The sequence below is a fragment of the Lytechinus variegatus genome, chromosome 10, assembly GCF_018143015.1.
Source record: "Lytechinus variegatus isolate NC3 chromosome 10, Lvar_3.0, whole genome shotgun sequence".
In the NCBI taxonomy this organism is placed as follows: domain Eukaryota; kingdom Metazoa; phylum Echinodermata; class Echinoidea; order Temnopleuroida; family Toxopneustidae; genus Lytechinus; species Lytechinus variegatus.
Genome location: NC_054749.1, coordinates 1,216,083 through 1,333,077, shown reverse-complemented (window position 1 = coordinate 1,333,077; position 116,995 = coordinate 1,216,083). Strand labels below are relative to the sequence as shown.

At 36.8% G+C, this 116,995-nt stretch overlaps 1 protein-coding gene across 4 annotated transcripts; it reads right to left on the bottom strand.

Annotated features, from left to right (window-relative positions):
- Positions 1-4,185: 4,185 nt before the first annotated feature.
- Positions 4,186-100,999, bottom strand: LOC121423129 (protein Shroom-like). Of its 4 annotated transcripts, XM_041618419.1 has the most exons (20): positions 100,949-100,999; positions 99,388-99,491; positions 82,903-83,048; positions 73,290-73,510; positions 67,475-67,583; positions 65,086-65,194; positions 54,644-54,738; positions 52,657-52,774; positions 23,013-23,168; positions 20,552-20,685; positions 19,925-20,060; positions 17,502-17,674; positions 16,366-16,504; positions 14,994-15,070; positions 14,375-14,485; positions 11,316-11,417; positions 10,190-10,328; positions 5,659-9,762; positions 5,082-5,271; positions 4,188-4,384 (listed from the first exon to the last, which is right to left on the bottom strand). In XM_041618419.1, exons 3-20 carry the CDS (start codon positions 83,044-83,046, stop codon positions 4,291-4,293), a joined length of 6,351 nt encoding a protein of 2,116 aa, XP_041474353.1. In that variant the 5' UTR covers positions 83,047-83,048; positions 99,388-99,491; positions 100,949-100,999; the 3' UTR covers positions 4,188-4,290. The 4 variants fall into 4 exon arrangements, with proteins under 4 accessions (XP_041474356.1, XP_041474355.1, XP_041474354.1 ...); XM_041618421.1 differs by lacking the exons at positions 52,657-52,774; positions 54,644-54,738; positions 65,086-65,194; ... (3 more) ...; positions 99,388-99,491; positions 100,949-100,999 and adding an exon at positions 39,373-39,957 and having other exon boundaries at positions 4,187-4,384; XM_041618420.1 differs by lacking the exons at positions 52,657-52,774; positions 54,644-54,738; positions 65,086-65,194; ... (3 more) ...; positions 99,388-99,491; positions 100,949-100,999 and adding an exon at positions 39,476-39,957 and having other exon boundaries at positions 4,187-4,384.
- Positions 101,000-116,995: the final 15,996 nt, after the last annotated feature.

The following is a 116,995-nucleotide window of genomic DNA, read 5'->3' as shown; positions in this document are numbered from 1 at the left end:
ATATTAGTTGTACACTAATATCACCTTCTAGTTAACCAGCCATTTGAGATATTTATAGAAATAAAGAGTAAAATCTACAAATCTACATTAAAACAGGAAAGCTTCGAGACACAATAAAAATGCTTGAAACTATGATTTCAACTAGATCTTCATTAAACCGGAGGTGCAAAGTGACAAAATGACCTAATCTAAAGTCTGAATAGTTATATACCTCTGCAGTGCATGTTCCTCTTCTCTCAAAAACAGAAATTAAAAATCTTTTCTATAATAGCTGAATTACAATGTTAACTTGTACCATTCATATATAAAAACAAAGTTACAAGCAAACATCAGCATGAATACATGCAGGGTGACATTTTCATTCAGCTGATCAGGGGGGGGCACAAAGAGTTGAGTGTAACTAAGGGGGTGTTGCAAGGAAATATTTGTGATCAATTGCAAATATTCTGTTGCAATTTCACAACTGATAGATCAACGTAAGCCGTAGCAAATCAGGGCCCTGTCTTACAAAGAGTTGCGATTGATCCGATCAATCACAACCATGAATGGCCAGCAACGTCAACATCTGTTATGCATGTTTATTCAAAATCAAAGATGCATTCATTGTTTTCTTGAGAATTCACTGTGCTTTTTTGTTTACAAAGGACATTGTGCACATTTCCTGTACAAAAAAAAATTATGACACTGATGGATTTCCATAGAGTTATGACTGATGGGATCAATCGTAACTCTTTGTAAGATGGGGTCCGGATTAAACTTCTTGTTTCAAGGAGCAGATGAGCAATCAATCACTAGTTTTCAATTAACTACGAGATTGAGTTAGGGAAAAAATAGACTTGCAATTGATTGCAAGTTTCTTGCAACACCCCATTTGAGTCATGCTTAAATGCCTACACACACATGATATGTAAGATGCCATCATAGTGCACGTCCCAAGCATATGATCTGGGCCCCGTCTTACAAAGAGTTACAATCGATGCAATCACTCGTAACTCTATGGAAATCCATCAGTATCATGATTTCTTCTACAGGAAATTTGTAAAATGTCATTTGTAAACAAAGGAGAACACACCAAATTGTTAAAAAATCAATGAATTTATGGATATACAGTCATATCTAGAAATTCTTTAGAACATGCATTTTATATGTTGACGTTGCTGGCCGTCCATAGTTGCGATTGATCAGATCAATCCCAACTCTCTGTAAGACGGGGCCCTGATCAATGCAGTGATGCATTATGTACTACACCTATTTGGGAATCTAAGAGTCACTCTAGGTCACACTTACTTCTTTGTGAAACACCTCCAAGAAGTTACAAATGACCTTACAAATGGCAGTTGACTATTCATGTTCTTACCTCAGCTGGCGTTTCGACAAATATTGAATTTGTATGACCCTTATCAAATTATAATAATAATATGTCCATTTATATAGCGTTCAAGGAATAAATCCTACCAGGTACCCATTCACCTCACCTGGGTCAAGTGCGGCCCAATTAGTTAATGTATTGTACCAGTGACAAGGGCAGGTAGACGGCACATGAGGGTGCCTTGCACAAAAGCTTAGGTTTAATATATTGGGACAGGCATATAACTAGCACAACAGGTAGACACATCCAAGTATTAACTGAAATAAAACTTTGTATTGATATGCTATTTAAAAACAATTTCATCTCTAAAAATCTGATTTTCACTCAATAGCTGATTGACCAAATGAGAACATGATAGCAACCAAGAAAGGATCAGAAGTCAATGTGTAAAGTCTTGATATGAATGAAACACCTCCTCTGCAGCTATTCTGATGCCCTACAAAGCAAAAACCCAGTCTAAATCTTAGAGTGGACACAGTTTCTGAGCATATGGATGATTTGTTTGCAATCCTAACATGCATTCCCTGAGGATCAAATCAATCTTTATCAAATGGAAGAGGAAAAAAATTGGCAAAAAAAAATAAAAAATCAATAATTCTATTATATTTCACGTCCCTTTGGTCCATGATCCAAAATATATAAAAAGGAAGATAAATAAAATGCAATTAAAAATACATTATTCAAGGAGCAGAAGCACATTTTTTAGTCAAACTACAAATAAAATTTAAAAAACAATGACATGCAATGTTTCATTTATAAACAATCATATTTTCATGCATAGACGTTTCACATCTCAAAACCAAGCAGTGCTTAGACATCAAACCTGTAAAATTTCAAAATATCAAAAAAATAGTTTGGTATTTATTTATTTTGTTGCATATGTTATCTAGGTAAGTCTGGTGGGTGTTTCATAAAGCTGTTTGTAAGTTAAGAGCTACTTGAAGAATGACTGGTGACCCTTTATTATGCTCTAAATAATCAACAGTGAACATTTAATGGTCAATATCATTTACCACAAGAAAGGATCACCAGTTGTTGTTGAAGTCGCTCTTAACTTATGATCAGCTTTATGAAACGGCCCCCTGGTTGTAATCTAATATTTGACAAGAAACAGTGTACCATAATCATCAACTATGCTAATCTTTAAGGTCCTTTTTTTCTTGATAATAAATAGGCATATATATTCATTATGTACACATAGGTCTGATAACCTTCTTCATGGGTTTACCATGAAAGTAGCGTGTATCAGTTACAACTGATTATAAACCCCATTGTTACAATCTGACAGGACATCTAAAGGCCACCGCGCACCTTACGACTGTTCGCGATCCGATTTTAGAATAAAACGTAGTAGAATTCGATGTTAATATTGAGACATGGATTATCTTACTGTGTACTGTTCTAAATCATCGTACGACTACCTCTGTTCAAATCCGTGAGTATTCCTTCATCTTTCTTAGAATAAAAGCAAATTTAATATCTAGTTGCAATGACGTCATAGCAGTCGTACGATTGGCTACGATTTGAAACTAATTTGGCCTTTACTCCAAAATAAAGGCTTGCAATCTTTCAAAATAATTACATTAGTATTCTTTCAATTAATTTTAACCTCAAATAAAATGATATGTTCCATTCACATTTTCAGAAAATGAGCAAAATGCGATTTGTTCCAAAATCGGATCGCTAACAGTCGAAAGGTGTGCGGCGGCCTTAACAGGCTTAGTCAGTTATATCAATGGATTTGATTATGAAGTATAAATTGTTGACATTTGTTGAAATATACAGTAAGTATGTAAGTTACATGGTTAATCACAGGATTTAAAAATTTAGGTGAGTCTGCCCTTATCAACATCTCATGCGTCCACAGAATTCTTCTGATTTGAATTGATTTCAACTTTGAAGAGGGAAGTACACATGCTTTGCACATTCAGGTGGGCGTTTCATAAAGCGTGTTCGTAAAGTTACGAATGACTTTACGCATGACTGGAACATGATCTTGGTTCATTAATCAATTATATAGGGATATATATCACTTGGCATGAGAAAGGATCACCAGTCGTGCGTAAAGTCATTCGTATCTTACGAATAGCTTTATGAAACACCCACCAGGTATGAAAATATACTTTGACTTGGGGAAAATATTTGACACATATGTAGAATTCACTGCACATCTTTTTTCACACTCACAGATTTTTTTTATTTTCAATGTGAATGATTAAATAAATCAAATTCCCTGCAGTGTGAATGGTACAAGATAATGTAAATGATGATGTTCAAGTTTATATACAGAATATTAAAACATCTGTTTGAGAGCGTTTTCCACTCACTTTTCAGCATTTGACAATAGCACATTCACTGTAACTTGAATGGAAAATATGGTACTAGTAGGACCACAAGATCCACTCACAGGTTCACAAATGATGATCTAAGTTCCGATTCTGTATCACCTAACATTCGTTCAATCAATTTAGGAACGTGTTTATGAGGGTTTGATCTTTCATTCTCCATCAGTTCTCCACTGCAAGAATCTAAGCCCATGTAGTATATTACTCAGGCTCTACTTTTCTTTTGACCCAGACTTTTGGTTCTCTGCAAAATATGACAATGGCAAAAGTAGAAAGGTCCTTTACTGAAGACATCCAAGTTCATGTCCTCATGTTCATGTCATGTTCTATAACAGTTCATATGCTTCCTATATGTCACATCCTCAATCCTCTGGTCTGAGATATGTGACCTAAAGATCATAGATGGAGTTGGAACCCTCTAAAGGACCAGGAGATATATAAATCCAGAACCAGCTTATCAGCTTATCACGTTTTCATAGCATTGATCGGTGACCTTGACAGATGATAGGTGACCTTGACTGATAGGTGACCTTGACAGATGAGATGAAGGTTACCTTAAGATAGATCTAACATCTTCTAGCCCATCATGCTATCCAAATCCAGAGCTAGATTAGCAAACATGGATTCAATGTCATTGAAAACTTCTTTGCTTTCCTCTGCTGGTTCCTCGCTGTAACAGAAAAAAAAAAATCATAATCTTTATGTCATAACTTTTCTTGAAAGATAAATTAAAGCGGTTGCAGTAATACTGATTTGATATGATGTAAAACCAACTAAAGGTCACTATACCATAGTAGAAATAGATCTAGTACAGTAACATTCACTGAACATAGTGAAACCATGATATCTAATGTTTAAAGGTTTACATGGTGGTATGAACAATCGTGGAAGTGGTTTACGGTACAACCATGTGTTAAGTCATAGAAAGGGACTATAGTGGATAGAGGTAGAAACGGAATGGAGAGGCGAGAAAGTGGAGATTAGAAATTAAGAAATCTCAGCTGAAAACCATCATACTAAAGTAGCCTATATGCTGCAGCTTTTGTCGCTGCCTTAACAAGTTTGATGCTGTTTACACAAAACAATATGTCTGATGCGGAAGACTACTGAAAGACCAGGAGTTGGTGCAGATTTTTGTATTGAATAACTGCTAGCAGACATTCTCGATAAAAAGAATAAATGTAACACAAAATGAAAGTGTCGAGGCAGTGGCAAAGCAGCCACGGTTTTTAGTCTTCCGCATCAGACGTACTGTTGACGCATCGCGTAACAGCATCAGAGGCGTGAAGGCAAAGACAAAAGCTACAGCCTCCGCCTAGCTTATAAGCTAAGTGGATGGGGATCTGGAATGGGTGTGGTCATCCTACCTGTTGTTGGGTTCTGGCTCTGACGATGGAGGTGGTGGTGGTGGTGGTAGTGGTGGAGATGGGAGTGAAGGAGATGTTTGGGGAAGTTTGAGTACTGGAGCCGGTGGGGGAGTCCAGTCGTCATCCTGGAGTTGACCAAGGGGATCCTCCATTGCCATGCTTCTTAAGATCTCTTCAAGCTTCAGGGTAGCTGGAGATGCAACAAGATGGAAAGGAAGCCAGATTAAATTATTTGTCGAATATGTACATGACAGTAACCTTTCAAACATAGCAGATGCCTCTTTAAAACCAATTTTTACCTCAAGGATAAAAAAGATTTCTAGACATTTCTTTTTGTATCATAACTTGGATGAATGTTTCCTGGTTATTTGATGAGAATGATGGGGATGTCAACACATGATCCTTGGTTTTGAATGTATTCCAAATTAGTTTTCATCAGCGTCAAGTATCTTATTAATAGACAATTCATGTATGAGGAATATTCCTCGACATAGTTTTCAGGATGTGATGTACAAAGTAGTGGTATTGTGGCGTAAAACTACTTGACTGTGTTTCTGTTGCTCTTAAGACAACTCACCTTCACCTAGAGAGTCTGCATCTGCAGCAGCATCTTCAATTGGCTTGTAATTCTTGGTGGCTGGATGATTAGAAGCAGATCTATCAACAGAGAATGGAGGCACAGAAGCAGTGATGATCTCTGCACCAAAAGAGCCAGTCTCTCCTGAAGTCGGTCTCTTAGGGCTAAGTCTCATTGGCTGTTTCTTGATAGTGTCCGTGTTTTCATTTTCAAAACCAGTAAGACCAGTATCAAGTGTATCGCTACTCTCACTGCTATCAGAGTCCACCACCTCATCTTGATCCTCCAACTTATCCATGTCAGATGAGAAAATGTCGACATCTTTAGGGTCTTCAATAGGGACAAGTCTGCTATTGGGAGACTTGATAGGAACAAGTCTACTTGTTGGTTCCTCTATTGGGATAAGTCTGGGGGATTGCGTACTTGTTGATGCAGGGGTTGGCGTCTCCTGTGGTCTGGAAGGTTTTGGGGGAGATTTTGTCTTGGGCAGGACTACTGGTGGGACAGCCCTTTTCTTCACTTCTACAGAAGGTGGTGATGAAGTAAGTTCCGGTGGAGGAGGTGGAAACTCTTTTAAGTCGCTAGAATGTACGGCTACCTCTTCATTAACCAATTCATTCGGAGAAGCTGGTTTACGTTTAATAGTGTCCGAGTTTGATTCCCAGCTCTCCGATACTACAGGTACCTTCTGTCTTATCTTCTGCCGTAGCTTAAGTTCAGCCATCATATCAACACCACCACCTATATCACCCATCATCTTCTTGGGTGCACTGCTACTTAGTTTCCCGTTGACTGGTTCTAATGCAGATGCTTTCTTGCTCTGCATTATGTTTGTCAGCTGCATGTTTGTTGGTGGCGGAGGGGCAGGTGGAGGTGCAGGAGGAGGGGTTGAATGAGAGACCGATGGTACTACTGGTGGTGCAGGAGGTACAAATGCAATGGGTGCTGGTGGTGGTGGCATGGGTGGTGATGGTGCCGATGACATTTCAGCTGGTCCTATTGGAGATATTGGTGGTGGGGGTGGAAGGGTAGGTGATATAGGAGTAGGTATCTTAGCAGGAGATGCATTGGATACCTGTACTTGTGTTTGAACCTCTGGTGTAACTGGAGGTGCAGATTTGGGTAATACTGGCACAGCCGGAGGTGGACCAACTGGTGGAGGAGGGACTGACCCAATTGCAGGGACAGATGGATTATGCATATGAGGAATTTGTTGATGTTGCTGAGGAACAGAGACTGGAACCACAGGGATAGGAACTGGCTTAGGTTGCTGTGGTTGGCTCACTGTTGAATGTCTTGGTGATGTAAGAGGACTTGATCTATTAAAGGAAGACATAGGCCGATCCTCAATTTCTTCATATACTCTGGGAGAGGAGGATTCATCTTCTACAGAATTTGCATTCATATTACGATTCATGGTTTCAAAGCTAAAAGGAGCATATTTGCTGACTGGTGACTGATTATACTCATCTTGCTCTGTAAATGATCTTGATCTTGATCTGAATTCTGGGGCAAGAGGTTCTGGTTTCTTTGGAGGTCTTTTCAAAGTTTGATAATTCAATGGTTGAGAGTCAGTATTCAAAAACTGTTTCTTCAGCTGCAAAAACGTTGCTTGCGTCTTGATGGGTGAATCTTCCTCTGAACCTTTGGAGGAAGAGGATCCTTTAGAAGATGATGAGATGTCTGTTGTCAAATCCTCGTCAATTTCAGCATTTGAGTTTCGATTTTGATGTCTCGACCTAGGTCTCCATATTCCTTGTAGAGGATTTGAAAGAACAGGTTGTAATACTGGTGTACTGTCATCTGCTTGGGACTGTTTCTTCCAAAGCACTTCTGCACTGCCTGGTCTTCGAGGTTGACCACTGCTATCAGAACTATTGCTACTATTTTCGCTGCTAGTCGCAGACACAGCAGATGCTGCGGATGCTCTCCTCCCAGAATCTAATACAGTTGCTGTAGAAGGAGGAGGCATCACAAAGCTGTAACTGTTTGCTTGTTTCTCAATCTGTAAACTCCTCTCTATCTCTGCTGCCCTGTTTCTTGACAAAGACTTGGTGTGGCTTTCGGGTAAAGAGCGACCTTGATCCCATATGCCAGTATTCGTGTTGGGTAGGTCAAGTATACCCTCATTGCGTAAATGTAATTTGGAATGTGGGTAGCTTCCATTTGGGAAAGTAGAGGCCTGTTGAGATTCTATTGCTTCAGACAGAATATTCTGTGCTTGTTGTATAGCTTGTGTTCCAACAGGCTTTTGATTACTCGGATGGTTTGGATCAGATACAAGGTAATTCTTTGGTTGCTCAATGGTTTTCCTAGGGGACTGAGGTACATTTATAGTTGAGTAAATTGGGTGATCTTGCATGGCATTCATATTCTGGGGTTGTGAAACCTCTTGTCTAGATTCTTGCTGTACTTGTACGTGGTGATTATGGGCATTTTGAAGGTGAACTGCGGTGTCCTGTTGAGGACTCATGAAAGGTGTTTGAATACCACCTTGCATGGACAATGATGAATTAGAATTCTTGCGCCCTACTTGATTGTGGTTATGTTTAGGAGAAGTCCTTTGAACTTGAGAAATATTCATTTCAACCTGTGGTGGATTAGCACTTTTCATTTCATTAGTCATCCTATCTTGAGCTTGCTGATATTGCGCATCCTTGGGAGAAGTCGTTCTTTGAACCTGTGGTTGATTTGCACTCATCATTTGATTTTGCATCTGATTAATAATTTGCTGTTGTTGGACATGCTTAGGAGAATTATTTCTTTGGACCTGTGGTTGAGGAAAATTCATCATTTGATTCTGATTAAGGATTTGTTGTTGATGGACATGCTTTGGAGAATGAGTTCTTTGAGCTTGCTGGGGATTTTCATTCACCAGTTGACTATGTGTTTCCTGATGCTGAATTTGGTTTGGGGAAGTCCTTTCAACTGGAGGAATAACCGCATTCATCATTTGATTTGGAGCTTGCATTCCTCTTTGCATTGCATTTATCTCTTCAGCTTCCATCCTTCTATTATTGGCATCTTCCTGTCCATCAGAAGGTGCCGCACGTGGTCCGGGTTGTCCGACTCCAGATCTCATGTCTGGTGTCACTTTTGGAACAGAGGGCGCTGCAGGGGGTTTAAAAATGACTTCCGACGATCGACTGATGATGGCCGACAAGGGCTCACTATCATGAGATTGTGATCTTTGCATTCTCTTCAATGTATCAGTTTTTCTTGATGGAGTTCTTTTGATAGTAGCAAACCCTGATGTAATCTCTGGATGCCTGGCCATTCCAGCAGCAACTGCAGACTCCCTATCGTGGAAAGGTTTCATGGACTTTTTCCTACCTATTGTAGCGGTTCTTAGTTTCTCAGGGTCAGGGACGGTCGTTATCATTGAGTTAGTCCTTCTTGGTGGTGCAGGGGGTAACGATTTCTTTGAACCCAGTGAAGAATGATCCCCTGAACCAGACCCAGACCCTGACCCAAAACTTGATGCACTCTCAATAGAGTCTCTATTACTTTGCTCTCTCTTATGGATACCAATTAATTTATCAATACCCTGAGGTCCTTTTTGTACTGGCAATGTCTGTGTTGTATTGGCATTTGGTTGCTTGAAGGTTGAAAACGAACCATAATGTCCTTCTTTAGCATTCTTTGGTTCTGATGTTGGCGTATCTTTCGGGGAAGGAGTACGTTTCCCATCATCCCCCACATTCATAGTTGCAGTCGCTGGTACATAACTTGCATCTGCATGATGCTTAGGATGCCTCAGATGCATGATGGGTGGATGTGGGTCCTGTGGTGTTGTTGTGTCCTGTGATGATGAGCCTGCTGACCTGTTGCTGATATCACTACTTAAACTCTCACGACTGCTCCGAACTCCTGAATGCTTCCTAGCGAGGGGTGGGTTCACAAACTCCTGCTGCGGTGACTGTGGTGATGCTCTCTCCTGGAGAGGTAAGTGCAATCCTGCAGGAAGTGGAGTGATGCCATCCACCGAGGATTGCGGTGATCCACTGCCACCGGAGTCACTGTTGAGTTGATGACCGGGTACCCAACCTTTTTTCTTCAAGTCCTTTAACCTCTTAACAGCAAGCATGATTTTCTTCTGGTGACCTAGGAAGAAAACAAAAGCAGGAAAACGAATATCGTTACCTTTCTTACAGACACACCAAGCTTGTAAGCTTTTTTTTTAATCATATTGTGCCTAACACTTATTTTATCAGGTAATTCTAAGCGCTCGACAGTGAAACACCATGTAGTCAACTATGACCATTACATCTGTTCTTTCCAGAGTGTACAAAATCACTCCAGGGGCCATTCCATGAAGTTATTGATTGAATGAATGAATGAATGAATATGAATGAATGGATGGATGGATGGATGGATGAATGAATGAATTGGTTTGATTTATCTATCTCATGTAATAAAGCGGCCCTTTTCCACCCCCAAGATAATTTACCAGTTTCATGTTATCAACACGACTTTGAAATTTTCACGGTGCATTCTCTCAAGGATGAGATCATTGTAGGAAAGTACATACCTAGCTTATCAATGCCAATGTCCTGAAGATCTTCCCAAGTGATATGAAAGACTTCATCTATAACTCCATAGCTATTAGTCATCAAGGTATTATGGTACTGACTAAGATCTAGTAGTCTCAGCCATGTCCCAACATCGCCCTGTGGTATAAAAAAAAATGATAAGTTCATCTTATCCATGATTATAAAAATCCCAATTAAAACAAAGGCATTTCCAAGAATCTACATCAGTTAGTCACATAAAAGTCCTAGCCACATCATCTTAACCTCAACCAGTAGAATCACAAGCATTCAGTTTGATATTTGAACTCGCCACAACTCTGTAATGTAAAGAGCATTGGTAGATTAGTCTGGGTCATAGTCTTACTCATTACAAACAATGTTGAACTCTGATAATTTTCTCATGATATCATGCATAGGTCAGATGTAAATTTTAAAGCAGGAATCATGTATCCAGGAAAGGGGGGGGGGTGTTTCATAAAGTTGTTTGTAAGTTGCACTCAACTGAACACAAAACTGGAAACTCTTGGAATTTAATTCAGATTGTCAATTTTTTAATAAAAGATAGGGGAGACTTGAAGGAAAATTTCACCCCCAAAATCATGGCAGGAGTTTTTCATGTTAAATATTGCACAAAACGTTGAGCCTCTCCCCCACCACCCCCAGCCTAGTTAGGGTTAAAGCAGATACCAATGAATAGCCCCAAAAGCACCACCTCAAGTCCTCAACTAATCATGTCTGGCCAGGTTCATTACCGCTAATGCAAGTCTAAGCAGTGTAGTCTTGTAAACTAGACCCACTGGAGAGATGGATAATCCCACTTCAAACCACATATTTATAACACACAATTAATGAGAGACCACAAACAGTATCGTGTCAGTTCACTTCCCCTTGAACAGATATCTTCATATAGATACTGTATCTGCTTTATAGGTAAGATAAGTATAGATATTTATTTTATAGGTAATAATTGTAAGTTTAAATATTAAGTAATTCTGTAATTCACAAGTCTATTTTTTTGTTTGTAGTATGTTTACTTTGTAACCTTTATTGTAAAGCGCATAGAGAAACTGTCAGTTTATTATGTACTATATAAGTATTATTATTATTATTCATGACAAGCCTTACTGGTATATATGCTGGTACTGGATCCGATTCTCTCATCTGCGCAATCATTGCTGTTATCCGTTTCCGGTGACTGGGTTTGGTGATACCGATCGCTGTCAGATCCTGCAATATCAATAAGACATCAATTCATTAGGTATCAGCGTTGTGTGTAAACGTCTCTCCCATGTTTCATAGATGCAGGCTATGTTACAATGGAAAACACTCCGTCCCTCGGATAGGATGTTAAATGGAGGCCCCGTGTAGAGGAGAGTCACCACCTTTGCACGTTAAGAACCCACTGCACTATTCGTATAAGAGTAAGGGGAAACCCCGGTGTAGTGGTCCACCTGCATTCCCCCCCAATCAGTTATATCGGGAGGAGAGACCTGCGGGTCACAGTGATTCAGTTCGCTTTTCGCCTCCCAGGCACAGGTGACGCCAAAACAAATAATAAAATAATAATCAGTTTATTAGGTTTCAACCTCAATCAAGAGACAGGTCAATTTTAGGTGTCAATATGACACCGTTCCCACTACCTTCCTAAAACTTGTTTAGTGGGAACTAATTTAGTGGAAACTAGTTTAGTAGAAACTAGTTTAACGTGTAATGAAAATGGTCGAAGCAATCTTCCAAACCAGTTCATAATACCACCTCGCTATGTAGTTTTCAAGATAGCTTTGCCTCGTTAAACTGGTTTTAGCGTCAGTGGGGACACAACCGTTCTTCGGGAAGTGATCTTCGCACATTTCGAGCGCGCTACTCTACATGACGGGTGTAGAATGCATACGCTGCGATTTCGAATTCTGGCCGTAACGCGTCATCCCACCATAGCTACAAGACCGTTTAACATGAAGTGATTTTGAACAACACCTTCCTGTGATCAAATGGGAATGCTAGCAAAGCGATCTTCCAAACTGGTTTCCTGAATTGGTTTCTAGCAAACTAGTTTTTAGAAAGTGTAATGAGAATGGTGTCTGTGTATCCACTTGATTAGCAGATGGTCTAATTCTCAGATTATCTATTACATCATCATGGCTAACCCCACTTGGTCTACTAGCAGATGGTCTAATTCATAGATCGTCTGACACCATCATGGCTAACCCCCATTCATCTACTATCCATTTGATCTAATTGCCGTTTGGTTCAACCATTACTTGGTCTCACTATCATAGTCTAATGCCTAAGTGGTCTATTTTCCACTACATATACTTATAATTGCAGATATTAGACGAAAGGGGATAGCCTATAAACTGGAAATTAGGCACAATGGGCTAAATGGCAATTAGACCTTGAATGGTTAGTAAACAAACTGAGAGTAGATGATATAGGACTAGACCAAGTGGGAGGAGACCAAACAGAGTAGACAAAGAGGTGGCACTTTACCCTTAAACCTTATTAAACGGGGGGGGGTCAATTTGACGAATTTCGTCACTACGCCGTCATGCGAATTTTTTTTACCACACCGCTCGCTGACGTTTTACTTTCAAGTCTTGCGCATCTTTTGAGACCAAATTTACGACGCCAGGGTACATGATTCCAAAATTACGCAACCTTTTGTAAGAGCATGTCAGACCCGAAATTACTCAAAAACGTGATTCCGTGTACAAAGTCAATGCAAATTGTGTTTTTCAACAAAAAATCATACTTGTATAATTATTTTTACTTTTGTTGGTTTAAATGGATTTATTTTATGCTATTTATGATCGCAAAACGGTAACCAACAAAGTTCATCAGAAAAAAACATCAAAAACAAAGAAATAAATAAGAATTTTAAAAATATATAAAATACATATTTGTAGATATTTGTTAGAAATTCTACTAGCTTCATAATCTGAGTTAAAGGCAGAAAAACACACACACAAACAAATTTAGGGCAAAGTTCATATGCTTATTTGTATACTTAATTAATAAAAATATAAACAATTGATTTTTTGAAATTTTACTACAGTCTTGTAGTTTACATCCGACTCTATGCGCATGCAAATTTTTTGCGGCGATCCCGTAATCAGCGGCCGAGATCTGAGGGTGGGGGGGGTTAAATTGACATCCCCCGCCCCCGTATGTCCTGGTCTGAAATAGGCAAGTTTAGATAGGGTTACACAATGCTTTATTAACCAATGTGTAAAATCTGGGACCAGTTGCATAAAACTTTTTACCTGAGAAAACTCTGGTAAAAACTGAAAACTAAGGTTAGTCTGATTTCTGCCATTGACTTTATCACAGGGCAAAAACTCTGACAAAAACAACCTAAGTTTTCTCAGGTAAAAAGTTTTATGCCTCGGGCCCCTGGAGGTTCCACAACTAAACCACCCATCTAATTAATGACATCCATGTTCTGCAATCCTGAACAAGATTCACTTCTGCAATACATCAATGTTTTCCTAATTTTAAGTTAGTAGACATGATAAACAGGGGCCCGTTGCAGACAGAGTTGCAATCAATCACAACTCTAAAAATCATGGGCAACTTGATTTTCAACCAATCAACAGCGCACATTTTGGACTTGCGATTGATTTTTGTGCTTGCGTTTAAACGTAACTCTCTCTGCAACGGGCCCCAAATCTAATAAACCTTTATATCTTGCTTGGTGCCAATCACCTGGCATGTTTCCAGACACACTTTGTGGTTCTCAAAAACACCTGCTAATGATAACTGATTATGATGACCGATGTCATGATAACCTCAGCTCAAGACAAACCACATTTTGAGGAAGTCATACAAACATAATGATGATGTCCCTCAGGTTGTTTAGTCATAATTTCGGCGTACAAAATATCAATTTCTCCCATGTTAAGTTAATCAAGTCTTTACTAAAACTTTGACTATGCTACATAATACAATTTCAATGTTTTCTGTGACATTTTTTTTTTACAAAGATACAATTTACATCATTTTTACAGTGCAAACATTTAAGAAGAATGCCCCACCAAAGGAAATTCAAACATAAATTCATATCCACAGCTTTTCAACACTTTTAAAAAAGGATGAAGGTTTTTTGTGGTATAGATTAGTGGATGGAATAAAGCAACAATTGAAGGTGGAAGCTTTTTCGTCTGTCAAACACCTGTTGATATGCTTACCTCTGGGGTCATCTTCGCTATGGTTGGCATGTCATATCCAGACCTGGTGAAGTTGTTGGTGTACTCCATTAACCTCTGTCTCCTTAACCATTCATATATTCTGTCTGCATCCTGAAATCATGAAGAAATGAAACATTTATTCCAAAGCTGAACTATTACTCTTGCCTTGTAATCAGAGGGTTGTGTGTTTGAATCCCAATATGGTCTAGCATCCTTTGGCAAGGCGTCAATGCACAATTTGCCACTCTCCACCCAGGTGTTGAATGGGTACCCGGTACGATGCAAAAGCCTAAATGCAAAAGGGAATGATCCCCAGGGAGTGGATAAGGTGCATACATTGTATGCGAGTATGCAAGGATACGATGACCGGGGTAATATGTCTGTAAAGCGCTTAGAGATGTCGTTCAGATGTCTAAAGCGCTATATAAATGCGGATTATTATTATTCATTATTACATGCATAGGCCTGGGTTTAAAATTTTGCCTTACTCCTTTGCTATTTAGTTACTTTTATTCCCTTTTTGTGTTAATGAATGGAGAAAAAAAAACTTGATCCAGAGAGGAAATACTTTCTTAACACACATCTAAAGTGAATGTCAATGAGAGAAATCTATTCTTACCTTAATACCTTCATGTTGAGCTGATATGGCATCTACATGGAAGTCAGATATACCATCACTATGAGGTCTTTGGGAATCTAAAGAATACAAGGTCAAAAATCCTGTCAGTATAAAGGTTTCCACTGATTGATCAATATGCTCCTTGCAACAAGAAAATATAAACTGATTTATTCCAGCTAGAATTCATCTTTCTTGTAAAACTGCAACAAAAATTTGCAATGGATTGCAAATATTTTCCAGCAACATCCTTGTATATATTTTCCATATGTCTTCTTTGAGAATGTACAATTGGTTAATACTACAAAATATGTTCATATTTTGGGTATTTCAAATAATACTAGATTGTATACATCATGTCTACCCTTGTATAATCCATTATGGCACATATTCTGAACTCACATTCAAAGTTCAACTCTCGTCTAAATTTGTGGTTTAACTATGGATAGCCAATTGTCACATAAATCTCTACCAGGTGGATGTCTCATGACGATGTTCGTAAGTTAAGAATGACTGGTGAACCTTTCTTACACACTAAATAATCACTAATGAACATTTAATTGGTGAATATCTTTTACCAACAGAAAGGATCACCAGTCATTCTTAAAGTAGTAACAAACAGCTTTATGAAACGACCCCCAGGTTCGATTTATCAGCTCATCTGTGTCTCTGGTCATTCATACATGTAACTGTCTGGGAACAATAAATGAATCAGTTGCCTTCCCCCATAATACAAGAGAAATTCATCATGCGACACAATTAGGACATTTTCATCTTCCCATGATTTTAGCAGGGAGTTAGACCATGTCCTAACTTAAGACCAAATTTCAGAAAAAGACTGATCCATGTAAAGGCGACCGCACACCTTATGATTGGTCTGCGACCCGATTTCAGAATAAAATGTAGTAGAATTTGATGCTAATATTGAGACTTGGAATATCTTACTGTGTAATGTTCTAAATCATCGTACGAATACCTATGATCAAATCTGTGACTATGCTATCATCCTTCTTAGAATAAAAGCGAATTTAATATCTAGTCATAATGACGTCATAGCAGTCGTACGACTGGCTACGATTTGAAACTAATTTGACTTTTACTCCAAAATAAAAGCTTGCAATCTTTCAAAATTGTTATATTAGTATTCTTTCAATTGATTTTAACCTCGAATAAAATAATATGTTCCATTCACATTTTCAGAAAATGAGCAAAATGCGATTTGTTTCAAAATCGGATCGCGAACAGTCGTAAGGTGCGTGGTGGCCTTTAGACTGAGTTAAGAACAATTTACATTATCACACTGCCATCAACCCATGGAATTTACAGTTTTGATTATGTAATCATTTTAGTAAGATATCAAAACGAAAGTAAATACCATTGCAATGAAAGTCTGAAGCCAGCATGTTATCCATACTATGTGCGGGGTGTGTGTGCATCATAGACTTGTTATGATGTAATGATTGATATCCCATCATTCCTCCTCCTCCGCCTAAATGACCTCTCATTGCTTGACCCTGTCATTAGAAAGACAAAACAGAATAAATGTGGTGAGCAGAGCTGCCAACCTGAACAAGAACATTTCGGTATTTTCAAGGCTGAAAAACAGTATTTTGGTGAGGAAATTAGTATTTTCACAGGAATACCTTAGGACAACACATAAACTGAAACTTAAGAAATCAGAATTTTGCATGAAACCATCAGTATTCTTCTCTATTTTCAGTACTAAATACGGAAAATCAGTACTACTTGGCAGCTCTGGGTGACTGATGTAGACAAGATCAGTTTGTTTTAATTTTTAAAGAAGAAACACAGAAATATACAGATACACATGGTCATGAAATAAACCTTAGGAATGTCAAATATTTTCATCCATATGTAATCTTTGTTTTTCACAACCTAGTTCTATTGACCAGGTGGGTGTTTCATAAAGCTGTTCGCAAGAAACCAATGACTCAATGCAAGACCGGTGACCCCTTCTTGTGCTAAATGATACATCCATATATGTCATTCATTTAGGACATAAGAACATGTTCCGGTCGTTCGTAAAGTCGTGCGTAACTTAACAAACAGCTTTATGAAACACCCACCTGATACGGTTACAACATATCAATCATCCACATCACCGACATATAGGACGCATAATTTTTCTCAAGAGTTAAAAAAAATCCACTTTGGTTATACCTTGGGCATGATAGAACTGTTGAAAAGGTACCTTGTGCAGGTTTTTCTAATGCTCTTGAAGAAGTGTATTATCTTTATAATATTACATGGCACAGGTCACCCTTTATTTCCAAGAAAATGCTTACATTTACAGTATGGTCCTCAGGATAGTCCAAACCACTTGGAGGTCTATTCCAAGGTTGATAATGTCTTATGACCGATATCAAGATCAACTGATTCGTTCATGGTTAATCATAGACTTACAACCGATATCAATCATGCAACTGATCTTTGATGTATATTCTACCGTACAGGGCATACATAGGTCATATTTTGACAGGAAATGCTTACATTTGCAGTATGGTCCTCGGGATAGTCTGAGCCACTTGGAGGTCTATTCCTAGGTTGATGATTGCGAAGCCATGGTGGATCATCGAAGCTGGGTTTATTTCTAAACGGTTGTCTGCTAGGTGAACTACCAGCTGATGCAGGAAACTGAAACTGGTTGTAGTAACCACCATTGCCTAAGATCAATTCAGATAATAAAAAAACACAGGAGTTAGTTCTTGTTCTCCAACTTAGCTGGAATAGTTGCAATACAATGTTCAGTGCTGCCAACCTGAAATGGAACATTTCCGTAATTTTTAAGCTGAAAATCAGCATTTCGGTGAGGAAATCAGTATTTTCAAAAAATACCATAGGACCACACATACAACTGAAACTTTAGAAATCAGTATTTTACATGAAACTATCAGTATTCTCACTATTCAGTACTAAATACTGAAAAGCAGTACTACTTGGCAGCTCTGAATGTTGGATACCAAGCAGCCAGGGGAGCCGGAACGCTCTGTACAGAATGAGTTCTCCCCTCCTAAGATTTATTTGATCAGGGGAGCGTTTCATGAAAGGACTTGTCAGACCTTTTAACAGATGAGTCCTGGGGCCTGTTGCATAAAACTTTTTGCCTGAGAAAACTATGGTAAAAACTGAAAACTAAGGTTAGTCTGATTTCTGCCATTGACTTTAACACAGGACAAAAACTCCGGTAAAAACAGCCTGAGTTTTCTCAGGTAAAAAGTTTTACGCAACGGGGCCCTGTTTTATCCAACGGAAACCATACGAACTGTTGTCCATGTCAGACGAAAATTGTTGATGAAATGCTCTCCAGAATGTTCCTGCGCCACCGTTTCGGAGCTACCAAACTGAACAAGAATACTTTGGAATATCAAAAGCTAAATGTATTATAACTTTTAGAAATAAATTAATGCTTATACCTTATAAATGTTGAATTGAATTAAGTGAATGAAAGGATCAATTTAAAATAAGTTTCATCAAAATCGATTGTGATATAAAGAGATTTATGGATGTTTAAAAAGTTTTGTTGTACTTTCTATGGGGATCCTCAAATTGGAAGACATGTTTCAAAAAGGCTGAATTAGTGGACAACTCCATTTTCAGATTTTACCCCCAATATCTATTAATTTGTATCTTGCCTCCTTCTGAGCGAAACGTGTGTCATGATGAAATAAAGTTCATACCACATATGTCAAAGTCAGGGGAGATGATCAGAAATATATATTTAACATAAAGGGTAGGAAGTGAAAAAATTGTAAAGAAAACAAATGGAGAGGTGTCCACAAAATCAGTCATCTGGAGCACATTTGCTAATTTGAAGGTCCCTATAGAAAATGTTGCAAGCTTTTTAAAACTTTCATAACTCTCATTTTATAACCAATTTAGATGAAACGCAATATATATTGCTCCTCACATTTTACTCTTTCCAATAAGATTGATTTTCTCTTTGGGATTTAGTTTCCTAGTAGTCCTAGAATAGATACCAGTAACCCTTGAATCTAGGGTTAGTGTACTATGGATCTTTGTGATAGCGATACGGCATATTAAACAAAATATGGACTGCTCTGTACTTGGAGGAGAGTGGAATCATCAATCCCTCTGTGCTTTTCATACTAAGCCCTTCTATCACCTTTCGGCCAAGGCATCGGGTCGGTAGATGGACCAATAGTAAAAGCACATCGGAAATAATAATTTACAAAGTCATCTTCATGAGCAAGCAATGTTTTTGTACTATCCAAGGCATAATAAATAACCCTTAAAGGGGAATGAAACCTTTGGAACAAATAGGCTTGTGTCGAAACAGAAAAATCAAAGAATAAAAACAAAGAAAATTTGAGAAAAATTGGACAAATAATGAGAAAGTTATGAGCGTTTGAATATTGCAATCAGTAATGCTATAGAGATCCTCCCATTAACAATGCAACAGGATGTGTGATGTCACATGTGAACAACTTTCCCTTTGATGGACTATGGAGTACCCCCAAAATGTCGCTTTTTTCTTTTTCTTATGGTGATACAAACTCTTTATCTATGATATATTCTTTTAAAAATCTGTATTACATGCCCTCCTATAGAAAGAACACATGATCTACTGATAGATGTGATTAAAGAGGCAGTTTAAGTGAAATACATGTTAAAGTAATGGGGAGAGTTGTACAAGTGACATCACACATCTTTGCCGCATTGCCAATGTGAGGATCTCCATTAGTGATCGCACTATTCAAATGCTCATAGCTTTCTTATTATTTGTCCGATTTTCCTCAAACTTTCGTTGATCTGTTTCTTTGATTTTTCTGTTCTCACACAAGCTATCTTGTTCCAAAGATTTCATTCTCCTTTAATAAACTCCCTTGGATAAGACTTAAAACTGCTTGTCTGTTGGTTGCAAACATTGTTAGGATTGGAATGAATTGTCTTACCACTAGGTGATTGTGGAGGGTAATGAGGTGAATTAGGAACGCCATAGTGGTTCATCCTTGAGGTAGGACTAGGAGGTACCACGCCTGGTGATTGTACCCCATGCTGCAACATCTCAGGTGGTGGTGGTGGTAGATCCTGCAGTAATGGAAATATCAAAATTAACATTCAAATGGATACAATTATGAGATCATTCAATGATAACCAATAATACTTTAACAACTAGAACAAAATATATAAACAGAAAAGTTTATTCTAAATCATGATTTAAAAAAAAATCCTTCAATTCCTAGTGAATTGCCATGCCATAGGACAATTGTGGGTCCCTTGGGTAGGGGTGGGATAGGGTAATGACTTACCATACCATGGGATATAGATGGATACCCTAGGTAGGTATGGGGTTGGGAAGTGACTTACCATGACATGGGGCATTGGTGGGTCAGGTAGTGAATTACCATGCCATGGGACAAAGTTGGATCCCCTGGGTAGGGGAGGAGTGGGGTTGTGACTTACTATGTCATTTGACATTGATGGATCCCCTGGGTAGCGGTGGGATGGGGGTAATGACTTACCATGCCATGGGACATTGATGGATCCCTTGGGTAGGGTGGGGTTGGGTAATTACTTACCATGCCATGGGACATTGGTGGATCCCCTGGGTAAGAGTGGGGTGGGGCTAGAGATGATGAGTCTTGCTCATAACCTTGCTGCTGTTGTTGTCCACCTTGGTTGTTTCTAACAGGTGTCGAGTGCTCTGTGCTCTCTGTGATAAACAAGGACAAAGATTCATAATGAATGTTCGATAAGTTTGTGTAATGCTTTCAATATATTCTATTTACATTGGTCAGACTCAAAAGAACTTTGAAAAGAAAACAATTTCAATAGAGCATGCCAACGATGGTCAATCCAGCCTTAAGATCTCAATGCACAACATGAATGTACAATTACAGTACACATGCAATGCATGCATGACAGAACAATAATAGACGTGTCGTTGTGTAGTAATTCCCGACTCTCATCTATCAAAGGGCCGAGGATTCAAACCTCTGCCATGTTATGTTTTCCTTCAGCAAGAAAGTTATCCACATCCAGCTCACTATAATGTGAATTCTCAGGAAGCAATCTCCAGGAGTGGTTTAGCTCGACCCAATTCAAGAAAGCAATCCAGTTTGTAGAAAGTGAAACCTTGTAGGTAATTGGCTCAGTGCAAATATGATGTGAAGTATAATTGAGCATAAAGGTCATGCCTACCAGATTAGTGGACCAACTGAGAGAAAATGAAGCTTTGTACACTACATAAGCATGACAAGGCAGCATGTTATTACATGCTACAAGGGCAGAGGGATATGTCAATTGCAAAAAAAAACAGACAAAGCTAGAAGCCATTATAACAATAATATTAACACTAATCTGCATTTATCTACATACAATCTATTCCAAATCAAGTCATATTACCCTGGCTGACTAAATTCAAACTATTAATCCTACTCGGTATCCATTCACTTCTAATGGGTTGGGCGAGTGCTACGCATTGAGTACATTGTCGGTGAATTACTCGCAGAAGGAAAACACGTTATACCTGGGATTTGAACCCATGACCCTCTGATGGAAAGACAGGAATCACTGGACCACAATGCACCCACCATTGACATGTGAGAATCATTACAAACCCGACAGGTTTGAATGTGTCATGTTGATAAAACACCTGTTAGTCTAAGGAGGTTTGAGGAAGGAAGGTATAGCTGATGCTTTATTGCCATGCTGTTAAAGTTTTTTGTTATGATTTCCTTGTTTCATTTCAGACAAAGTCAAATATGATGGAACCAATATGTAGAAAGTGCAAAAGAAGAAAATACAGACACACAGACCCATCTGAATGCAATCGCTTCCTCTGCACCATATGGTATTGTTATTAGTTGTTTTTCCTCTAAAAACCTAACCATCTCCGGTATAGGAAACAGCGTGCAATGCCTGACAGATAAAGTGGTTTGAAGTGTTCTGGCTATTATCACCTAGCTGTTATTTGCTGTCGAATGTGCAGTATCATCGTCATGCAGACATATCACCAGTATTAACATGGAGCTAGCTCTCTGGTATTAACTAAGTCAATAACTTGCAGGATTTTAATTCTTACAATCCATTTCAATATTAAGATATTCTATGCTGCTCTGATAAATATTGGTTCCTTTGAAAACATTACTTCATCAAGCCTAGATATCTTTATACATGATCTATTTTTAAAACATTGTTTGAAGTACCGTATATAAACCTTGTCTCATCAAGACATCTCTGCTTCTTGGCCATTTGTTTGGTAATTTAAAAATAAAAGGAGCAATGGACACAGGAATCAAATATTGTGCCACTTTAAGTATGTAGAGTCTGTTTGTTCCTCTTTGTGGTGGTTAGAAATAGGAATTCCTGGTTATTCCCGTTGATCTAAGACCCAATCTGGTAGAAACAAGTTTTGGCATCTTCTTATTCTCTTTCCCTACAAGTTTCTGAGTTCTCCCACATGCCCTATTCCAATGACCCATGTCCTTTTTGCACTGTATCCATAAACCAGAGGTCTATGTATAGGAAGCATGCATGGAGCAAATCCTGACATAGAGCACCATCTTCCAATATATAATGCCAGAGCAAGCACTATAATAAAGCTCTTAAATAGTTAATGGTGGGGAGGGGGGTTACAACCCCTACCCCTGGAAAGAGGCATCTGCCTGGTTCGCCCAATCCCATTGTACCTTAGATATACCACACAATACACGTAATACAAGCACTACTCTGTAGTGGATCCCTCCATTTTCTCAGAATTTCATTTTATAATGGTTTTGATATTTTGCGTGTATATACTTTGTTTTGTTTTAGTTTTACTTATAGATAAAATATCATATACTGTACATGCTTCATTTTGTCTGTATAAGTTCATTGTAACTATTTTGACCACATTACTTTGTTCTCTTGAAAATGAAATAAAATAAATTGAAATTGAATTGAAAATACCACTTCCCATAGCTACATGCACTATTTTTTATTATATCTTATTGATGAATTGTTTGCGGGACCAGAGCGAGAGTGGGGAGGGGGGCTTACCTCTATTTGACCAGGTGCCTGATGAGCTAGCCGATGCTGTTGAACCCGTAGAATATCGATGATTGGTGATGTTATCAACTGAAGGGCTTCTAGATGGGTTCCTGTAGGGACCAGCAGGCATAATGTTGCTACCATAGCTTGGAAGAAAAGCTTGGCCTAGAGGACAAATATCAAAGACAGATAAAAAAGATAGAAAAAATGAATAACAAAACAGATTTTTACTGCACAGTCATTTGAATAATATATTAAAATGATGATGTGAAGTGCTTTTAAAATATTCACTAAGTACAGAGCCGTTCAACTATCTTCAGTTTTAACCTACTAGCATCAGGAGGTCAAAGTTCAAAGCCTAAGTAGATTACAGAATTAAGTAATCAATGGCTAACAAAAGAAAATATTCATTTTAATCATTAAAATTATAACCTTTCAAAAATTGATTTATTCAACAGAGTTATGCAACATCACTCCCTTAATACCATCAACTAACCTAGATATCAATCTTTTAACCAACAATCAATTAACCAACATCGCTAATCAATCTTTGCAAGAGATTTCAAACAATTTCCCTACATATCATCACATGCAAGTCCAACCCTACTAAGGTACCATCTCATATGGCACAAATATCAACAAGGCTTAGAAACAAGCCCACGTCTCTATAATGTCCCATCAATTACTCGTAAATGTAAATTATGAAAATAACTACAAGATCTCATCTGAAAGAAAAAATATTGATTAAAGTATTTTAATGGTCAATGCCAATAAAGAGCTCAATGACCAACAACTTGTTGAACATACACTTTTTTGGAGGTCCTGGAGGTACATAGTTTGGACCAATGACCCTAAAAATCAGTCAGTGTTGTCCTTTTCCACTCATACTCAATCCTTAACTACTCTTTGTGTGTGAAGGACATACTGAACTCATTACAGAAAGAGCTCTCAATTTTTTAATATGGTCATGCGTCATGAGGTCGCCCCCTTTTGCGTTACATGGTGATTTTTGCTTTCGCGACGCACTTTCAACTTTAAAAACATTTATCTGACAAAGTATACACCCTATGATAGCAAAAGTATACATTTTCTGAAAGGAAATTGCACAAGGAATCCAAATCTGCACTCAAAAATAGCATTAGGTGTAAGGCAACAGTTTTACATGGACTTGAATAGGGAAATTCTGATATTTTTTTTAATCTCATGTTTTTTGTCATAAAATTTTGTGTAGTCCCCCTATGACAAAAATAATGCTATATTATGACAGAACACATTCAGACCTTTCTAACAATATATAATTGTGTAGGGTTCATGTTCAATTAATGATCTGAAAATTGACCCCGAATTTAGCCAAAAAAATCATGCGTTTCAGGAATTGTGTACTATATATCAGGTGTTATAATGCTTGCAATACCAACATTTGTTGGGTTTTCTTTGCCTTGTACATCAGAATTTGTAAGTTATTAACATTTTAAAAGGATTTGATGGTACATGTACTTGTAGGTACATAAACAATTCAATGGAAAAGTAACAATTGAAATGTAAGTTACACAATTTTTGCTTACCGAGGCTCTTAAATATTACAATGATCTGCCAAGTGATGATGACATGCAAGAGACAATGTCTATACTATAGGTTCAGGAGTAAAGACTGAAACAAGTTTGCAGATGCTGTATGTACAAACATACATAAATTTATATGACTACTGCAGCTTCATGAAAGAAGTTTCTAAAGTGCAATTGCACACATTATATCCACATAGTCTGTGTTTGATAGTTTAAAGCCATGGCGGGTTTTGATGAGTTCAAAGCTAAAATATAGTATGCAGTCCATTGGTATAATAGCATTTGAGGTAGGTTATGTCCATTTGACCATTTCACACTTATTGTTTAATGTCAGTGTGTGTATTTAGTGAAATATGTATACATGAATGTGTAATAAGACATCAGTGAAGATGTACAAACTTGGTGCTTTTAAGAAAATAATGCTAAACCTTCTAAAATTCGTAACACATTTTCTGGATGTTTGAAGGTCATTGACCTTTGTCAGATAATAATTTGGATGATTTGCCTTAATACTGAGCATTATTTTCATCCCCTCAGAATTGTACGAAGTGTTTTTTTGTAATTGATGCAAGTTTAGTGCCAACAATAACTGTCATTCAAATATGTGCCAATCTGGAAGAAATGTCAAAATTAAGACATTGCAAATTTATCAGATTTTTATGTTTCAACCTTATCATACAGGTCTATGACATGGCCAAACCTACTTTTCAATCATTAGACAGTAAAGTAGAGTATGTTAGCTTTAATTTGATACCAAGTTTGTAGGTTTAGGTCAAGTTTTGACAAAAATATTGATGTTTTCCCAAAAAGTGCACCAAAATTTGCGTTTTCCCATTGACTTTGTACAGGCGGCGCCGCTTCCGGGGGCGCCGCTTCCGGCACCACCCCTCATCACCTCTGGTGTCCTGACTTTTGAGAGCTATAACTCAAGTTCTATAAAGTCTACAGCAATGAAACTTTCCAGGCTATTCCCTTATTAATTCAGCTTTAAAATGATACTAAATTTGTTGGAATAGCTTCTATGGTTTTGAAAATAATTAAGAATTACTATAGCACGAAGCCAAAGTGTGTTAACAGCACCACCCTTTTTGGGGGGCGAGCTCATGACGCATGACCATATGCACAGTTGTTTAATCTTAAGCACGGAGCTTGAAGGATTGACTACCGGTTCACATAATATCAGTCTATTTCATAAACAGAGAGTGCTTTTAAAGATCTAGCTGACAGTGAGTATGGAGTGTTCATTTTCGGTATTTATCTCTTAATGATCTAACACTGATTTATTTCCTTCATTCACTACATTGTTTTGACCTATTTAGGCCGTGTTTATGCTTCCACTTTTCAGGCCAGAATCAGCGTTTCCAAACGTGATTAGTCCAAAACACGGTTGCGTCCATGCTTACTTTCATTTAAACGCTGTTTCAAAACGCCGATCGTAAACTCACAAAAAGGTGCATTTGATGCACCACGCCGTACACCGGGGTACCGTAGTACCCCGGGGTACGGCGTTGTGCAGCGCCATCTCGTGTTGTAATAGTGTACAGTTACATTGTTGTCATGGTGATCACAGTCGTATGTTCGGTGCGACAATCATGACAATGAATGGGGACAATGATAATTTCCTTTCTTTGATACAATCTAGTGCCAATAATAGTAAACAAATTATGTTATACTTAAGAATTTAAGTATACTTTTCGACAGCTAACTTACACAAAAGATTAGCTTATAGTCCAAAAACTTATTATTGCACAGTGAAGATTAGAACAGAACATGAAAATTAGAATAAAGTTATCATTTGCATGCATCAATTGTTACATAAGATCACTAAAAAGAAAAAAAAATCTGTACAAAACATTAAAATATACTTGCACACATTTTTGGTAACCCAGGGTACAGCGCAAAAAATAAAATAAATAATTCAACAAAATGGCGGATTATCATTTGGTACCCCAGGGTACCAAATACTGCATCATTTGTAAATGTTGTTTGACCAGAATCAGGCTTTCTGGGGAAGTATAAACAGAACCACGTTCGTAAACGTGTTTAAATGACGTCATTTGGTATATGCTTCCGGCGAGATGAAAATCCACGGGCAAATACAGTTGACTCCACGTAATAACAACAATCTGAAAAAAACCTTATGAAAAAAGGCGCGCCCAATTCGACCTCGCTTTACGATGCGAAGCCAGCTGAAGATCATGATTTGCTCTGAAAAGTTAAGCATAAACAGCACTCCCAGAATCACGTTTACGATCGCCGTTTTGAATCGACGTTTGAAATCGCTGATTCTGTCCTCGCAATGGAAGCATAAACACACCCTTAGTTAGTCACATTCATTCAACAAGACCAACTGATGGGAGGAGGGTGCAACGAAAAACAAATTTTAGGGGAAAAGATTTGAAATGTCACCTTCAAGTACAGTCCGACCTCTCTTATCCGGACACGTTGGGACCAGCACCAATCCGGATAAGGGATTTATCCGGAACTGGGAGACCCAATATTAAATACACGCAGCTGCGCTGCCGGCTGCCTCCCCAAGCCACCGGCGGTAGCTACACTGCACTATTGTAGTGGGCGTACGGTAAAGACAATATTCACTGCAGAGTCAGTGCAAATTATAGGCAGTGTTTTTTATTGAAATGAAATCGATCGATGGCCAAAACTCTTGGATAATTTACCTGCTAAAATGACTGAGGTATACATCGAGCATATTTCGAAAGAAAGTGAATGACTCGATGAAACCAAGTTTTAAAATTAGATCATCGCGGCGGGTATCGCAGCTTCGCAATGTCAGCCATTGTTCCACTGACTGTAGGCTCAAACATGATAGATGGCACTGTCCGTATTGAGGCCTAAAGTTAGCTAGCAAGACATGTGTTGTTTTTCCCGCGAAGCAAAAAGAGAAACGTGATGAAATGTTTGCGCTGCACCCTGATTTACTGGAAATTATCATTCCTAAAGTTCTTTTGGTGATTTGGGTGAGATATTTTCATTAAAAATATGTTTGGTGTAGGGTGACTATGCATTTTTATGTTGGGAAATCAGAGTGGGTTTATGTATAGGATTGAGTTTAGATTGAAATCTCATTTCCTCACGTACCTGTACTAGATTTAAAAAAAAAAAAAATCTCGGCAAGTGTGCGTCCGGATAATAGAGAGATCCGGATAAGGGGAGGCCAGATAAGAGAGGTCGGACTGTATGAATCTTCAGTAATCTGATACACATGTAGTGAATATCTGTATAAACCTACGGGTAGTTGTAATGGATGACAATATTACATGGCTATTAATTTATTATGATTACCAGCAAGAATGTGAAGACCTCTCAATATCTATGATCATAAATTACCCAATACGAGAGTGTTTTATGATGATGGTAGGTAACTCTCTATAAGAAACTCCAAGATGAGAGTAACTATACCAAACAAATCACGTTTTACATTATTAGTGAAAATTACGTTACAACCTTGAAAGAGACAGAATGAATGAAAAAAAACCTCTAATATATAAAAAGTCTTGCACTCTTTACCTTAAGTAATTGGCTCTTTTGAACTTTGTTTTATCTCTTGAATTTACTATTTAAATGATTCTCTTTCTAAACCTACTTTCATGGATGTACAGGTGTATTTCCATACAAGCTATCAATCACTTATTACTTTATTTTTCCAAATATTCACATGTATGTGCAAGTTCAAGTGATGCATCCTATCTTAGATACCATCCCGGTATTCATATTTTGATATGAGTAAACCATATTGGCCAAACAAGCCACAGGGGTTGGGAATACACGCAAACCCATCTGCATAATTTGTAAGAGGGACTATGAGCTTTTGAATGTAAATCCCCTGTCTATCTCCTGTTTGGTGAGATGTATATTGCCTGGAGTAGGATCTCACCGACCGACCATCAAGACGACTCTGAGCAATAAAGCGCTATCCATGTTCATTGAACTCTACACCCTGCGCATCTCCTATGGGTGCATTCACACCAAGGGAAAGACCATTAAAGGGGAAGTTCACCCTGAAGAAAACTTTGTTGTAAAAATAGCAGAAGAAATAGTAAAAAATATTGGTGAAGGTTTGAGGAAAATCCGTTAAAGAGTAAGAAAGTTATTAGATTTCAAAGTTTTCGATTTGTGACGTCATAAACGAGCAGCTGCCCCATGTGTTATGTAATATAAAATGCATGAATTTCAAATTTTGTATGGTTCCTGATGACTTAATTTTGTTTTCTATTCATGATCGGGTGTGAAATGATTTGTCTATTGATATACGAAAGGCAAGGTACAGTGAAAACCATTTTTGATTTTCTGAGAAAATGACATTTCCTTGAATTTTTACCATTTGCTATGTAGGAATGCTGCTTGCATATGACATCACAAACCAAATAATTGAAATTCTAATAACTTTTTAATTATTTGATGAATTTTTCTCAAACCTTTGGCAATATTTTTTATTATTTTTTCTGCTATTTTTTACACTAAACTTTTTGTCAGGGTGAACTTCCCCTCTAACAGTCACATAACACAAAGGTTAGCAATCATCATAGAACATTCTTTTTACAATTGATTGCATTGACTACCGTGGACAATTAATTGCTAACCTTTGTGTTACAGGACTGTGATGCCATTATCATGAGAGAACAACAATCTACACCTGTTGACCAGCAATGCATCATATCCTGTTGGCTCTTTTTTGTAATTGAAAAATAATAATGGATTAATCAAAATAGCTGAATTTGAATAATTTAATGGAAATTTTGTATAGGCCTACAGGTTATGAACGTCAGATTCCCAATGATCTCAAGAAGGCAGAATTAAATGCACAAGAAAGCAGCATCCTTGGTCTCTTACACAATTCTTTCTTGACCAGTTGAATATTGAAATTGGGAGATCAATGTATAGAACCTATGTTACAGAATTCAGACGTCAACAGAATATAACTCCACATCACACTGTCGATTCAGAATCTTAAAATATGTTTAAAGAGAAATGCCAGTAGTTGCAGTAAACACTGATTTCATGAGAAAGTCTGTAAAACCAGGCTTAATTGTCAGTATATCATCGAGGATCTAGATCTGGTACAGTTACATAAACTGAACTTTGTGAAATCTTGAAATCTACGCTGAAAAATGTTCACACTGAAGATCGCCAACACAGATAGGAACACGTGGGACAGTGTATTATTATTGTTGGAATAAAGACCTGACGGAAGTGACCAAATCCGCGCTTATTTTGCTTATTTCTCAGCAATTACACAATTTCTTCCAGAATCCTTCGGCACAAATTTTTTATTCATACAACCAGACACTTGGGTGGTCATTATATTAGATTCTGTAAAGAGTCATTTTGAGATCGTTACCAATACTGGAATTTATCTTTAATATTGTTCAAAGTGAGTTTTAATCACATCTATCATGTTCTGTATAGTACAGTATACCATCTCGTGTGAATGGAATCATCTCAAGAGGCCAATGGAGTTGTTGGATTCGAGCCAGTCATCTTGCTTTAGAACCTCTTACTTCTATTGACGTCAGGGCATAAACAATCCACCTTCATGGAGGAATTTAGGCAAGCTCAATTTCCCTTCTCCTACATTAACATTGGTATATATTGTCTTTCAAAAGCCAGAAGGACGTAAACATAATTTTACATGTTGTTTAATAATGCCCTTGAAGGCGACAGGGTGAACATACAAGATGATGCTTGTCATGGAGGTTAACTTTCCAAGTAGAACAGCTCATCAGATTTACATAGAAAGCCTCCTCATCTCATTACTCATTCTTCATTAACATATAATAGGGGAGTGAGTGAAACCATGGTGATAACAACATAGATCCATGGTGAAACCGTTGGAACAAGTTAGATTGTAAGAAAACAGAAAAATCTAAGAACAAGAATGATGTGTGATGTAGGCCTTAACACATTATTACAATTATTCCCTTTGATAGACAAAAAATAACCAAAGCATCTCTATTCCCTAAATCTGTAGATGGTACTCACTCCTCAAATTCAATAGTAATATTAATGGATAGCATTTGAAATAGCTTCTGCCTTGGATAGATCTCACAAGCTTTCAATAATGTGATTTGAAATATTCTCATAAACTCACATTATACTACTTCATACTGATAGCCAAAGTGGAGTTATTCCGGAGTCCAGAAGGAGTTACTCAACTTTGGAGGGCAGTATGAAAATTCTAGGATTATTTTTATCAGGATTCAAGGCGCAGTACTCAACTCATTTCAAGGTTACTAACAGAGCTAGTCTGCACCGGAAGTGTGTTATTGCCTATCTCGCGTGTAACTTCATTCATTACCGCATGGGGGAGATTCCGCTCGCCACACATATGGTGCGGACTCGCTTGGAAACCATGGAAAAGACTGCGGATACACCGCTGCGGAGCTTGCCCGTTTGAAAGGGGTGCAATGTCGGTCCGCAGTACAAGCGTATCAACTCAATCCGGAGTAACTCCACTTCACCTTCAGTATGAAAACACCTTTAGGATTAAGTAATTTAGATGTCTTAGTCAGGGAAGGGAATCTATTGTATTATTTAGCACCAACATCAAACTTGAAAACGGAAAATAGCAATCCACCTTTTAAATAAGTTTCGGTTGTCAGTATGAAACTGGTCTAAGAGAGCCATGTAAAAAACATCTTGAAGACAAGAAAAGGAGAAGAGAAGAACTGATCTTCTATCACTATCAGCATGACCATATAGTAGGTCCATGGCATGACCAACAAGAATGAAACAATATTTTGATGCTTCTTGCCTGGGCTTCATACCCAAACTCTTCATGACAAGTTTGATTTTTTTTTTCCAAATCATGTCATTTAAAACTACTCACAAAAGGTCATCAAAGGTCAAAGTTTGGGAGTACAGGATCAATGTCCTATAGGCAGGGGTCATATTACCCCATAAAAAGTTTGGCTTATGTTGCCCTCTTCAATTCCCACAGGTACCATATATCATAAGGCACCCATTAGAATAAGACAATAGGGCCATCTGCACCATCTCGAGTTTTCAAATTAGCGTGCTATTTCTGATCCGGCAAATTATCCCGATCTGACCAATCTCGAGATTATTTGCAATGGAGATGCTATTATCGCGCTAGTTCGTAGAATTATGTCGAGATTGCAATCCAAAGTCAACTTGGGATTTTTGCAAAATAGCGCGCTATTTTACAATTTATCGCGCTAATTCGTAGGTGCAGACGCACTTTGGAATATTTATTCTCGGCCTCAGACCATAATGCATCGATGCCTCGCTCGAGCAGGAATCGCTCTTATTGCGATGGTGGAGACGGGGTTTCTTCAATCTTGAAATTAATCGTGAAGATTAATCTCAAGATCTAAAATCTCAAGATTGAGCAAACTCTGGATGGTGCAGCACCACCTATTTTGTTGAATAGCTGGAATCATTGGGAGATTGTTAGAAGATTTAGCTAACCATGGACCTATATGTACTAGGTACATGGGCTAATAACAACATACTCATACTGCAGTTAGCATAGTAATTTGATACATATATCTCAAGAAGAATCAAATACACACATTTTGGGATTTTTCAAATCAGAGTCAGAAACTGAAAAAAACAAACTTATTTGTTGGATTAGATGTAGGGCCTACCTACAGGTACTTCACTTAATAGAAAGCATCCCCAATCTCTTTTAACTGAAATCCTTTATTTCATATTTTTTTATTTAATAAAGTTGACATGCACTAAGTCATTGTTACAAAACCAGTTACAATTTTCTACACTACATTAAAGAGAGGAACTTGCTGTCTACTTTCTGTTTGTTATTTTTTCCTCATCAATTTTCTTCCTTGTTTAGAAACTTCCTTGAACTCTTGAAGTTTCATATGACATTTTAAAAGAATGACTTTAAAAAGAGATAAAATTCAGAATATTTCATCAAGGATTAAAGTTCAAAATGATTTGGAGTTAGAATCTTGGGAGATATTCCCAGTTACAAAATCTTGATTTTTCAATGTTATATCACTTTCAGCAAAATGCCAATCTACCCCCCCCCCCCCTCCTTCAGATCAGTGTCTGTATGATTATGATGAAGACAAGATGTTAAAGGCCTGATCCCACTGGCCAATGGACACAAAACTTATAAACAACACAGCGGATGAGCAACATTTTGGGGGGTGGGAGGTGGGTAATACGTTTTTATACGCTCCAGAATTACGGAAAAGAACGAACGTGGGCAGTTGAGTAGCAGGGATGTTCAAGGAGATGACAGCTCTGAAGGGGTTACCAGGGGTTTTGAATACTTAATATACAAGATGCGTAGCCTTACATCCATTGACGTACTATTAACAATGTATGGATGTTCCATATACCTTATATGTTTCCTCCCTCTTTCCGTTTTCACCTGCAGTGGATGTGAGTTGTGAGGATGCCCACTGCGCAGCGGATGCAAAGAGGATACAGCGGACGTTTGACAGATGATAACAGACATACAACATTGGTTGCTCACTTGCTTGTATATGTTGTGGATTTAATCATATTCAGCGGAAAGTTCATCCATTCTAAAAGTTTGTGCATCTCAAAACTTTTTGCGTGGATGAAATCACAGTGGACCCATGCTCGATGGATAGAGCACATGAAACGCATACATGTATGCAACGAGTACACAATGGATGCATAGGGTTTTCCAATGGATGGCAAGATTTTTAAAAATGTTTTACATCCCCTTTGCATTCATCAGTGCAGTGGGACGGGGCCTTTAAACAGATGTTGTTTTATTTCAAACCATTCCATTTCAGTATGTCCATGTCTAGACAACATGTGGGAGGTATACTGATTTCATTCTAATCCTGGCTAATCCTGCTATCACCATCTATCCTCTCACATTCACATATTTCATCTGTCATTTATCCATCATATCATATCTTCGAAGCATTTCCCAGCCCACACCTCCATTTAAGAGAGTGGGATCGTCTGTTCATTATAAATCTTTATAGTTTAAACAGTATTAGAGAAAGGGTGGGTACCAAGTTTTTGTTTTTTTTTTGGGGGGGGGGAATCGAGCCTATTTCAAGTTTCAGTAATTACCCCTGAAGTGTGTGTCACTCTTCTAGTTCATTACAGTATATGTCACATGATCGTGTGTGTTGTTTAATTTTGTATCTGATATGGTGAAATTATACGAATTTCTCCAACTTTAATCATGTGCCTTGAACTTGGTAAGGGTCGAGCCGGGAGTAGCCCGACAGTGACGTCATAGAATTGCGGTTATAAAAAATTATACTTTTTTATATTTTTCGTTCATGGTTCTACAGACACATCTTTCCAAACTACCTTATTTTCCGTGTTTCATATTTGAATATTTTCATGATTCTACAGAAACATCTTTCCAAACAACCTTTTTTTCGTGTTTTATATTTGAATATTTTCACTTTGACTAAAATGCAATTGTGATTCTGCAGAATCATGATTTAAAACATGATTGAGATTTGAGATCATGATTCTAGTAGGGTAAAAAAGTGGCGCATAAACGCACCCTTAAATGGAATAATTTCATCACTAAATGGAATAATTTCATACTGAAATAAAACAGAATAGATTCAAGTGAGTACTATTACTTAAGAGGAATATCAAATGCTAAAATTCTAGCAAAATTCATTTCAGATCATAGTCTTAATTTCATTACAGGAAAATTCTGATGACTTCTAGAGACACCTTTAGGCTCCACAATATATTCACTCCAAACAAAACCAACTGTTTGGATAGTCCAAATAAGCATTGGTTTACCTTCTGATTGAAATGATACTGTATTGTTTGAGTGGACTGCGGACATTGACTTTTGATCTTTGACCTGAAATCCCATCACCAGATCCTTTTCTAAGAAAACAACTATTGTACATGTAGTAGACCTACATATTAACATGGAGCTATTAACAGAGCTCTATGATATTAATGTACAAGCAGCATCTAGTCTATAAATGATTTCGTTGATTACTTTGATTTCATTTCAAATTCAAATTCCAAGCTACACAAGATGAAAGAAGCAATATACCAATCATTCTATTGCTTATTTTGTTCTAAATCAATTATTTCAAAAGGGTTTCCCTTGTTTGTCACTTATACCCTTTTCATAAACCTATCCTCCAATTAGCCGCCTAAGAGTAATGCGGATAATTCAATAAAAATTGCGTTCATAAACTCCGAAAATAAGCCGCATTATTTTTACGAGCGTCCGTCCTGAAAAAGGGGGATAATCGCCATGACAACTGGACACGCCCCCTCCGATGCGGTTGTGTTGGAAAAGGGTGACCTTGTGACCGCACCATGGCAATTATCCGCATTATTTGGAAATGCGTTCATAAACTCAAAATCTTGTCCCGATGCTGCTATTATGCGGATAATAGCAGCATCAGAGTAATGCGGATAACTCTTGTCCTCCTCCAATTTTACGACCAAATTATGCTGCTATTAGCCGCCTAATTCATTTTAATGGGGTTTATGAAAGGGGTATCAGACCCCATGAATTTAGAAATCATTTTTGTAACTACAGGTAGATAATTCAACTACATGACATGTCAAACCTGCCAACCTCTGAATACAAATACATTTTTAAAGAAAAAACATCAATTTTGGTTGCAAAAATGTACTAAATACGCCAAAAACGTACTGGTTGGCAGGTCTCACGTGTAGATGAATTCAGACAAAGAACAACTAATTTTACCACAGAGATTTTAAACCTCCATGCCTTTACTAAATCAACAAAAATGGGCTACTTGGTGACACTAATAGGCGTACAATGCATCCTATTATAGACCTACATCCTATTATGTAGAAATAAAAGGAAAAGATTGTCATATAGATGGGGAGCCTGGGAATTTCCTTTCACAAGAAACAACTGATATTACAATGAAAACAATTGATGTAAATATGATGGCGCCATGTCATAACAGCATGCGATGTCAACTTCCAATGTCATAACACAATACAAGTCCACAAAGCTCACGCAATATACTAATGCAGCAGCATGGCAGATGTATACAGACCCATATGGTCAACAATACATACAGCTTTCTGAAATACTGAATTTGATTTGTTTATAAAGCAATCAAATTCAGTAGTTTTTCATCATAGAGTTGGTTCGTAAAAAGACATTTAGACCTATAGGCGGTATAGGCCTATTCTGTTTTTAAAAAACCTTGCATACTGATGAGTATAAGTACCTGTCTGCTAGCTTCCTGTGGGAAATCAGCCTGACATATAGGCCTATCTAGATATGTTTACTTTCAATTGAGGTAGAGGTTGCATGGGCCAGCATATGAACTCTATCATTTAGGCAGTTTAAAGGACAAGTCCACCCCAACAAAAACTTGATTTGAATAAAAAGAGAAAAATTCAACAAGCATAACACTGAAAATTTCATCAAAATTTGATGTACACTAAGAAAGTTACGACATTTTAAAGTTTCGCTTCATTTCACAAAACAGTTTTATGCACATCTCGGTTGGTATGCAAATGAGGAACTGATGACATCACTCACTATTTCTTTGGTATTTTATTATATGAAATATGAAATATTTTTGTTTTCTCATCATTGTCATGTGAAATGAAGTTTCATTCCTCCCTGAACACGAGGAATTCCATTATTTTAACATTTTGTGCTTCAGGCAAGGAGGTCCTAATCGTCAAATTCGTAAAAATTGAAATATTGTACAATTCAAACAATAAAAAACAAAAGAAATAGTGAGTGAGTGACATCATCGACTCTCTCATTTGGATGTAACTGGCTCGTTCATATAACTATTTTGTTATAAATAAGCGAAACTTTGAAATGTCATAACTTTCTTATTTTACATCCGATTTTGATGAAATTTTCAGCATTGTGCTTGTCTGATTTTTCTTTATTGATTCAAATCAACATTTTTCTGAGGTGGACTTGACCTTTAAAGAGAAATACCAGTAGTTGCAGTAAACACTGATTTCATGAGAAAGTCTGTAAAACCAGGCTTAATTGTCAGTATATCATCGAAGATCTAGATCTGGTACAGTACATAAATGGAACTTTGTGAAATCTTGATATCTACGCTGAAAAATGTTCACACTGAAGATCACCAACACAGATAAGCGCATGTGGGACACTGGTACAGTGTATTATTATTGCTCTGAATGTCGGCCTGACGCTTGACCCAAATCATGTGCTTATTTGCTAATTTCTCAGCAGTTTCACAACTTCTCCCAGAATCCTTTGGCACATATTTTCATTTATACAAACAGAAACTTTTGGTGGTCATTTCATTGGATTCTGTACGAACTCATTTTGATATCATTACCACAACTGGCATTTATCTTTGAGATGAAATATCATTATATGGGTTCTTTTGTTTTTTAACTGATTAACCCTGCGACCCCAACGGCCAAACCCATGACGTACACAAGAATGTATTGATGAACCTGTGAATCTATTTCATATCACTCATTTGAATGGTTTCTTGCACACAGAGCAAGTCATCCCTATGATGAGGTGTGTTACTTTTATCAGATCAGTGAAACATGATGTTACAAATCACCTCTGGCTTTACCACCCATGTCCATTTCTACAACTGTTATATAACACTATTTACATGACCATAATACAATGTTTATGAGTTAGGTAAGAATGTTTACGTAGTGCAACCCAGACAATGTGATCTATCAATGACAAGGGGAGACACGCATGTAATCACTGCCTACATGCAACTTTCAATGTTCAATTGGCCTACACTACACCACTCCCCCCCCCAAAAAAAAAAAAAAAACCTGAGTTTCATGGCAGTTTCAATCTGAGAGCTACAATGTGAAAGGAAAGAATTGGTAGAATAGTGTGTCTCTACTGACAATCACTCAGGATCTATTCACTGAGAAGCACTTCAAATGACTCCCGTCACCATTTATCGTACAGGTACACTCTATAAAAGAAGGCAGGGCAAATCTAAATTGCTCACAATTCTGCACCAAGAAAGTCTCCACTGACCATACTAATACCCTTTTTACACAGGCTAAAATTTCCTTAACCCCGTACTATAGGTGGGGCTAAATTGCCATTTAGCCCCACCTATAGTACGGGGTTAAGCTTAGCCCACTTTATTTTTACACAGCATTTTTGCAAAGTGGGCTAACCCCACCTATAGTACGGGATTATTTGGCCCTGCAAAAAAGCAGGGTTATCCCAGCAATTGCGGTGCTAAGAGCAATAGTACGGGGTTAAGATCGCTAGTGTAAAACGAAAGTGGGCTAAGCTTAACCCCGTACTATAGGTGGGGCTAAATGGCAATTTAGCCCCACCTATAGTACGGGGTTAAGAAAATTTTAGCGTGTGTAAAAAGTGTACGAGTGAAGTACTTGTACTACGAATGATCGACAAAAACCACTAGTCCGGGGTTAGCGAGTTTCGTGTGTGAAAAGCAAGCATTCCTTATCCGGGGTTAGCAATAACAATTTGGCATGTGTGAAAAGGAAAATAAATGGTACGGGGTTAAGGATAGTACGGGGTTAGCGATAGTCCGGGGCTAAGAAAATCCTGTGTAAAAAGGGTACTAATGTAGAAATGAATGAAGAGACCAAATGAGATGTATTACACTTTAAATTTAATACAGTGATGGCCAAGGAAGAATTAGTTTGAATTGGATGAAAGTGTACAGTTTGCGATTTGTGATGCCTTCCTTTGGCGCATTTAAGAATTTACATCACTGCATACAATACCTCCTGGTCATCCAAGCGTTAACACATACCACATAAATATGCTATCAAATTATTTGGGAAAACATACTCTTTCAGGTCATATATAATGATTATGTGTTCATGACATGTTTTTTCCCTAAATTGGGGATTTCTAAGGTGTCAAGTTTTTGTAACTCACGCAGTTTAATAAGTATATCACGAGTTCTTGTAATTTTTATAGCGCAGTAGAATGTACATGTAGGCCTATACTTTGTTGAATAGTTTATGTACTTTATTAATCCATTATAATTGCTATATGCCTATATAATCAGGGAAAAAGATGGGGCCTACTATACACTAAAATATCTTCAAAGCTGAATATATTGCAATCCAAACCCTAGAATACAAGCATGACATCAGGGCCCGTCTTACAAAGAGTTACGATTGATCCAATCAATCGTAACTCTATGGAAATCCATCAGTGTCATAATTTTTCTTCTAGAAATTTGCAAAATATCCTTTGTAAACAAAGAAGAACACACCATATTGTCAGGAAATCAATGAATTTATGTATGTACATTCATGTCTAGAATTTGTTTGAACCAACATGCATTTTATCTGTTGACTTTACTGGCTTTCCATAGTTATGATTGATCGGAAAATTGTAACTCTTTGTAAGACGGGGCCCTGATCTATCATGTCTACCATGTCTACCTGTTCTAAAGTACAGCGAGCACAATGAAACCAAATATATAGCTCCATTGTTGGGAGGTTTGGAGAGGGATAAAATACACCCCCTGGGCTGTATGCATTTACCCCTGTATGTCTGTACAACAACCAGTCCATTCATATACATGGTTCCACACGCATATCACAACAGACAAAAATATGGTTTCCCTTGTAGTATACATGGCGTATCATCACAATATTGACAAGATATAGAATTTGTCATGACTTAAAATATTTTCAAAATATGCAGCAAAATGAGAATAGGCCCTAACCCTATATAGTAACAGACAAGTATATCATTACATATATACCAGTTACCAAATATTACACTGATGATGAGATAATAACAGTGCATGGTATTGGTAAAGGCAGACACAGAAGGTCAGATTATAAAAAGTAGAAGTTACCCAAATATCAGAACCATAATACTACTATGCGGCAGAGAGAGATATATTCCATGATCATGATGGTGGTGGTAGCGGCTGATTCATCCATATACAAAGTTATTACCTGGGTATAGTATATCCTTCTGTAGACACGTGTCTGACCACAGAACAAATCAAATTAACCAGGTGAAACACTGCGCAAAGCATGAAACACACATCCACTTTTTAGATCCAAGAGCCATCGGTCCACCAACCACACTCTTTTCCGATTCAGCACCACACCATGTTTTAAAATCATATGAAAAGACCACTGATATTCATTGCATTCAAGCAGTGACAAAGCCTCCGATCTGACCTGTAAACACACACATACACATAATACGCTGTTTATACACAGTCTCTCTACATTGGCTTGGCTCTCGAGAGCATGGTACATTTTCCATATTTAGCCTGCATATGCAGACCCGTGGTACCTTTATCTGATCAGAAAATAACTTCTCATTTCGATTCTAGATAAGACGAGTGCTTGAGTGATTTATCAAAACACGAGCGCTCTTCAATTCATCTACCGCAGGTTAGTTATCAAGTCACCCATCTCTATATTAGATGAGTAGTCTCTTGTGATTCAGGGTATACCAATAAAGAGTCTGATACAAAGACTAACAAAGAGCATAGTCTGTGCATGAGTAGAGTGACCAGATTGAAAAGGATGTCCCAGATAGGCGAAGGGAGCAATTATCAGCTGCTTGAGTGGACTCTAACTTCATTTTCTGGTTTCATTTTCACTTTGATTCAATAAAGAATGCACAAATTTACCGCTACAAGCCTGTGTGGTCAAATCGTAGAAAGAAAAAAGGTTGACATACAGTGCGTATCAAAAAAAACGGGACAGATATGAAAGTCTATAAAATTTTCGTTTCAAATTATGATCTCTATATTTTGGTGTCAATACATGCTTTGGAGTCTTATCCTTCAAATACCACTAACATATTTTAGTTTCGTTCATGCTTGAGCGAACACGGAATTTTTTCGTCTGGGGTAAAAAAGGAGGCTTGTGCCAAAATGGCATAAAATGATAAATATGATGGTCGGTGTTCTTGCTAATCAGCAGACTTCCTCTTACTTGGGTTGACAAAAAGTCTCTTCTTTTCTTACTTATGAAGAAAAATTCAAAGGTAAAAGAAGTTTAAATGAAAAACAATAGAATTCAGGTAAATAAATAAGTTTGTAAATGAAATTTGACAGCATAATTCAAAAATTATGGCAAAAATAATGAAAACATTAAGAGGGAGTCTGCTGATTAGGCAAAAGTCTATTCATCAAATTTCTAATTTCTGCCATTTTGGCGCAAGCCTCTTTTTGAACCCCCGACAAAAACGTCCCGTGTTCACTCAAGCATGAATAAAATTTATTTTTTTAAATGGTATTTCAAAGATAAGATCTTATTAGACATAATAATTTGAAACAAATTTTTCATAGACTTTTCAAAACTGTCCCGTTTTTTTTGATACGCACTGTAGAAGTTGTGACAAATATCATTCAAAACGATTCAAAGGACAACTTTGTATTTCAATTGGATGGGCAATCTTGGGAAAAGATTTTTGACGACTTTGTGATTTAACCTTCACTTTATTCAAACCGGGAGTTGTTTATATAACCTCTGCAATATGAATTTTACTCACATGCTTCCCTATTCAGTAGATCAAAACAATGCAAAGTAACATTCTTTCATGGAAATATTGGTGTTAAACAACATTCCAAGTTTCTCAATCAGCGTGAAAAATTTGTTAGTCATGGTACATGTATGTATGTGGACTGATAAGATTCTCAATGCATTGTTCTTCAAACTATTGTAGAAAAATTATCATTTCCAGTTTCACAGAAAAAATGAAGAAAAGGTGTCACTACAATGTAATATAGGCCTACATATGTATGAATGATATGAACAAAAAATTGGTTTTCAAAAATTGAGAGAGGAGTTTCAATCTTAAAAGGTAAATGCTAGTTTTGGTAACGATATCAAAATGTTCGTACAGAATCCAATGAAATGACCACCAAAGTGTCTGTTTGTATAAATAAAACGCATGTGCCAAAGGATTCTGGAAGAAATTGTGTAATTGCTGAGAAATCAGCAAATAAGCACAGGATTCGGGTAGAGCGTCGGGCCCGACGCTCTAAGCAATAATTATACATTGTCCCACGTGCGCTTATCTGTGTTGGGGATCTTCGGTGTGAACATTTTTCAGCGTAGATTTCAAGATTTCACAAAGTTCAGTTAATATAACTGTACCAGATCTAGATCCTCGATGATATACTGACAATTAAGCCTTGTTTTACAGACTTTCTCATGAAATCAGTGTTTACTGCAACTACTGGAATTTCTCTTTAAAGGGATAGATGAGTAGTGGTACTTCCTTCTCCAAGTACTCTCATACCGTGTTTACACATTGACTCGGCTCGCGTGTTGAATCTGCGAGCCGGGTTGAACACTGCGAAGAAGGGATCAGAGATCGCGTTTATACGTACATATAAAAAGGCGAGTTCAACACGGCTCGCGGATCTCGAACGGAAGAAGAATTATGACGTCGCAAATTAAACGCGGGAAATTCACCGCCGGAATCGAATCTTGTCCGTGCGAACAACAACAATGCCAAAAGTGAAAGCGCGCGCAGTGACCTGGTCAAGAGAGTTCGACACAGCTTTCTGTTTACACACGAAAAAATTGCCGAGTCTGACTCGGCTCGTGGGTTGAAACCTACGATTTTGGCGGATCAAAAAAGCCGTGTTTGACACGGCTCGCGGATCACACTGATCGCGTTTACACAGCATAAAATTGCCGTGTTGAGCACGGCTCGCGTGTCGAACCCCCGAGCCGTGTCACTGTGTAAACACGGTTTCATTGTAATCTACACCTAGGGCCTCTTAGAAGATATGTATTTGAATTTGTGTGACATTCTTTCATTGAATTCTGGATATATGTCAACAAGAAGCGCAATATAACAGACAAACCGAGTGAGAGATGCCTTCTTGCCTACTAGCTCAACATTCAAACACACAGTACTTCAGTTCGTCGGCGCCCATCTGAACCGTCGTATCAGCCAGTCAATATTGGTAAAAAAAACTAGATTTAAAGATTTTTGCAGAAAATGAAAGTACAAGTCCTATTCTATTCATTAACTAAATTTCTAGGCAGCAATTTATTTTAGTTTGTGAGATACGAGGGGATTTTCACAGCGATGCCATGCAAATTGTTGATAAAATGCGCATATCTCATAGGAAACACGATATGCAAATGCGCGGTCAGTAAAACGTTATATCTGCACTGCATTGACTTTGCACATAAAAAACGATACAACGTTTTGACTGATCGAACATATTGAAATCGCGGTCAGGGTTGTTGTATCCCTTATGGTGTTTTTGTACAGGGAAAATCTAAACCGCTCAAACCGAAATTACAAGCATGTAGCTGTTTTGCGATATTTTCTCTGATCCTCGGTTTTGTGTAAAAATAAAGATACCAATGTCAAGCAATCGTCATGGTCTTTCCAACCATTTATTTTTCTAGCAATGACTATGTTGTATTAAAGGCTGGGGAACTAAGTGTGAAAATTACAGTAAACTTTGAAGTCGATTTTCTCTGAGATGGGTTTGCACGGTTGTATGTCTGATACGACCGTTCCGATTACCGCAGCTGAGTTGTACAGATGAGCAAGTGGAATTCCTCTTATACCAGTAGTTATGTGTGCTGGTATTTTAGTAATTTAAACAATGCTGATGCAAAGAGAGACAACAGTTCATGTTTATAATTTATATACATGTATCTATATATTTCAACTATTACTGGATTAAATTCTGAATATATTCAAAACAAAATTAGCAGTGGCAGATCTGGCTTTTTGCTGAGGGAGGTTTGACAAGTAGATCCACTGGTGTTTTGCTTGCAGGATCCTTGTAAACAGGGAAGGGGTGTTTGAGTTTGATCCCACACTCCATTTTTCAGATCATTTTATAAGGGATCCCGAGGTGGGGGTTTAAACCCCTACCTCCCCCCTAAGATCTAGTCTGCTTGGCAAACCCTTCACTCGAAATAAGGGTCTGAATGTGCAGCCTACTCATGCCTTGTGTACTGAAGGCTCCTGTATTGGAACAGCAAGTTTTGTATGTGCTAGTCTTTGCGTGGAGGCACACTTGTTGATCAAAGTTCCAATGAGGGTCTGTGCCTGCAGACTACCTAAGATCCACCACTGAGTAGCCATTCAAGATTGTGATATATACTCAATTTATTTCCAGCTGACAAAAGTAGTATAATAAACCAAAGTGCCTTCTCTCCTACTAACAATCTAACCACTTAATGGGAAAAGGAAGGACACCAAAGGATGGTAATAATATGAGGCTCAAGAAAAAGACACATCCTAAATTATTAAATTTAGATAGGGTGTACCGGTAACCCTAAGAATCAGGATAAAATTGGTAAAAACCTACTAGCAGATCAGAATGATTTCCCACAGATAGAGGTTGAATCATGAATAATACCGGTAATTGCTTCTATACTGATCAAAAGCCCATGGGAACAGAATGCATCTTACTGCACAATATAACCATTCCCCAGAGATTTCATGCATTTAAATCCTAAACTGCTACAAAAGGTCCTCCTTTAACAACAAAAAAGAAATAAATAAAATGAGGACTCTTTGTAATTGAGAAATATTCACATAAAAAGCTACCCCTGTATTGTATGTGTTCTACAGTATGGATGTACTAGGCAAGTCAACACTTATACATTCTGGGGTTCTCACTTAGGTCTACTTATGATTCTTTAATATGGAAATTATCACCATGTTTTTTCCTAAAGTTTAATGGCAAACAAAATAAATGAATTAAATTGGTTTATAGGAAAACTTCAAGAAACATCCCTAAAATATTGCATAATGGTTTTATGATTATGTTGATAGGCCTATATGTAGAAGCAACACGATATGACCAAAATATTGTCAATTATGAAAAGTTAATCAAATACTTAATACAACATTAAAAGCACACAAGATAATTGTGAACATGAATCAACGATAATAAACATCTAACACAGGCTAACATCATTCCATCGACAGATAGCTCTAAAGCTACCCTTGCTGCAGCGATTACAGCGCAAGAATAATTCTCTCCAAAACCTCAACAAATACCCTTCATGTTCTCAAAGACATCAACAAACACTGGCAGCATACATTATCACATGCACATTACGAGCACATCATTTAATGATTATCATATTCTTTTAACGTCATCAAAAGACAATTACAGCATCAAGATAAAAATCACTGAACTCGGTTTCAAAGGTGACAATAGACAATTGCTTTGTACCAACATAAATTACTGATAATATCATAAGTTGATATAGATTGACAGCACTTGAAATACTTTGAATGACACTGTGGATAATAAGTTGTTTGTCTGGATAAAAGCTTCCCCCCCCCCCCCCCCGACAAACACACACATACATACACCACAAACGATTAGCACTGAAACATTTCAAGTAAAAAATGCAAATCTTGCAAATGTGTATAGTGGAGGCCTACATGTACTTCCTAATTTGTGAGTCCATCTATTTCATTATCTTTCAGCACTTACCATATCAGAAAATGTGTATTTTAAAGTTCTACTCACAGATGATCAATGCAAAATTAGAGGTTTTGTTCACACTTGCTCAAATACTTTGGATTCTTTTAAAGTTTAAAATATACGGTGCCAATTGATATGTTATAGGCCGTTCTCAGTAAGCTTTCTATAACTAGTATACTGGAAACCGATTCAGGAAACCAGTTTGGAAGATCGCTTTGCTAGCATTCCCACTTAATCACACGAAAGTGGTTTTAAAAATCACTTCATGTAAAACGATCTTGTTGCTATGGAAATGCTCTTAGTGGAGTGACACATTTTGTGCGAAAATTTGAAAACGCAGCGTAGGCATTCTACATATGTCGCGTGGAGTAGCGCATTCAAAATGTGCGAAGATCGCTTCGGAAGTACGGTTGTGTCCGCATGCTAAAACCAGTTTAACAAGGCAAAGCGATCTTGAAAACTACATCGCGAGGTGGTTTTCTGAACCGGTTTGGAAGATCGCTTCCAAGACCGCTTCAACTGTTCTCACTATGCGTTAAACTGGTTTCAACTAAAAAAGTTTCCAGTACACTAGTTTTAGGAACATAGTGAGAACAGTGTCTTATTCTCATTTACAACGTCCTGCATGTTCTGTTTATCCATATGTCCAGAGCATTCTATGATGTTTGCATTCATGCCTATTTGTTTGTTATGATTTAAATGGTATATATTTGAAGTGTTGCTTCTTTGAGCAAACTAACAAACATAGACCATAAAATAACATATTCAAGGTCTCAATATATCATGTTTCAATTTTTCATTCTGTCCAGATCACCAGTGTTATGGTAAGATGTTAAGTTGATCTATTTTCAAGGAAGTGCTTATGTATTAAATATTATATTACATTCCATGATTCTCATCTGTATCTCCATTGTTGAAGGAATCTTGTCTGAAAATTAACTTCTGCTTCTCATGATGGTGAAAAATCATAAAACACATAAATTTAATTTTCATATGAACAATCAGCATCCAAGTAACAATATCCTGAATGATTACTGTATTGTATAAGGCCACTAGTATGTATGTAAAACCACCAGGATCCATAAAACCATACCGTAACACTGAAAAACATTGCTTACCATATATAAATTGCAGGTTCCTGGTCGTAATAAAGTCAATCAATTTGCTGGAATCATAGGAATAACAACTGCATATCCAATTATGCCAAATTTCATCTACAGAAACATTCAAGTCCCAACTGAAAACTTATTTGTTCCTCTCCCATTAACAATAATGTGTTGTGTTCACATTTCTTTTCTCTTTCTTTTTCTATTTAATTTTCAATTCTTGTTCATGTATGTTTTGTTGGAGCTCAATGAGCACTGAAAGGTGGACCTGTACATAAGAATAAAGCAATTCAAGAAAAATATCACGTCTGTGCCATTGCATAAATCTTTCCGCTCTTTTTTTCTTTATTATTTATTTTTTCTTATTTATTCTTTTTATTATTATATATGTTTTTTTCCCTAATGATGTTATGATCACTTGTAAATATTCTAATTATGTTTGATTTGTTATTTTTGTTTATTTTTGGTCAGTGTTGACCCAATAAAACATATAAATACAAAAAAAAGAATAAAGCAATTCAAATTGATTGGTTGAAAGATTCTATTCATGACAAGATAAACTTGAAGTCCACATTCAAACTTAATAATAAACTTGGTTTATCCGTACGTCAAATAAATCTTCATATATATTACCCTTACACACAGGTATGAACATGATCCATTGATTCATCATAAACCATTAAAATTGGTAACTTTTACGTTATTATAATTTGATGGACATTTATCAAAGTTTCCTCAAAGGGGAAGTTCATCATAATGATAAGTTGGTTTTGATAAAAGAAAAACAGAGGAAAATATTGGGGAAGGTTTGATGGAAATCTAACACAAAATAATACAGAATAAGTTTATGAATTTTTACTTTTTAGTTATTTTGTGACATCAGAGGCAAGCAGCGTTTTCATATGTCATATGGTATATAAATTACCCATATGGGGAACCTGCTCGCATTTGACATCATAAATAAAAAAAAATATGAATTCAAAACTTTCTCATTCTTAGCTGGATTTCCATTGAAAATTCATCTATATTTTCTGTATTTTTCTGTTTATATTAAAACAAATATTGTCAGGTTGAACTTCCCCTTTCATATGTTGGATATTTTTCTGTTACTGTATATATATACTGTATATACAATCCATTTGCCATTGCTAAGTACATGTATCTAAATTAAATTGAGGTTAGGATCTTCCCTTTTTAACCCAATATCTTATTCATTCACTAACATCAGTGAATTTTCAATAAAAAAATGTATGAAATAAAACAAACTTTCTCCTATACCGATTTCCTGAATCAAATGATATTTTAGAAGTCCGTATATAATTTTCTGCTCCATTTCCTACATGTAGTAGAGAAAATGTTTCAATTAAAGGAAACTTACATTCTCAATGTAATCCAATCAATAACTTGTAAATCCATTACTAACTTGATCACCAACTGTGTATTAAACAATCAATAAGTGATGGAATGAATCCACCGATACTCATTGTATACACAGTAAAAACGCTGTTTAAGATTTTATACAATGCTGTTTACTATATGAACCTTACAGTAGTTGTTTAACAGTTTAAACAATCATGTCTAATTTATTGAAGATTAGATATTGAAAATTAAACTTTGTTGTATAAGATTTAAACACTTGTTTAAACTGTTTTAACAATTAATGTAAGGTTCATATAGTAAACAGCATTATATAAAAATTTTTAACAGCGTTTTTACTGTGTAGGCCTATTAAGTAATACATACATCAAATTAAGGAAGTAATACAACTTACCCCATATTCTTATTCAAAAGTGCTGTAGAGTCAAATTCATTAATCATATGAATCCATCAGAAATTGTCAAATTTGCTCTGAGCCAATCAGCTGCAAGGATTTCAGTAGCTTGCAACAATTGTCAATAAACATCACTATTTGTTTCATGAAAAGCTCCCCAGATGATGGACAGAATAAACTTCCATGAACGAAGGGCAATGTACCTTCTCCAATCAATTGGCAAACAGGACTGATTGTGATAAAGCCTTAGTGCTCAATAAGCACTTGATAATATCATAAGATTAATGCAACCAAAACTATAGAATCCAAGAATCTTTTTTCCAATAATCTCCGAGTCAATATCACCACAACATAACGTGATCTTCACCAGAAACCGAGAGTTCGGTAGAAATAAGAGAGCTTAGTATCCTTCTCCACTTATTGGTTAAGTTTCTGCTGGTGACTAAAAGTGAGAGAAAGTCCGACCCTCCTTTACGTTTGCCTGAATTGCATTGTGGGATTAATCAAGGAATTAATCAGTGTGTTTGTTTTAAACATCAGTGTACAAGATGGCATACAGCCAAACTAAACCACACACAGAAGGTGGTTTCAGACCGCCTCGAAGTTCGCCAGTTCCAGGTATTCTCTGATCGGGAAATTTACCCCGATCAGAAAATACCAGGTATTTTGGTAATGTGAAAGCAAACTACGCGTAATTTCCCCGAAAGAAAATACCCGCTAAATAGTGGGTACTTGGCGAAATTACGAGAACTTTCGTGGGGATTTTTCCAAGGTCGCAGGTATTTTGGCGATGTGAAAGCAAATTACGGGAACTTTTAGCCCAGCGTGTCGTTGGGCGCGGCGGCGTGGGTGGCTGCTGGGCTGGTGATTTTGAATCTCGCGCCTTTCCTGCTTATCAGACCATACTGCGCATGCTCGTAACTTCGGGAACTTATCCCGAAGGATGTGTTTCGGGGCGGTGTGAATGCAGGAATAATTAACGGGTATTTTTTAGCCTTAAAAAGTTCTCGTAATTTAACGGGGATTCTTGTGATCGAGGCGGTTTGAAACTGCCTATTGAGACAAAGATCCAGGCATACTGCGAGTACTTATGATATGAATTACACAATGTTCAAGGATTCTCTGCGGAATAACTTACAGAAAAAGTCATTAGGAACTATCCGGTCTGATTTACAAAAGGAAGTATCAGTGAGTGTTGATGTTCAAACATAATCTCCATGATCGCTAATAATTTCGAATGCGAGACCCGATACATTCTCTGTAATTTCGTGTTGATGATGAGCACAAGATATAACATATGATAACTCTCGGATGATTTGGTCATGAATATTCACTACATTTACTATTAAAAGCAGGAAAACAAGTGTGAAAATAGGTTCACCCATGTACATAGATTTGACACAAATTGGTTAGTCCTCAAAACAACAATTTCAAATATCAATCTTTATTCCTCTCAAGGCTTTTGAAAATAAATTCTAATTTCACAGTGCATATGTACAGTTTGACCAAATAAAGTTGGAAAGGGGACAATATCTAATAATTATTCATATCAGTTTTGTCCCACTGTTCCCTTACTGTACCACATGCATCCATTACTATAATAGGAAATTTTTATCTACTGGCATGACCAGTTATGTGTGTTAATCATTTTCTTAATTATTTCTTTCTTTTTCACTCTTCTATATTTCAAACTGAATGACACTTTTTTTCAAAAATTACAGTGTGTTTACATGTGATCGGCTTTTTCATAGTTTGTTAACGCGATTAACTTGCATGGGCTCAGAATCGGCAATTTCGCACCACAAAAGTAGTAGGTTCAGAACCGCGAGCCGATGCAGAATCGGCTTTTTTACTACAAAAGAGAAAGCCGATTCTGCATCAGCAGTTAGCACACATTTCATTTACTTCACCATTGTGACGTAATTGTAAGCGCACAGATCCAGCGTTGTCTTTATTATGACGTATATTGTTGGTATGCGTATCATTTCAGGTTTTTGACCCACGAGCCGATCCTGCACCGCGAGCTGTAACAGCGTGTAAACACGATGCAAGAAAAACCAAAAGCCGATTATGCATTGATCACATGTAAACATGGTATATATGACTGCACAAGAAGGTAACTTATAGTTCAGGCTGTATTGCAAATACAAGTGTAAATTTCTTTACCACCTCTGGGGATTAACTGTATACAAATATCACACAAACCACTTTCTCAACTATGCATGCATATGTCATGCTTTGCTTGGAGCCAACATCTTTCATCAGTTGAGAATGTCAATATGGTGTGATCCTTCAGGTCATATATCTCAATGCTCAGATCACAACATGGTAGTACAGAATATAAACCTGAATATAATGACCCATAGTCTCAATACCAGGAATAAAATGATACAGATCTAAAAAAATAATAAATAAACAAAATGGTAGATCAGAAAGTAGAGGATGCATGCCTGAACACAGGGCTCCACACTAATGCTTTTTACTACAGGTCCAACTTATTCATGTTGGACCAGTTTTTCCATTTTTTACTGGTCCAAACCTAAAATTTACTGGTCCCGCAAAATAAAGGATATCATAAAGACTTTTTTTTTTTGCTGTCTTTTATTCCCCCCCCCCAATACTAATAAACAGTAAACACATACACACACACAACATTATTCATGAGAACCATTTCTCAATTTTTTTAAGGTGCCATAGCCATTTTTATTATTTACTAAAAAGAGAAGAAAATATAATTTACATTACTTTGATATATTTTTTACTGGTCATGTCAGTATATCTGGCTATTTCTGAAAAGTTACTGGCCCGACAGCAATTTCTACTGGTCTGGGACCGTCGGACCAGTGCCAGTGTCACGTGCTGCTGAACATAATGACCTGGGGCCCGTTGCAGAAAGAGTTGCAATCGATCGCAACTCTAAAAATCATGCGCAACTTGATTTTCAACCAATCAACAGCGCGCATTTTGGACTTGCGATTGATTTTTTGACTTGCGTTTAAACGCAACTCTTTCTGCAACGGGCCCCTGGTGCTCATTATGTTAAATAGAAACCAAAGGATGGTAGGTGATAGAAAGTACACTAGTACAATCACCCCCACTCACAAAGGGGTTCCCTGGGCTGAAAATAATATTATTTGAACAGATAAGGAAAAATCAGACATAAAACACTGAAAATTTGATAAAAAATCAAATGTAAAGATTTTGGTAGCTTATAACAAGTCAGTACAAACCAATATTTGTTTCGTGAAATAATCCCATGTGGTAACAGAATGACCAGACAATTACTCCTGAAACAATTATTCCTATCCGAGATTTCTTGGTACCTTTTAATTTCTATCCAGTGATTCTTTTTAACCCAAATTGTTTGTATCATAAGACAAAACAGTTTTTTCAAACATAGTTAAAGAACACTGAATGCACTGTTAAATTATTCAAATATTAATTTATCAACAATTCCAGTTATAAACAACATTTTCATGAAATCTTTCCCTTCAAATGAAATACACTCAGATTGTCAAAATATTTGAAAATAGCAACTTTATTTCTTTTTCATTATTTCCCAACATACTATTCCAAGGGGTGCAGGTATATATATAAATTCATAGACCTTACACCAATTTTACTTTAAAATGCATGTGCCTCTCACCTTTCTAAAGGTTGGCTTTCAGGGGCGAGGAATGAGCAAGATCCAAATGAAGCCAATCACAACATTAGCATGAACGATAACTCAAGCAGACAAACAGGTAGACAACCACCTACTCATTCACAGATCCGTTAATGAACGCATACAGGCATGAACTTGAGCAAACAAGCGCAATGACTATGCATGCACGCATGCTTCCATCGACAAATACTGGCTGACAAGTGTGAAGTTTGAACACAACAAAAAAAAAGAATGTTTCCATGTTCATAGTACAAATGAGCTGTGCCAGTGTTTCAACTCAACCCATCACTATAGAAACAAAACATGAACAAAATCAAAGAAAAGAATCATTTCCTGATTTTTTTTTCAAGAATTTCCACCTACACCTTTTCTTTACAAATGAACAGCTTACATTCAAACACATCAGAAATACATGTAGGTCAAAACAAACTTCTAGGAATTTCTTTTATCAGGCCAAGCTAGGCGTATTGCAAAGTGTCCTATTTCAGATCATAGATGTGATCAAAGATAATTTCAACTATTTGGGTATAATCTATTGTTGCTCATTTTTAATGGAATATTTGTATGATTTGTCATGTTTCAACAAACCATCAACTTGCTGTAAAGATCAGAAAGTGGAGTAATATATTTAAGTGTATGCTTTATAAGTAGGGTGAGTTGTATCTGAAAAGTGACAAAACATCACACAGCCACCACCATCAGCATAGTCATCATAATCATCATTATCATCATCGTTGTCACCCTATCATAATAATCCTCATCATTGTTATCATCATCATCATCAACATCATCATTATCTTCATCAGCTGCAGCAACCTTTACACTTGTTTACAATTTCTTGCAGAATATTTGCTTTGTACACTACAAAATGTAGTTCTGCTTCCAATTCAACAACGTTGTATAACAGGGAAAATCCCTACTTTGAAATTTGAATTCTTGAAAAGTTTACACAGCTCAAATTCCATGTGTCAGAATAACCTTACAAGTTACAGTATTCATTCCAACATGAATGGCATTACTAGCACAGTAGCGAGACCATTAAACTAAACCATCGTCTTTTATTCAACCTTTGCTCTCATTCTCAATGTAAAGTGTGACTAACTCTTTCTCAGAATATGCACTTTATATGTGAATTATTCTGTTCTTACCTCCAGAGGGCGGTCTACTGATAAGTTGGACATAGTCACCAGGGAAGTATCCTATAGATTCTGTACCTCCTTTCATGATAGATCCTTTCCATCTCCCATCAGGATGTCTCTCTAAAACCTGAGAGGGGGGAGAGGAGAAAGAGGGGGATTTCCCATCCTCATGTTATCAATTCTAAATGACAGAGCATAATCTAGAAGTGTTTGAAACTGACAAGATGAACTCTTTGGCCTGAATTCATGGTGGTTTTGAAAACCCACCGTTGAATCCATGGTCTATGCAGATTTCCTATATAACTTACGCTTAATTTAGCATGTATCAGGCGTGTGTATAAAAAATATCCAATGCTGATGCGCCCTTTTGTCACAAAGCGCCAAATTGACCCCTGTTACCATGGTTAGATACGTTTTCCTATTCATGAGTCCACTGTTTGAAGAGTGGACTCATTATTCAAAACAGTAGACTCATGAATAAAATAGCGTGAATTACCATGGCAACAGGCGTCAATTTGGCGCACTCTGACAGAAGCGCGCATCAGCATTGGACACTTTTTAATATACGCGGTAAGTTAAGCGTAATTTATACAGGAAATCTGCATAAACCATGGACTCGACCGTGGGTTTTCAAAACCACCTTTGTGAATTCGGGCCTTTCAGCCTGGGGAATGCAGAGGAAGTTTTTAAGTATCCATTCCAGATTAGTTGAAGACAAGTAAGAAGATGCAAATGTTTCACAACCACAGTTTGACACACTCTAAACAACATTCATAATATACACAATTTACTGAGTAATCAGGGGGGTGTTTCACAAAGATATAAATCTGACTTATAGTCTCGCTTAAATTCCCAGTTGCGTACGGTATAAAAGGCATCGCCGTATTGGTCAATTTATGCTTAGCACAGGCATGCTACTGCATATTAATCAATAAGTTCCCATGTCGTTTGTAATTATTTTTGCGAAGATTGGCTCCTTTTCCAGCTGATACAAGATAATTTTGCACAAAATCACAATGGTCCCAAATAGTCCTACAACCAATTGCAAAAGGGACTCTGAAACTCTCTGAAATTTTGCTAACATAACATGGAGGGATCAAGTGTAAAAATATTGATGTCAAACAAGTTCATATTATGCCCCCAGGAGCTGGATACATCTTAATGTTTTCAGGTCACTAAACACTATCTAAAACAACAATAAACAAGGCTCTTTTTTTATACATCTGATTTGCTTACACTAGATTAAACGGCGATTAAACAAACTTTCAATATCACAAGGGAAACGGTAGATGGCAATATTTATCAAATCTAACACCAGTCCAGCAGCATTGGAGAGAGAATGACCCTGTGTGTGTGCTGTGTCACAAGATGCATCTAAAAGAAGATAGACATATCTATCTATATGATTAACTTTTCCATTGTAGAAAAGTAATGGAGGTCCTTGTAACAAGTTGGAATCTCCTGCCACACCATGTTTTGTGTTTAGTTTGGTCAGTACTAATTTTGTAAACTTTGGGTGATATTTTTGCCTCCTTGCAAACAAAAAAATCAAGCTAATTATGAACTCTTTACTATATTGTGTTTTTTTCATATGTACAGGAAATATAAAAACATAAATAAATAAAAGCAATCAATCAATTGAATATAATGAAGTATGATGTGAACAAGGAGAATGACACTTCTTAACATGTAGAAAATGTTCACATGACAGAGACCAAAGACATGTCCCTGTGGCACCCCTCCTACCAGTAGGATATATTGAAACAGAGAGGCACGTTTCAGCATCCCTCATCACACCATTAATGAGTGACTGAAAAAATATGGATGAGTATACTAAGCAACAAAATATAATTTTTCAATTAATCAATATCTGCCACAGGCAATCAAAATTGTTTTAATAAAATCATCAATGCGTATTGTATCATAAAGCAACTGAGTCTAACATGAGACAAGTAATTAAATGTCTTCTCATCTAGAACTCCTTGATATTACTTACCGTTAGTATGTCCCCAGCCTTGAATGAAATGGCTGACCTGTCATGGATGCGTGAATAGTCCTTGATCGCTTGAGCTTGACAGCCTCCTATCGCTTCTGTAATTACAACAATAAAAACATCAACAATACTTTAATAGATCCTATAATAGCATCGGTCAAGGTACAATCATTGAAACATAGGTTATAATTTGAACACCATAATAACTAATGAGTACCTTATCCTGATGTAGCAGTCAAGAGCTCTTTCATATCATACCACGATCGAGCATCCATTGGAAAGTGGTATGCTATTTGTGAGCATGTTAAAAATGGCTCATAATTTGATTGCTCCAAAGAGAATGGATTATGTGCATACATAGTATGGATAAGTCTGAATATAATGAACCTAATAATCCCTTCATCTTAAGTGATATATATCTCATTATATATCTCTCTATTCAAACATGAAATATCATTTTGATTACACTGAAGTGCAATCCTAATTTTGATAAACACTGCATCTTTGATCAATAGAAACTTTGCACCCCATAACACAAAGGCTTGTGATTTAATTGCAAACTAAATTCTGAATGCTTTACTGGTTAGTATTATGAAGATAGTATACAAGAATAATTTTGATCGGTCAATATAAGTTTTGCTTCTGACTGCCACTCTCATGTTAAATATGAATCCAGGGTCCCGTCTTGCAACGTGTTACGATTGATCCGATCAATCACAACTTTGGATGGCCAGCAATGTAAACATATAAAATGCAAATTTTTTCCAAATATTTTCTAGAGATGATGTACATTCATCATTCTCTCAAAGATTAAGTGTGATTCTCTTTGTTTACTACGGAGATTGTGCAAAGTTCTTGTAGAAAAAAATTATGGTATGGATGGATTTCCATTCAGTTGAGATTAATTGGATCAATCGTAGCTCTTTGTAAGACTGGGCCCTGGAGTATCTTCATGTATCAATCATTCATTGGTTAGCAATGTCATTTATTGGAAACAATCTAACGCATCCCTTAAATGAGATCTCTGATAAATGTAAACTTCATTTCTACTAAACGTATCCTTTTCCACAAAATACTCTGCTCCTAACTTTCAAGTTTATACATTTTCATATTGCAGGATGCTACATAACTTTTTAGAAGCACTTGCCTGGTCGGGTAAATAGATTTTTAAATAGTTGGAATATACTTGCCGAAAAATCTATTTCACTTGCCTGAAAAGATCATTAAATTTTTTTACCTCTTCAAAAGAAAGTTTTGTGGTATTATAAACCATTGACCTTTTTCTCTATGTTGACATGAAGTGATCTACTTTATTGCATTTCTTTTTCCAAAGTGATTTTATCTTGCCTACCATGACCAAAATAAGGGTCAATATATCATATTGTTCCTAATTTGGGTAATTCTACTGTGAGAATTTTTCTTGCCTAATTGTTTTGAAGTAAAGACCAAAACTACTTGCCCGACTCTAACTTCTACTTGCCCCGGGCAATCGGGCAAGTGCTTATGTAGCACCCTGCATATTGTACTATTGTTAGGTGCATATTATTGTCACCATCGTACTCATTCTCCAAATAAAGTAATTCAAGAACTTTCATGAACAAATATGCAAATATTTCCATTTGATCTTAATTTTCTATCGTGTGATAATTGCACTTATAGAGAGAGACGTAAGAATAATAATAATCTCTATTAACAGGCCACACAGTAATTTCCTATTTCAACACCCCGGTAATAATCCTAACTGGGGAGGACAATATTTACACCTTTGAGTACGCTTGTAAGAGCGGAGGGGTGTCCCGCTGGGGCCGAGCATTCCACCCCCCATATCCATCGTGTGATTAATTTTATGGTCCTCGCATTCAGCTGCGCAGTCAAACTCCAGAGGGAGCCAATTACTATCACATTCATGCCGATGTAAACATAATGTCACGAACTCCACGCATCGCTACACGCACTCGAACATAAACATAAACTTACTTGAGCTATGGTAAAACTCACTAGCTATGCTAACACAGTATCCCAAATGCAATTTCTTATGGAACATAATTCCTTCATTATAATCATTGGTAATCAACTTTAATTAAAAAAGAATGTACCATGAAATAATAATCTCAGACAAAATTCCATAATCACACGATGGATATGGGGGTTGGAATTATATCCAATGGATTTGCAACTAATTTTGTTTTAATTCTAATCTGCAAAAAGAATACAGATCATTAATTGCAGTAAGTATACTTTCCATTCACTTTTCTTTACTTAAATGATATTACATTTCATAGCATTCACTTAAGAGTCATAAAATAATATGAAATGACAAATAAGGGCAAGGTATTAACCATGTGAGATGGTAAAATGGCAACATCAACAATACTGCACAGAGCACCAAGGAAATTAACTACTACTATGCTCAGTTCAAATTTATTCTGTTCATGTTATATGAACTAGAAATATTACTGAAGGTGATTAAAATCTTCACCTTATGGAATTGCCATGGTAATGCAGGTTTGAACACATTTAGAAAATAGATCTTGCATGTCTTTACCCCAAGACAAATATTTGTGTCAACTTTCATGACTAAAAACTAGGGAAGTAGTTTGATCCACAGGAGTTTTCCTGGATTTTGGGCTATGATGTGGTTACTATGGCAATGCAATTTCTGACAAATGAGAAAAAAAAGTCTTGCAATCTTTGCCTCAAGATTAGTGTGTGTGCCAAATTTCATGTAATTTGTTGAAAACCAACAAAGAAGTTTGAATCAGGTTTTTACCTAATTTTCACCATAGGTTACCATGGCAACATTATTTCTGATACACAAAGAAAATTTACCTTGCACATCTTTACCTCAAGACCAATGTGTGTGCCAAATTTCATGAGAATTGCTTAAAAACTGAGGAAGTAGTTCCAATCTCAAGATTTTTTACCTGGTTTTTGCTATAATATACTGTTGCACACTTTGCTACACAATGTCCAACATATGCGAATTCCATATTTCATGATCATTTGTTAAAGATTTAGAAAGTAGTTCAATGCACAAGATATGCAACGGACCAACAGATAGATTGGAGCTGATTTTATCGTTTAAAATCAATTCGTTCCTGGACCCTCAGCATGTGAAGCTCCCTCAACAGTGGAGTGACAGACTCACAAGAATGATGATTTGCAAGTAGTCTAGTGGCTGAATTTTGTACTCTCTGCATTCATCGGAAGCCTAAATTGTTAAAAGGGTTGAAATTCTAGCTCTTATCCGAGCATTAATTTTTGGATAGAGTGTCATTTTATCATGAATAAACTGAGGTGGAACCATTCCAGCATTTGCCCCAAGTATTGTTCTACCTATGGACCACTGGATGTCCAACCATCAAATTTTAATGGAGTGATTAAAACTACTGTCAATTTAAACTCATTAATGATCCATCACCGATAATGGCACATTAAAACTACTTATTAACAGCCAGACCAATGATACTAGGTGGTTAAATGGATGTCATTACAGTCTGCCAAATACATTCTTGAAATGTTAGTCATGTGATGACATACTTAGCATGATCTTCAGCTGATACACATGACTGATAGAGTACATGAAGAGGGGAAAGATCACAGCAAAGAATGGATTTTTTAATTCCTGGAGGCGATTATCCCATTATCGATAATAAAAACCAAAAAAAATTTGACTCATCAAAAAAAAGATCTCGTAAGAATTAATCCTGATTCATCCCCCCCCCCCATCCCATGACTATCATTCTTTATCAAAGTTATACATCTCTAGTCAACCATATTTCGCTTCCGGTGATACCTGCACCATTGCTGTGAATACAACAGATACATCAAGAGAACACATGAGATTGATCCTCTAATAGTGGACATTTGAATGAAATTCAACTAGCTGCTTGTATCAGGAACTAATGCATTTCTTTTTATGTGTGTATGATGTTTATATGAGCAAAATGATGAGAACAAGATGACTTTAGAGACAACCAAAATTTTTGAAGTATTCTTATCCATGTTAAATGGATTAGCTTTGGAAAATCTGGGGGTTTCACAAATGTGACTTAAAATAATTTTTAAATGCAAACACATCTTATTTAACATGTAATCTGATCCATTGATACATGGTAGTGCACACACCATTGCGCATGATCTGAACTATGTGGTGATGTGTTACATTAGGCATGCACTGAAATAAAGTGTGACTGTAAACGTTTAAATCTTTGTGAAAACACCCCCAAGGGTCTGGTGCAATGAAGAAGCTATTTGGCTAATATTTTACACATACTAACATTGTTTTACTTCAGTTTGGGATCATATTCTAAACCTACTCCAAAGCATAAACTTTATCCTTACCTTCTTCACCAAAATATTGGTGAAGGTTTGAGGAAAATCCCTTAAAAAAAGAGTAAGAAAGTTATTAGAGTTCAAAGATTTGGATTTGTGACATCATAAACGAGCAGCTGTCCCATGTGTTATGTAATATAAAGTGCATAAATTTCAAACTTTGTATGGTTCCTGATGACTTTTGTTTTCTTTTCATGATCGGGTGTGAAACGATTAGTCTATTGATATACAAAAGTTACAGTGAAAACCATTTTCAATTTTCTGAGAAAATGACATTTCATTGATTTTTTACCATTCGCTATGTAGGAATGCTGCTCGCATATGACGTCACAAATCAAATAATTGAAATTCTAATAACTTTTTAATTATTTGATGAATTTTTCTCAAAGCTTCAGCAATATTTTTCATTAATTTTTCTGCTATTTTTACAATAAACTTTTTGTCAGGGTGAACTTCCCCTTTAATACCTTCTTCACCCTTCCCCTACACCTTCAACTACATGTATGCCTACACACCTAAACCATGGGGGGGCACTCGACCAAAAAATGGTGGGGGTGTGTCGCGGGCGAGACAAAAAACGGGGGCCTTGGAGCGGGCTTGTTGTAAAAAGGAGGGTCCTCGGAACGGTGTTGGAACTACAAATGTTTGTGAAAAAACGGGGGTCCTTGGAACGGATCGCCAGCGTGTGAGTGCGTATGCATCCCTATGGAACGGTCATGTGTGCATGGTGCAGCTAGTGCGGCCTCAGCCGGGTGCGCTCACAGAGAGCTGAGGCGATGGTAGGACAGCGAAAAATTGCAGCTCTGTAGCAGATCAATTCGTTCGGAACGGCATAACGAAAATTATGCGAGGCTTTGGAGCGGATTTTTTCTCAACAAGAAGAAAATGATATGCCTTGGAGCGGCTTTCTTGGTTCTTCTTCTCAATAAGACAAAAATGCTATGCCTTGGAACGGAAATTTTAGTATAAAAATGGGGGTCCCCTCCATGGCACATACTCAATTATATACTGAGTGTCCCCCCCCCCCCAGGACCTAAACCTACCTTAACTCAACCTTCATGTACAACTCAATACACACCCTAAACGAACAGAGCATGACCAATATAAAACTGTGTTCTTTTTATTAGGGTAAGAATACAGATCTGTAAAATGCTTAGAGACATTTTCCCATGTCATAAGTACTAAAATAAAAGCCCAAAATTATTGTTGTTTATCATAATACAATAACATAGCTAAATATTGAAGCACAACTGATACCAAAGCCAACAATTGCCTTTAAACAAGGCCCAGTGTCTGTTGTGATATTTATATCACATATCTATCAACTGGAAAAGAAGGTTTGCAAAAAGCCGAGTGCGAGGATTTTGAGCTCAGTCACAGGGCCTTTAGGAACCTAATTTGGATTTGTTAACAATTGTTTCTGAATCAGAATCGCTACCTGAGAGGTAGCGGCCATTTTTTAATTGACAATTCAAAAAGTTCTCCTCAACTTCAATGAGAAGGTAACATTCTGGAGAGCAATTCATGATATAAATATTGATTTTCACTGACAACTAATGTTATAAGCTACTAAAATCATTGCACCTAATTGCAATGAATTCATGAATTATGACATAGCTTGTACGGTCAATGCTGAAGATGTATCGATGAACGTTTTTGATGACAACACCCATGCTTCATCTATTACTACTGGGCAGAGACAATAAACAACAATACTTCAACCACATCAGCATATTGACTGATCCAACATAATCGCTGGGATTTTGATTAAAAAAGAGGGGCTTAGCGAGACAGGAAAGCTGTTAATAGGAGGAGTTTCCTGCTCTCAGCCTGGTTATATTCCCTTTATCAGGGTCATACGCCAAACCCAATGCACTTTCAGGAGGCCACTATCATCAAAGGTAATAATAGGTATCACGCATCTCTCGATACCTTGATCCGAAAGAGATAGCTGGCGACACATCCAGGCCCCGTATAACATAAAGCTTAGCAATTGATCATGAGGTTGATTTTTTTCGATTCATCACACACAATGATCAAAGCAATCAATCATAGAAACCAGCCCTACGATTAATTGCAAAGCATCATGTAACAGGGGCCCAGGTAATGAAATTCTCATTTATGGGAGCATCGCTCCTGGTATGTACAACAACTCTCGTCGCTGGATTCAGAGTTTCGTCATCATCATGTTAACGCTTTCCCACATTCATTAATAATGTATATACTCCTGTTATTTTCAGTTCTTTAGACCAATTATACACCACTGTCCTCCCTTCTTATTGTATTGTTTATATGTTTATGAACCTTATTAATGCAATTTGTACTTTCTCTGGTATATACAACAACTGTCGTCGCAGGATTCAGAGTTTCGTCATCATCATGTTAACGCTTTCCCACATTCATCAATAATGTACATACTCCCACACTCCTGTTATTTTCAGTTCTTTAGACCAATTATACACCACTGTCCTCCCTTCCTATTGTATTGTTTATACTGTATGTTTAAAAACCTTATTAATGCAATTTGTACTTCTTTGGCAGACTATTAATGGATTATAAATTGTCACGATTATGCTCACACCATGCTGTTATCATCTGAGTCATAGCTCTAATCTGACGACATTCTCAGCGTTTCATCAAGCACTTTGTTGGTGAAAGTCACTGACAAATTTGCTCAGTAGCTTATAACAAATATCATTGACTATTTGTTTTATGTTATCCCCACCCCATCTAATGTGTCCTAAATGAAATATAAGTTCTCTTTGTGGTCCTTCCCCTTTTCTCATGAGTACGATGGATTGTGTGTTTATGCTTCCATTGCAGTGACAGAATCTGTTTGATTTTGAATAATTAATTCAAATGCGATTTAAATGCAATTTTGAAAAACTTTCTATTATTTTGACATAGAATTAGACCATGGCGTAAACTGGACCTCATATTAAGGGCCCGAGACTCTATCCTTGTCTTAAGGTGGTTTCAAACTGCCTCGATCACAAGAATCCTTGTTAAATTACGAGAACTTTTTAAGGCTAGAAAATACCCGTTAATTATTCTTGCATTCACACCGCCCCGAAACACATCCTTCGGGATAAGTTCCCGAGGTTACGAGCATGCGCAGTATGGTCTGATAAGAAGGCAAGGCGCGAGATTAAAAATCACTAGCCCAGCAGCCACCCACGCCGCCGCGCCCAACGACACGCTGGGCTAAAAATTACTGTAATTTGCTTTCACATTGCCAAAATACCTGCGACCTTGGAAAAATCCCCGCGAAAGTTTTCGTAATTTCGCCAAGTACCTACTATTTAGCGGGTATTTTCGTTCGGGAAAATTACGCGTAGTTTGCTTTCACATTACCAAAATACTTGGTATTTTCTGATCGGGGTAAATTTCCCGATCAGAGAATACCTGGAACTGACAAACTTCGAGGCGGTCTGAAACCACCTTTAATGATTCTAGAAAACAATCTTCATCTAGAGGAAAGGGATATTAGGCTGATGAGCATCAAAGGGATGGTCCAAGCTGAACATATTTATATCTTATAGAGTAGAATTCACTGAGCAAAACGCTGAAAATTTCATCTAAATCGGATAACAAATAATAAAGTTATTGAACTTTAAAGTTTAGTAATATTTTGTGAAAGAGTCGTCATGAAAATTCACTTGGTCGGCTGATGATGTCACATCCCCACTTTCCGTTTTCTTATGTTATTACATAAAATCATAATTATTTAATTATTTCATACTTGAGTGAATAATATGTCTCCTTTATAATGAAATAAGTTGCAGCAATAAATATCTAATGCACTAAATCAGTTGTCAATCCAATTTTTCTAGTTCTTGGAGGAAAAAATTGAATAAACCTAATTTCATATAATAAAATACAAAAGAACAAGTGGAGATGTGACATTATCAGCCCATGTAATGAATATTCATGACGACTGTTTTCACAAAATATTGCTAAACTTTAAAGTTCAAAAACTTTTTACTATTTGTTATCCAATTTTGATGAAATTTTCGGCATTTTGCTCAGTGAATTCTGCTCTATTTATTAAGCTATAAATACTTTCAGCCCAGACCATCCCTAGGCATCATGTGAGTGTATGTCACCAGCATGAATAAAATAACCCAAGCCAAAACCAAAGTACATCACTGTCTGTAATTTATCTACATAATTTATTCAAAAAAAATTTATCGCAAATATTGGGATTGCAACGTTGAGATTAAGCCCAACAAAACATTTTGATAATTGTGTCTATGTTACAACCATGTTCTGATCTGGATGATTTACTGGATGACAAACAGTGAGATAATTTGAACAACTTTGGTTGGTGGAGATGAACCTCGTATTTTCAAGTGACCTTTAATGACCTTCAAAGGCCCAGTAAGCTTGTTCATCACAAAGGAACCAGAGATCCATGTCTAACAAATTGACTTTAATGATAAAAGGCCTTTATTTCTATGGAATGAATAGATGAAATACAAAAATAAAGAAAACTATATTACCCTGGATCCATTTGTAATGCTGATAATCACCAAGCATTATGCCCAATTTGGGCTTTGACAATTTTTTTTTCCAGCCAGAAAACCTTGCTTTTGAATAAAGAGGAAAGGGTCAACTGGAGTTTGTTTGCATTTGGGACTCATGCCTACACTGGGGCAAGCCATACATGGACACCTTTCTCACTACCTTCCTAAAACTAGTTTGAATACTGGAAACTAGTTTAGCATGTAATGAGAACGGTCGAAGCGATCTTGGATCTTAGCGTTGTGTCCTCACGCTAAAACCAGTTTGAGGCAAAGCGATCTTGAAACTACATCGGGAGGTGGTTTTATGGACCGGTTTGCCTCATTAAACTGGTTTTAGCGTGAGGACACAACCGTTCTTCAGGAAGCGATCTTCGCACATTCTATTTCGCAGATAACATAATTCTCAGATTGTCTTACACCATCATGGCTAAATCCATTTGTTCTACTATCTTTCTTTTCCAATGGCCAGATGGTCTAACAATCACTTGTCCTAATGTTCACTTGGGATAATTGTCATTCATCATTTCCTACTTGAAAATTTAGTTTAGAAACAGTTCACCAAACAGGGTGCTACATTACTATTTAGAAGCACTTGCCCAGTCGGGCAAGTAAATTTTAAATAGTTGGAATATACTTGCCTGAAAAAAATCATTGAAAAAAAAGTTTTACCTGTCCAAAAAAAGTTTTGTGGTTTTATAAACCATTGACCCTTTTCTCTCTTTTGACTTACATTGATCTTTGTTATTGCATTTCTTTTTCCACACTGATTTTATCTTGCCTGCCATGACCAAAATTAGGGTCAATATATATCGACGCTAATTTTGGTCATTCTACTGCTAAAATTTTGCTTTTGTTTTGGTCTTTACTTCAAAACGCTTGCCCGACTCTAACTTTTACTTGCCCCGGGCAATCGGGCAAGTGCTTATGTAGCACCCTGACCAAATCATAGAGTGTTAGAGTAAGTTGGTATTACACGAAATGGGTATACTATGACTGGAAATTAGACAAAATGGTAACTTAGCCAAGTATTAGTTAGACCAAATGGTTGGTAGGTGAACTAGTTGAAAACAAACTAGGATTAGACCACGTGGGATGATACCAAATGGCAAGAAGAAGACAGAGGCCCGAATTCACAAAGATGGTTTTGAAAACCCACGCTTGAATCCATGGTTTATGTAGATTTCCTGTACAAATTACGCTTAAGTTAGCGTGTATCGGGGCACGTGTACAAAAAATATCCAGTGCTGATGCGCGATTTTGTCAGTGCGCCAAATTGACGCCTGTTGTCATGGTTATCCACGCTATTTTATTCATGAGTCCTCTGTTTTTTTTCATGAGGCTACTCTTCAAACAGTGGACTCGTAAATAAAATAGCGTATCTAACCATGGTAACATGCATCAATTTGGCGCACTGTGACAAAAGCACGCATTAGCATTGGACATTTTTATACACGTGCCCGATATGCGCTACATTGAGCATAATTTATACAGGAAATCTGCATAAACCATGGATTCACCGTGGTTTTTCAAAACCATCTTTGTGATTTCGGGCCAGAGAGGATGAGAGTATTGCATCTTCTTTACCTCTTAGTATCTGTTTAATATCCTGTGCGGCTCTTGTTGGAGTGAATTTATTGACGATGTCTAATGCTGTTTGGCTGTGGGAATTCTTTTTATGTACATCAATGCCACTCTGCAGAAACAAAGAGAAGGAAGTGGAGAAAACAAACAAAAATATGAATATGTTAATAAAAAATCATTGAGGCTTATAAGGCTTTGACTGGATTGGATCTGATAATTAGGTAAATAGGTGGTTTCACATGGCCTCGATCACAAGAATCCCCGTTAAATTACGAGAACTTTTTAAGGCTAAAAAATACCCGTTAATTATTCCTGCATTCACACCGCCCCGAAACACATCCTTCGGGATAAGTTCCCGAAGTTACGAGCATGCGCAGTGTGGTCTGATAAGCAGGCAAGGCGGGAGATTCAAAATCACTAGCCCAGCAGCCACCCACGCCGCCGCGCCCAACGACACGCTGGGATAAAAGTTCCCGTAATTTCGCCAAAATACCTGCGACCTTGGAAAAATCCCCACAAAAGTTTTCGTAATTTCGCCAAGTACCTACTATTTAGCGGGTATTTTCTTTCGGGGAAATTACGCGTAGTTTGCTTTCACATTACCAAAATACCTGGTATTTTCTGATCGGGGTAAATTTCCCGATCAGAGAATACCTGGAACTGGCGAACTTCGAGGCGGTCTGAAACCGCCTAATGTGGGTTTCTATAGTTACTATGTTTACCATCTTTGCTCGATCAGATCCAGTTTATATCTGTTATTCCATGTCATAATCACAAAAAATGATACAGTATTGAACAAATAATTAATTCCTCATTTAGAAGCTAAATGATTCCACAGCTTTCATATCAATATTCAGTGATATGAATTACTTTTCTTTTTATCATTAATGGTGTTACATCTTAAAATTTCACCTCATGTTATATATTTATGAAGAAAAATACCAGTGTGGTGTTCCGAAGTAAACCTCTTTTGAAATTTCAATAAGAAAAGAAATCATCCAATGTGGTCATACATGTGCGTCACAGTCAAAAGTAAATACGCCAATACTACGTCACCTGCAACAATATGATTGAACATAATGCTACTACATTACTACTGTGTAAATCAATAGTGTAAATGATACATTGCATGAAATTCTGCAAACTGCATATTTACATCACATCGGTATGTAAATAATGTGGTTGTCACATGAAGGATCTTTTACAATTGAAGAAACATGTCAGTTTAAAGTCAAGGGCAAATTACACTAAAATGAATAAGAAATCCTTCCTATCATCGCAACGCAGATATAATCACTTCATAAACAAAGCTTCTTTTTAATCTAATTCAATCGAGTTTGCTACCATTATTGTCAAAAACTTCTACTTTGAAAATATTGTGATTGAGAGGTCAGCCCACTCATGCTCATCTTTGAGAATAAAAAAGCGTGAGAGACTCAGTTGGGCGTCACTTAAGTTCACCAAAGTAAGAAAGATGTCCACCTACATGTTGGTAAACAACTATTCTTTCACATCTTCTCTTATCAATGCAAAAGTCTCACTCACTGATTGTATGCAATACCTGTAAACTATTCCAAGTTTTTCTCAAATTTGACTGCTGGTATCAAACACTTGCCACTGCAATACTTTTTTATATTTCAAACCATGCCTTGAGGCTAACTATGACAATATCTAGTCCAAAAAGAATCAAATTTTTTGACACAGTTCTAAAGAAATTTGATTTATTTACTTGCTCATAAACAAGATATTTTCAGAAAACAGGCAGACAGGCAAAATGAAGGAATAAAAGAAATGTCAGAGAAAATAAATCTAAATATTGTATGCTGATCACTACCTTAATATTAGCAATAAACATGCAATCATTTAATGTCAAACTCAAAGCTAGGTAATTTTCAAAATTATCATATCAAACACAATTGAAAAAAATCAATTCTAAATGTAGTAAATATAAATGGCAGTAAAATTAATAGCAGTAAACAAATGTATTTAAAAAAAAGCATGAGCACTTGAGCAGTGGCAATACCATGCACTTCTTATTTTTCAGCACTTTTTAAAATATTCAGATTCTGATGACAAACTTTATTGGTATTAGTCTAGACAGATTACCATAATAAAAACAAAAAAATACTAGTGAAGTCATCAAAGCATACTTTATGATCCTATCCAGTAAGAAAAATACATTTAGTGTCTGCCTCAGGTAACTAGTAGATCCATTCAATCATCCATTCAGTACATCCCCACAAGGCACTGGCATGTTAGACTCTATTGTGAATGCCATTCTCAAGGATGAACGGAACTGCCAAGTGCTTGAACCCATGACCTAAGAATTAAACATCAAGTACCCCGACCACTCGACCATGACACCCGACACCTTACAGGGGGCTCTACTCACCATAATCAATAAACGGACAACTTCTGATTTGCCTGCCAGTGCAGCTTCGTGGAGGGCTGTCCCGTTAGGCGTTTCTCTGTTTAAGTCGATCCCGGCATCAATGAGGGTTCTTATGTGAAAACAAATCAGAAATAAATGGTATTCTTAATAAATGAAACTGCTTCAGGGTGGATTTGGAGACCATGCGGTACTCAACAGTGAAGACAAGTACATGTAAATTCTGTCTCACAATTATAAGATCTGACTCATTTGTGTCATTTCATCAGTCAGTTCATTTTATTGCATAAAACTACATGTAACTGTTCTATTCCGACGGTTATTGTCTTGTTCCAGATTAATTTCGGAATCATCAATTTTAAGTTTTTTACTAACTTCTTGATGACCCTTCCACTGTTCTTGTAAATTTTCTCACATATGTAATTATATGAAATATTCCATATTTCTACATTTGTATTTTTTAATGAAAGTGGTTAATAAAATTTCATGGAATCCTTGACTGCTGGACATGATCACATAGCTAATTACTTTTGGATGGCAATATGAAACAGGACCCTATGCTTGTAAAAATAAATTGTAATATTTCTTCCATATAAAGCACTTGTTAAAATGTTACAAAGTGCTATACATTTATAGAAAATTACAAAAACAAATACAGTGGGTAAAAACTTAAAATATATCTACATTAAATGAAACACTACTTGCAATACATCAAAACAAATGAGACTTGATCACTATAGTATTAAAATTATAGTTTACTTTTGATATTGTCTATTCATAGCTAAGACATTGATTCATTCAAATCTAGCTAGCTCAGAGCAAACTTTACAACATTTTCATTAAAATTTTTAAACCAATATTTATTATAAAACAGAGTTCTGTTTAATAAGAATTCTTTGATAACAAAATGATACTTGTTTACATCTGTCTGTTTAAACTTGTTACCAGTATTCACAATATTTATGCGATGGAATACATAAGCCCTGATAAGGTCAATAAAAGTGTAAAAACGTAGGCCAACATGTAATTTGTAAGAATATGGTATATGTACATAAACTTGATAGTATAATTTGAGATTACCTAAATTTCAAACATCATGAAACCCAGGAACAAAAATTTCCATCCAGTAGAATAGGATTTGCATTTTAAATATCTTTAAAATAAACTAACTACAGTTTTTTATAAGTATTTTTTAGATGTTTTCTCTAGATGTATTCTAGTCAAACAAATGATAGACCTACAACATTTTGAGCCAGTTTCTACTGCACACATTTATTATACTATAGAAACTTATATTTCCAAGCAAATCATGTAATAATACAATACATGAAATAAATAAAAAGAAACTATGAAGTGAACTGTCTGAAGTGATACTGCTTTATCGGCCATCAGGTTTCCCTGACTAGTATATCATTATGTCAATCTATAATAAAACACTGTATATTATTAGAAATAACAAACACTCAAGCAAAGGGTGAGCATTGCGATTAAATATCACTACACATAGAGCAGATGAGTTGCTTTATGCTCGCATATGAATATTTCAAATATTTGCGGACTCTACATCTTTTTGTCAAACCTATTTAATATCTGTTCCATATGATTATTATAAAATGGCACTTTATTTGATGGTCATAGAACATGCCAAATAAAAGCTTTAAACTGTCTACATAAACACTAGAATTTAATCAAATCTTCTCAGTTAGAATTATCAATGTAAATTTTAATATACTACCATGATCGTCAAGTGAACTGTGATAATCTTCCAAATACTCGAGATTGAGTCATCTTGGGTATAGGACAAAATGGGTTAAGAATACTTGTATCATATTTTCTATTTTATTTGAGATAACTGCCCAGCATCTATCACATCTCACCCTGCAATCAATTTTCCTTACATAAAGCAATGTATTATTTTAATGGATGATCGATCTAGACCCTGTGGCAGTATCGTCATGAGAGTCATCACCATGACAACCCTGATGCATCTCTTTTCTCCTGCATATCAGGAACATATATAGACCTAATGTGAACAGCCACATTGCTTGGCTGTCTTGTCTGTCCATACTATTTCTAGCAAATATTCAGAACTTCATTGTAAATTTCATCAAAAAGGCTTCAGAAAATGGTTTTTAAAGTCAGTGGAGTGATCCGATGCTGAACATCATATTGAAGCCATTAATACTGGATTTCATGACAGGACTGCTACAGAGTAGTCATCCGGCATAAACCAGTATCGAATGCACCATACACAAACACATCAAATTGCCATGATCTATCTACGACCCCCATTTTCATTACCATCCTAAAAATTGGTTTACTAGAAACTAGTTTTAGTGGAAACTAGTTTAACGGGTAATGAGACTGGTCGAAGCAGTCTTAGAGGCTGTTCTCACTACGTTCCTAAAACTAGTTTAGTGGAAACTAGTTTAACACGTAGTGAGAACGGTCAAAGCGGTCTTGGAAGCAATCTTCCAAACCAGTTTGGAAAACCACCTCGCGATGTAGTTTTGAAGCCTGACACAGTGACGTAATACAATCATGATTCAAATCACGATTGCGTTTACAGGAATTTTTTCATTTGCAATTGTAAAGAAATGTTTTTCTAAACGCCCCTTTTCCTTGTTTCATGTTTGTGGTTTGAATGATGTTTATTTCCACTTTTGACTTCATAACGTATCGTGATTCTGCAGAATTATAAATTGAATCATGATTCAAATCATGATTCTAGGGTAAAAAAAGTGGCGCATAAACGCACCCTTTAACTACAAATAGATCAGTCATCCCTGAAGCACCAAAATAGCAATATCCTACTCAACAGAAGGTATACATGAAAGGAGCTGCATCCCTGCGATTGCCACTGAAGTCTATATAATATAGTGATATGAAGTTCAGCTGTCTGTGATTGGTATGTCATCAATCATAACTATCTACAGATAACAAGAAACGCAAGCCAGATGTCACCATCCTTCAGGGTTATGAGGATACCCGCCAGTTGCTACAATGTTTATGTAACATATGATTACACTCTGTGTAGCATGTTGATGTTTGCTTGCAATGTACGGCAGAGACAAACGGCATCTCATCAATGGAGAACCAAATGAGATGTAGAATGCAAACTACAAGCCACCATGCATGCACAAATATTGCTTGAGACAGTCGGGGAGACCGGGGTTAGTTGGAACATGGGGTAAGTTGACACATTCTGATTTTCTTTAACGCCTGTTAAATAAATTTATGCAATACTGCCCTCAATTTATTGATGTTTCATTAATAGCAATAAATTGTGGAAATTATTGCATAAATTTATTTTACAGGCTCTAAAGAAAATAACAATGTTTCAACTTACCCCATGTTCCCGGGGGGGGAGGGGCACTTCCATTCACGAGTGGATATCATGCGCGACCATGGGGTCTCGAAAAGCACCCTAAACACGTAATTTCCATATTCTGAAAATGCACCCCTTAACAAGTATTGGCGTGTGAAACCATACCCTTAATAAGTATTGGAAACAAAACGATACTCTTGGCAAATATTCCCTGAAATGAACCCCTAAACAAGTACAGGAATGTATTATTGTTACGGGTCCTTCGGTGGTTATTCTTTATTTTACCTTATTTGGGTTTAGTACAACCCCACCTTCTATACCTCGTGCAAATCGTACTCTAAACACGAACAGTTGGGGCAAAAACGACATCCTTTATAAAACATTTTAATTTTGTTTTATCATTCCTGCAAATTCGACCCTAAACACGTAATTTTCCTAGCGAAATAGATACCCTTTCTTCATTATTTTTGTGTTTTTGACACCCTTATCACGTTACCCTAGCGTGAAAAGGACATCCTTTTTACGTGTTTTTTTGGTCACGCATGGTATCCACTCGTCAATGTAAGTGCCCCCCCCCCCCCCGGGCCAATGTTCCAACTAACCCCGGTCTCCCCTACTATGTGCAGACCCTGGACCTAACAAATTCTTTCAAGTGTTGATATTATTCATTCCAGAAAACAATTCAACAAGAAAACAATCATCATAATTATATGAATACAGCAAAACGGTACTTGAATTTTTATTCTCTTTTATTTCTTGGGGCACTCTTGAAATCTTCTTTGAAACAATTACTGAATTAAATTTCACTTAATTCAGTAGATCTTGTCTGTGGATGTTCTTTTGATTGGCCTCCATGCCCCTCTCATATGCACTTTGCATCTTTTTAAGAAAAGGCCCAATAGAAATATTTTCATTATTATCATTATTCTTATTATCCCTGGAGGTGTGTTGTGCCCCCTTTTTTTATTAAATTTCTGCTGTAATATAGAAATGTGCCCAATAGAAAAGTGACCTTTCCCTGACAAAATTGAAATTAAAACCCTGTCCAAGAAGTAGAAATGACTAATTTTATCTAGGTACTAGTTTGAGGGTTAAATTTCAAGAAATCTGAAGAAAGGATCTGATTCCAGAAAGTAGGTCATATTACAAAGTTCACAAACTATCTGAATAATTGCTTGTTAAGAATTATGAAGGAGGAGGATCTATTTTAATCTTACCAGATGTGTGTATCTAATTTCTTGTTGACCTATAATCTCCCTTTAAAATGAAAATCACTTTTGAAGATTGCGATGGAAGTTGTAGAGCCGATGAGTGTAGACGAATCTGAATTATTGAGCGAGTGATTAGGGTTTAATAACCTCATTATATAGTTATTAGGATCTCTGATGCATTTTTAATGCAAACAAAGCTTCATGAATAACTTCAATTAAGTAGGTATCTATATTGATCAAGTTCTACTCTGTTGATAGTTGCTCCATGAATACAAATCGGAGTCATATTTTTAAAAGGTCAAGTCCACCCCAGACAAAAAAAAATCTCCCTCATTTGCGTAGAAACCAGGATGTGCATATGACTCTTTTGTGAAATTAACTCTAAAATGTCATAACTTTCTTTATATTACGTCTGATTTTGATGAAAATGAGATTTTTAGTGTCATGCTAGTTGGATTTGTCTCTGTTTATTCAAATCAACTTTTAGTTGGGGTGGACTTGTCCTTAAGAGATAGAGTTAAACCAACTAACACTGCAAGGTTTAATCACTAGGTCTTCAAGCAGTTGGTATAGTTTTCAGATAGTCTAATACCACATTGGCAAAACATTCTGAAGTCAGGTTTAACTTAAACTCAGGTTTAAAGTTGTGGTTTAAGTATGGATAGCCAATTGTTACATAAATCACTAACGGTAGGGATATCAAATTTTGGCTCATTTGGCTCTCATTCATAATTGTGTAGGAAGTATAAATAGATGATTGTCTTCACCATCGATGAATCCGGAAAGAGCACAGTAAAAATAAGAAACATACAACTTTGAGACATAAAAATATTAAAAATTTTGAGACTTTTGGCTTCCCATAATTTTATCACAGAGTTAAACCATGGTCTAAGTTAAACCTGACTTCAGAATGCAGGCCATTTGGTCTACTTGGTCAATTTGGACCAATTACTTTTTGGTCTAGATACTACCCTTTCTCTAGTACCAAGTCTAATTCCAATTTAGTCTTGTGCCCAGTTGGTCTATTTCCCACTTATCAATTTGCACTGCATTGAATGAAAATTTGGCTCATAAAAAGTTCATCTAACCATAATATAGACTGAGTTTTGTAAAACCAAGTGAATATTAGTTGAAATTGGGAAGTCCAATTGGAAAATCAACAAAATGGGCTAAATTGCAATTAGACGATTGGTTTGGACTGGGATTGAACCCTGAGGGATGGGACGAAATAGAGTAGATGAAGCAGGTGAAAACAAATTTACCAACATGAATTACCTACCTTATGACATCACTATGGCCATTCTTAGCTGCAAGGTGTAGAGGTGTATGCATGGTAACACCCGTGTGTGACGTGTTTGCTATAAGAGTGGTGCAGTGCCTTCCTTTCAGCAGCAGCTCTGCCACGCTTCCTTTCCCAAACTCCGCTGCTAGATCCAAGGGTGTCTTTCCTTGCTTGTTCTTGGCAGTAGGGTCAGCATCGTACTGAAGTAATGCTTCAACCTAAAAAAAAAAACAGGATGAAAACAAACAATATTCAAGAAAAAGATATGATAAATGATGAATAAATGATAAATCCATAATTTATTGTTCGAAATAGACATGAAATGAAATACTCCGAAAATTTGCTTTGCCCAATTGATCGTGGGGGCCCGGCAGCCGCTGTGCATGCCAGATCGACGAGGCTCTATCCCTTTAATTGTTGAACGCTAAACAGGGTAGCAGCAACTTCTATCTTTTACCTTTTTTTGGTCTGACGCGGCCGGGGTTTTAACCCCCGACCTCCTGGTTGTGAGATGGACGCTCTACCAACTGAGCCAACGCACCGGTATACATGTGTAAGTGAAACAAATATATTTCAAAATTAAGAAGCTTGAATCTCAAAGGAGTTCACTCATTTTTAGATGAAAATCAAATCAAACTAGTATCAGATATTACAAAACCTAATGAAGAATTTTGTCCAAGGTTAAAGTAGTGTACAGACCTTCTCTTGAAAAGTCTTCAAAGACATAGGGTCTACATAGATTGTAAAAGGGTTTAAAAAAAAGGACCGAAAAATTAACATTGAAGTTTTGTCTGTCAAAATTTTAGGTTTCATCAGATAGATGTGTAATATGGAAGTGTTGAGAGCCTTGACTAAGCGGTGCCCTCTACAGTCAAAGAGTGCACTAGGTCACTCCCACTTGAGAATCAATCAATCCTACTACCATTCCCATTCGGGTACAACTAACCTTCACCGACTTATTAACCTTTGAACACAAGCAATGGGGTCTGGTTTACGCTTACTCTTTGAATCAAACAATCTACAACACTAGATGCTTCACCTCAGGTCCTACATGTATAGCAGGTTTTGTTCTCATAAAACATCATTTGTAATATTCAGGAAAAGGGAATACTTTTATTAATGACATTCACACCCATCCCTGATTTTGAATTTGACTATATCAAACTGCCCCTCATTGGTCACCTCATATTTACCCCCCCCCCCCACATTCACTGCAGCGTTTTGGAGATGCCTGTCATTACTTGTCCCTAGAAACATTATTAGTTTTGAATTATGATGCCTCTTTCTCACTTTTGTAACAACCCACCCCTAAAAGTAGCAATCAATCATCAATAAAGCAATGAAAGAAGGTATTAGACAAGGACCATATCCATGAATTTCAATAGATGGTAACATAGATTGTCTGTGTGACTTTTTTTCAAACTAAGTGCAAAGTACAGATTAAAATCATGTAGCATGCCCACACTATCATACTGGATCATGTCCCGAATTTCCTATTGCCACCCCTTTCCAATTTAAGGCTAACTGTACAATTATCTGGGGTCTAATGTTCAATTTCCCAAATGCTCCAATTCCCAGGCGATTAAAGAAACAAATGACTTTATGATATCAATTCAGGTCATTTACAGGTAACCCTCTGCAAAGAAAACAGACAAATACAATCTTATGTTTCACCTAAACAGTGACAAATGATCCCCAAATGAATGTACAACAAGAGAATAAACAATGTATTTTGTTTCATTCCACAATCAGAGTTCAAAATTAATGCTGGATTTCTCGAGAGGACTCGTAGCCTTGTGAACCTCTGAGAGTTGTGAGAAAAAATGTGGAAAGAAGTCTGTTCTCACAAACGTCTTTGAGTTGGATATTACCAAGAATAAATAGGAAATAGGGAAATGAACTACTTTCCTGTGTGGTCGCTTTGGTTACGTTCTGAATATCAATCGTTTCTGGAACCAATTTACTTGTCCCAGAACAACTGTGGCATTCAGAATCCCCCAAAGTTTTAGAATATGTCAAGAGCCATCTGTTCAATTCAGAATGGTTACTGGTATTCTTGCTAGGTAGGAATGAAAGTACCTGACTTGAAAAAGTAGGGTTAAGACAAAACTATGAATTTTGCCTCTGAAAGGTAATGCACGGAGCAAAGAGAGCAAGCAGGTGAGAAAAAGATATGTGAACAATGCTCTAGATTAATAAAGAGTTTCAGGAGCAGAGAACGACGAAGCAGTCATCTGATCATTCGAGTCAACGTCGTCGTCTGCCCTTGTTCACTACAGATGCGAATACTTTAACAAGATTTCACTCTACTTGTACGTTGTACGTCAATGTGAAACAGTGCGATAACCAGCGAGTCATGACCAGTTACTCGACCAGAAAGATCTGGCGTACCATGTATTAATAAAGAGTTTCAGGAGCAGAGAACGACGAAGCAGTCATCTGATCATTCGAGTCAACGTCGTCGTCTGCCCTTGTTCACTACAGATGCGAATACTTTAACAAGATTTCACTCTACTTGTACGTTGTACGTCAATGTGAAACAGTGCGATAACCAGCGAGTCATGACCAGTTACTCGACCAGAAAGATCTGGCGTACCATCGCCTGGTGACCCGATTGGGTGATGCCAAGGTGCAACTTGTGCATACTTGCCCTTTCACTTGCTTTGATTCTTTCTTTTTGCGTGAGTTTAGGATATATATCGATATATATTTTGGAGATCAGAAAGCAATTTCGAATTTGATAAACATAATGCATCGTACACCTTACATTAATTTTGTGAAAAGTCAATGAAAACTGTCTTTTAAAAGGGAAAGAGTGATCTTCATGCTGAGCTTGAGCAGTTGAAAAGACGTCACTCACATGCATGTCTACTATGAACAAAGTTGAACAAAACATTTTTTGTAACAGACCAAAACTCTATAAAAAACAAACTAACTGGAAAAATGATCACTAGATCTCTGCCGAACTTCAGGTGAAAAATAGCATTACACAAACAGAAATTGAGATCATTTTTAACAGACCTGCAAGCTAGAATTTCAACATACTGCATTCATAATAAATGCATTTGAGAATCCTCATCCAAATGTCTGGTTTTCAGTTCAACATAAGGTGGTTCAAACCGCCTCGATCATGAGAATACCTGTTAAATTACAAGAACTTTTTTAGGCTAAAAAATACCCATTAATTATTCCTGCATTCACACCGCCCCGAAACATACCCTTCGAGATAAATTCCTGAAATTAAGAGCATGCGCAGTATGGTCTGATAAACAGGCAAGGCGCGAAATTCAAAACAACTCAGCAGCCACCCACGGTGCCCACGCCCAACTACATGCTAGGCTAAAAGTTCCCGTAAATTGCCTTCACATTGCCAAAATACCTGCGACCTTGGAAACATCCCCGCGAAAGTTCTCGTAATTTTGCCAAGTACCTACTATTTAGTGGGTATTTTCTTTCAGGGATATTACGTGTAATTTGCTTTCACATTGCCAAAATACCTGCGACCTTGGAAAAATCCCCGCAAAAGTTCTCGTAATTTTGCCAAGTACCTACTATTTAGTGGGTATTTTCTTTCGGGGATATTACACGTAATTTGCTTTCATATTGCCAATATTACCTGGTATTTTCTGATCGGGTAAATTTCACGATCAGAAAATACCTGGAACCGACAAACTTTGTGGCGGTCTGAAACCACCTATTGTCACCATTGCCATTAGCAAGACCAAACTTGGTGGCGATAATCATCAGCAGTATAAATCAACAAACAACAACAAAATCAAAATGATGAACTTAACTGATGAACAAAAACTGCATTGAAAATAATAAGGTGTTGCACCATTGGGTCTCAACTGTGATGTTTTATTGCTTTGTGCAATAAGATAAACTGTAAAATGTTATAAATGCATTAATTTACATCTAATTTTAATGAAATTTCAGGGTTATGGTTGTTTCATTGATCTCTATTAATATTCAAATCAATTTTTTTTGCCAGGGCAGACTTGATCTTTAAAACAATACACTATAGATTTTTTTCATGTTGTTTTGTAACATTAACATAAAAAATGGATTATAAAGAATTGTTAATTTTGCCAGGGCAGACTTGATCTTTAAAACAATACACTATAGATTTTTTTCATGTTGTTTTGTAACATTAACATAAAAAATGGATTATAAAGAATTGTTAATGGGCTTTGATTGGGTCTACAATTTAAAGGTAAATGCCAGTTGTGGTAACGATATCAAAATGAGTTTGTACAGAATCCAATGAAATGACCACCAAAGTCTCTGGATGAATAAAAAATATGTGCCAAAGGATTCTGGAAGAAATTGTGTAATTGCTGAGAAATTAGCAAATAAGCACAGGATTCTGGTCAAGCAAGGGGCGACATTCACAGCAATAATAAATGCACTGTCCCACGTGCGCTTATCTGTGTTGGTGATCTTCTGTGTGAACATTTTTCAGTGTAGATTTCAAGATTTCACAAAGTTCAGAATATGTAACTGTACCAGATCTAGATCCTCAATGATATACTGTACATGTACTGACAATTAAGCCTGGTTTTACAAACTTTCTCATGAAATCAGTGTTTACTGCAACTAATGGTATTTCTCTTTAAATACAAAATTTGTATAATATGAAAGAAACATTGCAGAGTAACACTCTGTATTCATTGCTATTGATTTTTTTTCAAAATCAAACAATATTGATATCTACCCCACAAGTTCATGAACTCTAGGAGTCAAAACAAATAACATTTCTATTCTTGATTGTTAGCATATGTTCCCTCTAGTATTAGGATCTAAATCAACCATTGGCTTACATGAAGACTGTTATCAATTCATAAATAGATTCCAACATTGCAATAGATTCTAATTATTCATTTATGTATCTATCTATTATTCATCCATCCATCCATCTATCCATCCATTCATTCATTCATTTACATATTTATTCTTAGATTTATTCAATAGGCTGACAAAATAATACTTGTAATTTCTTCTATATATAATTTGATGGAATCTATTAAATTCTTAGAAGATTGAGATCCTAATAAATGTTTTTTTTTATGTTGAACGTTCACCTATTTCAAATAAAACAGTAATATTAATATAATCAAAGATATCATACCAACGATAATAGGTTTTAAATGAAGTGATTATTATTACATACTAATTTTATTCACATGCATGTTGATGTTCTTTCAGGTCATCAAACTTTCCAATGACAAGATGAAAATGTATGTCAATGTAATAAACAGATCTTTCAGTTTCAATCATTTTTTTTCAAGTCAACAAAAGGGAGTGGAGTGACTGAAAATGATATTTTTTGCTTCATATTTCTCTCTTCTCCTCCACCATAAACAGGTGTCACATGACATCATTATGGCAATCTCAGACATAACAACCCTGACCTATTTACTACCAGTAACAGCAGCATTTATATCAAACTGCACAAGTCTGTCAAAGACTAGACTACACAGTTCCACCTGCAGAAGGACCAGACTAGACTACAGGTCTTAGAACTTGGGCCCTGCGGATATGGGTGGAACTAGGGACCCTCCTCTTCCACTTCCTCCAACCTCTTGGCACTTTAAAAAAGTTTAAAGATCGTGTTTACACAAATCTGGAAGTCCTTGCCTCAACTTCACCTCATTTGCTTCTTATTATCCGGAGCTTTGATCCTGACCCTCGACCTACAACCAAGCCCTTTTTGTCTGTTCTCACGATCAAAGATGCACTTTGACAAATCCTTTACAATTCAACAGTATGCAATGCACATACTTCACTTTGTAAATATTTTTGTCATCCATGAAAAATTGTTATATTTTCTTCTTCATTTTTGACGATGTCATGTTGATTTTGATAATTACTTTTAAATAAGAAATCAATTCAAAGTCATTTGAAGCTGTGCTTTTTTAAAAGTTTATTTTACTTGTCATCTGTTAGGTGCTAAGGAAATAAGCAGTCTGGGCTTATCCTGTCAAGGTATTTTGATCCTCTACATTCGACTTTTTATGTTCTATCTGACAAATACAATCAATCTCTAAAAGAACCATATTGCATTTGTGAGCCACGAGAGAGCTTTGAAGTTTTATATTAGAGAAACTACTTTCCAGTTGTGATTCAACTCAATTTAATTCATGTTTATGATTAAAGGACAATTTCTATTTAAAGGCAAAAGACAGTACTTGCAACAAAACAATTGTTTCATGAGAAATTGTCAAAATATTATCATACATCTAGATCTGATTTATTAATGTAAAATCATGAAATCTTTAGCTCAAAATCGATAATTCTGATGATCGCTAACACAGAAAAGCATATGCGGGACAGTGTATTAATATTGCTTCGAACACTACCCGACATTTGATAGCATTGCATGCTCATCTTGCTCATTTCTCAGCAATTACGCATTTTCTTCCAGAGCTGTTTGGCACATATTTTTTTTTTATACAAACATGTACAAACACTATGGTGGTAATTCCATTGGATTCTGTTTAAATCAAACTCATTTTAAGATCATACACTGTAAAAACTGTGGTGTTAAAACTGACACCAATTGGTGTTAACAGAGGACCACACCCTGAGGTGTTAAAGTAACACCCTAGAGATTGAACATTACACCAAAGAATGTAAATGTAACAACCATAGCTGTTGTAATAACACCTATAGGTGTAAAACTAACACCACCAATTTAACACCGGTGTAAAATAACTGGTGTGGTCCTCTATGTACATGGGTTAACACCACAGTTTTTGCTGTGTACCACAACTGGTATCTTTTAACACATCAGTCTGAGGTAACTGTATTCATGTCATGTTTAACTGGCAAGACCCCATTCACATTCACTTTCTTGAACTGGTTTCCCTTAAACACTTCACTTCATTGGCATTCTCATCACCATCTCCTGAACCGGTTTCCAGATCCACTTCATATCAAGTGGTCTTGTTGCTATGGGAACACTCTCAGTGAGGTAACATTTTTCGCACAAAAATTAGAAAACGCAGCATAGTATCTATCCACAAGAGGCGGTTTCAGACCGCCTCGAAGTTCGCCAGTTCCAGGTATTCTCTGATCGGGAAATTTACCCCGATCAGAAAATACCAGGTATTTTGGTAATGTGAAAGCAAACTACGCGTAATTTCCCCGAAAGAAAATACCCGCTAAATAGTAGGTACTTGGCGAAATTACGAGAACTTTCGTTGGGATTTTTCCAAGGTCGCAGGTATTTTGGCGATGTGAAAGCAAATTACGGGAACTTTTATCCCAGCGTGTCGTTGGGCGTGGCGGCGTGGGTGGCTGCTGGGCTAGTGATTTTGAATCTCCCGCCTTGCCTGCTTATCAGACCACACTGCGCATGCTCGTAACTTCGGGAACTTATCCCGAAGGATGTGTTTCGGGGCTGTGTGAATGCAGGAATAATTAACGGGTATTTTTAAGCCTTAAAAAATTCTCGTAATTTAATGGGGATTCTTGTGATCGAGGCGGTTTGAAACCACCTTGTGCGTACTTGACACAGAAATATTTCCTATTGAATGTTACAATAGTTTACTGGTTTAAGAAAGTAGATTAGAACAGGGTATAGCAGTCTGAATGTACAGTATATGACCGGTTACAGATAATTGTTATCGGTCCATGTCACATTTACATGTACTTTGTTATTTCTTATTTTTTAATGATATCTTTTCAATTTGTTGGTTTAATATGGTTCTAGCTTTTCAATAGAAGGTAAACAGGGAATAAAGGTAAATGCCAGTTGTGGTAACTATTTCAAAATGAGTTCGAACAGAATCCAATAAAATGACCACCAAAGAGTCTGTTTGTATAAATAACACATATGTGCCAAAAGATTCTGGAAGAAATTGTGTAATTGCTGAGAAATCAGCAAATAAGCACAGGATTCGGGTCAAGTGTCGGGCTGACATTCAAAGCAATACACTGTCCCACGTGCGCTCATCTGTGTTGGTGATCTTCAGTGTGACCATTTTTCAGTGCAGATTTCAAGATTTCACAAAGTTTAGTTTATGTAACTGTATCAGATCTAGATCCTTGATGATATACTGACAATTAAGCCTGGTTTTACAAACTTTCTCATGAAATAGTATTTACTGTAACTACTGGCATTTCTCTTTAAGGCAATGTCATCCCAATACAATGTGTACAAAATATAAAAGACAACTGGGGGAACAAGGAATATAGGCCTACTAGTAAAATGCATTGAGGTAGGCCCTAACTACTAGAAAAGGCATTGAGGTAAATTGAGTTTTAAAAGCTGCTCTGCAGACTGTCTATTACAGGTATGAACAAGGCCAGAATTTCCCTATTCTGATGGCACCATGTACATTCCACAGTGTCATCCGACAAAAAACCAGTGTGAACAAGCCCTATGTTGAGTCTGTCTAAGCTCCAGCCATGACTTCAGGCATGACCCTTCTTTACACTGAGGGGGTGGGCTCGGCCCACACATAACAACATCACCAATCCCAGACGACAGTCAATCCAATCACTTCTACATAATTCCACATTTAAACTGATCCTCAACACCCCTATCCCATCAACGATACCCCGTCTGCATCTATTATTGCGCTACCATCTTCTCCGAGAGACAGCGCCGTGAGAGCGACGAAGATCGTGTTGCCTCCTTGAGGATGCAACCATTTTGTAACATGGACCTCAAGTGTCCGTCCAAGCACAAAACACATCCACATGAAACCATGTCAATGGATGGAATGCGAGCGACCCCAGACTACTTTTCCTGGATGCCTCTCCATTTGATGAGGTTTAGGGGATGGGAGAAGACGGCAAATGAAACATTATCTTGATGGAAAGAGAACACCACGAGTCAGCCTCTCTAGGCTGGAGGAAAGAGAAGTGTTGTTCGATAAACATGGTTAAAAGCAAAAGCTGTGCCTGCAATATTTGGCTAAAGAGAAAGCGTGCCGCTAGTGATTCCAGTGGATTTTCTTCAGGAACACAGGGAATTCTGGAATGGGGAGGGGAAGGGAAGGGGGGAGTACTGCCATTGCAAAGTGGACACCATGGTAATACATGGACTTTCAAAATGAACCCTTGACAAGTATCATTTCTCAATCAAGAGAGGTCAAAGAGGGGTCTCGGAGGGTGTAAATGCCACTAAGTATCTTTAGCCCCACTATTAATAATGCCTCAAATATTCCATTTTCATGATAAGCCTATCCAAAGTTGAATAATATACTCTTTTCCCCAAGATGTACATACCCTTTTCAGCTCTTGTACATCGCTTGACCATACAAAAAAAATGTACTTGCTTTTGGGTATGAGCATGGTTTCCAACTTGTAGGCAGTGGTCCGCCTCCCCCCCCCCCATGGGGTAGGTTATCATTCATACCAAGGTTTTTTACCTGACTGCTAAGAAAGCACGAATGCCTGTAAGCAAGCAACCAGGGGACCAACGGCTTAAGGTCCTCTCCGACGGACCTGGTAATGAGGATAAATGCCTTACCAAAGGGCACCAGCGCACCACTTGGGAATCAAAACCGGGTCAACGGAATCTGAAAGCCCCGCTGCCTCCATGATACTTTCTTTTATGAAAGCCAGTCTTGCTTAGCAGCTTCTCTGGCATAGAACTTACCACTGAGTAGCTACCATACTGTGATGCAAGGTGTAGAGGTGTCTCTGAATCTAAGGACATCTCATTAGGATTAGCTCCAGCCTGTAGTAGTAATCTCACTGGTTCTAATTTTCCTTGCCATGCTGCATAGTGAACAGGTCTCATTCCTAATCAAAGCAAAAAAAAAAGTTCAAAATAAATATTTATTGTTTTCATACAACACAGAGGTTTAATTACTAAAAAAAATCAGGGGCCTGTTGCAGAAAAAAAGTTGCAATCAATCAACTCTAAAAATCATGCGTAACTTGATTTTCAACCAATCAACAGCGCGTATTATGGACTTGCGATTGATTTTTTGACTTGCAACTCTTTCTGCAACGGATCCCAGGGCTCATTGTATAAAAGTAAGTACAATTGTGGTAACTTTGCTTTCTAAATGTAATTGCCATGGTAACAATACTCAACAGTCAAACAAAACCAAGGAAACAAAAACTTGATCATTGTCAAACTTTCATTATTCATTTATTTATTCAATTATTTTTCTTTATCTATTTCATTATTTTCCTGGGTGGTGGATTAAAATCTAACAACAACCAGTCAATTTCCAACTGGTTCAATATCAGTTCTCATTTCAATAATTGGAACTTGAAGTAATTGGAAAATTACAAGAACAAGACTATTGAACCAGGCATGAATCTGAATACATGTAAATTCACAAATATATCACTTCTCTTAAGAAATAGGCCTAAGTATTAAGCAATAAATGAAAATTACCCCCACATTCAAATTTGGTTGAGACTTTTCAGTATAAGAATTTGAGCATTTGTAAAACAATTGCCTTTTCGAGTCAAATTCAGTAGAGCTCAACAGTTAAAACATTTGTTTTTTTTCTACCATTTGTTAACCTTACCACAAAAAAGCCACATTAAAACTAGGAAAACCAGGAAGCATGGTTGACTTCACATAATGTCAATAAACCTATTTGCTGAGCAAACTTTATATAAAAATGTTCATGAACCTATCTTAAAATACAACAGCAAACAATTGAAGGATCAAAATGTGTTTTTGATTCATTTTCAATCATCTGCCTATATACACTCTATGCAGAAACCTTCAATAAGCTTTTATGGTCAATTTCAAATCTGCTAGTTATGCATTTCTAACTCTCAAAAGACCTTGTTATGCAGGATGGGTGTATGTAGGCCTACATGTAGCTTTAATTTTCATCAGAACATATCAATTTCATTTTCAAAGCTAGCATACAATCCATGATCAATGTATATGAAAGAAAAACATTGAAAGAGATGAAGGTACTATATGAAAAAAAGTTTTTTCATATTACGAGTTTGAAAACATGACTTATTGTGTGTAGTCCCATCCATAGGTATTTGGCACATTGAGCTCTTGATCAAAATAAATACATTTGAGTGAAAATAATCTTCGAGCAACACCGTGTTTACATCCCTCGTCAATGGAAAATGGTTGAACTTCTGAACCCTAAAGCAAGCTTGAATAGAAACTCACATTTTCTTAGCTTTTGTCAGCAGTATTACACTAAACTGTTCCATTTCTTACTGCCAAATTTAGAACATTTCACAAAGACCCTCCCTGCAAGGTTGCAAATTTATGGAATGTAATTTTAGACCTCCATTTCGTTTTCATAAACAAGAATTCACATGAATATGTGCTTATTTGCAACAACAAAAAATCACTATTTAATTCATCAAAACAAAACCTACAGAAAGAGGAGACATATTTTGAAATAGTATGACATTGGAATGCCAAAACATATTTCTGAATGTGTACACAAGAACAATTTGGCAACTGCTCACATGACATAACAAACGCACACAAGAGACTGCTATTATTGGCACATTACTGGATGATGCCTTTTACAGGTGTGAATTATGGTTGGATAATTCAGGCCATTGGCCAGCAAGTGATTGACCGCTCTTGACTCAGAAAATTTTGAAGTTGAACCAATATCTCCTTGGTTGAACAGTGTGACCACCTGCCTTTACTGAGGCTATATTGCCTTGAGTTTCAAGTGTTGAATGACAGATGAATGAGAGAATATTAGGCTGTGCTGCACCATCCAGAGTTTGCCCAATCTCGAGATTTTAGCCCGATCGGCCCTTTTCGCGATTTATCTCAAGATTCAAGGAACCCCGTCTCCACCATTGCAAGAAGAGCGATTCCTGCTTGAGCGAGGCATCGATGCATTATGGTCTGACGCCATGAATAAACAATCCCGCACCTATGAATTAGCGCAATAATTCGTAAAATAGCATGCTATTTTGCAAATAATCCCAAGTTGACTTGGGATTGCAATATCGAGATTAATCCTACGAACTAGTGTGATAATTGCGTCTCCATTGCAAATAATCTTGAGATTGTTCAGATCAGGATAATTTGCCGGATTAGAAATAGCGCGCTAATTTGAAAACTCGGGATGGTGCAGATGGCCCTATTGACAGAAAAAGATATTTCCAATGCATGCATGAAATACAGCTACTGTACGTGTATCAATCAGATAATTACCAGTCTTGGTTTACACCTGAATTATCTACTTTATATTTGATCACATCCCACATCTATCGGTGTTCATCTGAACCGGCATATTAGTCAATTTTGGTCCAAAAATCAATCTTGAGATTTTTGCAGAAAGGGAAAGTACAAGTCCTATTCTATTCATAACTAAATTTCTAGGCAGCAATTTATTTTAGTTTCTGAAATATGAGGGGATTTTCACGGCGATGACATAAAATACAGATATGATGCACCACGCCGAACACCAGGATATCGTAGTACCCCGGGGTACGGCGTTGTGCAGCGCCATCTCGTGTTGTAATAGTGTACAGTTACATTGTTATGGGGATCACGGTCGTACGATCGGTGCGACAATCATGACATGAATGGGGACAGTGATCACAATGCCTATTTCCTTTCTTTGATACAATCTAATGCCAATAATAGTAAACAAATTATGTTATACTTAAGAATTTAAGTATACTTTTCGACAGCTAACTTACACAAAAGATTAGCTTATACATAGTCCCAAAACTCGCCCTGGTACACGCGGTGGGGGTGGTGTAGGCTTATTACTCGTCCATCACAGGCACAGCGCAGAGCAAAATTAAAATAAAGTTATCATTTGCATGTATTAATTGTTACATAAGATCACTAAACGAAAAAAAAATCTGTACAAAACATTAAAATATACTTGTACACATTTTTTGGTAACCCAGGGTACAGCGCAAAAAATAAAATAAATAATTCAACAAAATGGCGGATTATTATTTGGTACCCCAGGGTACCAAATACTGCATCATATCCCACTAGTCACTACTGCAAACTTTTTTCTTTTCAAACAAAAATACATGGTGTAAGACAGTGGCATATCTAGGATTTTCCACAGGGAGGGGGAGGGGGGCAAATTCGTCCACCCAAAAATTTGACAAGCAAAAAAAGAAAAAGGTTTTCAACCACAAATATAGGATTTCGTACCAAAACAAAATTTGATTCATTGGGCAGGGGGGGGGGCAGTCTGCCCCCTCTGCCCCCCCCCCCCCCCCCGTAGGTATGCTAATGGTGTAATATAGCGAAAATTATTGAATAACTGGAAGAAGTATTCTCTATTCCAGCTCTCAATTCATGTCAGATTGAAACAGGTGAGATGCATCGTTTGTGAAGTTATATGAACTTTTATATTGAGTATCAATTGTTTCCTCTCAAGAAATGTTTTTATTTTTCTCTTAAAATGTTACTTTGAGCACTTATCTTTAAAGATTAGGTATCTGAACAATTTTAACCTATTTTTTTGTCAGCCAAGTACATGCATGAGAAGTGATTTTATATCAGAATTTCTATCATTAAATTATTTGAAGATTGAGCACCAATCGATATAAACCAACAGGTAAAATCACTGAATTTATAAAATGAGAGATATATCTCTTTCAAATCATGTTTAGGACATACACATTCAGATATGAACTGGAAAAGTACCATTCCTTTGGGGGGGCTACGCTTGGGGTTGTGGGGAGAGATTACAAAAACTTGAAATAAGCTTTAAGTTTGCAATTTCATATCCTAGATACATGCATCTGTTTGCATCTGTAAACGAGTCTGGGAAAGTCTGAAGGTAAAGCTTTCATACTGACCATCAAAGCTATTGACCTTTGACACTTGGCAAATGAGCAGTACCATGTAAGAACGATTACATCTTATCTTAGCACAGGTATTTCAATCCAGAGCTTCAACAAGAAATGCAAAACCAGCTAAGGTCAGTACATTCCATACCCCATTTATAAATAAAAGGTATTGTTATGGTCTTCCTTATAATAATACCTTCACTCATACAGCGTTCTGGTTGGACAGCCATGCAAAGGATATAGCTGACTGCAGATCAATGGAGAATCCTTTCTCATCACTCTTTCACTAAGTGCTTTACCTGCCACATTCTTAGGTTCATGATGGAGTGGTGGATTCGTAATGAGACAGGGTTTCAAAGCATAAGACATCTTTGTTTGATCAAGAAGCTCCTTGGTTTGATCAGTTTTTTACGCATCCACTTTCCCAAGTTAATGCCTCAAACTCGATTCTTGGACCGTATTTACACTGGATTAACATGCTGCATAATATGCTGTATCAAATCACTGTGATGTATTCGTGCCGAGTAACTCCGCAGAAAAAGCATGTGTATTTCATAACACATCCAAATTTTTTTCCAAATTCAGGAAAAATATTAAAGTGCAAAGATTATTTGCTGAGCTCAAAAACTTGTAAAAAATCCCACACAGTTTGATGCGCTATTGATACAGAGTTACTGCTAGATGCAGTACATACTGGCAACGTCCCACGGCTCCAGAGCGGATGATTGACGATCTGTTCATTGAGATGCTACATTTATGCAAAGCGCTGTAACCAGTGGCATACCTAGGATTTTCCAAAGAGAGGGCAAATTTTTCCGCTAAAAAAACTGACAAGCAAAAAAAAAAGGTCTTCAACAACAAATAAAGGATTTCGTACCAAAAAAAGGTCTACAAGTTCAAAGGAGAGGGCCACTAGTGGCTTGTCAGGGATCAGTTGTGACTCATCAGGGGCAGGGGGTAGGGATACGTCCCTTGCATGGGTTGTGACTTGTCAGGGGGGAATTGCCCCCTCTGCCCCCCCCCCGTAGGTAAAATTACATGAGGGCTCAGGGAGATTTTGTTGCCCCCAAAATGCTCAACATCCTCATTCACTGCCATTGTTCAAACTTAAGGGCTGTGGGTGTGAAAAGTAGCCCCCAAAATTAAAAATTAATAAACCCAGATAATGAAATCCTTGCTTTTCTCATACAAAATTCAGTAATCCCGGACTAGTGGTAACCATTCATAGGTGCATATCTCTGATTGGACAACAGCAACAGCTGCTTTGCCCCCAGTACCGTCCTGTGCATTATAGCTGGGTTTCTTTTCTCACGATGACTCTTAAGGGGAAGTTCACCCTGAAGAAAACTTTGTTGTAAAAATAGCAGAAAAAATAGTAAAAAATATTGGTGAAGGTTTGAGGAAAATCCGTTAAAGAGTGAGAAAGTTATTAGAGTTCAAAATTTTGGATTTGTGACGTCATAAACGAGCAGCTGCCCCATGTGTTATGTAATATAAAATGTATGAATTTCAAATTTTGTATGGTTCCTTATGACATAATTTTGTTTTCTTTTCATGATCGGGTGTGAAATGATTTGTCTATTGATATACAAAAGTTACAGTGAAAACCATTTTCAATTTTCTGAGAAAATGACATTTCATAAATTTTTTACCATTCGCTATGTAGGAATGCTGCTCGCATGTGACGTCACAAATCAAATAATTGAAATTCTAATAACTTTTTAATTATTAGATGAATTTTTCTCAAACCTTCGGCAATATTTTTTATTATTTTTTCTGCTATTTTTACAATAAACTTTTTGTCAGGGTGAACTTCCCCTTTAAACCCCGTACTTTCACACGTAACCCCTCAATTATTCGCCGAACCCTGTTACTTTGCAGGGCCAGATAGTCCCTTAAAATAAGTGGGATTAGCCCACTTTGCAAAAGCATCATGAGAAAAGAAAGTGGGCTCAGATTATCCCTGGACTATAGGAGGGGCTTACTTGCCAGTCAGTCCCACCTATAGAACAGGGTTAAGGAAAATTCTGCTTGTGAGAAAAGGGTATGAATATTTCTTAAAGTGGTAAGTCAAGAAGGAACATAGGCAAAATATTTGAATGAACGTTCACCCCTCATATACACATGGCATCGTTATAATTTCATATTAAATTACCACTCAACCTTCACAGTCTATCAAATCTAAGAACAAAGTCTACATCTCCTCTTTAATAGATTTTCAAATCGTATCTCACATTACCATTATTATATTGCATACTGGTATATAGCATAATATTTTGGATTTACGTTGTAATTGTTATTTTGTTATTGTTTTGTAATTTCTTGATTCTTTTGTAGCATTGTTTATTTGTTAATTTCAGATGTTTCTTTTTATTTGTAAATCATCAGTCAATGCAGCTTTTAAGCTGCAATCACTTGTTTTAATAAATCTTGAATCATTAATTTTCAGATGCATGGCAGAGGTCTGTCATGAGCCACTCCTCAGTTTGTCGGAATGCAAACATCTCATTCCTTCATGAGCATGTTAAACTGAATTGACTTTCCTAATCCTTCATCAATTAATGATCCTCTACAAATCAATATGGTAGTAGTCTACAATCTCAGACTTTGAATCAATGTCAGTCGCATTTACATGTAGCGAGAATAATGAAAGACATACAAGAACCTCCAGGTTATACAAAGATTCTTTAACATCATGAAAATGTATTCTCACTTTGACTCCTGAAGGTGATACTTAGAGCTTATTACCAATATGTATTCATATGATAGTATGTCAATCAATACAAAATTTACTGCATTCTTTTCTGGAATTGAGACTACAGATACATCTACTCATACAACAAGCTTGTAAATTGTCCACAGTGAGACACTTAATAGGTACTCATTAATACTTGACATACCGAGCAGTTCAATAAGAACATCAGAGGGAGAAGACCATTCAAAACATATTCTACTGCACTTTATAGGCTCACAGCTTCTTGAGCTCTCTCGTTCAGAGATCTATTGGTTTTGAATGACTATGTTCATACATGTATGAGGGGTCTGTATCTGAGCTACGATAGTTTAGTATGTAGTACACACATATTCATTTGCTTCAAGTACAAGTTTAAAGTGCAAATTTGCACAAGCCTTAACATACTGTACAGTAAACATATTTAAAGAAGATCAATTGAAATTTAGAAATACAAGGGTAACGATCATCTGATCAAAACAAAAATGACAGATATTGCTCACTTTACAATTTACATCATCTAATTTTCAGTGATGATTTAAAATTAGGTCCGTAAAAGCCTTTTGTATACCAAGATATGAATGCTTTCTTTACTTTTATATTTACATGTATATGAAACATCTATTTCTTATTTTCTTACATTGTAGTTAAATATTAGCATGGTTCATCTAATTGGTAAAAAGGGATAAATGAATGGCATATTTTAACAAATTTTATAGTTTTACCAATATTGAAATGTTTAGAGATAAAATATACCTTGATGACCATGAATATTAAAACCACAAACTGATTTTAAGTTCAAGGACTTTAGTGTGAACATTTCTAATCTAACCGCTCCTCTAAATGGTGGGTAGACATTCAAATAAACATGATACCACGCCTCTGTGTACTACAAACAACACACATCTTCATGTGAAGTTCAATAAACTTTTATAAACACCTACACAATATAGATTTCAAAATTTCGACAACAATGAATGGCTACATGTAGTAAGAGACCAGATGCTATAAAACTATGCAATATATTTTATGCCTGAAAAATATATAGGTGGAATTGCCATTATGAAATCTATTGTAATTCAATTAAAAGCTTCCTTATTGCCAAATCTACAAAATTAATGTATTCTCTACCATTAGTAAAATACAAATGAAAAAGTGAAGACATAAACATCACAGCTTTCACATTTGCACATGATGTACAGATAATCCAAATGTACATACATACATAGATGTAGCCTTTTTTGAGAAGTGTGAAAATCAAAATATCATTAAACTTCCTACCCAATTTTGATGAAATTTTCAGTGTTGTGCTTCTCAGATTTTTCAATATTCAAATCAAATTGTTGATTGGGTCAACTTTAACCGTTAGGATGGAAAATGAATATTCCTCTTAAGTCTTTTTAGATCACCCGATCAAGTTTTATATCTCTATTAACAATACCATCTTTATCACTTAATTCATTTTCAGTCTTGATGGAAAAAATATTCCATATAATCATGAACAAGTACAGAGCTGATAATAGTTCATATGTGCAGCACATTTTTTTTTTTTTGAAAACGTGCCATTATCATATGGAATGCCATATGGTCCCTTCAGCTATTAATAAGTGAAAAGGATATAAAAAGAACATCGAGCAATAGATGCTTTGGGGGAAACACATGTAGAGCCAGAAGTACGAGGAAGGCCTATATAAGGCTTGTATACATATGTTCCATTGGTCGATTAATACTAGGTCTATGGGATGAGTATCTCTGTGCTATGCCTACTTCATCTGTTCATTCCGCTTGAATGACATGCTTCAAGGTTGGCGATGCTTACTGATCCTTGGTTTCACACCCAATATGTCCAGGAGAATCGGTCGTTTGGAGCCAGAAGCACGTTGATATTACATTAATACCAAGTTAAAGGAAACCTAATTCCAAGAAATAAATTCAGTTATTCCATAATATCATATTTGTTGCTAAGCTCATGCCATGAATGACCTTGGATGGTGTGTGCACGCTCACTGAAGAACATTTGACCATTATTGAGTTTCAAGTTCATTGCATAAAAAATGAGTTGGTTTAATCAGTAAATGGGAAAAAATCTAGACTAAATCCCAGCACAGCAATCGCCAGAAAATTCTGCAGTAAATGATTTTATTTATTTGTTTTCTATATTTTACACTACAGGCTAGACCTGTTCAGTTATGCAAAACTGCTCTTCAAAGGCGCCTATATAGTAAATGATTACAAATATTGGAATGGTTGTGATAAAAGCATGACAAATGGATGGCCTGCACTTCATAAATAACTCGACCTGAGTCATCCTGTTTTTTTTTTTTTAACGAGTGACCATCCGTGACTTTTTTGACGAAGACAGGTGGACCCCCAAAATAAAAAAAATATATCAGAAATCCAGTGTCACCAAACACTATGAAATATCAACCATTAGTTTTCGGACTTTGAAACAGTGGGATGTGGGTTCAAATCCCAGCCATGGCGTAGTTTCCTTCAGCAAGAAATTTATCCACATTGTCCTGCACTCAACCCAGGTGAGGTGAATGGGTACCTGGCAGGAATTTACTCCTTGAAATGCACTGAGCTCTGAAAGGCTGCTTGAGCTACACCCGGGGGATTGATATCCAAGTTCTTTGGAAGCGCATAGGGACGTTACTCATAACGTTATATGCGCTATTCAAGAACTGTCTATTATTCTTATTTATTTCCTTATCTAGACATATTAAAACCTTTACATGATTCCCAAACACTTAATTAACCAAGTAGAAAGTTCTATAAAATTAATAGTACTGAGCAGGATTTCTCAGTTTTCTTGAATTAATTTATTGGTTCAAAATGTAAAAATCATGGTGCATGGGTGCAGCCAATTAGTTCCATTGTATGTTTGTTTGTGATCTTAGTTACTCCACTGCTACTGCCCCTTTTAACAAGAAATCACAAACACAACAAAATGGCTGCACCCATGCCCACCCACAAAAGCAATGGCACCAGTGATATTAATTACAATCACATCCTTGCTACAGACAGATACCAGTCAATGACAACATAGTCCGTATGAATGTTGATCATTCTACATAACTATTCAATCTACATAAATATCAAGCAGACTCGTCTCCCTGTTCATTATCCGTCTCTGTTTACATTTATTCATCCTATTATGAGTCTGAAAAACAACAAATTAGCCTTTGTGGGGGAACAATTTGAAGTCAAACCCCATGAGAGTAAAGTTCAAAATCAACCTCAACAAATAATAATATACCACTGAAGAGGGTTTCCCATTCCATCCAACCTTTTGCCCCCTTCTCCCAGTACCAAATTACAATTTGATTTGATTGTTTGCTTTCATTGTGTTAATGAATAGAGATTGGATGGTTTGTTGATCAAACTTCCGCTCTGGCTGAAGGCAATGCTATTGAAATTATAAAAAAAAGGTAACTTCAAGCACCAACTATTGGCCAAAAGTCGAAAACAACCCAAAAAGAGTTTTAAGTGTTCTAGTGAATAATTTGTTACATGTCCCTGTTAAGTGATAAAAATCAAGATTGAGATCTGAATAGTGCCTTTAAAATTGTATCGAGGTAAATGAATGGTTTGCCCCACTGATATTTCTAATCAGGTGTGGGAAAAAGGACTATTCTCACAATCTATGTAATAAAAAAAAACATGTTGTACACTAAAGTTCCCATGGAATTTGATTTAGATCTTTACACAACATTAAACCTTGACTGAAAATATAAAGCTAATGTTAATATTCTGCATTTGATAGCTAAAAATGTGGAAAAATCATTTCTTTTCATTAATAAAGTCAAAGAAACTTACTTATCATGATAAAATTACTATTTCTCAGCACACAGATATACTCAACGATAATCCTGAACTTGATCTCATGCGTCAGGCAAGTGTTTTGAAATAAAGACCATAACTACTTGCCCAAATTGGGCAAGCAAAATTCTCACAGTAGAATGACCAAAATTAGGGTCGATGGCAATAACAAGGTAGATCAGATCAAAAGAGAGAAAAAAGGTCAATGGTTTATATTAAAACCGCAATACTTTCTTTAGAAGAGGTAAAACTTTTTTTCAATGATTTCCGGGCAAGTGCAATCGATTTTTGGGCAAGCAAATTTGAACTACTTTAAAAATTACTTGCCCGACTGGGCTAGTGCTTCTAAAAAGTTATGTAGCACCCTGTCCTGCACAAGCTTATACTTTTAGTTGATAAATTGCCATGTGAACACATGTCAAAGAAACTCTCAAGCTTCTCCTTCAAGGTGTGCATGCAGGTCAATTAATCCCCAAGGAGTTCAAATAATAATAACGTGACCTTTCCAACAAAAATACATGAAGTCTTTACAAGTTGTATTCCAAGCACGATGCCGAGTACTACATACTTTGACGAGACGCATAGTTTGTCAGAGCAGCTTCTTTCAATATTTCCTATGTTTGAATTCAGTAAAATGTAGGGACAGCAATTTTTTCGTTTATCGATATTAAATCAAAAAATGAAAAGTCACTTTGTTTCTTAACTTTTCATGAGAAAATTCATTAATTTACCTTTGCAAAATGGAATTCATTTTGTTGCTGTGTACATTTTCTATGACAACAGAGGATATCCATTTAGATCAAGTTTGAAATGGAATCACAGATTTTAAAAAAAATATAGTTCTGGATGATGGTACTATTACTGTATGACTCTAATCACTATTCTCAAAATTTCATATCTTGCAATTCATTTGAATTTGTCACTTTTTACATACTTGAATATAGATTATACTGCATCTCACAATATCTTGCCATTCATTTGAATTTGTCGCTTCTTAATTTTACACTGCATCTCAAAAATGACATTTTCTGCAGAGATGTACATGCATCTAAATATATGTTTTAAATAGAGATAAAATTCTATAATCATTGTAACCCAAATATTCTTATGAAAACTAAAATTGTGTTCTTATGAGAATGATCATAATGCAATATAACTTAAGGCCTGGCCACACTGCCCGAGTGTTGTTAGAGCGGTCGTGGAACGGAGAGAAAAAATCATCACCGCTCGCTACCGTTCACCATTTTCGATTTTGATTTTTTTTTTTTCACGATTTTTCCCCAATTACATGAGCGAAATTCGACCCTCTCTCCCTACCGCTCCACGACCACTCAAACAACGCTCGAGCGGTGTGACCAGGCCTTTACATATTTGCAGAATAAAAGAAAGAAGATAAAAAATGTTCTTTTCCATCACAAAGAATTAAAATCCAATTGATTTTTGGATGTACATGTAGAAGAAATACAGGGATCACCATCTATTACCCGATTTGAAGGTAAATCTGACAAATTGGTTTGAGAAGCTTATCAACAATAGCGAAGGGATTGTGGTTTACTATCAAAGGCAGTTATTTCACAATCCCTCACATCAATGTTTACATGCATCTACTCTCATTGCTCTTGAAATTCATGTTTGCCTCACATTAGGCGGAGCTGCACCATCCCGAGTTTGCTCAATCTCAAGATTTAAGACCGATCGGCCCTCTTCGCGATTAATCTCGAGATTCAAGAAACCCCGTCTCCACCATCGCAAGAAGAGCGATTCCTGCTCGAGCAAGGCATCGAGCATCATGGTCTGACGCCATGAATAAATAATCCCGAGTGCGTCTGCACCGACGAATTAGCGCGATAATTTGTAAAATAGCGCGCTATTTTGCAAATAATCCCAAGTTGACTTGGGATTGCAATCTCGAGATTAATCTAGCGAACTAGCGCGATAATTGCGTCTCCATTGCAAATATTCTTGAGGTTGTTCAGATCGGGGCAATTTGCCGGATCAGAAATAGCGCGCTAATTTGAAAACTCGGGATGGTGCAGACGGCCCTATTGCTCTTGACATTCATGTTTGCCACACATTGAATAGAAATCCATATTATGGTTTATTCAAATGACTTGTGATTTTGTGACTTGTGAAGCAACTGTGACTTGTGAAGCAACTGTGACTTGTGAAGAAATTTGTGAAGCAAAAATGTGTGATTTTTTTTTAAATCATCACTATTAAAAAGTAAAATGTGAATCTGAGTGTGTGATCAAGTGTTTCATTCCCATAAACTCAAAATTGGGTTGTTTAAGGAAATTATTAAAAATACTTAAATGTGAAAATAAGAAGTTTTTGTAAACTGGTCATTTTCAAACAAAAGTGGACATGGGGGTGAAAATTAAAACTTGCTAGAAATCATTAGGCTTCAATGTTTTTTGAAACTAGACATCTTGAAGTATATTTTTCCATTTCATTTACATAAAATTATTAATTATGTATTGAGATACAGTGAATTTTATGCAAGGGAAATTAAATGTTACAAAATGTTGATTTTTGCATTAAAATTCACATATTGCCTATCACAATATAAAATTTGTATTAGAAGCACATTTGTTGGCAAGATACAAGCTGTGTATTGTATCTAACTCCTAAATAGCAAAAAAAATTCTGTGAAGTGTTTTTCTGAAAAAAATTGGGTTTCGAAGTTTTCAAAACTGGTTGTCGTGTCACTCACGTTTTAAATGCAAAAAGTTTTCTAGAGCTGTGTATTCTGAAAATTAATTTATCCCAGTACTGGAGCAAATACAGTTTATTTGTACCTTATTGTATATAAAGTTACTTGGTCCAATGTGTTAAGGTGAAGCTAAAATTAACTGTTAAAGTTGTGTCGTGTCACTCACAATGTCGTGTCACTCACGAAATGTCGTGTCACTCACGGTATTATATTGTGTATAAAAAAGGACATCCAGTAATTTTTGAAGCGTTTTACCAGGGATACAGTCAAAATGTTGTTCCTGACATCATTTAGGCCTATTTTAGGCTAATAATTTCCTCCATCTTCCTAATTTTACTCCTTTTTATGGAAATATTGAATTTGACATTAAGTTCATCTATTTTCTCTCCTCTCCGTGGTTGCCTTGGTTTAAAAAATTCTGACAATTTTCCATTGGTGTGAAGACTCGGATCCTAATTCATATTTTGGTGAATGTACTGTGATTAAGAATATAACAACATAGTCAATCAACACAAAATTATGAATGTATCAAGAGAAAAACCACTATACTTTAGCAATGGACATATTTACAATGCATAAATGGTTGGTGTTGGTGATGGGTCAAGTCATAGGTCTAGGTATTACTCGAACATTCTGTGTCTGCATTTACAGAAATGAGCAGAAAGTTCACTTTTCTTTTGAGCAATGTTATTTCTTTGTTATACTCATAGCGAGAAAAGTCAGGGATCCTTTTTTGAAATTTGCAGAAATTTTAGTAATAAAATAGTGTGTATAAGAGATCACCATGAACACCAAACATTTTTTCAAATTCGGAAAAGAAAATGTTTTTTTTTCCTTCTGATTGATTAAATCAACCTATTCATTTGCCATACAGCTTGTATTCCAGGACATGACATAAACAAATTTGCAAGAAAACATAAACATTTCAGGTGAGAATGTACTGAGATTTGACAGAACATTTTGGATATTGCTTGAAGCAGCTACATGCCAAGTTCAAAATCACTATTTGTTCGGCCACCATTCATACCGCTAGTGATTCACTACATGTAGGGTCTGAACAGCAAACTACCGTAAGCGGGCCGATGTGTGTTCAGAGCAGATTTGCATTTACACATATTCATTACAACAAAATAATGCATGTTCATGTAGGTCCCAACAAGTCTCAACCGAGACCACATTTTGATTTGAGCAACTTTGGATGGGTTGCCATGTACCAGTAGATCAATTTTTTTTTTTGGGGGGGGTACCCTAATAAGAACAGAGCTGGACCTCGAGGGGAAAAAGCTACTGAGGTATAAAGGGAGCCTGATTGGGATGCTGAATTGGATTTTAGTGTGACATCCAAGGGCTTAGAAAAGGAAAGGCTAATGACTTGTAACTGTCTTGTTGTTATGTAATAGTAGCAGACTGCAAGAATCAGGTACTGACTGCGTCTTTCACCTTGTTGCTTTCCCTGGATTCCCGTGGTATGGTATATGATCAAATAGTTAGCAATGAAAAGGCGCTTACAAGATTCCAGCTAAAAGCATAGCTCTGAATTTTGGTACAGTGCCTACATATACTGCCTTGGGAGGGTCCACATACAACAGTGTTCAGGAGAAACCTATGCTTGTTGAGTTGAATTCCCAAGTTTCTCAAGGATTTGCTGATAGTCCATCTGAAGTGTGCAGCAACGTGATTGTGGTTTGGTACCAAAAAAGACATTGAAACTGCCATGTCCTATTTGGACAATGCCTAAAATATTAAAGGAGGATAATATTCTAATCCAATATTTCAAGAAAAAGGAGTCATACATGACATCATTGGCTACCAGACCATGCCAGATGATGTGAGTGACTATTGAGAATACCTTTCTTACAAGGAAAAATTATTCCATCCGTTGTGGATGCTGAACTTTCATATACAGATAGGGAGAAAGAGTTAAAGTTTTGAATGATATCAGGCCACAAAAAGAATGTTTGAGTTGATGTCAATGCCAAGACCTCATAACACCTCCTTCAAGTGCCCCCTCCTCCTCTAAAGAGGAGAGTGGTAGAAGCCCTAGTGTGACAATGTGGTATGGTAGAGGGAATGTGAGTTGATGGGCAAACATGACCATAAACCAAGAATAAAACATCAGGATGACATATTATGAACTTCAAAGAAAGCAGTTATTATGTAATTAAGCTTGTTTTTTGGTTAATGGTATTTTACTCTTCTACATCATGCAAAAAATACTTTCAATGTTGAGATAAATGTTGTATTTTTGCACTTGTCGTGTCACTCACGTTTTGGATGTCGTGTCACTCACGGTATATAGGAGGGTACCATTTTCCATAGAGAAGGTTTTATTGATTTTGACTATATGTGTTAGATAGGTACACTATTTATGTCCATTTACTGGTACTCACAATACTCCATGACAACTACTTGGGCACGAATCCAACCATATGTGTTAATGGTCAGAAACCCATGTCCGAAATTTGTCGTGTCACTCACGCACCGTTTTTTAATCATATCTACTAAACGAATTGTTGAATTCAAATCAAACTTGTAGTGGCCCATGCCAGTCCTACATTGTATATAATATAGTAGTCATGATTGATTCATAACCTTTAAGTTTGAAGATATGAGCCCTTAAACCTCTCCGATTGTCGTGTCACTCACGTTTGAAAATGACCAAATGTATTTCAAACCAAATATGGACACTTTGTGTGTGCTAAATATTGAAGTCCCACTAGCTCAGAGAAGAACTGTATAAAAGAAAAAGTGGGCAATCATTATCCCATTACCTTCCCATTCAATATTCTATTCATACAAAGTAGTGTAGAAAATATAATCCCATACAGGAAGAACCATTTGTGATTAAATTTCAGCCTCCATTAAAATGATACATGGGGCAGTAAATCACACAGAATCTTGGGGATGAGGGAATAGCTAAAGTACCATTAGACAGATATGATCCATTACCCATTATCATACCAATATAATCCCCATAGGAGTGAAGACATCAGTATGGATACTTCCAAATGATGCCATTTATCTTTCCCCGAATGGCCTTAATGACCCCCATCTCCCACTTCCATTGCAGGAGATTGGTCTCCTCTCACCTTTGTTGTCTTTGAGATCCACGATGATGTGATGGTGATTGTCCAGGAGGGTTCCCAGGATGCCGCAGTTACCGTTGAGGGCAGCATGGTGAAGCGCAGAGAAGCTAAACAAGAAGAGATCAAAGTATAATTATTTTGATTTGTTAAAAAAAAATAGGAGTGAGAGAAAAGTATGTAGTATTTATAGATGGAACTGACACTTTATAGCAGATAAATGACAATTTTTACATACACAAGAAATACACAAAACACATGCAACATACAAACATTTATGCACAGAATCTAAAAAATATTAAAGAACATATCAATATATAGGTGATTTGATGTTTTGGGGGGATTAACATGCAAAGTTTCATATTAACAAAGTATCTGATACATTTTCACTACAGCTTCAATTTATTAAACACATCCAATTTTATTTTGTTGCACCAATTTATGTTAGTATTTCTTGTGATTTGTAAACCACAACCATACCTGTTTGAATATAACCAGTACGACACCTACATGTAATGCATGAATAGCATACATGTAAAACCCCTATTGATAATAGCACAATACAAATTACATGACCGGAGGGCAACTTATGGATAAAACCAGAAAATAATCAGCATAGAATTGTATTCAGCCCATTCTGAGCAATTTCCCTTCAAAACTATTCATTTCTTATTCTAGTTTTGTAGACATAACATTCTCTTTCACATATTCTCCTAAACGACACCCCCACCCCTTTAAAAAGGGCAAATTTACAGGTTGTTCACATGCACAAGTCAAATGTGTTACATGTACTTTCAATAACTATCTTTTATGAAATTGGCCTAATTATGCAAAGGTAATTAATCATTCAAATAAACCAAAGTGCCATCACAGCAGCAATGTTCATTTATCATCAATGTGCATTGTTATTATATTCAATGGCAGAAAAGAGCAGTTTTGTTCATGTAAAAAGGATTACAACTAGTAGGGAAAAAATCAGAATCATTAATTTCTCAAGGATTTATAAAAATTATCACATGTAAATAAAGCAAAAAAGAAGGAATGGCACGCACAAAGCGAAAAATTGGAAACCGATATGGCATTACAATTATGTATAATAGAGGTTCTACATGTACATGTACATGTATATTGTATTCTTCCAAATTCATATTAAAGTGAAATAATTCAGGTTCTTTCAAGTGTTGTTTAGGCATGTTTTGAAGAGCAAATTTTTGACAGCCCTTATGAACAACTGCATGCACTCAAAGAAACTATTCATGCTGGGCCCAGACACCATACTATAAAAAGGTTTGCAAACCGAAGCTGTCATTTCTATTTTTCTATTATTCATCCTTTTCAGCTTCTAAAATCCCTTGTATCAGCAATTCAAATAATCCTTGAACTTCAACTATTATCAACCTTTTTTCATATTTCGTCAGGGATTTTCTTCATGAATTCGTTGTTTACTTTACTTTTCCTTTGTCACTTTATCGACTTGAGCATGAAAAATTGCAACTGCCGTCAATTCACATCCAATCGGTAAAATTGTATTGATGCTTGGCTGAATTAGAAGGGAATGTTTGCTTACCCAACGTCATCTTGGAAGTTGAGAGGCGATTTCTTGGAAGACACACTTTTTCCTGAAGAGAAAAACAACAAGAGCATTGTTGATAATTTTGAAACATCATTATTATTTTGACAATCAAAATTCCTGTAATTTGTAAAATGAATTGACAAATAAATGATGTCAAACAGTATGACAAATGATGGACAGTTTTTGTGGGGGTGGGATTCATAGCGACAATAACAATTATTCTTATAAAATAAGTCGTAAACAGCCATTTCATCTCTAAAATTTTATGATATACAACTACAACAGAAGAGTGGTGATGACATCACAAGGCATGAATTTTCCAAATGAAAATCATACTCTTGAACATCAGACAGCATGATCCTCTGCCCATTTTTACCGTGTTTACACATTGAGTCTGCTCGGGTGTTGAATCCGCGAGCCGGGTTGAACACTGCGAAGAAGGGATCAGAGATCGCGTTTATACGTACATATAAAAAGGCGAGTTCAACACAGCTCGCGGATCTCGAACGGAAGAAGAATTATGACGTCGCAAATTAAACGCGGGAAATTCACCGCCGGAATCGAATCTTGTCCGTGCGAACAACAACAATGCCAAAAGTGAAAGCGCGCGCAGTGACCTGGTCAAGAGAGTTCGACACGGCTTTCTGTTTACACACGAAAAAATTGCCGAGTCTGACTCGGCTCGCGGGTTGAAACCTACGATTTTGGCGGATCAAAAAAGCCGTGTTCGACACGGCTCGCGGATCACACTGATCGCGTTTACACAGCATAAAATTGCCGTGTTGAGCACGGCTCGCGTGTCGAACCCCCGAGCCGTGTCACTGTGTAAACAAGGTATTTATCATCTTACCATCTCCATTCCTGTCGCCAATGACCTCCCTCCTCGTCACCCTCAATCATATTCCAGAATTCATGTAGGCCTACATTGTTTTTATCTTCATGAAATATGAGAATACATGAATCAAAGAATCAACTTTTTTATTCAAATGTACAGTTCTCCAGGATTTCTTTAATTGGGGCAGAAAGAACTGATTTGAAAAAAAAACTTTCCAGATGACAATTTTCTTTGATTTAGCTACAGGGTCTACTGTTTATTCAATCAAGGGTGGAGGCACATACCTTGTGCCCCCACCTGAACTGCAATGATAATGACACCAGGGCTCTGTTGTACAAAGAGTTACGATTGATCTGATCAATCGTAACTCTATGGAAATCCATCAGTTCTACGAAAAATTTGCACAATGTCCTTTTTATGCAAAGAGAAGCGCAGTGAATTTTCAAGAAAACAATGAATGCATGAATGTACATCACAGCTGGAAAATATTTTGAACAAACATGCACAATAGATGTTGACGATGCTGGCCATCCATAGTTGCGATTGACCGGATCATCCGTAACTCTTTGTACAACAGGGCCCAACATTACCATGCAAAATAGAATAAAGCAACTTGTTCTATCCCCCCCACATACACCCCATCCCTACTATCCCTCAATTCCACCTCTCTCACTGAATTTCAATTCCCAGTCACAAACCCCATTATTCTTAGACCCTGTTTACAATGAGAAAAAGGACGGGCGAGTCGCAGCCGAGCCCGGCTTAAAATTCACTGTTAATGCTCAGAAGGCCAAATGCAGTACCAAAAGCAGCCACGCATTTGGCCCAGCTCTGGAGGTTGTCTCTGCCGCAGCTTGGCACAGCCTTTTTTCACTGTAAATGCATGCAGGGCCAAATGCAGTACTAAACGCGACTCCGGAAGTGAAAGGATCGTTACTTTATAGGAAATGACTTCAAGCTTCACGTTTAGCAACTTGTCCAGCATGACCCCGGCGCACCACAAAATAATCTTTTGTTTACATGTAGAGCGCCACTACGACAAAGTATTGAAAGGCTAAAATTTAGACCGGGCACAAAGTAGGGAGGCAGAGTACCGCAATTCAGCCCGGGCTCGACCCGGCCCTGCATTGTAAACAAGGTCTTATCATCTTTCCCTCAAACAGACAGGCTACTGCGGCGCATTGACTTCACAGTACAAATCAAAATCAGGCAATCATACTTTCTTCATCCTTTCACTAATGACCACATGGCCTCAACTAAATTGAAAATCATTGCAAAATAATGAGTGCATCATAAAAAACACACTCTCTGGTCATTCAAAAATCATCTCACAAAAAATTGGCCCCTCGTCTCTTCAATTTATTCCCTGGGCCCTGGCAGGATAAAGCAGTTATTACCATATTATTCCAATCCAAGCGATCTGATCAAATCAGGAGCATTAAATTGAGGCATGTCAATAGTACAACAGAGATGTAATCAAAATGAATTCACTCGTTCTCTTTTATTTCTTGCCCTCTTCCTCCCTTCTTCTCTCTCCTTTTCTCTCATGTCCATTTCATCTTTTCATCATAAACATGCAATTTCTCTATCATTTTCACCCCCAGCTGCCTGTATAAATCGTAAAGTGCAGTTTTCATGCACACAACTATTAAAGGTAAATGCCAGTTTTGGTAATGATATCAAAATGAGTTCACTCAGAATCTAATGAAATGACCACCAAAGTGTCTGTTTGTATACCGGTAAATAAAAAATATGTGCCAAAGGATTCTGGAAGAAATTGTGTAATTGCTGAGAAATTAGCAAATAAGCACAGGATTCGGGTCAAGCGTTGGGCACGACATTCAAAGCAATAATAATACACTGTCCCACGTGCGCTTATCTGTGTTGGTGATCTTCAGTGTGAACATTTTTCAGCGTAGATTTCAAGATTTCACAAAGTTCAGTTTTACATGTAACTGTACCAGATCTAGATCCTCGATGATATACTGGCAATTAAGCCTGGTTTTACAGACTTTCTCATGAAATCAGTGTTTACTGCAACTACTGGCATTTCTCTTTATAAGTGAAAGAATGTGAAAAAAGGATTGCTAGCATTTGGTAAAGGTTTGGAAGCATTGATAGTTGCTGTTCAAGAAATTCAGGAACTGTTCACAAAAGTGTTTTACATTTTCTTTCTTAATTCAGCTGAACTTTTCACCCCCAAGCTTATGTTCAACAAATGTTTGGACTATAAAATGCAAATGTTGGATTTGTCTCCTGTTTGATATTTGCATCCCTCATAAATCATTTCTGTGACCCTGGAAAACCACACCTTATCAGGGCTTCTTAATTTTGTCTCCTAATTAATTAAACATGCATTTTTTTCCACATATCTTCTTTTATATCTAATGTATCTTCTGGGGAGAATTTAATTATATAGTCAGTAATTTCTACTGACTAAATCATAAACAAAATATCCTTGCCTATCAAGGGCTAAGACCCCATTCTCGTCACTGTCCTAAAACTAGTTTAGTTTAGTGGAAGCTAGTTACAGTCAGGGATGCCAGTGGCAATTGGTCCCAGGGCTTGAAATTTTTCGGAAGGTAAATAATGTGCGCTTTGCACACATCACGAGCGGGAAGCGCAAAGTCCCTTTCAGCCGGGGTCCATACTAGGACCCCCTGAAACCTCCAGGGTTCTAAATGGTCTCCAATTCAAACTGCACCTGTTTCGGGGATAATTTTTCTCAAAAATTTAGCTCAAGTTTTGGGATCATTTTATTTTCAGAGCCCCAACTTATATGACATACATGTAATTCATGTCTAGATGGAGTTTACAAGAACATAGTGTAACGCACCCGGAATTCGACATGTGCTTCCATTCGACATGGCAAGCTCATTTCACAAGTGCAGCAGTCAATCATGAACACGAACAAGCCATAAACCAGTTCCCCACCAGTTTCCAATATATGCATGGCATAACAAAAATGTACGAACACCTATTCTCGAATGCATTTTTCCCAATGCCTACAAGCAAATGGCAACATTTCCTTTTCCATCAAACAGCAACAATAACCCAGCACATTCCTAAATACCTGTAATTTTCAAAGTTATACTTATTGCACCATTCACTATAGGGATGACTAATAAATCCACATTCCATGTTCCTTGGTTTCGCGAAACGAGAGGGGAGGTCCAGCTTCAATTCCCCCAGTTGAATGGAACATTTTTTCTGCAGTTGGCATAAAATACACAACCACTGATTCCACAATAAACAATCTAAAAGCTGGACCCCCTCCTCTTTGCCCATATAAGACTGTAAATCCTTTTTGCCAATTCTCCGCTCCACAATTGAATTGGATTTTTTCCCACACGTCTCTATTTCAAGTCTAAAAACAAATCAAGTAAGGCTGTTTTTTGAGCTGTATACAAGCTACCTGGACCCACTTTCTGATGCAGTGATGCCGCCGAAGAAGATTAGTCTGAAATATTTCAGCCTAATTTTTTTCTCAACATGTACGTATGATGATTAAGAACTAGCATGATACTGCAGTAGATTTGTCTAAAATAATAAGAATTTTTAACCAATCTAAATCAAAACTTTTTTCTTTATAAATAAAATAATATAAAATGGTTCTATTACACACAAAAGAACAAGTAATAACAAGGAGTTACAACTCCTTTGTAAGAGGCATTTGCAGTGTCATCTATCTAGAATCAATATGCCCCAGCTGAAAGGAGAATGAAACCTTGAACAAGATAGCTTGTGTGACAACAGAAAAATCAAAGAAACAGATCAACGAAAGTTTGAGAAAAATCAGACAAATAATGAGAAAGTTATGAGCATTTGAATATTGCAATCACTAATGCTATGTGACATCACACATCCTTGTCGCATTGCCAATGGAGGATCTCCATATCATTAGTGATTGCAATATTCAAATGCTCATAACTTTCCCATTAGTTGTCCCATTTTTTTTAAACATTGTTCTTATTCTTTGATTTTTCTGTTTCGACACAAGCCTACTTGTTCCAAAGGTTTCATTCCCCTTTAAGCACAAGCTGCCTTCCAGCGCTCAGCGCATTCAAGAAATTAATCCTGCCAGGTTCCCTCCCATTCACCTCACCTGGGTTGAGTGCAGCATAACACACCCTGGCTGGGTATCAAACCCATGGCCCACTGATTGAAAGAGACATGTCAGAACCACTAGCCCTGTAGACCATGAGAATGTAGCCACCATAAACTGATGAACATAACTTCATAATATTATCTAAAGATATCTTACCAATTGTTTTAGGGGTTGAAGAAAAAAACTGCCTGGGGCAAACATGAAAGTGCTTCTTTCAACATAAATCATGCTTGCATAAAGCATATACTGAACTCCTTCAGGAGCAAAATCGCCCCCTTCCATCGTTCACAGTGCCTCTTTGCGTGAATTTGTTGAATTTTTTTTTAATCCAATACTTTTTTGCACCCTTAGGCACCAAGGGTAGATGCCCTTTCCAACATATAGATCTATATACTACTAGAAATCCGACAATCAGGAAAATATAGATATGATGGATTGACAAGAAGGAGAATACTGGGTAATGAATGAAAGAATTACTGAAATGGTTTCCCTCCAAATGTTTTTCAGTCAAATTCCAAAGGATGCTGCTGCACTCATCATGCAAATGTAACTTTATTTTTCTCTGTTCTAATCAATATCATACACAGACAGATTTTGGAGCCAAGTTGGGGTTTCTTTTTAAAATGTCAAGCTCAAAGTCACGAATGATGTAAACAAGTTAAAGTGTCTGAATTTGAGACTAGATTGTAAAGAAAATAGGCAATTGACCTCAGGTGGCCAAAGGAATAGGTAGGATCACACAGCAGGCAGGGTATGGCTATGAATAATCATGCAAGTTCAAGGGGGATACCCAATACAGCCTGTTCAAACCACAGATATTTTTTAAAACTTGTTGGTGAAAAACATTACAAATTTTGGTCTTGCGGAATATGTGGTATAGAATAGGAAAATTGACTGACATGTGCAATTTATCTATAGTCTAGACCTTCACATTTTGAAGGGAAAAAGATCTCTAGATAACCAATACTGTAGTATTAAAACGCACGTCGATCGCTCTTGCTTAGAGGAGCTCCATGTGTAGCTACATGTGTATCCTTATTATTTGTAGTCTGAATGAAGGATGGGTGAAGATTGCATGAATTGAGGGAGGACATGTGCGTGGAATAAAACATCCATGATAAGTGCTGCCATAGATGTCCTCTAAGGGGTTATGCCACCAGCAAACAACATCAAAATTAAATCATTCCTCTCAAAACAACTTTTCAAACTACTCAAGTTTCCATTCTAGACACCAAGACGTGCATTGTAATGAGAGAGAATAGCCGACAGAGATTTGAATGTTGCCTACGTCAAAACAAGACAAAATCAGGGATAGATAAAGTTCATAAACGGACAAATAGCAAATGCAGTTCAGTAGAGAAGTTACATTTCTTCCAAAAGAATGCAACAAATAAAGTCCTTGTTTCTGTGAGATTAATTTGCCGATTTAGAGGAACCAATACATCTGTGGACCGTTTCATAAAGCTGTTCGTAAGTTAAGAACGACTTTAAGACCGACTGGTGATCTTTTATTACATGCTAAACAATCGCCAATGGTGTGTACCATTTACCACAAGAAAGGATCACCAGTCATTCTTAAAGTCGCTATTAACTCAAGAACAGCGTTATGAAACACCCACCTGGAACAGGTAACTGTTAGGATGGTGGCTTACAAAGATTGAAGTCCAACTTTAAAGCACCCTGTTTAAAGTCATGCCGATGCAGTGACGTGCAACGCATACATTCGTAATTCCGAAGCTTCGTAATTCCGAAGGTTCGGTTATTCCGAAGGTTCGTATTTCCGAAGGTTCGTAATTCCGAAGGTTCGTCAATCCGAAAACGAAATAAGGTTCGTAATTCCGAAGGTTCGTTAATCCGAAAACGAAATAAGGTTCGTAATTCCGAAGGTTCGTTAATCCGAAAACAAAATAAGGTTCGTAATTCCGAAGGTTCGTTAATCCGAAAACGAAATAAGGTTCGTAATTCCGAAGGTTCGTTAATCCGAAAACGAAATAAGGTTCGTTAATCCGAAAACGAAATAAGGTTCGTTAATCCGAAAACGAAATAAGGTTCGTTAATCCGAAAATTAAATAAGGTTCGTATTTCCGAAAATGAAAATAATTCATTTTGGTAACAAAAACGATGTTGTCATTACAAGATTACACGATATTATGCAATGATAGTAATAACGATCGATGATGTGTGTTGGGGCCAAAGCATGTATTTCATTAAGAATGGCGCCCTGATCAAGCATAGGCTAATTTCGATTTTATCTGAGCAATTGCTGCCTATAAGCAAACGGTTTAATTAAAGATGCAGGGGATCAAGTGTGTTGGAAGCGTGCGAGCAACCTCTAGATAATAGGATTTGTATTGGAGGGGATGTCATTTTTAATAACAGCTTCTGCTGGTAATAAAAATAAAAATAATACTAATAATGATCCTTGTGAGATGTTTAAAGCGCGAATCGCAAGCTGAAACTAGTAGACATGTCATGTAACAAGACGTGAAGTGAGCATTCGGAGCATTTTTTGTAATCGTGAGAAAGATGTGTATCTTTCTAAAGAATTAATGCGAGGGCAAGTTGTAATTTGTTTATATACTGACCTGGGGCCCGTTGCATGAAACTTTTTACCTGAGAAAACTCAGGTTGTTTTTACAGGAGTTTTTGCCCTGTGCTAAAGTAATTAGCGGAAATCAGACTAACCTTAGTTTTCAGTTTTTACCAGAGTTTTCTCAGGTAAAAAGTTTTATGCAACAGGCTTCAGAAAGTAATCTTTTAAGGACTGCATTTAGTGACTCATGAATAGAATATATATCTCACGAGCTAAATAATGAGAGCGCGAACCGCAAGCTTAAAATTTGTGATATTCCAACCTGAAAACTGGACATTTCATACTTCTTTTTTGTAACCAGGAATAGAATGAGTTCCTCAATAAACAATACCTGATGCGAGCGAGAAACGTGGGCTAATCTGAAAACTGGACATTCTATAGCATTCTTGTAAAAAAATAATAATAGCTGGGAGAATAGTTTTCAGAACTGAAGTGGCTTCCCTGGGTAAATGATATCTTTATCAATATCATCATTCTAGGCCCAAATGAAATTTCCAAAAGTTTGAGCACGTGATTCGCTCGCAACATCTCACAAGGATGCCCTTTTCACAGTATTGACCAAAAAGGTGAATTTAACATCTTCAGATTTGACTTTTCCCCCCAAACCGCTTGCTCTCTACGCTCGCAGAAATGAAACGTAAATATATAACTTTAGCATGTTTAGTGATCACTTAAAAAATTGTGCTCAATTTAGTTACTACAAAAACACACAACCTCTTTACACAGATGATAATCTAATGATGAAAATATCCGTTTGCACCAAATTGGCCCCTGTTTTTTTTACTTTGCCCCCCCCCCAAAAAAAAAAAAATACGTTCCGCCGCCATTGGCTAAAACACGCATCGTCTTCATGGCTAACTGCAAAAAGTTCTTAAAATGTCCCCTTTAGATCAGATCAGAGCTTATCAGAGCTTTTGTTACCAAAATGAATTATTTTCATTTCCGGAAATACGAACCTTATTTAATTTTCGGATTAACGAACCTTATTTCGTTTTCGGATTAACGAACCTTATTTCGTTTTCGGATTAACGAACCTTATTTCGTTTTCGGATTAACGAACCTTCGGAATTACGAACCTTATTTCGTTTTCGGATTAACGAACCTTCGGAAAAACGAACCTTATTTCGTTTTCGGATCAACGAACCTTCGGAATAACGAACCTTTTTTCGTTTTCGGATTAACGAACCTTCGGAACAACGAACCTTATTTCGTTTTCGGATTAACGAACCTTCGGAACAACGAACCTTATTTCGTTTTCGGATTATCGAACCTTCGGAATAACGAATCGTCGGAATTACGCCACAAATGTTCGGATTAACGAACCCTTTTTCGTTTTCGGATTAACGAACATCGAGGTATAGGCAATTTACGTGTTTCGGAATTACGAACCTTCGGAATAAAGAACCTTCGGAATTACGAAGCTTCGGAAATACGAAGTGTAACCGACGTGCAATATATATCACATGCAACTTGTTATTTAAGTTTGATTTTTAGTCAAACTTGAATTTTTGTGAAACATCTCCCTCCCTGGTATATCTTGTGCACATGGCAATTCATTAAAGTAATGGACAATTTACCGAAACATAGACAGTAAGTTATCAAAAACATCATGCTCAAAATATGTCACAAGTAATCATGCTTTTCATACAAATCTCACATTAGTCCAACTTTGTACTGAAGAGAAAAGGAAGAAAATGATCATAAAGGCCTATTGATCAGGATTCATGGAGTTTCTCGAACAAGTTAAACAACTGTTTTCTACTGGTACACATCAGCACAGCAATTCATTAAAGTAATGAGAAATGACCAAATTGTGAAGATTGCAAAGAACACATACAGTAACAGTTTCAGTATATCATGAGGAATCGTAGTCAACTTCCCTGACATTTATATTCCCATCATGTTCAATGGCGCATACATTCGTAATTCCGAAGGTTCGTATTTCCGAAGGTTCGTAAGTCCAAAAACGAAGAGGTTCATAATTCCGAAGGTTCGTTAGTCCGAAAACGTAATGATTATTTTTTCGGACTAACAAACCTTCGGAACATTGAACCTTATTTTGTTTTCGGATTAACGAACCTTCAGAACAACGAACCTTATTTCGTTTTCGGACTGACGAACCTTATTTCGTTTTCGGACTAACGAACCTTATTTCGTTTTCGCATTTTCAAACCTTCGGAATAACGCCACAAATGTTAGGATTAATGAACCCTTTTATGTTTTCGGATTAACGAACATCGAGGTATAGGCAATTTACGTGTTTCGGAATTACGAACCTTCGGAATATAGAACCTTCAGAATTACGATCCTTCGGAATTACGAAATGTAACTGTTCAATGGTGCATAACAGAAAAAGTGATATCACTCAAGTCAGGTGTTCATGTAGACCTACAAGTACAGTAGTAGGCAACATAGAATTACAAAGTTTATAATAATAAACAAATAAATGTACCCTTGTTACAGTTCAGATTGTCAAGCTCGATTATACATGTTCACATGGCTTTTGATAACTACAGAGTTCAATCAATAAATACAATCAATTGCTAGGCTTTATGACATGGACCAATATGGAGAAGGTTAGATAGTACAAGAGAGATAACTCGAGATGAAATACAGGAAGTAATATATAATATGATTATGGTGAGAAACTCTGCATGTAGAAGGAAGCAGAGGTCATGTGAGGTCACAGACAGTCTAGAAGCACCTAACAACAGGTGCACAGAGTAGGGAACCAAGGATGATGTGACATTTGTATTACATCGGGATTGTTTGTACAGGGCAAAGGTGAAGATAAATATTCACTCAATTTGTAAATTGGGGAAGGCAGGATTGATGAGGATGATGGTGATGAGGGTGGTTACCATGGCGATGACAGTATGATGTACTGTTGCAATGAGTGAGATGACCCCCCCCCCCTTCTCTCTCTCTTATCCATGTTTCATGTTTTTTTCACAAACTTTTCTTCTTTCATTAAGTTTGATTATGAGAGTATTTCCTAGTTGACTGGAGTCCTTTTTTTCCATTAATTTTCCAGTTTCCACACACAGTATAGGTGGTTTCAAACCGGCCGGTTAAATTACGAGAACTTTTTTAGGCTAAGAAATACCCATTAATTATTCCTGCATTCACACCACCCCGAAACATACAGCACCCTTCGGGATAAGTTCCTGAAGTTACGAGCATGCGCAGTATGGTCTGATAAGCAGGCAAGGGCAAGGCGTGAGATTCAAAATCACTAGCCCAGCAGCCACCCACGGCACTCGCGCCCAACGACACGCTGGGCTAAAATTTCCCATAAATTGCTTTCACATTGCCAAAATACCTGCTACATGTACATGTACCTTGGAAAAAAATCCCCATGAAAGTTATTGTAATTTCACCAAGTACCCACTATTTAGTGGGTATTTTCTTTCGGGGGAAATTATGCGTACATGTAGTTTGCTTTCACATTACCAAAATACCTGGAACTGACGAACTTTGAGGCAGTCTGAAACCATCTTATGTGTACATGCACATCGGGAATGAACGTTTTTGCAGTTGGTTGCAAAATTTTATGAAACTGCGTTTGGTTGCAAATTGGTGAAAATGAAACCACTCAAAAATATTCTTCTGTACATGGTGGTAGGCCAACTTGTTGTGTTTAAAGGGGAAGTTCACCCTGAGAAAAAGTTTATTGTAAAAATAGCAGAAAAAATAATTAAAAATATTGCGGGGCAACAAGGGGCAACTGCTCGTTAATGACGTCACAAATCCAAAACTTTGAACTCTAATAACTTTCTTACTCTTTAAAAGATTTTCCTCAAACCTTCACCAATATTTTTTACTTTTTTTTCTGCTATTTTTACAACAAAGTTTTCTTCAGGGTGAACTTCCCCTTTAATACATTATGATCTAACCAGTGGTGCATGGATCCAGGTGGGGTCATGCCCCCCTCCCCCTCCCTCTTTGAAAGCTGTATTTTTAAATGGAAAACATAGTGCATACACAAGTGAAGACTTTTTTTTTCTGGTCAAATATTTAGCAACATAAATCACATACACTGTACATTGGGGAATGAAGACCTTTTTTACTTGTCAAAGTGTTGCTGAACCCATTCGTAATAGGTCCATGCTGAACCAAAATACTTCCCCACCCTTGGAAAATGCTGGATCTGCCCCTGGTTCTAACTCTTCATTAGAACCTCATGCACTGAAATTCAGTATGCTCACACTCCTGTCCACAAAGTTATACAAACTTTTGAATAACAAGGGCAAAATTTGCACAAGCATTTCCAAAATATTTACTTAACAGATGTAAATTGTAACACCACTTTTCATCTTCTAAAAACAAGATAGGTCTTCTTTCAAGATTCGTTGACCATCTGATCTTCAAAACACTTCTTTGCAAATTGCATGAAGCTTTATTAGACCAAGGAGTTACCAGCACCTCCTTGATTAGACCAAAACCATTCAATCAAGGCCCTTTACACATGTACATGTACCACCTATTTGGTAAAATCAAGAAGACATTCCTAACTTAGTTCATAATGGCTGAAAGCTGAGTGGAGACAGGGAAATTTTCAAGTCCCATGACTTTGAGGGTAGGATTAGTTCTACTTCTTGGTCTTTTTAGAAAGTATGATTTGCTTCATTTCTTCCCAAATATTTTCCCTGGATTAGTTGCTTAAATGATTTTTAAAGCAGTTCTGTGTCTGGATGCTTTATAGAAATGTCACATTGGACCACTAATTGCCGTCTCTTTTCCAAAGGAAAGCTAGGACTTTCAATGAAGTAAGAAACCGGAAAGGGTTTAGAGGCCCACAGAGTAAAAGCATACAGGAAAGGAATGCAGTAGGTTGGTGAAAGAATGTTTCACTTTCACCACAACTTCAGACAGAGTTTTGCTTTTGACATATAAAACGCTGTCTTCCTAGGCAGGAAAGTTACAATAGAAATTGTATTCATAGTCATATAGGCCTATGTATAGCCCTAAATGCTTTGCAAAATCTGGTCTGAAAAATTGCTTGAACTTTGGCAATAATGTGCAGACACAAAATTTGAAATTATAGGTTCATAAAAATAATAGATAAGAAAATAAATAGAAGGCAAACATTTGTATTGAAACGATAATATCAATATATAATTGATTGTTGATTCAACAAATAATGGAAATAAAAATAAACCAAAAAATAAGAAATAAATAGGCTATTTTTACAATGAATGAATAATTCAAATGAATAACAAATCAACAAATATATTATCTTAAATAAACAAACAGAAAAATGAAGTCTTAATAAAAATTCCAGAACATTAACAAGATCTTTCCAAAACAAAATCCATGGTTAATTGTGTCAATGGCAACGCCATCCCAAATGTACTGATTATACATATAGAGAGATGAATAAAGAGAAAGAGAGCAAAAGGGTGGAATCCGAGAAAAATAAAATGGTATAGTATGAAAGGGGAGAAAAGGAGTCGAGGTACTAATGCAATTAGCTACGTACATTTGCACTTTAATGGCACAATGAATCTTTTCTAAAGACTAGGTTATAATAACTTAACAATCCATTGTATGTAAAGTGGCAGGCATGACATTTGACATGCAAGTTCTCTTTAATGAAAAACCTTCAAATCAATCCAATTAATCCATCTTTTGTACCGGTCCATTGGCACATCAAGCATTATGAAATATCAATCACTTCAGGTGGGCCTACAAATTGAAAAGATACTTGCATAGGACTCATGCAACCATACTACAAAACTGGGAAGCATTGCCTCCAAATCCACAGGACATATCTTTTTTTTTCTTCACTTTGGCAGTCTGTATGTAAAGAAAGATTTTAATCCCTTTATAAAATGCCAGTAGGCAAGTAAGTCGTCATAAAGAGTGAGCGTGTGTGTGTGACTATAGGTACCTCAAGCACTTATGCGCTATAGAAACTAAGCGCATCAATACACCAATGTATGTAAAATGGTTCACCAGTAGTGAATGGACAGTATGCCTCTTGCTAGGGGAGACTTTCATTTTGGTGATGGCACCCCATGAGCCATTATCATACAATGCAATATGGGCGGAAAGCCTGTTTAAAAGGGAAAACCTACCCTTGTGAAAAGTTGTGTTAAATTCGCTCCCTCGAAGAAAAAAAAAACAGAAAGGCATGTAGAGATGAAAGAATTTTCAAACTTGTACAATTTTCAACCTGAAAATGTTTTAGAATATGTAATCAAGTACAAGACAAAAAACGGGGGCCTTGGGGCGGGCTTATTGTAAAAAGGAGGGTCCTCGGAACGGCTTTTCGAAACGACAAATGTTTGTGAAAAAACGTCAGGATTCATGGCATCTTTACCAAATTTGTGACTTTGGTTGGAACCATCTTTGGTCACATGATGGGGTGTAGACCAATCATAGGGACAGTGATTTACCAGTAAAGAAAACGGAAATTCTGTTTGTAAAATGTAAAATTCATGGACTTCAACTTTGCAAAATGGAATTCAGGTTTTTGCTGTGTACATTTTCAGTGATAAAACAGAACTTCCATTTTTAGATCAAGTTGAAACAGAATTACAGATTTTCAGAAACGGAAAAAGACCATTTTATGAAACAGAAAATCAGTCTCTACAATCGCCTGTTCAATATCCCGACATACAATCCATCATTAATGTCCAAATGTATCACAGTTTTCAATGACTTTTATTAACATTTATAGAGCTTCATTCATATCCATGGAAAAGAGTGACTTGGCGAAAGCTTCATATTGCTTTAATGAGCCATCTCAACTGAATTACAAGTTCATGTCTCACACTCCCACAGCGATTATTTTGTGCACCTCTGGCAACTTGTAAAACCCCTCTGATGAGCTTTAAATGATTATATACATGAGCATTTATGACTGTAGTTATTCTGAATAATGTAAGATTAATGTAAGAATAATGTTCCAAATAACATTTAAGTTAATTTGATTCATATTATGATATTATCATTTAAGTAACAATATTTGTTTATTTACATTACTAAGTATTGTTATCTTTGACTTAGATTTTTACTTCATTTTCATGTATGATATGATGATTTATGTTAAGGATTAATTCCTTGAATGCACGAGCGCTGAAAGGCAGCTCGAGCTAAAGCCGGGGTAATAATAATAATAACAATAACGTGCCTCTGAATAGAATATTTCTAGATAGATGGCGCTATACAAATGCCTATTATTATTATTATGTTGTTGTTCTATAATCTGTATGTTTTCATCAGGTCACAGTTTTTGCTGATCTTTTGTACCTGATTAAAAATGTTCTAATAAATAAAAAATAGTTCCAGAGATAATATATTTCCACATCTTTTTTTCTCAGTATTCATTGATTCCATTTCCGTATCTCCAGATCTATCACCAAAGTAACACTCTCAACACTGTCAGCAGGGCCATTCTAATACTGTTCAGGCTAATCATCAAAAATGTCAATAAATGTCATTTCCAAATCTGAACCCATATATAGGCCTATAAATAGGTTTCCTGATATCAATGAGTCCACAAATTGGAATTTTTAGTACTAACGATTCACCCAATACATGATCCAAATACTTGTAAACATGTACAGTGTACATGTATGCATGCATAAAAATAGATGCATTATAAATGTATTCAAAGTTCCTCTCACACACATGATACATGTATAATGTATCCCTTGGCCAAGTATTAAAGTTTGGTATTAAACCAAAATCAATCATTACTAAATTTAGCATAAAGAATCTATCATGCCTACTGTGTCGCTCCGCACTCGCACCCCTTCATCCAAGAGTGCTTTTAATTACGTTCAATCCATCGCCCTCTATACCAAGCAAAGAGCAATTTGACTCATTAGCGTAATGCCTCATCTTCAGTCATCTCGGTGAATTGGATTATTAGGCTGGCAGAATCAGTGTCAAGAAGAAAGAGAAAGAGAGAGAGAGAAAGAGAGAGGGGAAGAGAGGACAGATTCAATATTCCCAGTTGTCACACGGTGTTCAATCTCCACTCAGTCGTATGCTGGCAAAATCACGACTTTGCACTCTCTTGTATTTCGGGATGAGTTGTGTATGGAACTGGCGCAGGATTTAATCTGACAGGTTCATGATAAAGAAAACGGGTATCTGTTGCTACAGGGTTTAAATGTGCTACACAGGAGGCATGCAGCTCATGAACATGAATGTTAAACGTCAAATCCAATCATGCGGGCTATATGTGACATTCTACCTTTTTAATTGGAAACTCGAAAAAGGCAGAGGGATGATGCCATTTGGTTTTCTGTCACCGTGCTGCCTGCCCATAGTAATGTATTTGGTTCACCACAATGTGGTCAAACGGAGCTGAATTTAATCCTTTAGGCATACTACATGTACATGTACAACTCACGACTGGCTTCAATATTACATTCTGATTTCTATTGCATTCTGTTTCTGGTATAATGCATGCATACTCATAGGAATACTCGGGCAAAACAACATGTACATGTAAAGCCAAGAAGTTCTCAAATGACTAGATGGGGAAAA

Bases quoted from the DNA above. Each gene is read 5' to 3' on its own strand.
- LOC121423129 (XM_041618419.1), bottom strand. From the start codon at position 83,046: ATGAGACCTGTTCACTATGCAGCATGGCAAGGAAAATTAGAACCAGTG. The intron at 11,418-14,374 runs GTAAGCATATCA...TTGATATTGCAG, and splicing joins TAGCGAAGATGACCCCAGAG to GATCTGACAGCGATCGGTAT. The intron at 9,763-10,189 runs GTATGTACTTTC...TTTTCTTCCTAG, and splicing joins CATTGGCATTGATAAGCTAG to GTCACCAGAAGAAAATCATG.